The sequence below is a fragment of the Erinaceus europaeus genome, chromosome X (assembly GCF_950295315.1).
Source record: "Erinaceus europaeus chromosome X, mEriEur2.1, whole genome shotgun sequence".
NCBI classification, from domain to species: domain Eukaryota; kingdom Metazoa; phylum Chordata; class Mammalia; order Eulipotyphla; family Erinaceidae; genus Erinaceus; species Erinaceus europaeus.
This window is the reverse complement of record NC_080185.1, coordinates 49,943,398-50,087,576: the sequence shown is the minus strand read 5'-3', so window position 1 is coordinate 50,087,576 and position 144,179 is coordinate 49,943,398. Positions and strand designations below refer to the sequence as shown.

The 144,179-nt window shown below is 38.2% G+C and overlaps 1 protein-coding gene across 1 annotated transcript; it reads right to left on the bottom strand.

Annotated features, from left to right (window-relative positions):
* Nucleotides 1-43,922: 43,922 nt before the first annotated feature.
* LHFPL1 (LHFPL tetraspan subfamily member 1) lies at nt 43,923-135,208 on the bottom strand. Its single transcript, XM_016193787.2, has 4 exons — nt 135,102-135,208; nt 108,618-109,013; nt 98,889-98,987; nt 43,923-44,182 (listed from the first exon to the last, which is right to left on the bottom strand). Exons 2-4 carry the CDS (start codon nt 108,997-108,999, stop codon nt 44,007-44,009), a joined length of 657 nt encoding a protein of 218 aa, XP_016049273.1. The 5' UTR covers nt 109,000-109,013; nt 135,102-135,208; the 3' UTR covers nt 43,923-44,006.
* Nucleotides 135,209-144,179: the final 8,971 nt, after the last annotated feature.

The following is a 144,179-nucleotide window of genomic DNA, read 5'->3' as shown; positions in this document are numbered from 1 at the left end:
CTATTTGTGGGGAATAGTGTGGATGTGAGTAAAAATAAAGCAAAGACAAAAGAGAGATAGAAATGATGTGTCAAAGTGATAGTGACCTGGATCAGAGTAGTACAAGTGAAGATAGAGTTAAATTGATGGTTCTTGTGGCCTTAGTGAGTGATTTTTCTACATGAGGCCTAGACTTTTATCCCCTGGGTCACATATTACAGGACAGAGTAATGCTCTTCATTCTCTCGTTAAATAGGGAGGTTATAGACTTTTTAAAGAAATTGATGGTTCTAGATTGTTCTGCTGTAGAACCATAGGTCTTACTAGTGGAATATTTATAAAGATAGAAAACAAGATAGAGTTGATAGCTGTAAATTTTATATCCTAGAAGAATGTGGTGTCATTTTCTTTGCTGAAGAAAATCAGTAGGAAATGGAGAAAGATAAAGAGTTCATATAAAGGATAATAAATTATTTATACATATGAAAAATCCTAGTGGAAATGTCAAGAAGACATTTTATTTTAAAATAATAATACTTTCAACTATGCTTTATTTCTGTGGAACAATAAACATAGTTGACCTTTAAAATTTAGATCTACATGGGGTGAAAACTGTACAATTGGCATTTGTTTACATTTTCAAATACTAGTTATTCAACCATCTGCCTCAGTTAGACATAAGAATCACATATTTATCTATCATCTGTCTATCATTATCATTTGTTATGTCACCAAAAATCTGTTTAACCACCAATGACCTATCTAGGCCTAGTTTATGTAGTTCTGGGTATTTAGTTATTGTATCAATCTGTTACTAAGATTAATTTGACATGATTTTTATTAAAACACACATAAAATATGATTGTAAGAGAGCAGAAAAACTGGCAGTATGAGAAAAAAGTTTAATACCTATAATGATTCCATTTTATGAACTAAAAATAGTTACTGACACAAAATCTAGCAAAGGCTTTTTTGTTAATTTGTGAATGCACTTACATTAACAATTTTACAAGTGTAGAAAATGTCTCTCTCACTGGCCAGGAAGTAGCACACCCAGTTAAGTACAAATAGTACAAAAGTGCCAGGACCTGTTCAAGGATCTGGGTTCCAGTCTCTGCTCTCCACCTACAGGGGGTGGAGCTTCACAAGTGGCAAAGCATGTCTGCAGGTGTCTTTCTCCCTCTACCTTCAGCTCCTCTCAATTTCTCTCTGTCCTATGCAGTAAAATGGGGAAAAATGACCATCAGGAGCAGTGGATTCATAGTGACAAGGAACCAGCCCCAACAATAATCCTGGAGACAAAAAAGAAAGAAAGAAGGAGAGGAAAGTGAAGAAGGAAAGAAAGAAAGAAAGAAAGAAAGAAAGAAAGAAAGAAAGAAAGAAGAAAGAAAGAAAGAAAAAGAAAGAAAGAGAGAAAGAAAGAAAGAAAAAGAAAGAAAGAGAGAAAGAAAGAAAGAGAGGAAGGAAGGGAGAGAGAGAGAAAGAAAATGTCTCTCAATTTTTCCTCTGTGTATGTGAAGTTACACCTGTCTTGGAAAGATCATAATGAATAATTTTTATGTTATGAGGTCCTAACTGAATAAATGTTAATATACAGTTGGGGAGATACCTTAGGAGAACAAATATTGTGAGTCTGATTGAAAGTTTAGTATCATTTTGAAGAAAAGAGAGTCTGGGGTAGTGAATAATATTACAAATTAGATCTTGAATATGCTTAATATTTGAAAGTGAGTAGTGTTACAGATACCAGTAGACCTATTTCAATTCATAAAAGAAAAATATTTAACAGCATGATGTCTTCTCTAGGGGCCCAAGCTGTGACACACTCAGTTAAGAGCTCATAGCACTATGTGCAAGGACCAGCGCAAGGATTTGGGATTGAGCCCCTTATTTCCAACTGCAGGGAGAAAGCTCACAAGCAGTCAAGCAGACTTGGAGGAATCTCTCTCTCTCTCTCTCTCTCTCTCTCTCTCTCCCTCTACCTCTTCATCTCCTTCTCCATCTCAATCTCCCCCACCCTCTTAATTTTTTTCTATTATATCTGGGGGGATAAAAAAGGCCACTAGGCCAAATCCCAGCAATATCCCTGAGACAAAGAAAAAAAAAACTAAAGTTAGCACATTTTTCCTTTTTTTTTTTTTTCTTCTTCAGTGTTATTGCTGGTGCTTGGTGATGGCACTGTGAATTCACTGCTCCTGTCGTCCATTTTTTATTGGATAGGACAGAGGGAAATTTAGAGAGAAGAGGAAACAGAGAGAAAAAGAGACACATTCAGACCCTCTTCACCGCCTGTGAATCTATCCCCCTGCAGGTGTGGAACTGGGGACGCAAAAGGAATTCTTATTTGGGTTCTTGCATTTTGTACTATGTGAACTTAAGCTGGTGTCCTACCACTAGGCCCCCATTTTTTCCAATCCTTTAAATAATTTATTGGATAACAGTACAATTGTTGTACAATTTCTCATGCCTCTGTTAAAAATATGTTGACTTCATAGAAGGTGGAAGGGGTCTTCCTGTTTCTTAGATCTTGTGGAAAAGCTTTAGAAGTATAGATATTGGGAGCCGGGCAGTGGCGCAGTGGGTTAAGCGCAAGTGGCGCAAAGCGCAGGGACTGGCGTGAGGATCCCGGTTCGAGCCCCCAGCTCCCCACCTGCAGGGGAGTCACTTCACAGGAGGTGAAGCAGGTCTGCAGGCGTCTGTCTTTCTCTCCCCCTCTCTGTCTTCCCCTCCTCTCTCCATTTCTCTCTGTCCTATCCAACAACAATGATATCAACAACAACAATAATAATCACTACAACAAAAATAAAAAGACAACAAGGGCAACAAAAGGGAAAATAAATAATAAATAAAATTACAAAAAAATTAAAAAAAAGAAGTATAGATATTACTGTTTCCTGAAGGTTTTGTAGAATTCATTTGTGAAGCCATCTGGTCCAGGACTTTTGTTGTTGGGTAGATTCTTAATAATGATTTCGATTTCTTTGTCTATGATTGGTTCATTTAGGTTTTTTATTTCTTCTTACTTCAGTTTTGGAAGGGCAGATGCTTATAGGAATTCTTCTATTTCTTCCAGATTCTCTAGCTTGGTGGTATATACTTCTTCATAGAAGTTTCACATGATTTCTGTGGTGTCAGTTGTGATATCTCCTCCACCGTTTACAATTCTATTTATTGAGACTCACTTCTTTTTTATTCAGACAAGAAAAATATGTCAGACAAGAAAGATATATCAAAATATACAGATTGGAAAAGAAGAAATCAAGCTATATTAGTGTATACAGAAATGCCAAAAGTTATGTATATTGATGTTATACCCTGTTACTTTACGAAATTTATTAGTTATTTCCTGTATTATTTTTTCTTGGTGCCATATCATTCACAAATACTGATAGCTTGATTTCTACCTTTCCGATCAGTATATGTTGACATATCTTTCTTGTCTGATCCATAGTGGTATCAGATTTGTGTATGTCTTCAGTATATTTAATTTTTGACACAAACATGGCCTAGGTTTTTAACAGGTAAATACTGAGTCCCAAGTGATCAATCTGCTTAAAATTTATCAATAAAATTTTAGTCAATGAGACATATTAAAAGCCTTTTTGTTTGCAAACTTGTTTAGTTTTTCAGTGTAGATTAAATTTGTGCTTATCAGGAGATAACAAAATAGGGAATTCATTAAAATATGATTAACCATTTTCTTTGATATATCCTTTAACTCTTATCAGACACTTTGTTAAGCAGCTTTATATGATATGTTGAAGATGGTGACCAGAGATGAAGAAGAGCACTGTAGAAAAGAAGAAGTTTTTGGTCACTACTATCCTAGATCCATTGTCCAGCTCACTTCCTGGCTATCAAACTTGAATAAAGCCATCTCTGTTTCATATGTGTTTTACTATTTAAAAATGCAAGAATATAGGCACGGGACAAAAATATATTAATCCAAAGAGATCTATGTAGTCCTATGTTCATATCAAAGTATGTAATAACCCAAACTTGGAAGTAACCCAGATGTCCAGCAACAAATGAATAACTAAGAAAGTTGTGATACATATACACAATGAGCTACTGCTCAACTATTAAAAATTATGATGTTATTTTTGCTACCTCATCTTTGATAGAACATGAAGAAATCATTAAATGAAATAATCTAAAAAAGTGAAGAAAAATGCAGTATGATCTCACACATATGTAAAATTTAAGAAAAAAAAAAGAAAGTGAAACCACAAAGTGAAATTTGTCAGACTGGGGAGACAGCATAATGATTATGCAAGAAGACTTTTTAAAATTTAATTTAATTTTTTTATAAAAAGGAAACACTAACAAAACTATAGGAAAAGAGGGATACAACTCCACACAATTCCCACCACCAGAACTCCGTATCCCATCCCCTCCCTTGATAGCTTTCCTGTACTTTAAACCTCTTGGAGTATGTACCCACGGTCCTTGTAGCATGTAGAAGGTGGAAGAAAAAAAAAAAACTAGTACAGCCACAGGTCCTTTGGAATTTAACTAAAATATGCCTACTAGCTATCTACAAAACAGAGACTCCCCTAACCCATCATCTGCACTATTCCAGCCTTTAGGTTCATGATTAGTCAAAACTTTGTTTGCCTTTATGGGTCAACTCTCTTTTCATCCACCAGCTTCCAGATGCTAGCATGATGCCAACCAGACTTTCCTGGACAGACAACCCCACCAATGTGTCCTGCAGCTCTGATTCCCCAGAATCCTGCCCCACTAGGGAAAGAGGGAGGCATGATGGAAGTATGGATCGACCTGTCAACGCCCATGTTCAGCAGGGAGACAATTACATAAGCAAAAAGACTTTTGTTAGGAATAGAATTAGAGAATACTATGAAAGGAAAGGTCTCACCCGAATAATAAGGGTGAAGGGATGACATTACACACCAGACATCTCTGGACACAGTCTAAAGTGAAGCATGCTGAGGTGATACTCATTGCATTGAATAGGTTGGGATCCATTGGTTTGTTTCTGCTTTAGTCTTCCTTGCAATTGGGTTTGATTCATCAAATATGTCCTTGAGGTGTAGGTGGGAAAGTGTTTTACCAATGTTTTCCTCTACGTATTTGATTGTTTCTGCTCTGACATCTAGGTCTTTGATCCATTTGGAGATGATTTTTGTTTCTGGTGAGATAAAGTGGTTCAATTTCATTCTTCTGCATGTTTCAACCCAGTTTTCCCAGCACCATTTATTGAAGAGAGCCTCCTTTTTCCATTTAATCCTTTGGGCCCCCTTATCAAAGATTAGATGCCCATAGGTGTTGGGATTTACTTCTGGGCTTTCAATTCTGTTCCACTGGTCTGTGTGCCTATTTTTGTTCCAGTACCATGTTGTTTTGATGTTGATAGCTTTATAATATAGTTTAAGGTCTGGGAGTGTGATGCCTCCATTTCTGTTTCTTTTACTCAAGATGGTTTGGGCAATTATCAGTGTTTTCAGGTTCCAGATAAATGATTGTAGTGTTTTTTCTATTCTCTTAAAGAAGCTTAGTGGAACTTTGATGGGTATTGCATTAAATTTGTATATGGCTCTGGGGAGAATATTCATTTTGATGATATTTATTCTTCTAATCCATGAGCATGGGATATATTTCCATTTCTTGGTATCAGTTTCTATTTCCTTGAGTAGCGACTCATAGTTTTCAGCATACAAGTCTTTCGCTTCTTTGGTCAACTTTATTCCTAGGTATTTGATTGATTTTGCTGAAACAGTAAATGGGAGTGATTTCTGGATGTCTTCTTCTTCAGATTTAGTGTTTTCATAAAGAAATGCCACTGATTTTTGTACATTGATTTTGTAGCCTGATACCTTGCCTAATAATACCTATATTGCCTAATAACTTCCAGTAATTTTCTACTGGATTCTTTAGGTCTTTCTATGTATACTATCATATATACTGTGGGATGCAGAAGGTGGATGGTCTGGCTTCAGAATTGCTTCCCAGCCTGCCTCTCTCTTTCTGTAGTGGGGCAGGGTTTTGGGAAATAGGAGCTCTGGGATATATTGGTGGGGTTGTCTGTCCAGGGAAGTCTGGTTGGCATCAATACTAGCATTTGGAACCTGGTGGCTGAAAAGAGTTTAATATATAAAGCCAAAAAATTGTTGACTAATCATGAACCTAAAGGCTGGAGTAGTGCAGATCAAGAGTTGGGGGTGGGAGTCCTCTGTTCTGTAGATAGCTAGTAGGCATATTTTAGTTATATGACAAAGGACCTGTGGCTATACTAGTTTTTTTTTTTTCCTTGAGCTTTAAATCTGATATGCAGGTGGATCCTAGTTATTGTCTGGGGAGATGATGTCATAACTATAAAAAGGACCAGAAAGCTGTATCTTGGAAAAGAGAAGCTCCCAAATATAGGAAATGTGTATAAATATTTTTGACTGTAAAGTCCATTGATTTGATCTGATCTGGGGTCCATATTCAGCTTAGGAGCCTATGTGACCTCTATATCTCTGTAGATCAGACCTCACGTTCTGTGGTCATCAGTAGGAACATTCCATGTTGCTGCAAAATCAGGACCCATCATCCTCAGGTGTAGCATAGAATATGTTGTCCAGCCTCCCTTCAGAGGATGGAAGATTCTCCACCGTTGTTAATCCAAGTTGAGGTAAAGGTCCTATGGGGGTTCACAAAGGGGTCTGTTTTGTTGTTCCTGATAGAAATGACCGGTAACAATGGAGAGAGGGATTGATTCAAGGTCTAGGCCCATCATGTCTGTTTGGGAATCTCAGGACTCCCCGAATAGGGACCCAGCTGATGGGCTAGCCTGATAGTGACTAAAGAGTCATAGTTAAAATATGCCAGTCTCTTGTCCTTATTCAGCTTTTGCAGTCCTTGCTTTGATAAGGATAGCTTTGGAGTGAGCAAGGGAAGTATAATAGGAAATAGGTCAGGAGGGTATCTAAGTCTAAGTAGACACTACTTTATTAGGAACTTTATATCGACTCACTGCAGACTATTATGTACTTTTGCTTGCAGGTATATATTTTGTCCTAATTTATGGATACATGTGAACATATGCCCTATCTCATGGGGCCTGGTCTATATCCAGGTTTTGAGACTTTGTTGGGAAATGAACCACCTTGGATAAAATTAGAGAATCCTATGAATGGAAAGGACTCACCCAAGTAATGAGGCTGAAGGGTTGACATTCCATGCCTGACATCTCTGAAAAGTCTGAAGTGAAGCATGCTGAGGTGGTACTCATTGTGTTGATGAGGTTGGGATCAGAAGATGTGATATGTGGTATGAATTGAAAGAAGCATACAGGAAAGTGAGCCCCACTGTAGAGGTTCCAGGACTGGGGGGGGGATATAGGCTCTATAGAGGAAGTGGGAGGTTCCTGCTGTCTTAGGGTTTAAGAAAGCAATAGATAGTTACTGCTATAATCATATTATTTGGCAATTGGGTTAACTTTGAAAAATACCTTTGTTAGGATTTACTTTATCATACACACCATCACCACATTTTATGTCCTTTGATATTATTTGTATATAGCTGTGCCACCAGTTGCTTCTGTCCTCCCTGGTCTAAGCTTTTAAGAGAGTCAAAATATCAAAGACTCAGCCTACGGTCTGTGCATTAAAAAGTTTGAGACAGCCAATCAATTTTCCCTGTTAATATTAAGTAAATAGTGCTTTATGTGAATACAGATTAGTGGGAGTGTACATAAACACCATTCCCACCAACAAAAGACTGTGTCCCATCCTACCCCACCTCCACCCACCCACCCCCACCCGCCCCATGAAGCCGAACATATACCCTCACCCTTAACCCAGGGTTTTTACTTAGGTGCCCTATTCCAAATTCAATCAATTCCTGCTTTGAGTTTCCCTCTCTGTTCTTCTTTCTCAACTTCTGTTTATAAGTGGGATCATCCCATACTCGTCTTTATCTTTCTGACTTAGCTCACTTAACATAATTCCTTGTAGCTCCATCCAAGATGGGTCAGATAAAGTGAATTCATTGTTCTTAATAACTGCATAGTATTCCATTGTGTATATATACCACAGCTTTCTCAGCCACTCATCTAGTAATACAATAATAGTGGAAGACTTAAACATACCACTCTCACACTTAGATCAATGAATCAGAGAATCAACAAAGAAACAAGAGAATTAAATGAAGAGATGGACTTCCTGGACATTTTCAGAGTCCTTAACTTCAAAAAACTGGAATACACATTCTTTTCAAATCCACACAGCACATCCTCAAGGATAAACCACGTTAGGCCACAAAGACAGTATCAACAAGTTCAAGAACATTGAAATCATTCCATGTATCTTCTCAGACCACAGTGGAGTAAAGCTAACATTCAACAACAGACAGAAAATTACTAAAAGTCACAGAATTTGGAAACTCAACAACATGCTGCTTAAGAATTGCTGGGTCAGAGAATTTGGGTCCATGATTGCTCAACAATTTGTGTGGCTTCGTATGTTAACTCTCTTTTCAGTCACCAGGTTCCAGATGTCATCAGGATGCCGGCCAGGCTTCCCTAGACTGAAGACCCCACCAATGTGTCCTGGAGCTCCGCTTCCCCAGAGACCAACCCTACTAGGGAAAGAAAGAGGCAGACTGGGAGTATGGACTGACCAGTCAACACCCATGTTCATCGGGGAAGCAATTACAGAAGCCAGACCTTCTACCTTCTGCAACCCACAATGACCCTGGGTCCATGCTCCCAGAGGGATAGAGAATGGGAAAGCTATCAGGGGAGGGGGTGGGAAATGGAGATTGGGTGGTGGGAATTGTGTGGAATTGTATCCCTCCTACCCTATGGTTTTGTTAATTAATCCTTTCTTAAATAAAAAATTAATTAATTAATTAAAAAAAAAAGAATTGCTGGGTCAGAGAAACACTCAAGCAAGAAATTCAAATGTTCTTGGAAACAAATGAAAATGAAGACGTAAGATATCAAAATATTTCAGACATTGCTAAAGCAGTACTTACAGGGACACTCATAGCCATACAATCACACATTAGAGAACAAGAAAAAGCTCAAATAAATGACCTTACTGCATGCCTTAAGGATTTAGAGGAAGAGGAACAAAGGAACCCTAAAGCAACCAGAAGGATGGAAATCACTAAAATTAGCAGAACTAAACAACATCAAAAATAATAGAACCATACGAAAGATCTTTCTTTCTCTCTTTCTTCCTTTATTTGTGTGGGAATCCCAGGACTCCCCAACTAGGGCCTCAGCTGATGGGGTGGCCTGATAGTAACTAAAGAGTCATCATGAAAGTATGTCAGTCTCTTGCTCTTATTCAGATTTTGTGGTCCATACTGTGATAAAGTTAGCTTTGGAGTGACTGAGGGAAGTGTGATAGGAAGTAGGTGAGGAGGGCATCTAGAGCAAAGTAGAAACTATTTCATTAGGTACTTTAAGATGTCTTTTTAGGTGTTTCTACTTGCTTGCTTCATTTATGGACTCACTGGAAATCATTGTGCACTTTTGCTTTCAGGTATATATTTTGCTCTAATTTATGGATACATGTGTACATCTGCCCTATCTCATAGGACCCAGTCTATATCTAAGTTTTGGTGCTTTGTTAGAAAGTGGACTACCTGAAATGGAATTAAGAAGTCCTCTGAGAAAGGAAAGGTCTCACCCGAGTAATGACGCTGAAGGGTTGACATTACATGCCTGATGTCTGTGGACACATTCCGAAGTGAAACATGCTGAGATGGTACTCATTGCATTGAATAGTTCGGGATTAGCAGATGCAGTATCAGTTGGTATCAATTGAGAGAAGCAAGCTGGAATGTGAGCCCCACCCTACAGGTTCCAGGATTGGGGACATTTGGGCTTTATAGAGGAAGCGGAGGTTCCTTCTGTCATAGGGTTTAAGAAGGCAATAGATAGTTATTGCTATAATTAAATTATTTGGCAACTGGGTTGATTATGAAAATCCCATTGTTAGGATTTGCCACCACTTGCTTCTGTTCTCTTGGTCTAAACTTTTAGGAGAGTGAATATTTCAAAGAGTAATCTTATGGCCTGTATAATAAGTTTGAGGGATTCAATCAATTTTCCCTCTCATATTAATTAGTGACTTATATGACTACATATTAATAGGAGTGTACATAAACTCTATTCCCATGACCAAAAATCTGCATCCCATTCCATTCTCTTCCCCCCACCCCAGTGAAGCTGAATATCCACCCTCACCCTCCACCCAGAGATTTTTACTTTGTTTCCCTACTCCAAACTCAGATCCTGCTTTGAGTTTCTTCTCAACTTCTTTATATGAGTGTGATCATCCCACTCTCGAAATAGACTTTTTAATGTTGGTCTTGACTAATTAATATTTGATAATGTATCTCTGTGCTTTGACTCTGTTTCCTTTCCTATTTTGTTGTTCTCTCTTATTTCTGTAGTGTTCTTAGTTCTATGCTACTGCTAATCACCTCACTTAAAATATGTAACCCCTTGATTCTACTTTCCCATGGGACTCTTCAGCAATTACTGCAAACTGTCATTGATGGTGGCAATTTGTTTTTTAGCTTTTAAATATTTGAAAATACCTTTATTTCTCTCATGTTTGCATACACATAATGGATCTTCTAATCTTTTAGTATTTTGAGTATGTCATTCTACTTTCTCCTTGCCTTTTGGGTTTGTGAAGAGAAAGCTGATGATAGCCTGATAAATTTAAATATGTGTGTCACTTCATTCTTCTCACTAGCAGCCTGCAATATTATTTCTTTGTTATTCAGTTTTAATGGTTTTGGTATGATATGTCTTGGTGTTGATCTTTTTGCATTTAGGTACCTGGGTGTACATGCTGCTTTCAGGATGTTTACATTCTGAAGATTGTCTATGTAAGGAAAATTCTCAGCTATAATTTCCATGAATATAGCTTCTGTTCCCTTCACCCTGTCCTCTTTCTTGGAGACTCCTATCACTCCTACATGTGACCTTTTGAGGGAGTTTACTATTTCACAGAAGATTGGTTCATTTTTTCTAAACCATTCTTCTCCATCATCTTTAAATTGAAAGAGTGGGCTAATTGTATCTTCTAGTTTAGATATTCTTTCCTGTGCTTAAGTGAGTTTACTTCTGAAGCCTGTTACTTGAGCTTGTACTGTAATAAGTGTCTTTCAGACCCTACAATTATATTTGAAGTTTTTCTTTCATGCTTCCAAACTGCTTAGTGTATTCTGTTTTAAGTTCTTCTTTCATGCTATCTGGTTTCTTGGTAACTCTATTTATAATTCTTCTTTTGTGTTTAATAACTCATTAATGAAATATTCTTTCAACTTTTGAATAGGTTTCTCAACACTATGCTTAAACTCTTAGAGATACTTCATAATGAGTTTTCTATAGTCTTTCTCTGATAGTCCCTCTATATCTAAATTTTCCTAGAATCTTTCTGTCTCATTTCTGTCATCTGGAGTTGTCATGTCCCAGAATTTGCTTTTGCTATTTCTCTGCTGTTTGTGTGTTCATTGTGCTGGCTATTGTTCATCCAACAGGTGATTCTACTGTTGAAATCACTAGATTTCACTTTGTTTGTATGTTAGGTGGTGGGGAATGGGGGTTGGGATTATGTTTCTTGTTATTCCCTTGAGCAGTTTTATACTTTATCTCGTGTGTCTATGTGGATTCTCTGTAAAATTTCAATGTGAATTCAAGCCATAGGGTTTGCTACTAGGTGGAAATTGTGTTCTTAGAAGGAGGGCTCAGTTTACCATTTGGCTGTCAGCTGCAGCCTATTACCTTTCCGTATGCTGCCTTAGTTTGTGGAATAGACCAGACTAGTCAGGCAAATCTTCTATTGTGGTGTGACCCTGTCATCAATTCATCAGACACTCAATCCTGAGGCCACTGGCCTTGGTTGCTATTGCTCAGAGGCTAAATGTTGTTCCAGAGCACCAAACCTCCATGTGTTCAGTTTCAATCCTGCTTCCCTTCTCACTCTGTTCATTCATATCAGCCATAGTATCTGTGGATGTCCCAGCTGCAGTTTAATGAGGTTTGAGGTTTCAAAGGTTGTTGTGGGGGGAGGGGAGTGTTTGATGTTCAATTTTAATCGAAAGCCATACCTCCCATAACCTCAAAATAGGTTTTAATGAGGATTCATTTTTTTCTTTTTTAATTAAGAAAGGATTAATTAACAAAACCATAGGGTAGGAGGGTTACAACTCCACACAATTCCACTACCCAATCTCCATATTCCACCACCTCCCCTGATAGCTTTCCCATTCTCTATCCCTCTGGGAGAATGGACTCAGGGTCATTGTGGGTTGCGGAAGGTAGAAGGTCTGGCTTCTGTAATTGATTCACCACTGAAAATTGGCGTTGACTGATGGGTCCATACTCCCAGTCTGCCTCTCTCTTTCCCTAGTAGGGTGGGTCTCTGAGGAAGCGGAGCTCCAGGACACATTGGTGGGGTTTTCAGTCCAGGGAAGCCTGGCCGGCATCCTGATGACATCTGGAACCTGATGATTGAAAAGAGAGTTAACATATGAAGCCAAACAGATTGTTGAGCAATCATGGACCCAAAGCTTGAAATGGTGGAGAGGAAGTGGTAGGGAGGTACTCACTGCCAACTCTAGTGCACTTCTGCTTTCAGGTATATATTTTGCAGTAGTTTATGGATACGTGTGAACATATGCTCTCTCTCACAGAAACTGGTGTATATCTAGGTTTTGGGACTTTGTAAGAAAGTGAACCACCTGAGATGGAATTAGAGTATACTATGAAAGGAAAGGTCTCACCCGAGTAATGAAGCTGAAGGGTTGCCATTCCACACATAAAGTCTCTGGACACAGTCTGAAGTGAAGCATGTTGAGGTGGCAATCATTGCGTTGGTTAGGTTGTGTTAGGCAGATGCAATATTATTTGATATGGATTGGGAGAGGCATACGGAAAAGTGGGCCCTATCCAAGGGTTCTAGGACTGGGAAAGTAGAGGCTCTATAGTGGAGATGTGAGGTTCCTGCTGTCTTAGGGTTCAAAAAGACAATCGATAGTTAATGTTATCATCACATTAATTGGTGATTGGGATAACTTTGAAAAGTCTTTTTGTTTTCTTTTCTAATCTTGTTTTTCAACACAAGATTAGAAAACAAAAGTCGAACCTGAAATGGAATTGGAGTATTACACCAAAGGGGTGGGTGGGTGGGTGGGGAGAATACAGGTCCATGAAAAATGATGAATGAAATAGTGGGGGTTGTATTGTTAAATGGGAATCTGGGGAATGTTATGCATGTAAAAAAAAAAAAAAGAAGTAGAAACGCAAAGCAGAAATTGACTGAGTTTGGAGTGTGGCACCAAAGTAAGAAAGCAGAAGTACACTAGAGTTTGCAGTGAGTACCTCCCTAACACTTCCTCTCCACTATTCCAAGCTTGGGATCCATGATTGCTCAACAATTTGTTTGGCTTTATATGTTAACTCTCTTTTCAGCCACCGGGTTCCAGATGCCATCAGGATGCCAGCCAGGCTTCCCTGGACTGAAGACCCCACCAATATGTCCTGGAGCTCTGCTTCCCCAGAGACACACCCTACTAGGGAAAGAGAGAGGCAGACTGGGAGTATGGACCAACATCCATGTTCACTGGGGAAGCAATTACAGAAGCCAGACCTTCTACCTTCTGCAACCCTCAACGATCCTGTGTCCATGCTCCCAGAGGGATAGAGAATGGGAAAGCTATCATGGGAGGGGGTGGGTTATGGAGATTGGGTGGTGGGAATTGTGTGGAGGTGTACCTCTCTTACCTTATGTTTTTGTTCGTTAATCCTTTCTTAAATAAAAAATTTTTAAAAAAAGAAGGACAAAGCTTTCTTATATTTTAGTCTGGTAAATGTGTGTCAACTCCACAAGTCGGGATCTTTAGTATCACATTCATCTTAACTAAATCTTATTTAAAACTTAAAACAAACTATATTATTTTGGAGGGTTAACACACATTAGTAAAAATGAAGTCATCACACAGACTTCAAACATACATTCTTGGTGAAAAGAAAAATTTTCCCTTTGAAAAGTGGTTTTTGGATTTTCTGGCTCACAGCCACTCCCCCAGGAGGGGTGGTTGTAGCTGGGGAAATGATTGACTGAAGTCTTTGCCAATCTGTGGAGCTCTATGATGTGACTGGCTGCATGGATGGAACAGGTGGGCTTAGTTTACTCTAGGTTTCTGGGATTCTAGGACTCATATTTTAGGCATGCTAAGAGTCCCCTGGTGTCTTTTACTTCGTGTCACCCCTGTTGTGAGCGAGAAAGAACCAGCCCATTGCCTTTCCCACACTGTTGTTAAAATTTGTAGGCTCTTGCCGGGCGGGTTGGCTTCACGGCGGGTAACAGAGACGCGGAGACAACGCTGGGCAGGGAAGCTGTATTTCTTTATTCAGGAACAACGATTCACAAACTAAGACAAACTAATCACCAAACAGAACTCCGCTGTCTCTTTGCGGAGGCGCAAGCACTCTTTCTATTACTCTCGAACTCAAGAACCCTCTCCCTTACTCTCCAACTCAGGAACTCTCGCGGGGTTCCTCCAGGGCGGGGCCAAGCGGGCCCGTGAAATTTAACTGGACTGATCTAATTCTCTCGGTGGGGGAGAACTAGAACCCAATGTAAAGCATACAACACCACACTGCCAGAGAAAGAGAGAGAGAGGGAACCCGAAACCAAGTATCTATAAAGTTATCATATTTGCATTTATAAGCCCAGTATTCCTTTTGCATGTAAATTATTATCAGTTTCTGTATTTATTGGAATGATCATTTTTTATTTTTCAAATTTTCATTTCATATTAGTGTGATGCTTTTATTAACATGTGTGTGTACCCTAGGGTTCCTTCTCACTTGACTTCATGTAGGTTATTTGTAATGTTTTATTTTATTGATTTAATAATTATGTACAATATTATAGTATGAGCCAGGTACAATTCTATCCAGTTCCCACCACCAGAGTTCTATGTCTTTGCTCCATTGGAAGGTCTGTCATTCTTTATCCCTCTGAAAGTATGACCCAGGATCATTATGAGGTGAAAAATGTGAAAGGTCAGGCTTCTGTAATTGCTTCCCTGCTGGACATGGGCATTGGCAGGTTGATCCATACTCCTAGCCTGTTTCTATCTTTCCCTAGTGGGGCAGTGCTCTGGAGAAGTGGGGTTTCAGGACACATTGGTGAGGTCATCTTCTCAGCGAAGTCATGTTGGTATCATTGTTGCAACAGCAACTTGGTGGTACAGTAATGGAGATGAAGGGTTTATGTACCACACTTAGTGTCTCTGGACACCATCCGAAGTGAAAAATGTTGAGGTGGTACTGGTTGCATTGATTTGGTTGAGATCAGCAGATGCAGAATCAAATGGTATGGACCAAGAGAAGCATGAACTAAAATGAGCCAAGCCTCAGAGGTTCCAAGACTGGGAGAAGTATGGGTTTTATAGAGAATGAGGAATATTCTTTGCTATCTTAGAGATTAAGAAGACAATAGATAGTTATTATTGTAACCAGGTTATTTGGGAATTTGGTTTACCTAAAAAGTCTCATGGTTAAGATTTACTGTACTATACAAGACTAAAACCCTAAGTTTGTTTCCTCCCTAACTAGAGGCCAGACCCTATAAACCTAATACCAGTTTGGATACAAAAAGTAACATTATACACTAACAACTGGGAGAAAGTCTAGGCTCATCATATGAAGAAAGGACTACAAAAGCTTGATAAGAGACTAGTTTACTTAATGATGACTTTTTTGTCAATACCAGGCCATCCCATCATCTCAGGCCCTAGTCATTGATCCTTGGATCCCTATATAGATAAGATGGGCCTAGACCTCTAGTAGATCTTTCTCTCTATCACTGATAACCCTCACAAAGAATATCATCATAAACCCCCTTGTTGACCTCTCTAGGACCTTGCCCTCAATATAAAACAACAATGGTAGGGACAGCCTCACTCTATGAAGGGAACCTAGGTCATCAGAATGAAAGAAATAGTCAAAATCAGAGCAGAAACTAATGAAATAGAATTCAGAAGGATGATCCAAAAGATTAATGAGACCAAGAATTGGTTCTTCAAAAGGGTAAATCAAATAAATAAACCACTGGATATACTCACATAAATAAAAAAAGAAAGCTACGATTAAAAAATTAAGAATGAGAGAGATTAAATTACAGATGTAGATGGAGATACAAAAATCATACATGGGTATGAGCATATCTATGTAAGTAAACTGAATAACCTAGATGAGATGAATACATTCCTGGAATCATCACATTAGAATTAGACATAAATAATTAAAAATCTTATAGAATTCATTAATGAACCCATCTAGAATTGAGATATTATTCTTTGGAAGATTTCTTGATTATTGTTTCTGTCTAGTGATTGGCCTATTCAAGCTATCTACTTCTTGGGTTAAGCTTGGCATGTGGTATGATTTCAGGAATGCATTCATATCATCTAGGCTATTCAATTTACTTGCAGAAATTTTGGGGAGGAATGATTATCCTTTGAAATAACACCAATACTCCTCAAATTCTTCCTGAAAAATAAAAGGAAAATCATTCCCAAAATCTTCCTGTGAGGCTAACATCACTTTGATCCCCAAAGTAGAACAGAACTCTAAAAAAAACAAAAGCTATATACCAATATCCCTAAAAGACATTGATGCAAAATTCCTGAAAAATATCTTGGCAAATAGAATCCAACAATATGTGAAGAGAGTAATTCACCAATACAAGTTGGGATTCATCCCTTGGAAACTCAACAGAGACAGTTCAGCATCCACCAGTCAATCAGTATAATGCACCATCTCAACAACAACAAAACAAAAAAAAATTTACTTGGTCATACAAATTGATGCTGAAAGGACATTTGTCAAGATCCAGTATCCATTTATGATAAACATACTCCAGAAATTGCTAGTAAAAGGTCAATTCTTCCTTATATTGACTACTTATGACTACTCATAGTTAACATCATTCTCAATAGGGAATAACTGAAAGCTTTCTTCCTGAAACTGGGCACCAGACAAGAATTTTCATTATCTCCACTATTATTAGTCCTTGAGGTCATCAGCACTTCAAGCAGACAAGAAAGAAATATCAAGGGTATATGTATCGGATAGGAAGAAATCAAGGTATCACTATTTGCCAGAATTATAGCAGGATACAAAATCAATCCATATAAATTTTGTCATTCCTGTATATAAAGGAGCCATGAGAGGAAAGTTAATAAAAACTTAACCTCATTTACAGTCAACCCCCAAAATATAAAATAGCTCACAAACATGGTGTAGGACATCTATAGAGAAAAATATAGGACATTGTTAAAAGACATAGGAATGCTTACACAGAGAAAAGAAAGAACACTCCTTGTTCCTGGATTGGAAGAATAAACATTATTAAAAAATGCATGCTACTAAAAGAAATCTGTAATTTCAGTGGAATTCCTACCAAAATCTGAATGACATTTTTCAGGAAATGGATGTATCACACTCCCTCCTCAACTTCAGTTTATATTACAAAGAAAGAGTAATTTATACTGCATGACACTTAAATAAAAATGGACACTAAGATCAATGGAGCAGAACTGAAAGCCCTCACATATGGATATGACAAAGAGGCCAAGATGATTCAGTGGGATAAAGAATGCCTCTTCATTAAATGATTCTGGGAAAATTAGACAGCCTTATATAGAAAAATGATACTAGACCACCACTTAATACCATACACCAAAGTCAAATAAAAATGGATCAAAGACCTGGGTATTAGAACAGAAACTCCAAAATTTATTAAATAAAATATCAGTGAAACTGTATAGGAACTTCATGCCAAAGTTGTATTTGAATATTCAACACTACAGCAATGGGAAGTGAAAACAAGTGTAAATAATTGGGACTATATGAAACTAAAAAGTTTCTACACATTGAAAGGAAACTACACAAGGATAATCAGGCAATTAAGTACATGGGAGAGTATATTTGCACATCACACATACAACAAGTGTCTGATATCAAATATATGTAAATAATTAATATAGACCTACAAAAGAAAAATAGTCTAATATGAATTAGACCAAATGACTAAACAGACAGTTTTCTTTTCTCTTTTTAAGATTTTATTTTAAAAAATGCAGACATCACTCTAATATATGTGCTACTGAGGATCTCATCATTGAGAATTTAGTGCTTTATCCTCCTCTCAGGCCACAACCAGCATTTTTCTAAAGAGATACACATGGCCCGCAAGCACAGAAAAAAAACTGTTCCACTTCACTGATCATTATAAAAATGTCAATTAAATCTACATTGAGATTCCATTTCACACTTCCAAGAATGGTTTACATGAACACAATAGAAAATGACAAGTGTTGGTAAGGTTGCATAGACAAAGGACTCTGTTATACTGCTAGGGAAAATGCAAACTCCTACAATGTATCTGTTCGATTAAAGAATTTATGGGATAAATAATCCATGGAATACTACTCTGTAATAAAAATGATGACATTGTATCTTTTGGGTTAAAATTTATGAGACTGGAATAAGTATGCTTAGAAAATAATAAAAATGAAGACAACTACTAAATTGTTTCACTCATATGTGGAATCTAGAGAACCAATACATGTTAATTTGCCAAAAAATATATATTGAAGCAAGCATACTGTTTCAGAGTTTGTAAGACTTACTGTGGATATCTTTGGGAAAATAGGGGCACAGAACTTTGGTGGTGAAGGCAGTGTTGAACAATACCCTTTAATTCATAATCTTGTCACCCATTATTATATTAATCACAAATGAAAATGGCAAAAGTCTAATTGGTAAAAAATTGTTGTGTCTTTCTTTCTTCTTACAATATCCCACTTTACCCTTTTGTATTTTTTATTTTATTTTATTATTGGATAGAGACAGAGAGAAATGTAAATGGGAGAGAGAGGAGAGAGACAGAGAGACACCTGCAACCTTGCTCCATCACTACTGGAGCTTTTCCCTCTAGGCGGGGACCAGGGGCTTGAATCATGTGATAATCATGTGTGCTCAACCAGGTCCACCACCACCCAACACCCCACTTTATCCTTCATAAATTTTCTTTCCAACTGTGTTCTTTCTAAAATTCATATCAACATATCCACTTCATTTTTAAATTATTTATTTAAGAAAGGAGACATTAAAAAAACTGTAGGATAGGAGGGGTACAACTCCACACAATTCCCACCACCCGAACTCCATATCCCACCCCCTCCCCTGATAGCTTTCCCATTCTCTATTCCTCTGGGAGTATGGACCCAGGGTCGCTGTGGGTTGCAGAAAGTGAAAGGTCTGGCTTCTGTAATTGCTTCCCCGCTGAACATGGGCATTGACTGGTCGATCCATACTCCCAGTTTGCCTCTCTCTCTTTCCCTAGTAGGGTGGGTCTCTGGGAACTGGAGCTCCAGGACACATTGGTGGGGTCGTCAGTCTAGGGAAATCTGGTCAGCATCCTGCTGGCCTCTGGAACCTAGTGGCTGAAAAGAGAGTTAACATACAAAGCCAAACAAATTGTTGAACAATTATGGACCTAAAGGCTGGAATAGTGCAGATGAAGTGTTGGGGGTACTCACTGTAGACTCTTGCGTACTTCTGCTTTCAGGTATATATTTTGCACTAGTTTATGGATACATGTGAAAATATGCTCTATCTAAGGGTACCTGGACTATATCTAGGTTTTGGGACTTCAGGAAGTGAACCACCTGGAATGGGATTAGAGAATACTATGAAAGGAAAGGTCTCACCTGAGTAATGAAGCTGAAGGGTTGTCATTCCACACATGAAGTCTCTGGACACAGTCTGAGCTGAAGCATGCTGTGGTGTCACTCATTGCATTGATTAGGTTGTGATTGACGGATGCAATATTATTTGATATGAATTGAGAGAAGCATGCAGGAAAGTGGGCCCCACCCTAAGGTTCCAGGACTGGGGGAAATATAGGCTCTGTAATGTAAATGTGAGGTTCCTACTGTCTTAGGGTTCATGAAGACAATGGATAGTTATTGTTGTCATTACATTATTTCGTAATTGGTTTAACTTTGAAAAGTCCCTTTGTTAGGGTTTGCTGTATAATACCCAGCATCATGTGTAAGCTGTGCCACTGGTTGCTTCTTTTCTACCTGGTCTAGGCTTTTGAGAGAGTCCACATATCAAAGACTTAGCCTATGTATTAAAAAGTCTCAGTTTGTGTTTTAAAAAGTTCAAGATATACAATCAATTTTCCCCTCTCATATTAATTAAATAGTGATTTATGTACACTTTAATAGGAGTGTACATAAACACCATTCCCACCACCAAAAGGCTGTGTCCCATACCACCCACCCACCAACCCCCCTGCTGCCACCCCAGGAAGCTGAATGTCAACCCTCCCCCTCACCACAGGGTTTTTACTTTGGTGCCCTACTCTAGATTTAGTCAGATCCTGCTTTTAGTTTCCCTTTCTGTTCTTCTTTCTCAACCCACTTCATTTTTTAAAAAGTTTTATTCTACTGAACTCTTTTCATTTAGCATCCTTGGCACTATAGTGATAGTCTTATTTTTTTTTAATTTATATAACTCTACTGAATTTGTGATTTTCTTTCCACTAATGTCTTAGTCCATCAGTATGGCTAATTTCCATTTCTTTTCATTATATTTAATATTCCATAAGAATCTATACATGGATATCCATATCCAGAACTTCATTATATCAAGGTCTAAACTGAGGTTGTGAGTTCCAAACAATTTCTAGATTTCATGGGAGAGGATGCATATCTGATATATGGTTAAGACCTCAGTATACACAGTGACAGCATATAAATATATTATAAATCTGGCTGGACAGAAATTCTGCCCATCCAGGAACTGGGAATCTAATCTGAAGGTTCATTAATATGGAAACTGCATTCAAATATGGAGTCCCAATAACTTTAACAATCACTAATACGTTCAGGTTGTTTAACTTTGCAATTCTCCATCTCCCTCTTCAAGATATTTAATTTCCCATTTCACAAGGTAGAGTTGCAGGTATAGAATCAGAGTTCCCAAATTTCATTACAGCCTATCCTTTGTTTGCTAGTCTATTCTTATACTTTAGTAGAAATAATTATGAGTAGGAGCCTATAAATAATCCAAGATGAGTCAAGTTGTATCTTGAGGAGTACTGACAAAGCATAAACAAAATCTTGTTTTAAGTTTCTTAAACATTTTTGCAAAATTTTTTCGCCTATGAGTATGATGATTAATTAGGTTTCTACATTCCAAAATACAAACTTCATGGTTCTCTATAAGTCCTTTAAGAAAGCTACTTATCAGATGGTTATATTAAAACTTTTCACAGTTTTTAATGTATTTATTTCATGTATTTTGATGTTATTTATTATAAACTTCATATATGAGTTTTTTTTCTAAATTAAACTACTTAATATTTTTATTTTAAAAATGACCTGTTAGGGATACATAAAGAGTAAATGTGAATGTGGAGAAGAATGACATGGTAGGGAATTTATAAATAGTTGAAAATTTTGTGAACCCTTCTTACAATGAAAAATGTATATTTGATAACTGAAAACAATAGGCCTTCATCCCCTCAGTTGTGAGCAATGGATGTCAAGACTAAATCATGTTATTTTAGTAAAATCAATAACTCTCATAAAAATAGCAGTCTCCTCATGAACACATAACATTGTTTTTGAAAGAAGATATGATTTGTTGTTCCCTTCTATATGAATATTTGTATAAATCAATATCTGTCAAGTAAACAAATTCCATGAAAGTCTCTGACAAGTCATATTTTCTCCAATGTTTTTTTTTCTGTAATGAAACTATCAGAATAAATTTCCACTTCTCTAGCATCCCAGATGTGAGAAGAAAAACCCAAAATCTATATGTTCATCCTTATTTTCAGTCTGTCTTTTTGATCTGTTAGAAACAATACAGTTTCCAAATTATTAATTCTGTAGCACAAGTTACTTTCCTTCTAATGAGATAAAGGTAGTAGTTTATTAAGACTGCATGTGACAGTCACCTTCCAGCACCTTCTGTAAGATTTCTTATCTCAGTTATTCCAGCTTCCTAGATTTTTCACAAGGGAAAGGGTCAAGAAAAAATGTACTAGCAGATGGTGGATAAAGGGATATATGACTGATTAAGAACTAAAATAGCTTCATTATGTTAAATTACACATAAACATGTGAATGTAACGTGTAATCATGAAACTTTATACTTTTGTGAATCACTGTTAAAATCAGTAATAAAAGTTATTATTAAAGAAAGCCATCTTTGCTTTTATTCTAGCATTTTGTGATCATCATGTCTACTAGTTCAACAGAATTAGTTCAAAATATAAGATTGGGGTGATAGAAGGTAAATGATTCAGTAGGTTAAGGGCATGCCTTGCATGCACAGAGCCCTAGGTTTAATTTCCAGCAACATGTCTGACTGAGGATTCTCATTCTATCTGTCATTCTTTCTCATGGAAATGTTTAAGCTTTTGGAGCCAGTCTTTAGCATATCTGGTTGAGTGCACACATTACAGAGCACAAGAACCCAGTTTCATGTTCCCAGTCCCCACCGGCAATGAGGAAGCCTCATGAGTGGTAAAGCAGTGACTTGGGTATCACTCTTTCTCTCTCCCTCTCCTCTTAATTTATCTTTGTACTATTAAATAAATATTAAATAAGTATTAAATTAATTAGTTAAAAAAGAAAATAAATATTTATATCATTTGTTTCAGATAGACAAGTTTGAATTTCAATTCCACCACTGTGACCCCAGCAGGAGTTTGGGACTAGTAGCATACAAATGACTTCACCCTGAGGAGGTGCTTCAGAGAAGGAAATGTATAAAAGCAATGAACTTTTGGCAGGTGAGTTGGCTGCTGCTTCTTCTCCTGGTCAGAAGCATCTCAGTGGAGGTGCGCCATGGCTACTTCTCCTGGGAACTGAACACGGCTGACTCTGCTAGCTGGTAAACTTTTAGTCCCCCCTACAGCCATGAGCAACCTATACCTCAGCTGATAATTGTTTATCTTATGGGACTAAACTTTTGATAACTATACTTAGACTTTATGGACATAGCATACTCTTAATCCTTGATGTTAAGTGCTTATTTTGCCTTGTACCTATTTCACCCTAATAAGCCTTGTATTGTTTAAACTAGTTCCCAGCTCCCGCTGTGAATCCTTTTATGCTCAGCCTCAGCAGCCCCAACCACCAAACCCTTTTTAAGTTAAATTACAACACACCACATAGTCATTATGGGACCTTGGGCAAGCCATCTAATCTTTCAAGTTCTATTTGTTTATTCACCTTTAAGCTAACAATGATGCATGCGTAAATTTATCTTGATGATTACATAAACTATATGTAATAAAATACAATGCTCTATCCAAAATAAATAGTTTCTAAATGATAATTGTGGTGATTGTAGTGGAGTTTTCATGTTTCATTCTTTGGAAATAATCCAACAGATATTTTGTTTCACTTTAAAAAGTTGTTGGGTGGAGAATCAGGCAGTAGGTAGTGCAGCGGGTTAAGTGCACATGGCACAAAGCTCAAGAACCTGTGTAAGGCTCTCAGTTCAAGACTTAGGGTCCCCACCTGCAGAGGAGTTGCTTCGTAGGTGGTGAAGCAGGTCTGCAGGTGTCTCTCTTTCTCTCCCCCTCTCTGCCTTCCCCTCCACTCACCATTTCTCTCTGTCTTATCTACCATGGATGACATTACTAACAACAATAATAATAACTACAACAACAATGAAAAACCACAAGGGCAACAAAAGGGAAAATAAAAAAAAATTTTAAAGGTGTTGGGTGCATTGAATAAATAAAGGAGAATATTTTAATAGATTGACTTGGGAAAAAAGGGTTAAGCAATGCAGAGAAATGAAACATAACTACCAGCATCTCACTGTGTATAGGGTAACTCAGAATATTTCAAAGACTGGATAATAAACCAGAAAGTATAAAATAAATAGAAGATAATATGCAGGAAAGTCCATAATGACTAAATCAGAATGGCTTCATTCCTAGGCTTTATTCCAACAGCAAGGAAAATAAAGTGGATATGAACTAAAAAGACTACATTAATCAGAAATGCTTCTAAATAGCAAGAGGAAACAATTCCACAACAAAAGTACATCTACTGAATTGGAGATTTTTATATTACATATAGCAGACAAAGGGTTAATAGCCAAAAATTCATAAAGATCTCATAAAATTTAGCCACAAAAAACTGTTAAAATTGTGGTGAAGACATGAATAGACTCTTCAGTAAAGATGTTCAGTTGGCCAACAGATATATGACAAAATCCTCAAAATCACTGATTAAGAGAAAAATGCAAATCAAAAGAACTGTGAGATACCAACTCAAACCTGTGAGAATATCATACATCATGGGCAGAAACAGCAAGTTTTGACAAATATGCAATGAGAAAAAAAACCTTTACAATGTTGATTGGGATATAAATTTATCCAGCCTCCATGAATAGTCCTCAGAATATTGGAAAGCTATTATATCACACAGCAATTCAACAGGTAGAGATATATCTAAAAAAACAGAAATATATATTCAAAAAGATCTATTCATCTATGTTCACAGCAACATTATTTGCAGTAGCCAACAGATAAAAAATAATCCAAATGTCCAAGGATGAATGAGTGGTTAATAAATAAATATCATAAATATATATATATATATATATTCTTCTGTAAGAAGTTATCAAGTTTTCTATTTTGTGCTTCAAGATGCAAGATGGACTTCAAGTAATCTTGTTAACTGAATTAAGTCACATTAAATAATAAAAAAGGACTTTGACGGTATTATGGCAGTGTGGCTTGGGTTTAGAACAATTAAAGTTATTACATGACTATAATAACGGAGTTTTCAGGGGTGGGGTATGGTATGGGTTTCAGACAATCAAAGATTTATTACAATAGTACAGAACAGTATATTTTAGGTACAGCAAGATAGGTAATTATTGGCAGAGGTTAAGACTAGGTTAGGACCATGAGTTCATCAGTTATTTACCAAAGTTCAGCTCCATGTGTTCAGTCTCTCTGGTGGAAGAGCAGCATGGTCGGTCAGCAAGCATCCAGGAAAAACGGGGCCAAGAGAGTGGAGTGTTGGAACAGCACAAAGGAAGGCCAGACTTCTGGCTGCCTGCAAGTTAGGTATCTTGGTTTACATAAGTCCACCAGCCTGATGTCAGCCATAGCAGTCTGTTTCCTCATTGGAGCTCATCTACCCAAGATGTTAATCCAATGCTGGGTAGAAACTAGATCTAGCTAACAAAAAAGTAGAGAAGAAAATTTGCCATCCAGACCAAAGCTATCATATGCATGTTCTAGAACCAAATCATATCCTTTCCTCCATTTCAGTTTTTCCCTTATCTCTATTATGTCTGATATCTCTCTTATTACTCTTATATATTTTATTTATGTACATTTAATTTTTATTTATAAAATGTAAATATTGACAAAACCATAGGATAAGGAGGGTTACATTCCACACTATTCCCACCACTAGAACTCCGTATCCCCTCCACTTCCTTGATAGCTTTCCTATTATTTATCCCTCTGGGAGTTTGGAATCAGGATCATTATGGGGTGCAGAAGGCGGGAGGTCTGGTTTCTATAATTGCTTCCCTGCTGAACATGGGTATTGACAGGTGGATCCATATTCCCAGCCTGTCTTTCTCTCTTTCCCTAGTGGGGTAGGGAATATGGGAGGTGGGACTCCAGGACACATTGATGGGGCTATCTGTCCAGGGAAGTCTAGTTGGCATCATGTGGAACCTAATGGCTAAAAAAGCGTTAAAATATAAAGCAGAACAACTTGTTGACTAATCATGAACCCAAAGACACAAATATTTCCTATGAAGATTTAAGGTCTTCATTTTGGAAAAAGCTAATAGGCCTATTTTAGGTATATTCCAAGGGGTACATGACCCTACTAGTTTTTCCCTGAGCTTGACATCTAATATGCAGGTGACCTAAGTTATTGTCTGGGGAGATGGTGCAATAGTTGGAAAAAGGACTAGAAAGCTGATAAGTGAAGAGAGTAGCTCCAAAATATGGGGAAATTATATAAAAATTGTTAACTGAAAACCCCATCAGTTTGATCTGGTTCCCATAGTCAACACTGGAGCTTATGTAACCCAATTTTATCTTCAATTACTTATAATACCTCTGTTTTTCTCTCTTAATTATCAAATAATTATTAAGCTAAAATCTTAGTTATCTGTTTAAGCCTTCAGGGCAAGTTAAAAAATAACTCCCAACCAACTTCCCAACAGCAAAACAGGGGATTATCAACCCTCATGCTTCACCTCAACTGTGACCTTTTAAGTAACTCACTTAGGAAGAAGTGTTTCTAGGCAAGCATACACAGGTGACTGAAAACATGCTAGGAAAGTTCCCTCCAAGACTTAAGAAGCCATGCTCTGCTTCATTTCAGACTGTGTCCAGAGACGTCAAGCATGGAATGTCAACCCTTCACCCTCATTACTCGGGTGAGACCTTTCCTTTCATAGTTTTCTCAAATTCCATTCCAGGAGATTCACTTCCTAACAAAATTACAAAACCTAGATATATACCAGGTCCCATAAGATAGAGCATATGTTCACATATATCCATAAATTATGGCAAAATATATAACCGAAAGCAAAAATGCACAATAGTCTATAGTGAGTCAGTAAAAAGTTCATAATGAAATAGTGTCTACTTAGACTTAGATACCCTCCTCACCTCATTCCTATTACAGTTCTCCAACTCACTCCAAAGCTAACCTTATCAAAGCAAAGACTGCAAAAACTGAGTAAGGGCAGGAGATTGCCATACTTTAACCATGACTTTTTAGTCAATATGAGGCCATCCTATCAGCTGGGGCCCTATTCGGGGAGTCCTGAGATTCCCAACCAGACATTATGAGCTAGACCTCAAATAAATCCCTCTCTCCATTCTATCAGGAACAACACAATAGACCCCTTTGTGGGCCCCCATAGGACCTTGCCGTCAACTTGGATCAACAACGGTAGAGAATGTTACATCCTCCAAAGGGAGGCTGAATAATATACTCTATGCTACACCTGAGGAGGATGGGTCTTGATATTGGGTCAGCCTGGAAGGTTCCTACTTATGACCACAGAATGTGAGCTCAGATCTACAGGGATGCAGAGGTTACATAGGCTCCTAAGCTGAATATGGGCCCCAGATCACACCAAATAAGTGGGGTTTAGAGTCAGTAATATTTATACACCTTTCCCATATTTTGAGCTACTTTTTTCCCTGATCGAGCTTTCTAGTTCTTCTGAGAGCTGTGTTATCACCTCCCCCAGACAGTAATTAGGAGCCACATGCATATCACATTTCAGGCTTAGGAAAAAAAACAAACAACTAGTATAGCCACAGGCCCTTTGGAATATAAATAAAGTATGTTTACTAGCTATGTACAAAATGGAGAGCCCCCCAACACTTCTTCTACACTATTTCGGCCTTTTGATCCACAATTGTTCAACAATTTGTTTGGCTTTGTATGGTAACTTTCTTGTCAATCAACAATTTCCAGATGCTAGCATAACGGCTACCAAACTTCCCTGGACAGACAACCCCACCAATGTGTCCTGGAGCTCCTCTCCCCCAGAGCCCTTCCCCACTAGGGAAAGAGAGAGGCTGGGAGTATGGGTGGACCTGTCAATGCCCATTTTCAGCGGGGAAACATTTACAGAAGATGGATGTTCCACCTTATGCATCCCACAGTGACCATGGGTCCATACTATCATATGGTTAAAGAATAGGAAAGTTTTCCAGACTGCTCTCCACAGAGGTTGTACCAACTTACATTCTCACCAGCAATGTAAAAGGGTTCGTCTGTCCCCACAACCTCTCCAGCATTTGTTGCTGCTGTCCTTTTTGATGTATGCCATTCTTACAGGAGTGAGGTGGTATTTCAGTGTTGTCTTAATTTGCATTTCTCTGACAGTCAGTGACCTAGAGCAGTTTTTCATATTTTTTTTTAACCTTTTGGATCTCCTCTGTAGAGAATGTTTTGTTCATATCCTCTGCCCATTTTTGGATGGGGTAATTTGCTTTTTTGATACTAAGTTTGCTAAGCTCTTTATATATTTTGGTGATTAGTTTCTTATCTGATGTATGGCATGTGAAGATCTTGTCCCATTCTGTGAGGGGTCTCGTTGTTTGTGTGATAGTTTCTTTGGATGTTCAGAAGCTTTACAATTTGATGTAGTCCCATTGGTTTGTTTCTGCTTTAGTCTTCCATGGAACTGGGTTTGATTCATCAAAGATGTCCTGGAGGTGTAGGTGGGAAACTGTTTTACAAATGTTTTCCTCTAAGTATTTCATTGTTTCTGGCTGACATCCATGTCTTTGATCCATTTGGAGTTGATTTTTGGTTCTGGTGAGTTAAAGTGGTTTAATTTCATTCTTCTGCATGTTACAACCCAGTTTTCCCAGCACCATTTATTGAAGAGAGCCTCCTTTTTCCATTTAATCCTTGGGGCCCCTTATCAAAGATTAGATGTCCATATGTGTGGGGATTTATTTCTGTGCTTTCAATTCTGTTCCACTGGTCTGTGTGCCTATTTTGGTCCAGTTCCATGCTGTTTTGATGATGATGGCTTTATAAAATAGTTTAAGGTCTGGGAGAGTGATGCCTCCAAGATGGTTTTGGAAAATCCAGGTGTTTTCATGTTCCAGATAAATGACTGTAGTGTTTGTTCTATTCTCTTAAAGAAGCTTGGGTATTGCATTAAATTTGTATATGGCTTTGGGGAGAATATTCATTTGATGATATTTATTCTTCCAATCTTTCCATTTCTTTGTATCAGTTTCTTTTTTTAAAAATTTTTTATTTAAGAAAGCATTAATGAACAAAAACATAAGGTAGGAGGGGTACAACTCCACACAATTCGCAAAACCCAATCTCCATAACCCACCCCCTCCCATGATAGCCCTCCCATTCTCTAGCCCTCTGGGAGCATGGACCCAGGGTCATTGAGGGTTGCAGAAGGTAGAAGGTCTGGCCTCTGCAATTGCTTCCCTGCTGAACATGGGCGTTGACTGGTCGGTCCATACTCCCAGTCTGCCTATCTCTTTCCCTAGTAAGGTGTGTCTCTGGGAAGCTGAGCTCCAGGACACATTGGTGGGGTCTTCAATCCAGGGAAGCCTGGCCAGCATCCTGGTGGCATCTGGAACCTGGTGATTGAAAAGAGAGTCAACATACGAAGCCAAACAATTTGTTGAGCAATCATGGATCCCAAGCTTGGAATAGTGGAGAGGAAATGTTAGGTAGGTACTCACTGCAAACTCTAGTGTACTTCTGCTTTCAGGTATATATTTTGCAGTAGTTTATGGATATGTGTGCACATAAGCTCTCTCTAACAGATACTGGTGTATATCTAGGTTATGGGACTTTGTTAGAAAGTGAAATACCTGAGATGAAATTAGAGTGTACTATAAAAGGAAAGGTCTCACCCGAGTAATGAAGCTGAAGAGTTGTCATTCCACACATGAAGTCTCTGGGCACAGTCTGAGGTGAAGCATGTTGAGGTGGCAATCGTTGCATTGGTTAGGTTGTGATCGGCGGATGCAATATTATTTGGTTTGGATTGGGAGATGCATACGGGAAAGTGGGCCCTATCCAAGGACTGGGGGAAGTAGGGGCTCTATAGTGGAGATGTGAGGTTCCTGCTGTCTTAGGGTTCAAAAAGACACTCGATAGTTAATGTTATCATCACATTATTTGGTAATTGGGTTAACTTTGAAAAGTCCTTTTGTTATGGTTTGCTGTACAGTATCCAGTGCCTTGTATATAGCTGTGCTATTGGATGCTTCTAATCTACTTGTTCTAGGCTGTTGAGAGAGTCTGCATATCAAATACACAGCCTATATATTAAAAGGATTCAGTTTGGGTTTTAAGAAACTTTGAAACATACAATTGATTTCCCCCATCTCATATTAATTAACTACTGATTTATATGTCTACATTTTGCTAGGAGTGTACATAAACACCATTCCCACCACCAAAGGACTGTGACCCATCCCTCCCGCCCACTCCCTCCCCCCACTGGCCCAGGAAGCTGCATGTCTACCCCTCACCACAGGGTTTTTGGTGCCCTACTTACAATTTGATCAGGTCCTGCTTTTAGTTTCCCTTTCAGATCTTCTTAATCAACTTCTGTTGATGAGTGGGATCATCCCATACTCATATTTATCTTTCTGACTTAGTTCACTTAACATAATTCCTTCTAGCTCTGTCCAAGATGGGTCAGAGAAGGTGGGTTCATTGTTTTTGATAGCTGCGTAGTATTCCATTGTGTATATATACCCCAGATTTCTCAGCCACTCATCTGTTGTTGGGCACCTGGGTTGCTTCCAGATTTTAGCTATTATGAATTGTGCTGCTATGAACATAGGAGTACACACCTCTTTTTGGTTGGGTGTTATGGAGTCCTTGGGGTATAACCCCAGGAGAGGAATTACTGGATCATATGGAAGGTCCATGTCTAGCCTTGTGAGAGTTTTCCAGACTGCTCTCCACAGAGGCTGTACCAATTTACATTACCACCAGCAATGTAAAAGGGTTCCTCTGTCCCCACATCCTCTCCAGCATTAGTTGCTGCTGTCCTTTCTGATGTATGCTATTCTTACAGGAGTGAGGTGGTATCTTAGTGTTGTCTTAATTTGCATTTCTCTGACAATCAGTGACCTAGAGCAGTTTTTCTTTTTCTTTTTTTTTTCTTTTTCTTTTTTTTTTTTTTTGACTTTTTTTTTTTTTAATTTTTTATTTAAGAAAGGATTAGTGAACAAAAGCATAAGGTAGGAGGGGTACAACTCCACACAATTCCCAACACCCAATCCCCATAACCCACCCCCTCCCCTGATAGCTTTCCCATTCTCTATCCCTCTGGGAGCATGGACTCAGGGTCGTTGAGGGATGCAGAAGGTAGAAGGTCTGGCTTCTGTAATTGCTTCCCCGCTGAACATGGGCGTTGACTGGTCGGTCCATACCCCCAGTCTGCCTCTCTCTTTCCCTAGTAGGGTGTGACTCTGGGGAAGCTGAGCTCCAGGACACATTGGTGGGGTCTTCAATCCAGGGAAGCCTAGCCAGCATCCTGGTGGCATCTGGAACCCGAGTAATGAAGCTGAAGGGTTGTCATCCCACACGTGAAGTCTCTGGATACATTCTGGGGTGAAGCATGTTGAGGTAGCAATCGTTGCTTTGGTTAGTTTGTGATCGGCAGATGCAATGTTGTTTGGTTTGGATTGGGAGATGCATACGGGAAAGTGGGCCCTATCCAAGGGTTCCAGGACTGGGGGAAGTAGGGGCTCTATAGTGAAGATGTGAGGTTCCTGCTGTCTTAGGGTTCAAAAAGACAATCGATAGTTAATATTATCATCACATTATTTGTTAATTGGGTTAACTTTGAAAAGTCCCTTTGTTATGGTTTCCTGGACAGTACCCAGTATCTTGTATATAGCTGTGCTATTGGAAGCTTCAAATCTACTTGGTCTAGGCTTTTGAGAGAGTCCGCATATCAAATACATAGCCTATATATTAAAAAGATTCAGTTTGTCTTTTGAGAAACTTTGAGACATACAATTGATTTCCCCCTCTCATATTAATTAACTACTGATTTATATGTCTACATTTTGCTAGGAGTGTACATAAACACCATTCCCACCACCAAAGGACTGTGACCCATCCCTCCCGCCCACTTCCACCCCCCACTGGCCCAGGAAGCTACATGCCTACCCCTCACCACTGGGTTTTTACTTTGGTGCCCTACTTACAATTTGATCAGGTCCTGCTTTTAGTTTCCCTTTCAGATCTTCTTAGTCAGCTTCTGTTGATGAGTGGGATCATCCCATACTCATCTTTATCTTTCTGACTTAATTCACTTAACATAATTCCTTCTAGCTCTGTCCAAGATGGGTCAGAGAAGGTGGGTTCATTGTTCTTGATAGCTGCATAGTATTCCATTGTGTATATATACCACAGCTTTCTCAGCCACTCATCTGTTGTTGGGCACCTGGGTTGCTTCCAGGTTTTAGCTATTATGAATTGTGCTGCTATGAACATAGGAGTACACACCTCTTTTTGGTTGGGTGTTATGGAGTCCTTGGGGTATAACCCCAGGAGAGGAATTATTGGGTCATATGGAAGGTCCATGTCTAGCCTTCTGAGAGTTTTCCAGACTGCTCTCCACAGAGGCTGTACCAATTTACATTCCCACCAGCAATGTAAAAGGGTTCCTCTGTCCCCACATCCTCTCCAGCATTTGTTGCTGCTGTCCTTTTTGATGTATGCCATTCTTACAGGAGTGAGGTGGTATCTTAGTGTTGTCTTGATTTGCATTTCTCTGATAATCAGTGACCTAGAGCAGTTTTTCATATGTTTGTTAGCCTTTTGGATCTCCTCTGTGGTGAATGTTTTGTTCATTTCCTCTGCCCATTTTTGGATGGGGTCATTTGCTTTTTTGCGGCTAAGTTTGCTGAGCTCTTTATATATTTTGGTGATTAGTTTCTTGTCTGATGTCTGGCATGTGAAGATCTTCTCCCATTCTGTGAGGGGTCTCTCTGTTTGTTTAATAGTTTCTTTGGATGTGCAGAAGCTTTTCAATTTGATGTAGTCCCATTGGTTTGTTTCTGCTTTGGTCTTCCTTGCAATTGGGTTTGATTCATCAAAGATGTCCTTGAGGTGTATGTGGGAAAGTGTTTTACCAATGTTTTCCTCTAAGTATTTGATTGTTTCTGGTCTGACATCTAGGTCTTTGATCCATTTGGAGTTGATTTTTGTTTCTGGTGAGATAAAGTGGTTCAATTTCATTCTTCTGCATGTTTCAACCCAGTTTTCCCAGCACCATTTATTGAAGAGAGCCTCCTTTTTCCATTTAATCCTTTGGGCCCCCTTATCAAAGATTAGATGCCCATAGGTGTTGGGATTTACTTCTGGGCTTTCAATTCTGTTCCACTGGTCTGTATGCCTATTTTTGTTCCAGTACCATGCTGTTTTGATGATGATGGCTTTATAATATAGTTTAAGGTCTGGGAGTGTGATGCCTCCATTTCTGTTTCTTTTCCTTAAGATGGTTTTGGCAATTCTAGGTGTTTTCAGGTTCCAGATAAATGATTGTAGCGTTTGTTCTATTCTCTTAAAGAAGCCTGGTGGAACTTTGATGGGTATTGCATTAAATTTGTATATGGCTCTGGGGAGAATATTCATTTTGATGATATTTATTCTTCCAATCCATGAGCATGGGATATCTTTCCATTTCTTGGTATCAGTTTCTATCTCCTTGAGTAGCGACTCATAGTTTTCAGTATACAAGTCTTTCACTTCTTTGGTCAACTTTATTCCTAGGTATTTGATTGATTTTGCTGAAACAGTAAATGGGAGTGATTTCTGGATGTCTTCTTCTTCAGATTTAGTGTTTGCATAAAGAAATGCCACTGATTTTTGTACATTGATTTTGTAGCCTGATACCTTGCTATATTGCCTAACAACTTCCAGTAATTTTCTACTGGATTCTTTAGGTCTTTCTATGTATACTATCATATCATCTGCAAATAGTGAGAGCTTGACTTCTTCCCTTCCAATCTGTATCCCTTTGATTTCTTTCTCTTGCCTGATTGCTATGGCAAGAACTTCCAATACTATGTTGAAGAGTAACGGTGACAGTGGACAGCCCTGTCTAGTCCCCGATCTGAGGGGGAATGCTTTCAGCTTCTCTCCATTGAGTATGATGTTGGCTGTAGGTTTGCTATATATAGACTCCACTATCTTGAGGAATTTCCCATCTATTCCCATTTTCTGTAGAGTTTTGAGCATGAATGGGTGTTGGATTTTGTCAAAGGCTTTCTCTGCATCTATTGAGATAATCATGTGGTTTTTGGCTTTGCTTTTATTGATGTGATGAATGACATTGATTGATTTACGGATGTTGAACCAGCCTTGCATTCCTGGGATGAATCCCACTTGGTCATGATGAACAATCTTTTTGATGTGTTGCTGTATCCGGTTGGCCAAGATCTTGTTTAATATTTTGGCATCTATGTTCATCAGAGATATTGGTCTGTAGTTTTCCTTTTTTTGTTCTGTCCCTATCAGCTTTTGGTATCAGGGTGATGTTGGCTTCATAAAAGGTGGAAGGGAGTATTCCTGTTTCTTCAATCTTATGGAATAGCTTAAGAAGTATGGGTATTAACTGTTTCCTGAAAGTTTTGTAGAATTCATTTGTGAAGCCATCTGGTCCAGGACTTTTGTTGTTGGGGAGATTCTTAATAACGGTTTCAATTTCTTTGTCTGTGATTGGTGCATTTAGATTTTGTAGTTCTTCTTGGTTCAGTTTTGGAAGTGCATAGGTTTCTAGGAATTGTTCCATTTCTTCCAGATTCTCTAGCTTGGTGGCATATAGTTCTTTATAGAAGTTTCGCAGAATTCTCTGGATTTCTGTGGTGTCCTAGAGCAGTTTTTCATATGTTTGTTAGCCTTTTGGATCTCCTCTGAGTTGAATGTTTTCTTCATATCCTCTGCCCATATCTGGATGGGGTCATTTGCTTTTTTGGTGCTAAGTTTGCTGAGCTCTTTATATATTTTGGTTATTACTTTCTTGTCTGATGTCTGGCATGTGAAGATCTCCTATTCTGTGAGGGGTCTCTCTGTTTTTTTAATAGTTTCTTTGGATGTGCAGAAGCTTCTCAATTTGATGTAGTCTCATTGGTTTGTTTCTGCTTTAGTCTTCCTTGCAATTGGGTTTGATTCATCAATGATGTCCTTGAGGTGTAGGTGGGAAAGCGTTTTACAAATGTTTTCTTCTAAGTATTTGATTGTTTCTTGTCTAACATCCAGATCTTTGATCCATTTGGAGTTTATTTTTGTTTCTGGTGAGATAAACTGGTTCAATTTCATTCTTCTGTGTGTTACAACCTAGTTTTCCCAGCACCATTTATTGAAGAGAGCCTCCTTTTTCCATTTAATCCTTTGGGCCCCCTTATCAAAGATTAGATGTCCATAGGTGTTGGGATTTACTTCTGGGCTTTCAATTCTGTTCCACTGGTCTGTGTGCCTATTTTTGTTCCAGTACCATGCTGTTTTGATGATGATGGCTTTATAATATAGTCTAAGGTCTGGGAGTGTGATGCCTCCATTTCTGTTTCTTTTCCTTAAGATGGTTTTGGCAATTCTAGTTTCCAGGTTTTTTCAGGTTCCAGATAAATGATTGTATTGTTTGTTCTATTATCTTAAATAAGCTTGGTGGAACTTTGATGGGTATTGCATTAAATTTGTATATGGCTCTGGGGAGAATATTCATTTTGATGATATTTATTCTTCCAATCCATGAGCATAGGCTTTATAATATAGTTTAAGGTCTGAGAGTGTGATGCCTCTATTTCTGTTTCTTTTCCATAAGATGGTCTTGGCAACTCTAGGTGTTTTTATGCTCCAGATAAGTGATTGTAGTGTTTGTTCTATTCTCTTAAAGAAGGTTGGTGGAACTTTGATGTGTCTTGCATTAAATTTGTATATGGCTGTGGGGAGAATATTCATTTTGATGATATTTATTCTTCAAATCCATGAGCATAGGATATATTTCCATTTCTTGGTATCAGTTTCTATTTCCTTGCATAGTGACTCATAGTTTTCAGCATACAAGTCTTTCACTTCTTTGGTCAACTTTATTCCTAGGTATTTGATTGATTTTGCTGAAACAGTAAATGGAAGTGATTTCTGGATGTCTTCTTCTTCAGATTTAGTGTTTGCATAAAGAAATGCCACTGATTTTTGTACATTGATTTTGTAGCCTGATACCTTGCTATATTGCCTAATAACTTCCAGTAATTTTCTGCTGGATTCTTTAGGTTTTTCTATGTATACTATGATATCATCTGTAAATAGTGAGAGCTTGACTTCTTCCCTTCCAATCTGTATTCCTTTGATTTATTTCTCTTACCTGATTGCTATGGTAAGTTCTTCCAATTCTATGTTGAAGAGTAATGGCGACAGTGGACTGCCCTGTCTAGTCCCAGATCTGAGGGGGAATGCTTTCAGCTTCTGTCCATTGAGTATGATGTTTACTGTAGGTTTGCTATATATAGAATCCACTATCTTGAGGAATTTCCCATCTATTCCATTTTTTGTAGAGTTTTGAGCATGAATGCGTGTTGGATTTTGTCAAAGGCTTTCTCTGCATCTATTGAGATAATTATGTGGTTTTTGGCTCTGCTTTGATTGATGTGGTGAATGACATTGATTGACTTATGGATGTTGAACCAGCCTTGCATTCCTGGGATGAATCCCACTTGGAAGTATTGAACAATCTTTTCGATATGCTGCTGTATCTGGTTGGCCAAGATCTTGTTTAATATTTTGGCACCTATGTTCATCAGAGATATTGGTCTGTTGTTTCCATTTTTGTTCTGTCCCCATCAGCTTTTGGTATCAGGGTGATATTGGTTTCATAGAAGGTGGAAGGGAGTATTCCTGTTTCTTCAATCTTATGGAAAAGCTTAAGAAGTATGGGTACTAACTGTTTCCTGAAAGTTTTGTAGAATTCGTTTGTGAAGCCATCTGGTCCAGGACTTTTGTTGTTAGGGAGAATCTTAGTAACGGTTTCAATTTTTTGTCTGTTATTGGTGCATTTAGATTTTGAAGTTCTTCTTGGTTCAGTTTTGGAAGGGCATATGCTTCTAGGAATTGGTCTATTTTTTCTAGATTCTCTAGCTTGGTGGCGTATAGTTCTTTATAGAAGTTTCGCAGGATTCTCTGGATTTCTGTGGTGTCAGTTATGATATCTCCTCCATCGTTTGCAATTCTATTAATTTGAATCTTCTCTCTTTTTTGTTTGGTGAGTCTGGCTAGGGGTTTGTCAATATTGTTTAATCTTTCAAAGAGTCAACATTTGGCTTCATTGATCTTTTGTATGGTTCTTTTATTTTCAATGTTGTTTATTTCTGCTCTAACTTTAGTGATTTCTTTCCTTCTGGTTTTTAGGGTTTCTTTGTTCCTCTTCCTCTAAGTCCTTGAGGTGTTCAGTAAGGTCGTTCATTTGAGCTTCTTCTTGGTGTTTAATATGTGATTGTATGGCTATAAGTTTCCCTCTCAGTACTGCTTTAGCTGTGACCCAAATGTTTTTATAGGTTGTGTCTTCATTTTCATTTGTTTCCAGGAACATTTGAATTTCCTGCTTGAATTAATCTCTGACCCAGTGGTTCTTAAGGAGTATGTTGTTTATTTTCCAAATTCTGTGACTTTTAATAATTGTCTGTTTGTTGTTAAATATTAGTTTTACTCCACTGTGGTCTGAGAAGATACTTGGATGATTTCGATGTTTTTGAATTTATTGATTCTGTCTTTGTGGCCTAATATGTAGTCCCTCCTTGAGTAAGTGTTATGTGGATTTGAAAAGAAGGTGTATTCCAGTTTTTTGGGGTGAAGGACTGTGAAAATGTCCAAGAGGTCTAGTCTGTCAATCTCTTCATTCAATTATCTTGTATCTTTGTTGGTTCTCTGCTTTGTTGATCTGTCTATGTGTGACAGTGGGATATTGAAGTCTCCCACTATGATTGTATTACTATTGATCTATTTTTGAAATTCCTTCAGTAAGTGCTTGACATATTTAGATGGTCCCTCATTGGGTGCATAGATTTTAATAATTGTTAAGTTTTCTTGGCTTATTGATCCTCTAATCATTATGTAATGTCCTTTCCTATCTTTTATTTCTTTATTTAATTTAAAATCTATTGTGTCTGTGATGAGAATGGCTGTTCCTGACCCCTTTTGTGGTCAGTTAGCCTGTATGATAGTTTTCCATCCTTCCACTTTAAGTCTGTGTTTATCTTGTGATAGGCGGGATTCTTGCAAGCAGCATGTTTGGGTTATGTTTTCTGATCTATCCCCCCACTCTGTGCCTTTTGATGGGTGAGTTTAAGCCATTGACATTTATTGATTTTATGGATTTAATGTATTGTAGTGCCATTGTTCAAAAAAATTTTTTTGTTTGCTCTGATATATTGCAAGTATTATAGTGATGTTCTTGTTTATAAGAGGTCTTTTAGAACCTCTTTCAGGGCCTGTTTGGTTATGTTTGCCTCCTTTAACTGTTGTTTGTCTAAGAAGGTTTTGATCCCTCCATCTAGTTTGAATGAAAGTCTAGCAGGATATATTATCCTTGGTTGAAACCCTTTTTCATTCAGGGCTCGATAGATATCTTGCCATTCTCTTCTAGCGTTTAGAGTTTGAGTGTAGAAGTCTGCAGATAATCTTATGGGTTTTCCCTTGTATGTGACCTTTTGTTTCTCTCTTGCAGCCTTTAGGATCCTTTCTTTATCCTTATTTATTCTCATTGTGACTATGATGTTTTTTGGTGTCTTCAGGTCTGGGTTGATTCTGTTTGGTACTGTGTGGGCCTCTTGAATCTTGATGTCCTTTCTGTTATTCACGTCTGGGAAGTTTTCTTCTATGATTTCCTCTAGAATGTTTCCTTCCCCTTCCTCTCTTTCTTCCTCTGGCAGGCCAATTATGCGAATGTTACTTCTTTTGAGATCATCCCATATGTCTCTGTTGTTGTTTTCAGTGTCTCTCAATCTCTTTTTAAGCTCTTTCACCTCTTTCTTCGTTTTCTCTAACTCATCCTCTGTCTGACTAATTCTGTTTTCTGCTTCTGTTAGTCTGCTTTCCCTTGCCTCAGCTTCTTTCTTCATTACAGCTATTTCAGCTTTCCATTCTCTAATTGCCTCAAGTTAATCAGTATTTTCCTTGGGGGGGGTCTCAACTTTTATTTCCCTAATAGTGCCATTCCTTTCCTCCAATGTTGTTTTCATTTCTGTGATTAATAAGTTTATTATTGTGCATACTTTTCTTATCTATGGTTACTTCTGGCTGATTTGTAGTTTTTTCTGGGCTCTTGTCTTCATTCATTGGAGTAGCAGTTTTATTTGTTTTTGATCTACCCTTTTTTTTGATTTATATGTTTCTTTTTTTATGCTCTGTTGTTCCTCAGTTGTTTTGTCTTGAGTACAAGTAACACTGTACTAAATACCTTTATGACAATTGCATTCACCAACTTCAGAAATTACAGTAACAACTGAAGCAAGTATTGAAGCAGTTTAATCACTACCAGTTAGCCAATTTCTCCCGTCCATGAAAAAATAGTAACCAAATCCCAGAGAAGTAGAAAGAGAAAAGAAAGAAGGGATAGCAAGAATAGACAGTTATGCAAATCTACTAACCACTATATTTTCTAGGAGTAACAAGAGGGGAAAGGTAAGTAGAGCAAAGATAAACACATAGAGATTCCACTCTGAGTCATATTTCTTCCCCAAAATAATTCACAAATTCAGAAAGGCAATGAAGAAGGAAGAAATGTATGACAAGATTTAAAAAAAGAAAAAAGAGAAAAGATAGAGAAAAGAGAAAAGATGAGAAAAAGAGCTGTAATTAAAGAGCAGTGAAAGGAAAGTTTTTTTGATAACTTTATTTTTAATTTAATTTAATTTAATTTTTTTAATTAGCTCAGAGTAGGAGGGAGGGGAGAGTCTGTAGAGGAGATAGGAGTAACCAGACAAGTTCCTCCCACAATAGATAAGATGCCCACTAGCCTAGCAATGAAATATACCCTAAGACTTAATTCTGATCAACCTAAAGGGGAGGAAAGATATATGCCTTTATATAATATTAATAATCAAATAGAGCAGGATAAAAAAAACCCTCTCTCAGATTACCTCAAACCTCGTGATCAGAGGTCACTGATTATTAAGAAAGAGAAAAAAAAAAAACCTCTGGACTAGAGAAGGATAGCTGAAATAGACAGTTATGCAAATCTACTATCCACTGTATATTCTAGGGGTAGCTAAAGGAGGAAGTTGAGCAGAAATACTCGCAGTGAGAGTCTACCCTGAGTCAGAATTCTTCCCCAAAATAATTCGCAAATTTGTATCAGTGAATTCAAAAAAGCACACTGTTTTGTGGTGTGGGGGATGGGGCCTGTGGCTTTGGAAGCTGTAGGATTAGGGAAGAAAGGATGACAAGAATGAGAAAAAGAAAGAGAGAGAGAAAAATGAAAAAGATAAGAAAAAGAACAGTCATAAAAGAGCGGTGAAAGGAAAAAGTTTATTTATTTATTTATTTTTAATTATTTAATTAGCTATGCGGGGTGAGGTGGGGGGGTTGGCTACTTAGAAAGAAAAAAGGCCAGAGGTTTCAGAAGGGTATAGACTTAGAATGAATGATACTCCCTGGTGGGAAAGGAATCTTGGTAAAGAAAAAGCTCAGAAGAGGAGCCTGCTAGGAGCTGGTCCCCAGGGACTGGTTATGGTGGGGGGGTGAAGGGGGAGTTGGTGTGCTTAATAATTTTAAAAGATAAAAATTTTTCCCTTTTTTTCTACTCTATTTTTTTAACCAAATTAAGTTATACTCACCTCCCTGGTGTCATCACTAGGACCCCTTATTGACTGGCCTACTAAAGGCAGAAAATCCTACCGTTTCCAGAAGATGTGGCCAGATCTCAAGCCACTAGCAGCTTCTCAGTCCGCCATCTTCTGGGAACCCCCCAGGATTCTTTTTGTTTGTTTGTTTTGCCTGTTTCTCATGATATTTTTTTGGAGAATGTATTAATTGCAAACCCAACTTCATTGCTTCCCTCCAAGAGAAGTCTATTCAACTTCTCACAACTCAGTTAATCCAGTTGCATGAAGAAAATAATATTTTATATGATTTTAATAATCATCTCCTTTCTCATATCCTAAAGTGATCTTGACAAAAATTTTCCCTTGCATTCTATGCATACCTATTCTTCAAGCCTTAAGTAATATGAGATTTTTCCCCCAAATATCTTATTTAAAATACATTCTTTTGGTCTACCCCTGTGATCATTACTGAATTCTAGGATAGATTTTCTAAAAACTAGATTATTGAAATATATCTGGTTTATCCTAATTTCATTTTACTGTCATCACTTTGGTCAATTTTTTCTTAAGAAAACATAACTCTCTACATCTTGTGTCCTTTCTATGACCCTCCTTTAGAATAAAATATAAATTTCCCATCCTTGCATAGCAAGGTCACACTAGAGATGGGTTATTATTTCTTTAGTATTTGTGAGGGCATGTGTTACAATGGCTTCCTTCCTCCCTCCCTTCCTTCCTTCCTTCCTTCCTTCCTCCTTCCTCCCTCCCTCCCTTCCTTCCTTCTTTCCTTATTCCTTCCTTCCTTGATTGCTTCTTTCCTTCCTTCCTTTCTTTCTTAATTTCTTTATTGGGAAATTAATGGTTTGCAGTAAACAGTAAAATAAATACAATAGTTTGTACATATGTAACATTTCTCAGTTTTCCACGTAACACTTCAAACCCCACTATGTCCTCCTCTGTCTTTCAGGACATGAAAACTTCCCCACTACCCCAAAGTCTTTGACTTTATTGCAATACACCAACATATTTCTCTTTTCAACTTCAGTGTTTATCATCTCCATTTTTATGCCTATACTTAGCATTGTCCTGATTGCATGATGATCTTTCATATCTTTAGCCCCTTGCCTTCCATTTCCTTCATCTAAGACACTCTTTGAATTTGCTAGATAATACCTCCTACTCACCTCTCAGACTCAGCATAGACATCTTTTTTTTTCCTAGGAAGCTGTTTACTCCAAATCGGTTTAGTCCTTTGTTATTGTTTGGTATTTAAATTGTGTTGTCCTTTACCTTTCTCTTCTTCATTTACTAGCACTTAACACACTCTAAGAACTGTTTATCTACATGTTTATCAATACCCTACCACTAACCCAGGATCAATTCCTTCACCATCATAAGTCAGAGCCAAGCAGTGCTCTGGAGTAAAAAAGAAAGAAAGAAAGGAATATAACTGAATGAGTGTTGTATTCTTTAATGGACTTTATATTTAAATTAACTTACCTACATATGTGTAAGTAAAATAATGTAAGCACTTGGCATCCTTTTGATGTAGTCCATACCTGAGACCAGTTTTTCTACCTATCTCCTTCAAGGTAGAAATCTATCTAAAATGACTCAAGGAGTGACTAATAGTGGAAACAGATGGGGGCTGGATGGTGGTGCACCTGGTTGAGGGCATGTGTTACAATGTGCAAGGGCCTGGGTTCAAACCCCTGGTCCCCACCTGCAGGGGGGAAGCTTCACAAGCGGTGAAACAGTGCTACAGGTCTCTCTCTCTCTCTCTTTCTCCATATATATATTCTCCTAAACTGTGTATCAGATTTAAGAACACATAAGATAGAAGCCAGGAATAAGTCTAGATTAGCTTGAAGTAAAATTAGAATTATATTCTTTCTTGTCCAGAAGATGGAGGGGAAAACATCTGATCAGTAGTCTTTGAAATAGCAGATAAACACAGTGCTAGGAATAACTAGGTAAAAAGCCACTGTGAGTTTTCTAGTTAATAAACTTCGAAATAAATTTCAATAAGGAGCAAGCAAAAACAACATTGTCAATGTGTTTATTGAATGTACAACAAATATTAGTCTCTTCTCAGGATTTTTGATGAACACAATTTTCTGTATCATCTATAAGGGACTAGAGAATACTTCCCACTGTATTTTTATGCCAATCATCCAGTCAGAACACACAATGAACACTAACTAATATTCTGTAGCATATTGAGGAAGTGGTATGCAATAATGTGCAAGCATCCTAAACGAGTATCCCCCACACCCATGGGGAGTCTACCTAAAAAATCTGTAAAACTGGAAAAAAATAGAAATAGGAGAACAAAAGAAGTTGAAGTACTTTCTTGTAAAGTACACAGAAATGATATCAGTGGCACTTCACTTTTTAATGTAACAACAAAAATCAAGTGAATGGACCCTCTCCATTACTTGGAACCTCCCTGTACAGTGTTCTTATCCATCAATTAAGCACTGGTTTAAGTGGTTGGTAAAAGTTATAAAACTCTGTAATGATGCCTTATTATTCAATTGGCTTTTAAGTGAGGGTTTTTTTTTCTTATCTCATGTAAAAGAGCACATAGGGATCTGTGAACAAATGAATATTCAACTTCTAAGTAACCATTTTAGATAATCATTGTTCTTAATGAGTTTGTAAATAACTGCTGATGCACTAGTTTATACAAAAGTAGAAATAAATGATGAATTTAAAAAATCATATGAAGATGCTACTGTGATTCCAACCTGACCTCTCTGGGCAGATAGCCTCATCAATGTATTTTGGAACCTCACCTCTCTAGAATCCTACCCTACTAGGGAAAAATAGAAACTGGCTGGAGGTATGGAACAATGTGTTAATGCCCATGTTCAGCAGAGAAGCAATTACAGAAGCCAAAACTCCCACCTTCGGAATGCTATAAAGAGTTCTGGTCCATTCTCAAATTGGGGGGGGGGCTGTTAGAGGAAGGTAACAAGAGGGCTATAAACTCTGACTATTCAGGACCAAGAGAGAGAGACAAGGAAAAAAAAGATATTTGGAAATACTAATGTGTGTATATATGACTTAGAAAATAAAATAAGGCAGGACCATGGAAAAAAAGGGGGGCCAGGTGGTGGCACAGCTGGTTGAGTGCACATGTTACAATGCACTAGGATCCAGTTTCAACCCCCCAGACCCTACTTGAAGAGAGAAATCTTCACAAGTGTTGAAGCACTGCTGCAGGTGTCTCTCTCCCTCTCTATCTCCTCTCTCAATTTCTCTCTATCTCTATAAATAAATAAATCTCTATAAATAAATAAACTACAGAAAAATAAAAATGGGTGAATATATATAAATATAGACAGATAGTTATAGAAATAGTAGTCCACATCTGTGACCTTGGAAGAGCTACTTCAGTTTCCAACAGAGGGAAGAGAAACACAGAACTCTGATGGTAGGAATGGTGCGGAATTATACCCCTGTCATTCCATAATTTCGTAAATCACTAATAAAAATTTTAAAAATCATGCAAAATAGGTTACACTACTGGAAAAATGTGTGTCAACTAGCTTATTCTTATTCTATTTTCAAAGTTTACTTTCCTTCTCCCAACACTTCTGCCAATGTTTAAGATTTAAGATCCAGCACCGTAGCATAGGAATTGGTGCCCCTCATGATGCTCTCCACCAATATAACAGGCTTGGGGTTTCTTCCAGCAAAGCAAGAGAGCCAAGTACAAATCAACATGGTTGCAGCTGCTCCACCTCCAGCACAGTAATAGGCCCAGCCAAGCTGACAGGTACCTGTAGAATCAGGAACAGAGACAAGATAAATGGACTATCTTCTTATACACTGCATTTTATATGTTAATGTAACAGTAGAAAGAAGTAAATACACCTTGGCTTCTAGATTTCTTCTTTCCTGCTTTGATGATGGTTGGCCCTTGCCTTCATAAGATTACAGGTTTATTGCATTATAGGATTAACCTGGAGGGTCTTGTGATTGATGGCAGTGATGAAAACACCTTCATTATGTGTCAGATGCAAAGCTGTTCTTTATTCATTGCAGTCACTTTACGAGATAGATAATTTTATTACACCTGTTTTATATGAGATGAAGCAACCAGTTCACAGATTAAATTAATTGTAAATGGGTCAGAGGGTAAAGAGTATTCCTTGTATTTACGGAGTCCCACATTCAGTTCTCAGAATCTTATATAAAGGATCAGTGACGTGTTCAGAACTCATCCTCTCTCTCTCTCTCTCTGAAAAATTAACATATTAGAAAATAAATTGTGAAAAGATGCATAGCTATAAATTAGTTAGAACCAAGTTATGAACTCTGCATCATCTGGACTCTAAATATCCAGACATTCAATCACAAAAATATACTACTAGTACATGAGCTGTATTGATTTCATTTGTTTATCCTAGCCCTAAACCTATATTTGTTTTCAAATAACTATGTCCTGTATCATCGGGAGATTTGTCAGGCAAAATCTCTATCCTAACCTAGACTTTCAACAGTCAAGGAGAAACTATAGTTTGGAATGAATATTAATTTCTAAATGAGGCAATTTCAGCTCAAAGAATGCAAATGGATACCTGCTCAAGAAATCCACTTCCTCACGCATCAGAGGTGGATTTATTCCTTTCAAGTATTTGTATTTTTCTTCAAAAACCTCTCAAAGAAAGATAATGCCTAAAGAAAGAGCAACTATTATTTTATGAGGGATCAAAGTAACAACTAACTGATAAAGTGATTAAGCTAACAGAACTCTGGAAATTATGGTAGATAAGCAGCAGCAAAATTTACAGATGTTTCATGAGAAAAGAGGTAGACAATGACCTTCACCTACCTCACAATCTTGCAGAAAGTTAATCCCAACCACAGTCTGTCAGACAGGATGTCAAGAATTACCTTCATTATATTTTTCTTTTTAATAATAAATTGTTTCTCTGCACTTGGTGTCCAGTGAATATTGTTTTCAACTTTCTAATTGACTCCTTAACACATCATATTAGGAACTCAACATAACTCCTTGCCAGGATGCTTTGAATTCTCATTTATATCAAACTAATTTATTACACATGTTACCACTTCATAATTTTATTACTACTAAATCATCATTCATGTACATTATTTGATCATAAAATGCTTCCTTTCTCTTACTGAACAGTTCATATCTTCCTCAGAACACTCTTTTTTTTCTAAGCATTTCACGTATTTTATTTCTTTTTGTAAGTTTTTATTTATACAATGGAAACACTGACAAAAAACATAGGATAAGAGGGGTACAACTCCACACAATTCCCACCACTGGAACTCCATATCCCATTCCCTCTCCCGATAGCTTTCCTAATTTTTTTTATATTTATTTCATTTATTTATTCCCTTTTGTTGCCCTTGTTGTTTTATTGTTGTAGTTATTATTGTTGTTGTTGTTGTTGGATAGGACAAAGAGAAATGGAGAGAGGGAGGGGAAGACAGAGAGGAGGAGAGAAAGATAGACACCTGCAGACCTGCTTCACTGCCTGTGAAGCGACTCCCCTGCAGGTGGGGAGCCGGGGTTCGAACCGGGATCCTTATGCAGGTCCTTGTGCTTTGCGCCACCTGCACTTAGCCCGCTGCACTACAGCCCGACTCCCCAGCTTTCCTATTTTTTAAACCACTCGGAGCATGGACCAAGGGTCATTATAAGATGCATATGGTGGAAGGACTGGCTTCTATAATTGCCTGAGAACACTCTTAAGAATGTAAAGGGGGGCGGAGCCAAGATGGTGACTTTGGAGCCACAGCTGCCATGAGCTCCAAGAGGTAGCAGCTTGCAACCTGGAATCCCCTGCAAAGGGTAGGATACTGGGATGTCTATAGGAGGATGAACATGGCCTGGTCAGAGTAACACCAAAATACAGTCATATAAATATAACTCTCTTATATTATATATATATAATATTATATATTATCTCTTATATTATATTATATATAAATATATATTCATATTTATATTTTATAAAAATATAACTCTCTCTTGGGGTGACAAACAGAGGTCAGGGGGACAAAGGAAAATCTTATGACTATTTCTGAGCTCCCCCCACACTAGTACCAACATGCAGGGGAGCCCAGCTGCTCCTAGAAGGCTCCCCACTGAGCTTTTGGTTTTTTTTTTACCAAGATTCCTGCCTCATCAGGGGTGTCATTCCAACCCTCTTCCTTTAACTTCTCTCTCTCTCTGTCTCTCTGTCTGTCTCTGTCTCTCTCTTTAAGTGGCTGGAGCTCTATTTGAGTGACAAAATACCTGACCAATCAGAGTCTCATCCCTGCCTGGGAAAGACTACCTGGGGGGGGGGTTATATATATTTCTCACAATTGACTGTCTTTGCTCAGGCTGCTTGCAGCCAATCGAGCAGCCCAAGCTGTAGACTTACTGTCAGGGATTTTCTACTCTACTTTATTTTATTACTACTATTATTATGTACACGTATCCCTTTTCCATCCACCTTCTTTAGGTTGACCAAAATTAACCATTGCTATTTTTTCCATTGCTAGGTGACTGGGTGTCCTATAAATTGTGATAGGAACTTGTTTCTCTCTACCTCTTCTCTCTACTCTCCTTTTTCCCTCCTCCTAGCTAATTAAAAAAAAACTCTCTTCACTGCTATTCCTATTTTCTTCTTTCTTTTTTCTTTCTTTCTTTCTTTCTTTTTTTTTTAATTCTTTTCTTCCTTCCTCCTTATTTTGTTTTCTGAATTCATTGATACTTGCTTGTGAATTATTTTGGGGAAGAAATCTGACTCAGAGTGGACTCTATATGTGTGGGTCTTCTCTACTTACCTTTCTCCCCTTTCTATACCTAGAATTTATAGTGGACAGTAGATTTGCATAATTGTCTATTATTGCTTTCAATTTTTTCCTGTCTCTTTCTTTTTCTTTTGTTTGGTTGCTATTCTTGGACTGTAGGTTTTGTTTGGCTAAATGGTTTTGGTTGAACTGCATCAATCCTTGCCTCAGTTACTATTGTTGTGATTTATGCACTTGTCATAAAGTTCTTTAGGTTTGCACTCAAAACATAACTGAAGAATAACAACAGAAAAATAAAAATCACATCAATAAAAAAAGTTAAATCAAGAGCAAATAAAACTGATACCACAATGAATCAAGACAGGAGATCTGAAAAAAAACTCCAAATCAGTCAGAAGTAATGATAGATAAGAAAAGAACGCAAGCAGTAGTAAACTTAATAATCACAGAAATGAAAACAACTATGGAGTAAAGGGCTACCAGAATTAGGGAAACAACAGAGGAGAACCACAATGAAAATACAAGCAACCTAGAGGTAATTAGAGAAATGAAAGCTAAAATATCTGAGCTAAAAGGCCAATCAATAGAACAAACTAATACTATAACTGAACTGAAGAAAGAAGCTGAGGGAAGGGAAGCAGATTAACAGAAGCAAAAACCAGAATTAGCTAGAAGAAAACAGAAAATGAGCTAGAGAAAACAAAGAAAGAGGTAAAAGAGCTCAAAAAGAGATTGAGAGTCACTGAAAACAAGAACACAAACATATAGGATGATCTCAAAAGAAGTAACATTCATATAATTGGAATACCAGAGGAAGAAAGAGAGGAAGGGTAAGTAAATATTCTAGAGGAAATAATGAATGAAAACTTTCCAGACCTGAACAACAGAAAGGACATTAATATTCAAGAGACCCAGAGAGTCCCAAACAGAATCAAACCAGACCTGAAGACACTAACATATCATAGTTACAATTAAAAGAATCAAGGATAAAGAGAGGATCCTAATGGCTGCAAGAAAAAAAAAGTCACATACAGGGCAAAACCCATAAGACTGTAAGCAGACTTCTCCACTCAAACTCTAAAAGCCAGAAGGGAGTGGCAAGATATCTATCAAGCCCTGAATGACAAAGGGTTTCAGCCAAATATAATGTATCCTGCTAGACTTTCATTCAAACTAGATGGAGGGATCAAATACTTCTCAGACATACAACAGTTAGAGGAGGCAACCATCACCAAGTCTGCCCTGAAAGAGGTAGTAAAAGACCTCTTATAAAAAAGAACATCACCATAATACTTGCCGTATATCAGATCAAAAAAATTGTTGAATTGTTGACAGTACAATACATTCAATTCATAATATCAATAAATGTCAATTGATTAAATTCACCCCTTAAAAGGCATAGAGTGGGAGGATGGATCAGAAAATACAACCCAACCATGTGCTGGTAGTTGCAAGAATCCCACCTTACCAAAGAAGACAGACACAGACTTAAGTGAAAGGAAGGAAAACTATCCGACAGGCCAATGGACCAAAAAAAAAAAAAAAAAAAAAAAAAAAGGCAGGAACAGCCATTCTCATCTCTGACTCCATAAACTTTTAAAAAAGTAATAAATATAGGAAAGGCCATTACATAATTATTAGAGGAACAATGAACCAAGAAGATTTAACAATTATTAGCATCTATACATCCAATGAGGGACCATCTAAATACAACAAACGCCTACTGAAAGAACTGCAAAATACATCAACAGTGATACCATAATAGTGGGAGACTTCAACACACCACTCTCACACTTAGACAGAATAATAAACCAGAAAATCAACAAAAAATCAAGAGAATTTAATGAAGAGATGGACAAGACTAGGCCTCCTGGACATTTTCAGAGTCTTTCACCCCCAAAACTGGAATACACATTCTTTTCAAATCCACACAGCACATCCTCAAAGATAGACAATATTTATGGCCCCAAAGACAGTATCACAAATTCAAGAGCATTGAAATAACCCCAAGCATCTTCTCAGACCACAGTGGAGTAAAGCTAACATTCAACAACAAACATAAAATTACTAAAAGTCACAATATTTGGAAACCCAACAACATACTGCTTAAGAACTACTGGGTCAGAGAGGCATTCAAGCAAGAAATTTTATGTTCTGGGAAACAAATGAAAATGAAGACACAGGTTATGAAAATATTTGGGACACAGATAAAGCACTATTGAGAGGGAAACTCATAGCCATACAATCACATATTAGAGAACACGAAAAAGCTCAAATAAATGACCTTACTGCACACTTTAAAGACTTAGAGGAAGAAGAACAGAGGGACCCTAAAGCAAACAGAAGGACAGAAATCACTAAAATTAGAGCAGAAATAAACAACGTCAAAAATAAGAGAACCATACAAAAGATCAATGAAGCCAAATGTTGGTTCTTTGAAAAATTAGACAAGATTGACAAACCCCTAGCCAAACTCAGTAAAAAAAAAAAAAAAGAAGAAGACCACATATATAGAATTCTAAACGAGAGAGGAGATATCACAACTGACACCACAGAAATCCAGAAAATCATGTGAAACTTCAATGAAGAATAATACACCACCAAGTTAGAGAATCTGGAAGAAATGGAAGAATTCCTGGAAACATATACCCTTCCAAAACTGAACCAAAAAGAACTACAAAACCTAAATGCACCAATCACAGACAATGAAATCAAAACAATTATTAAGAATCTTCCCAACAACAAAAGTCCTGGACCAGACGGCTTCACAATTGAATTCTACAAAACTTCAAGGAAACAGCTAGTACCTATACTTCTAAAGCTCTTCCACAAAAATCGAAGAAACAGGAACACTCCCTTCCACCTTCAATGAAGTCAACATCACCCTGATACCAAAAGCAAATACTGACACAACAAAAAAGGAAAACTACAGACCAATAACTCTGATGGACATAGATGCCAAATTATTAAACAAGATCCTGGCCAACCGGATACAGCAGTATATATAAAAAAAGTTCATCATGACCAAGTAGGATTTATCCCAGCAACGCAAGGCTGGTTCAGCATACATAAGTAAATCAATGTCATTGACCACATCAATACAAGCAAAACCAAGCACCACTTAATTATCTCAGTAGGTGCACAGAAAGACTTTGACAAAATCCAACACCTATTCATGCTCAAAACACTACAAAAATGGGAATAGATGGGAAATTCCTCAAGACAGTAGAGGCCATATATAGTAAACCTACAGCCAACATCATACTCAATGAACAGAAGTGGAAAGCATTCCCCTCAGGTTGGGGACTAGACAGGGCTGTCCATTATCAGCATTACTCTTCCACATTGTATTGGAAGTTCTTGCCATAGCAATCAGGCAAAAGAAAGAAATCAAAGGAATACAGATTGTAAGGAAAGAATTCAAGCTCTCATTATTTACAGATGATATGGTAATATAGATAGAAAAACCTAAAAAATCCAGCAAAAAAATACTGGAAGTTATCAGGCAATATAGCAAGGTGTCAAGCTACAAAATCAATGTACAAAAATCAGTGGCATTTCTTTATGCAAACACTAAACCCGAAGAAGAGGATATCCAGAAATCACTCCCATTTACTGTTGTAGCAAAATCAATAAAATACCTAGGAATAATGCTGACCAAAGCAGTGAAAGACTTGTGTGCTGAAAACTATGAGGACATAGGAAATAGAAAATGAGACCAAGAAATGGAAAGGCATCCCATGCTCATGGATTGGAAGAATTAATATCATCAAAATGAATATTCCCCCAGATCCATATACAAATTTAATGCTACACCCATCAAAGATCCACCAAGTTTCTATAAGAGAATAGAACATAAACTGCAATCATTTATCTAGAACCAGAAAACACCCAGAATTGCCAAAACCATCTTGAGGAAAAGAAACAGAAATGGAGGCATCACACTCCCAGATCTCAAACTATATTATAAGGCCATCATCATCAAAAGAGCCTGGTACCAGAACAAAAATAGGCACACAGACCAGGGGAACAGAACTGAAAGCTCAGTACTAAACTCCCACACCTATGGATATCTAATCTTTGATAAGGGGGCCCAAAGTATTAAATGGAGGAAGGAGGCTCTCTTCAATAAATGGTGCTGGGAAAACTGGGTTAAAACATGCAGAAGATTGAAAGTGAACCACCTTATCTTACCAGAGACAAAAATCAACTCCAAAGGGGTCAAGGACATGGATATCAGGCCAGAAACTATCAAATACTTAGAGGAAAACATTGGTGGAACACTTTCCCAATTAAACCTCAAGGACAACTTTGATGATATAAACCTAATTGCAAGGAAGACGGAAGAAGAAACAAATCAATGGGATTACATAAAATTGAAAAGATTCTGCACAGCCAAGAAAACTATCACACAAACAAAGAGACCCCTCACAGAATGGGAGAAGATCTTCACATGTCATACATCAGACAAGAGAGTAATCACCAAAATATGCAAAGAGCTCAGCAAACTTAGCACCAAAAAAGCAAATGACCCCATCCAAAAATGGACAGAGGATATGAACAAAACATTCACTACAGAAGAGATCCAACAGGCTAACAAACACATGAAAAATTGTTCCAGGTCTCTGATTGTCAGAGAAATGCAAATAAAGACAACACTGAGATACAACCACACCCCTGTGAGAATGGCATATGTCAAAAAGGACAGCAGCAACAAATGCTGGAAAGGCTATGGGGACAGAGGAACACTTCTGAACTACTGGTGGGAATGTACGTTAGTCCATTCTCTGTGGAGAGGAGTCTGCAGAACTCCCACAAACCTAGACATGGACCTTCTATAGGACCCAGTAATTCCTCTCTTGGGGATATACTCCAAGGACATCATTACACACAACCAAAAAGATATTTGTACACCTATGTTCATAGCAGCACAATTTGTGATAGCTAAAACCTGGAAGCAACCCAGGTGTCCAACAACAGATGAGTGGCTGAGAAAGCTGTGGTATATATACACAATGGAATACTATGCAGCTATTTAGAACAATGAACCCATCTTCTCTGACCCATCTTGGACAGAGCTAGAAGGAATTATGTTAAGTGAGCTAAATCAGAAAGATAAAGATGAGTATGGGATGATCCCACTAATCAAAAGAGGTTGAGAAGGAAGAACAGAAAGGGAAACTAAAAGCAGGATTTGACAAACTCTGGAGTAGGGAACCAAAGTAAAAACCCTGGAGGGAGGGTGAGGCTTGATATTCAGCTTCCTGGGATAGCAGGGCAGGCGTTTGTGTGGGTGGGTGAGGTAGGACAGTCTTTTGGTAGTGGGTATGGTGTTTAGGTACACTCCTATTAATTTTTAGTTATATAAATCACAGTTTAATTAATATGATAGGGGAAATATTGATTGTATGTCTCAAACTTTTTAAAGCACAGAGTCTTTTTAATACATAGGCTGAGTCTTTGATATGTTGACTCTTTCAAAAGCCTAGACCAGGAGAACAGAAGCAACTGATGGCACAGATATATACAAATAATGTCGAAGGACATAAATTATGGTGATGTTGGGTATTATACAGCAAATCCTAACAAAGGGATTTTTCAAAGTTAACTCAATTACCAAATAATGTGATTATAACAATAACAGTCTATTGTCTTCTTGAACACTAAGAGAGCAGGAACCTCACATTTCCACTATAGAGCCTATATTTCCCTCAGTCCAGGAACCTTAGAGTGGGGTTCACTTTCCAAATAAATTGTTGAGAAATCATGGACCCAAAGCTTGGAATAGTGGAGAGGAAGTGTTAGGGGGGTACTCACTGCAAACTCTAGTGTACTTCTGCTTTCAGGTATATATTTTGTAGTAGTTTATGGATACGTGTGAACATATGCTCAAGTGAGAATTTTCTATATATACATGTGGTTATTACATATAAGGGGGAAATTATTGAATTTATCTTTCTGTATTGCCATATCTGTTTGTATAGACTGAAGACAGATTTAATAGAAAGCTCACACATAATATAATTATCTTGGGTAACTGAGACTACACAATGATTTATAGTTTTCGCTATTCTCATGGTTAATATAAAAAAAAAAGAGATACACCTGGAGTCCTGCTTTACCACTTGTATAGCTTTCCCCTGACAGGTGAGGACCAGGGACTTGAACCTGGGTCCTTGTGCACTGTAACATGTGTGGGCAATCAGGTGCACCACTCATCAGCTCCAGAATTTTCTCTTTTAAGAACAACTGTGTATTTCTTGTTGACCTACAAAAATGACTGGTATTGGACTTGGTCTTAAACATTCCAGTATTCTATTTCAGAGAAATTGGGGATTGTCAAGGAGAGTCTCAGAATGAATTGAAGAAAACATTTAATCCCTCTGAGTCAAGAAACTAGAGTCTTTAAATGAATTGCTTCACCTACTGGATTTCAATTATTTCACTCATTAAAAGGGAGAAGATAATTAACAACATGCCTAAAGACAAAGCAAGATGGCTGAATAAATTCTTGAAAACTCCTTGAGAAAAAACAAGACTCATGACTATCTTGACTTTCAGAGTAAATTAACTAATTTGAGTCTCCATGCTAGAAGTGATCAAGGGACTCACTATGTCTTCAAAAACTACTGCAGTGAGCTGACTTCAATCTAGAGGACTGCCAGTACATGTGTGCATGGGTATTCTTGAATATAAGGATTGGATGGCAAAAAAAGGAAGAGAATAGATCCTAACTTCAAATTAGCTTTATGCTAAAGTTTCTGGATGACTCCAGAAATAAGCCCATTGCTTTTTGTGTTCTTCTGCACTGTTCCTAACACTCTGTGAATCTTTCTACTTCAGCATTGAATTTACGATGACATGATCTGTCATATGAGTTATTAAATCATCATTCAGCAGTGGGCCTGACATTTAAATCATGTCATATTTAATCCCAAATTGCAAATCAATTGGTTTGGAGTTTGACTCTACTTTCTTTGATTTACTATTAAGTTATGATAGTTCAGCTCTGCTGTTTAAAAAACAGATAATTCAGTCTGATACTCAAGCTGACAGCTCCCCAGAGCAATAATTCTGTGCAATTCAGGGACATGCTGTCTGGAAAGTTGTCAATAGATCATTAAGAATTACAGGGCAGGGATCAAGCGATAGCACAGTGGGTTAAGTGCACATGATGCCAAGTGCAAGGACTGATGCAAGGACCAACATAAGGATCCCAGTTCGAACCCCTGGCTCCCCACCTGAAGGCAGGTCGCTTCACAAGTGGTGAAGCAGGTCTACAGATGTTTATCTTTCTCTCCCCCTCTTTGTCTTCCCCTCCTCTCTCCATTTCTTTTTTTTTTTAAATTTTTTATTTAAGAAAGGATTAGTGAACAAAAGCATAAGGTAGGAGGGGTACAACTCCACACAATTCCCAACACCCAATCCCCATAACCCACCCCCTCCCATGGTAGCTTTCCCATTCTCTATCCCTCTGGGAGCATGGACCCAGGGTCGTTGAGGGTTGCAGAAGGTAGAAGGTCTGGCTTCTGTAATTGCTTCCCCGCTGAACATGGGCGTTGACTGGTCGGTCCATACCCCCAGTCTGCCTCTCTCTTTCCCTAGTAGGGTGTGACTCTGGGGAAGCTGAGCTCCAGGACACATTGGTGGGGTCTTCAATCCAGGGAAGCCTAGCTAGCATCCTGGTGGCATCTGGAACCTGGTGATTGAAAAGAGAGTTAACATATGAAGCCAAACAATTTGTTGAGCGATCATGGATCCCAAGCTTGGAATAGTGGAGAGGAAGTGTTAGGGAGGTACTCACTGCAAACTCTAGTGTAGTCCTGCTTTCAGGTATATATTTTGCAGTAGTTTATGGATACGTGTGCACATAAGCTCTCTCTCACAGAAACTGGTGTATATCTAGGTTATGGGACTTTGTTGGAAAGTGAACTACCTGAGATGAAATTAGAGTGTACTATTAAAGGAAAGGTCTCACCCGAGTAATGAAGCTGAAGGGTTGTCATTCCAGACGTGAAGTCTCTGGATACATTCTGAGGTGAAGCATGTTGAGGTAGCAATCGTTGCTTTGGTTAGGTTGTGATCGGCAGATGCAATGTTATTTGGTTTGGATTGGGAGATGCATACAGGAAAGTGGGCCCTATCCAAGGGTTCCAGGACTGGGGGAAGTAGGGGCTCTATAGTGAAGATGTGAGGTTCCTGCTGTCTTAGGGTTCAAAAAGACAATCAATAGTTAATATTATCATCACATTATTTGTTAATTGGGTTAACTTTGAAAAGTCCCTTTGTTATGGTTTGCTGGACAGTACCCAGTATCTTGTATATAGCTGTGCTATTGGAAGCTTCTAATCTACTTGGTCTAGGCTTTTGAGAGAGTCCGCATATCAAATACATAGCCTATATATTAAAAAGATTCAGTTTGTCTTTTGAGAAACTTTGAGACATACAATTGATTTCCCCCTCTCATATTAATTAACTACTGATTTATATGTCTACATTTTGCTAGGAGTGTACATAAACACCATTCCCACCACCAAAGGACTGTGACCCATCCCTCCCGCCCACTCCCACCCCCCCCTGGCCCAGGAAGCTACATGCCTACCCCTCACCACTGGGTTTTTACTTTGGTGCCCTACTTCCTCTCTCCATTTCTCTCTTTCCTATCCAACAACAACAGCAATGACAACAACAACAATAAACTACAATGGCAACAAAAGGAAAAAAATAGCCTCCTGGAGCAATAGATTCATAGTGGAGACAAAAAAAAAAAAAAAAAAAAGAATTACAGGGCAATGTTAGCCTGAAACAATTGTTTTTGGTTTGGGCATCATAATTTGGAAGTAGACAAAGTCTAAAAAAGACTATGAGTTGGGGGGGGGGGGATATTTTAAATGTCTGCTTAGGAATCAACACTAAAAAATGTGTCTGAAGAATAGTCTCTCTGGTAGAAAGAGGAAATGTTACTTAAAAATAATAATTTCTCAGATTGTGTTTGAATGTTTATTGTAAAACTAAACATATGCTTACCATGTAATCCAAAGATCCTATTATTTGGTATTTATTCAAAGGAATTGAAAATGTATATCCACACAAAATCCTGTACAAAGATGTTCATACCAGATTTATTCTTAATTCTCAAAACTTTGATGCAATCAAGATGTTTTTCAATGAATTATGAGTAAATAAATTGTAGTAAACTCATTCAATGGAATACTTTTAGCTCTTAAGAGAAAGTTAAAATTATGAAAATGTATATTAGAATCTTAAATTCATATTATTAAGTCCAAGCCTTTCTGAAAACCTAAACTGTATAATTGCAACAATGTGTTCTTATTAAGAAAAGCCTACAGAAATACTGAAATGATTGATTCCATGAGTGAGTTAGGATATGGGGAAGAAGAATAGGCAAAGCACAGATATTTTTACAGTACTTAAAATGGTCCAGGTGATACTGTAATGATGGATATATGCATATATATTTGTAAGCCAAAAGTCAACCTTAGGAAAATTATAGATTTGAAATACCATTCATTATGTATCAATATGGTTTTGTCATTTCAAAGAAATGCACCACACTGGTGGTGAATGTTGGTAACTGGAAAAGCTATACCTATATGACACGGCACAGACCAAATCCCTGTAAATACCTTAGCTCGCCTCCCTACACACACACACACACACACACACACACACACACACACACACACACACACAATGCAAGTTAGGGAAATAATCCCCAGCCAACTTCCAGAGGCACAGCCAGTTAGCAACTGCTACACTTTGTTCCACTGACCAAATAGTTAAAGCAACAAAAACACCTGAAAACTCATCAATTTACAAATGTAAATTTTTAAGAAACTCACTTAGGCATAAGTGGTACAGCCACATGTGATCAGTAGAAGGAAAAAAAAAATATCCTGGTAAGGGAGAGATTCCCAGGACCTAGGTAGCTGTGCTTAGCTGCAACTGGCACCATTTTGGTAGTTAAACTACCAAATAATAAAATATGATATTTTCTGAAGTGAAGCATGCTGGGGTGGCATTCGTTGTGTTGATTGAGGTGCAATCCGCGGATGCAATATTATTTTATTTGGATTGAGAGAAGCATGCAGGAAAGTGGGCCCCACCCTAAGGTTCCAGGACTGGGGGAAAATATAGGCTTTATAGTGGAAATGTGAGGTTCATGCTGTCTTAGGGTTCAAGAAGACAAGGGATAGTTATTGTTATCATCACATTATTTGGTGATTGGGTTAACTTTGAAAAGTCCCTTTGTTAGGGTTTGGGGTATAATACCCAGCATCTTGTATATAGCTGTGCTACCAGTTACTTCTGTTCTCCCTGGTCTAGGCTTTTGAGAGAGTCAACTTATCAAAGACAACCTATGTATTAAAAAGACTCAGTCTGTGTTTTAAGAAGTTCTAGACATATGATCAATTTTTGCCCTCTCATATTAATTAAATAGTGGTTTATATGTCTACAATTTGATAGGAGTGTACATAAACACCATTCCCACCACCAAAAAATGGTGTCCCATCCCAACCACCCCCCACCCCTCACCCCCCTTCTACACCAGGAATCCCAATGGCCACCCTCCCCTTCACCACAGGGTTTTTACTTTGGTGCCCTGCTCTAGATTTAATCAGATCCTGCTTTTAGTTTCCCTTTCTGTTCTTCTTTCTCAACTTCTGTTGATGAATGGGGACATCCCATACTTATCTTTATTCTTTCTGGCTTAGCTGACTTAACATAATTCCTTCTAGCTCTGTCCAAGATGGGTCAGAGAAGGTGGGTTCATTGTTCTTAATAGCTGCATAGTATTCCGTTGTGTATATGTACCACAACTTTCTCAGCCACTCATATGCTGTTGGGCACCTGGGTTCCTTCCAGGTTTCAGCTATTATGAATTGTGCTGCTATGAACATAGGTGTAAACATATCTTTTTGATTGGGCATTATGGAATCCTTGGGGTATATCCCTAGGAGAGGAATTACTGGGTCATATGAAGGTCTATGTCTAGCCTTGTGAGAGTTCTCCAGACTCCTCTCCAGAGAGGCTGGACCAATTTACATTCCCACCAGCAGTGAAGAAGGGTTCCTCTGTCCCCACAGTCTCTCCAACATTTGTTGCTGCTGTCCTTTTTGATGTATGCCATTCTCACAGAAGTGAGGTGGTATCTCAATGTTGTCTTTATTTACATTTCTCTGACAATCAGCGACCTGGAGCAGTTTTTCATATGTTTGTTAGCCTTTTGGATCTCCTCTGAAGTGAATGCTTTGTTCATATCCTCTACCCATTTTTGGATGGAGTCATTTGCTTTTTTGGTGATAAGTTTGCTGAGCTCTTTGCATATTTTGGCGATTACTCTCTTGTCTGATGTATGGCATGTGAAGATCTTCTCCCATTCTGTGAGGGGTCTCTTTGTTTTGTGTGATAGTTTCTTTGGCTGTGCAGAAGCTTTTCAATTTGATGTACTCCCATTGGTTTGTTTCTGCTTTAGTCTTCCTTGCAATTGGGTTTGTTTCATCAAAGATGCCCTTGAGGTTTAGGTGGAAAAGTCTTCAACCAATATTTTCCTCGAAGTATTTGACAGTTTCCCGTCTGACATCCAGGTCCTTGATCCATTTGGAGTTGATTTTTGTTTCTGGTGAGATAAAGTGGTTCAAATTCATTCTTCTGCATGTTTCAACCCAGTTTTTCCAGCACCATTTACTGAAGAGAACCTCCTTTTTCCATTTAATACTTTGGGCCCCCTTATCAAAGATTAGATGTCCATAGGTGTAGGGGTTTAGGTCTGGGCTTGCAATTCTGTTCCCCTGGTTTGTGTGCCTATTTCTGTTCTGGTACCAGGCTCTTTTGATGATGATGGCCTTATAATATAGTTTGAGATCTGGGAGTGTGATGCCTCCATTTCTGTTTCTTTTCCTCAAGATGGTTTTGGCATTTCTAGGTGTTTTCTGATTCCGGATAAATGATTGTAGGTTTTGTTCTATTTTCTTAAAGAAGATTGTTGGAACTTTGATGGGTGTAGCATTAAATTTGTATATGGCTCTGGGGAGAATATTCATTTTGATGATATTTATTCATCTGATCCATGACCATGGAATGTCTTTCCATTTCTTGGTATCAGTTTCTATTTCCTTAAATAGTGACTCTTAGTTTTTAGTATAGAAGTCTTTCACTTCTTTGATCAGTTTTATTTCTAGGTATTTTATTGATTTTGCTGTGACAGTGAATGGGAGTGATTTCTGGATGTCTTCTTCTTCAGTTTTAGTGTTTGCATAGAGAAATGCCACTGTGTCCAGAGACTTCAGGTGTTGAATTACAACCTTTCAGCTTCATCACTCGGGTGAGCTCTTTCCTTTCATAGTATTCTCTACTTCCATTTCAGGTGTTCCACTCCCCAGTAAAGTCCCCAAACCTAGATATATTCCAGGTCCCCTGAGATAGAGCATATGTTCACACGTGCCCATAAGCTAAGGAAAATATATATACCTGAAAGCTGAAGTACATAAGAGTCTGCAGGGAATACTTCCCAACACTTCATCTGCACTATTCCAGTGTTTAGGTCCATGGTCGTTCAACAATTTGTTTGGCTTTGTATGTTAACTCTCTTTTCAGCCACCAGGTTCCGGATGCCAGCATGATGCCTACCAGACTTCCCTGGACAGACGACCCCACCAGTGTGTACTGGAGCTCTGCTTCCCCAGAGACCCACTCTACTAGGGAAAGAGAGAGGCAGACTGGGAGTATGGACCAACCAGTCAACGCTCATGTTCAGCGGGGAAGCAATTACAGAAGTCAGACCTTCCACCTTCTGCAACCAAATGACCCTGGGTCCATAATCCCAGAGGGATAGAGAATGGGAAAGCTATCAGGAGACGGGGTGGGATATGGAGATCGGGTGGTGGGAATTGTGTGGAACTGTACCCCTCTTATCCTATGGTTTTGTTAATGTCTCCTTTCTTAAATAAAAAAAAAAGAAAAAATATGATATTGTGCTCTTTGGGACAAAATAGATGGAACAGGAGGTGATTATGCTTAGTGAAATAAGTAAAGAAATAGAAGACAGGGAGTCGGGTGGTAGCACAGCGGGTTAAGCGCACGTGGCGCAAAGCACAAGGACCGGTGTAAAGATCCCGTTCGAGCCCCCAGCTCCCCACCTGCAGGGGAGTCTCTTCACAGGCGGTGAAGCAGGTCTGCAGGTGTCTGTCTTTCTCTCCCCCCTGTCTTCCCCTGCTCCCTCCATTTCTCTCTGTCCTATCCAACAATGACAATAAAACAACAAGGGCAACAAAAGGGAATAAATAAATAAATTAAATTAAAAAAAAGAAATAGAAGACAACTAGCAGATGGCTATACTCAGATGTGGAAGCAAAGAACATGTTTTGAAGATTTTGTGAGAAATACTGTGGTTATCTTCGGGAGATAAGTGGGGAGGGACACAGAAATCTGTTGTTGGATGTGGTGTGGGACTACACACTTTAATATTATCCTATGGTCTTGTCAATATTTCCATTTTATAAATAACTAAAAAATAAAATATATTGTGACACATAATTGATTATGGGCCTTTTGGAATATAACTAAAATAGGCCTACTAGCTATCTACAAAATGGAGACACCCCCAACTCTTCATCTGTAGTATTCCAGCCTTTAGGTTCATGGTTAATCAACAATTTGTTTGGCTTTATATGTTAACTCTCTTTTCTGTCACCAGCTTCCAGACTCTACCATAATGCCAATGGTACTTCCCTGGACAGACAATCCCACCAATATGTCCTGGATCTCCACTTCCCCAGAACCCTGGCCCACTAAGGAAAGAGAGAGAGATAGGCTGGTAGTATGGATTGACTGTCAACACCCATGTTTAGTGGGGAAACAATTATAGATGCCAGACCTTCCACCTTCTGCATCCCACAATGACCCTGGGTTCATACTCCCAGAGAGATAAAGAATAGGAAAGCTGTCAGGGGAGAGGATGGGATATGGAGTTCTAATGGTGGTAACTGTGTGGAGTTGTACCCCTCTTATGCTATGGTTTTGTCAGTGTTTCCTTTTTATAAATAAAAAATTCTAAACCATAGGATAAGAGGGGTATAACTCCACAGAATTTCCGCCACCAGAACTATGAATCCCATCCCTTCCCCTAATATCTTTCCTATTCTTTAGCCCTCTGAGAGTATGGAGCCAAGGTCATTGTGGGATGTAGAAGGTGGAAGGTCTGGCTTCTGTAATTGCTTCCCTGATGAACATGGGCATTGACAAGTTGATCCATACTCCCAGCCTGTTTCTCTCTTTCCCTAGGGGGGAAGGGCTCTGGGGAAGCAGAGATCCAGGACACATTGGTGGGGTTGTCTGTCCAGGGAAGTCTGGTCGGCATCATGCTAGCATCTGGAACCTGGTGGTTGAAAAGAGAGTTAACATGTAAAGCCAAACAAATTGTTGAGCAATCATGGACCTAATGGCTGGAATAGTGCAGATGAAAAGTTGGTGGTGGGAGGTCTCCTTTTTATAGAGAGCTAGTAGTCATATTTTAGTTATATTCCATGTGGCTATACTAATTTTTGTTTATTTGTTTTTTTCTGAGCCTGAAATCTGATATGCAGGTGGAACCTAATTATTGTCATGGCTGGAAGAAGGACCAGAAAGCTGGATCAGGGAAGAGAGTGGCTCCCAAATGTGGAAAGGTGTATAAATATTGTTCATTGTAAACCCCATCAATTTGATGTGATCTGGGGCCCATATTCAGCTTAGGAGCCTATGTGACCTCTGAATCCCTGTAGATATGAGCTCACATTCTGTGGTCATAAGTAGAAACATTCTTTTTTTTAAAAAAAAATTTTCTTCTTAACCAGAGCACTGCTCAGCTCTGGCTTATGGTGGTGCAGATGATTGAACCTGGGACTTTGGATCCTCAGGCATGAGAGTCTGTTTGCATAACCATTATGCTATCTATTCTCCACCCAAGTAGGAATGTTCTAAGCTGCCCCAATATCAGGATCCATCTTCCTCAGGTGTAGCATAGAGTATATTGTCCGGCTTCACTTCGGAGGATGGAACATTCTCTACCATTGTTGATCTAAGTTAAGGGCAAGTCCTATGGGGCCCACAAAGGGGTCTATTGTATTGTTCCTGCTAGAAATGACTGGTAACAATGGAGAGAGGGATTTATTCAAGGTCTAGGCCCATCATGTCTGTTTGGGAATCTCAGGACTCCCCGACTAGGGCCACAGCTGATGGGGTGGCCTGATAGTGACTAAAGAATCATCATTAAAGTAAAAAAAAAAACAAACTATGCTTGTGTAGCTACCAGGGGAAAATTGGAAATCTCTACTTTCTCCTTATTATTGTTGTTGTAAATTTTAAACTGCTTTGTTAAATTTATTATAATTTTAAACACAGAAGGACAGAAATCTCTTTTGGGTTTCTTACATCTTTACTTGCCAAGTACCATCTGATGGAATTCTAGGTCCTTCAAAGTTTGAATGAAGAGAGAGTGAATCACAAATGATCTCTAACACCTGCAAAATTGACAGGGTAGACACTACTAGACATATACCCATAAGACAGGGAAAAAAAAAACTGATTCAAAGCTAAATATGTACTTCTGTGTTCATAACTGTTTTATTCACAGTGTCCAAGGAATGGAAGCAAACTAAATACCAATAAGCAGATGGCTGAATAAAGTAAGCTCCTGGAAATTATCAGCCATTAGTAAGGTTTCAAGCTACAAAATTAATACAGAAAAACCAGCTGCATCAGTCCTATTCACTATAGCAACAAGAAGATATCCAGAAACCATTCCCATTCACTATAGCAACAATATACATATATTGCATATATATATATATATATATATCAAAATAAGTGAAAGACTTAAAGAGAATCAGGTGGTGGCACATCTGGTTAAGTGCATACGTTACAGTGTTCAAAGAAGCCCCTGGTCCCCACCTGCAGGGGGAAACCTTTGCAAGTGGTGACGCAGGGCTGCCTGTGTCTCTCTGTTTCTTTTCCTCTGTATCTATACTTCCCCTCTCAATCTCTATCTATATCCAATAATAAGTAAATAAAAATATTAAAAATAATAACAATAGCTTTAAAAAGGAGATAGAGAAGGAGTCAGTTGGGTGGTAGCACAGTGAGTTAAGCCCACAAGGCAAGAAGTGCAAGGACCAGTGTAAGGATCGTGGTTCCAGCCCCCAGCTCCCCACCTGCAGGGGGGTTGCTTCATGAGTGGTGAAGTAGGTCTGCAGCTGTCTATCTTTCTCTCCTCCTCTCTGTCTTCCCCTCCTCTCTCCATTTCTCTCTGTCCTATCCAACAACAATAACAACAGTAACAATAACCACAACAGAGATAAAACAACAAGGGCAACAAAAGGAAAAAAAATAGCTTCCAGGAGCATTGGTTTAATGGTGCAGGCACCAAACCCCCCAGCAATAACCCTGGAGGCAAAACAAAAAAGATAGAGATAAAGATTGTATGTATCTTCCTTGCATGGTTTTAGACTTTACATGAATTGTACCCCTATATTATTTTTATATGTAAGAGAATACTTAACAGTTATTAAAATTACTGCACCATATCTTTGACCTAGGAACTAGATGCTGGATTGAGAAAAGCGGTACCAAATAAAACGAATTTGCCTGACTTTACCGCCCTCATGTGGAAGTCTGTTGTATACACAAGTGGTTCACAATTCTGCATTCATTGTTTTAGTCATTTAATCTACTGGGATTTCAAAGAGTTTAGTGAGGAAATCAAGTAAAATGTAGCAGAGAATTGACCTTCTAGGTTTATATAGAGTCTTGCTTCCTCTGGAGTCACCAAGCTGGGGGTTCTTAGTGATTGATTACAACATAGGTGAATGTACTTGTCTCATGTGGGCTATTTTAAGAAAGGCAGAAATGTATGAATAACATCATGTGTATTATTAAAAATAAGATATTAGTGCCACCCATAAAATGCATATAAATTCATTATTTTAATTTCTCCATTATTTTGAGTAGAACATGGTTAAAGATAAAAGTTTCACTAAAATGTAATGAAGGAGGAATGCATAGTAGGCCATTTTTTAAAATTTTTTATCCCTTCCATCCTTATGACATATTTTCATTAAAAAGACTTATATGCACTTGGCTATTTCATGGCCAAAATAGCCATGAAGGTAAATAAAAATCATTGTAATGTTAATCATCAGGAAATAGATTTTAAAAGCTGAAATTCCTTGGTTAAAGTCACACATAATAAAATATGAACAGAACTACCATAAAATTGTTCATTTCACTAAGTGCAACATTGAGAGAACACTGAATAGTGTACCAAGTACCAGAGAAACATAGTTGAATTAAGTTTCTCCTGAATCATTGATTCCTTCCTGCCTCTTTCAGTTTAACTTAACTTTTCCGGATTGAGACTCCTCTCAATATGGGCTAAGCAAGCAACTGAAAAACCTCAAACAACTAAACAATGCTTTCCAGAACTGACCACCCAAGGCATTCTATCTGAAAATGCCAGAACAAATGAATTGCTATAGTCTATTCCCTTGTCCAATTCCTACCCTTCTCTTCATGGATCCTTTCCTCTAGGAAATCTGCCTTAAAGAGATTGGCTTGCACTTTCATTATTCATCTGATTTTTAAAGAACAAAAGTAATATGTACACATATATATGAAATGAGATAAAAGGCCTCACCTGAATGACTACAACAGAGAACTAGGCAGGTATATAGGGATCCTAGTTACTCACTGGTCTATTCCAATGTTCTTTCTGTGAAAGCAGATAAGTCAAATCAAAGCAAACCTGGGAAAAATAAAACCCAGCTTTCTTGATGCCGGGGTCAGGGTTATTTCAAACACATTCTGTTACCCCTCTGTGGATATAAGAGTGTATTAAGCTGCTTCATTGTATTCTGGTGTGTGCAAGATAACAGACTATCTAAAGAAGGAAACTGACAAAGAAGGGTAACAGGAAATGTCTGAAAACTGATCCCATAAAAGCCAACCCCATAAAAGCCTTTGAACTATCAAGAATGAGAGGAAATGATGGGAGAACAAAAGAAATGAACCTCCAGAGAGGAAACACTGGGAGCACACAAAATGTTTGGGGATATTTTTTGTTATACTTAGTGTTATATCTCCCACGAAACAAAACCCGGGACTTCCTCTCTAAAGAGATCTTGAGAACTGGACTACTTGTCATCAACAGTGCAAAGTACGGTGCTCAAGATTTTGTATACATGTATATTTATTACTTTGCTTAATCTTCTCAAAAGCCTTATGAAGAAAAGCCATTATTACTTGCCATAAATAGACAAACAAAAAGTAGTGTACCTGAAATTGTACAACTAGTAAATGACAGAGCTAATATTTGAGCCCAAGTCTTTCTATTACTAACCTGTGCTTTTGTCCACTGTGCTATACATGTAATGATTCCTTATTGTAATGGATCTTATTTTATGTAAACTAAAATAGAGGTGTTTTTATTTTATCAACTGATATAATTAGAATTATTATGATGATGCCAGACATCTACTGACTTGACTACTGTATACCAGGGGTAAGGCACCATTTCTCTGCCAAGGGTGTTTTGGACATTTATAGCATCATTCTCAGGTCATGAAGAATTATCAACTAAAATTATAGCACTTAATGTTGCTATGTAAAAAGCTCTGGTTGCCATGGCAAGGCCAGGCAAAATTATACATTTACTTTTTATAGAATTTAAATTTTAGAAATGTCACTTTTTTATTAATAGTGGTTCACAAGATTATTATAAGACTGTTCCACACCATGCCTACAGCCAAAATTTGGTGTCTGTATGCTCCCAATGATAACCACCATATTTCTCATAAAATCTCAGAGACAGTGTGTTTGCTGCTGTTGTTGCTGCTGCTACTCTTTCTCCTCCTCCTTCTTCAAAAATCCATGAAATATCTAGACTGCACATATGTGTGAAACCATCTGATGGTTGTTTCATTTTTATTTTGCTAGGCATAATCATGTCCAGCTCCATCCATTTTGCCCAAAGGACAACAATTGTTTTTGGTTGCTGAATAGTACTTAGTATTTCATGGAGTATATATCCCATAATTTATTTATCCAATAATTTATCAGTGGACATTTAGGCTGTTTCCCCTCTTTAGCTATTGCAAATAATACAGGTATGAACATAGGGATGTGTATGTTCCTCTAAATTAGTGTTTGTATGTCCTTTGTATAAATGCCTAAGAGTGGTATTGCTGAATCATAAGGTAATTATATTTTTAGTTAAGGATTCTTCATACACTCTTCCAAAGGGACTACAGTAGTTTGCATTCCCACCAGAAGTGTAGCAGAGTCCCTTTATCTCCACGCCACCATCAACACCTGTCATTTCCTATTTTGTTGATGTAGGCCATACTCACAGGTATGAGGTGGAATTCAGTGTAGCTCTAATTTGCATTTTCTAATTGAAATGTAGCTTTTATTTACATCAAACCCAATGATTTTGAAGGCTATATATGACAGATGTTACCCCACCCTTGCTCCCCAGAAGACTGCTGTATACTAAACACTACATTACTAATGAGATCACACATGAAAATTCCATGCTTAATCTCATTTAATCCTCACAACCCTATGAAGTAGTAATAAGCTTACAAATGCTGAATAAATTGTTCACTTTTAGCACTGGCTGTCTTCCCTTAGATTCTTCACTTTCTTCCATTGCTTTTATACCAGTTAAGGCTCAGTGAAGGTTGACTAGGAGGTGGAATTAAACACATCAATTCATTGTTGGACTGGAAAGTATTAATTTGTGAGAGTCAAATCTTTCAAATCTCCATCTGATGGCAAAATTCTAATTAATGATCATCAGAACACCTTTCCCAGCTTACATTATTTATTTATTTAAATAAATGTTATGTGTTGCATTGCATTTGACAGGACCGTTGCAGGAAGTGTTTATCTGACTTCCCCATTCTCAGGGAATGGGTGATAAATTCTAAAGACAGACATTATATTGGCATATCTATAAATGCAATATGCATGAGAATCAGGAAACTAGCCCCTTATTTCCCCTTTCATCTGCTCTATTGCTACTCTTTAGTTCCTATTGATTAATCATTTTGTCCTGCTTTCCATCTCACTGCCTTTCACCTACCAAGTTGCAGGTGGTACTATGATTCCATCCCAACTTCCCAGGGCAGATGACCTCAACAATGCTTCTTGGAACCTCACCTTTCCAGAACCCTACTTCACTAGGGAAATATAAAAACAGGCTAGGGGTTTGGATTGACCTGACAATACTCATGTCTGGCAGAGAAGCAATTACAGAAATCAGAAACCCTACCTTCTGCACCCTAAAGGAGATTTTATTACCATAGATATAAATGCTGGGGAAGTAAATCAGAGGGCTCTGTACCCCCATTTCATCAGGACCTGAGACATTTGTCACCAGAAATGTTGGATTTTACTATGAATGTAAGGGAAGCAAATCTGGAAAATACCCAAGAAAACCAGATATTGTTTCTTTTATGTAAGAAAGAAGAGGGTACAGGGGAAGGAAAAACATCTCCCCTCTCTCTATCTCTCCCCCTCCCCTCTCTCACAATCTCTCTTCTTCTTCTTCTTCTTCTTCTTCTTCTTCTTCTTCTTCTTCTTCTTCTTCTTCTTCTTCTTCTTCTTCTTCTTCTTCTTCTTCTTCTTCTTCTTCTTCTTCTTCTTCTGTATAAGTACCGCGCGCTAACCGATTGCGCAACTGGAGCTCTTTCTTCTTCTTCTTCTTCTTCTTCTTCTTCTTCTTCTTCTTCTTCTTCTTCTTCTTCTTCTTCTTCTTCTAGCATTTGCCCTTCTTCCTATCCAGTTAACAGTGTCAGGTTGAGCCTGATGTAAAGTTTTGAGACCTCCTTTGAATCTGGAGAGGTGGCAGTCATTGACTATGTGGGTCATAGTCTGTCTGTAGCTGCAGGGGCAGTTCGGGTCATCTCTGGCTCCCCAGCTGTGGAACATAGCAGTGCACTGGCCCACAATCATCTCTCTCATAAATATACACACACCTATTTATTAGATAAATACATATTTAAAACCCTTCCCTGCTGCTTTTTCTTTTCCAGATATTGCTTGGGTTTTATGCTCTTCTTCACAAGAACAACAACAAAAAAATTAAAGATCTTACATCAAAATAACCCTGTTAACCCAAAAATTATTCTCCAGATCAACTTTGTTTTGCTAGCACTAAACAAAATTATAACATTTTCTTTGCCATTCTCTCATGTGACTTATCTGACACCACATCCTAGATGAGATTTTGGTTTGATATAAAACATTATGTAACTTTATGTTGTACACCACTGGTTGGACTGAATACTGGTTCAGGCCCTATGAAAAACAGCATAGAGAGTTCATAAAATAAGAAAAATGTGCTGGGAGGCGTGCCCATGGAATATCTGGGACCAATTCATTTCTCCCAAAACAACAAGTAAATATAACAAGAGTCCCAAATGAAGTCATGATCTACAGCTGAAAGTTCTACAGCCCCAGGTGGGTGCTAGTGTGCAGTTGGAGCAAAACGGGTGCAAGAGCTGGTTGAAGAACAGCAAAGTCAAATCAGAGCTCTGTGAAGCATGGGCACTGAGCTACACAATTTTGGCGATTTCACTTTAAGCACAGCAAGCAAGTAACATTGTTCCTATTGCCTGAAGAAAAGAGACAGGGGCTTAAAACCTCTCAGCCTTTAACTCGGGGGGAGGTTAGCCTTCTGAATTTAAGGCAAGGACACAATACAAAACAAGGTATTTGTAACCACAAGACAGCCCAAAGCAAACCACCCCCTGACCCCGTTCCACCCACTGCAGAAACCTAGAGATCACAATAGTACCACCTGCTGGCCATCAATAACCAGCACAAAAAAAAAATCTGCCGGCAGAGAAACAGAATTAAACAGCCAATTGAAATGAAAGAGAAGAAATCCAAGGAATTACAGACTTAGAGATACTCTCAGAGACAGACTACAGAAGGCTCATTATGAGGACTCTCCAAGGATTTAACCAAGAATGAAAAGAGCATGTTACTATGGAATTAAAACACACAGAGAGGAATTTATAACAGAGCTCACAAAGGATCTTCAAATATTGCAAGAAGAACTTCAGTCAGAACACATTAAGCAGTTAGGAAACATGAAAGAAAATTTTCAAAGAGAACTCCAGGGAGTAAAAGACACTATAACTGAAATCCATGCCCAGGTATAAGGCTTAGGAAGTAGATGCATGCATTCAGAAGAAATAATCTCCAATCTAGAAGATATGGCCAACCCACTCTTTCAATTCAAAGATGAGGTAGAAGAATAGTTCAGAAAGACAGAAGCTCTGTCTCTGTGAAATTGCAGACTCCAACAAAAGATAGAATATCAGAGTGATAAGTACCCCCATACCTATGGACATCTAATCTTTGACAAAGGAGACCAAAGTATCAAATGGAAGAAGGAGGCTCTCTTCAATAAATAGTTCTGGGAAAATTGGGTTGAAACATGCAGAAGAATGAAACTGAAACACCTTATATTACCAGAAACAAAAGTCAACTCCAAATGGATCAAAGAACTGGATGTTAGTCCAGAAACTATCAAACACTTAGAGAAAACCATTGGTGGAACACTTTCCCACCTAAACTTCAAGGACAGCTTGATGATACAAATCCAACTGCAAGGAAGACTAAAACAAAAACAAATCAATGGGACTATATCAAATTGAAAAGCTTCTTAACAGCCAAAGAAACCATCACACAATCAAAGAGACTCCTCAAAGAATGGGAAATTATCTTCATATGCCATACATTAGACAAGAGACGAATAACCAAAATATACAAAGAGCTTTTCTTTTTCTAGCATTTGCCCTTCTTCCGTAGCCAGTCAACAGGTCAGGTTGAAAGCTGTCAGGAGCTGCTTGTTGCTGGCTTTGAAAGTGACTGGGATGCATTGGATCGACCTTCTCATGGTGCATCCCGTGAGTACCCATTCATTGGGGAAACTGACGATCCTTCCTAGCCGACTGAATCCACAATACAAAGAGCTCAGCAAACTTAGCAACAAGAAAGCAAATGACCCCATCCAAAAATGGACAGAGCATATGATCAGAATATTCACTTCAATCACCAGGTTCCAAATGCCACCAGGATGCTGGCCAGGCTTCCCTGGATTGAAGACCCCACCAATGTGTCCTGGAGTTCAGCTTCCCCAGAGACACACCTTACTAGAGAAAGATAGAGGCAGACTGGGAGTATGGACCAACCAGTCAACGCCCATGTTCAGCGGGGAAGCAATTACAGAAGCCAGACCTTCTACCTTCTGCAACCCTCAACGACCCTGGGTCCATGCTCCCAGAGGGCTAGAGAATGGGAAAGCTATCATGGTAGGGGGTGGGTTATGGAGATTGGGTGGTGGGAATTGTGTGGAGTTGTACCCCTCCTACCTTATGTTTTTGTTCATTACTCCTTTCTTAAATAAAAAATTTTAAAAAAAACAAAAAAAAGAAGAGACCAAAAAGGCTATCAAACATATGAAAACTGCTCCAGGTTGCTGATTGTCAGAGAAATACAAATAAAGACAACACTGAGATACCACCTCACTCCTGTGAGAATGGCATACATCAAAAAGGACAGCAGTAACAAATGCTGGAGAGGCTGTGGGAACAGAGGAACCCTTCTGCACTGCTGGTGGGGATGTAAATTGGTCCAACCTCTGTACAGAGCAGTCCGGAGAACTCTCAGAAGGTTAGACATGGACCTTCCATATGACCTAGTAATTCCTCTCCTGGGGATATACCCCAAGGACTCCCTAACACCCAACCAAAAAGATATGTGTACACCTATGTTCATAGCAGCATAATTCATAATAGCTAAAACCTCGAAGCAACCCAGGTGCCCAACAACAGATGAGAAAGTTATGATATAGATCAAAGCAAGGATTGCAAAAGCTGAATAAGGGCAAGAGACTGGCATACTTTTACCATGACTCTTTAGTCACTATCAGGCCACCCCATCAGCTGGGGCCCTATTTGGGGAGTCCTGAGATTCCCAAACATATATGATGGGCCTAGACCTCAAATAAATCCCTCTCTCCATTGTTACCAGTCATCTCTATCTGGAATAACAAAATAAACCCCTTTGTGGGACCCCATAGGACCTTGCCCTCAACATGGATCAACAAAGGTAGAGAACGTTCTGTCCTCCAATGGGAGGCTAGGCAACATATTCTATCTTCCACCTGAGGAAGATAGGTTCTGAAATTGGGGCAGCTTTCTAACCCCTTTTCCAGCTATGACATCTATCCCCAGACAATAACTTGGGACCACCTGCATATCAAATGTCAGCCTCAGGCAAAAACTAATATAGTCCTGGGCCCTTTGGAATATGCCTAAAATAGACTAATTACCTTTTTCCAAAATGGATACCCCAATATTCATCTGCAATATTCTAGCCTTTAGGTTCATGATCAGTTAACAACTTGTATGGCTTTATATGTTAACTCTTTTTTAGCCTCCAGGTTCTAGATGCTACCATGATGCCAACCAGACTTCCCTGGGCAGATGACCCTGCCAATGTGTCTTGGAGTCCCACTTCCCTAGAGCCCTGACCCCTTGGGAAAGAGAGAGACAGACTGGGAGTATGGATCGACCTGCCAATGCCCATGTTCAGTGGAGAAGCAATTACAGAAGCCAGACCCTCTACCTTCTGCACCTCATAATGACTCTGGGTCCACATTCCCAGGGGATTAAAGAATAGGAAAGCTATCAGGGGAGGGGAGGGGATACAGAGTTCTGGTGTTGGTTATTGTACCACTCTTATCCTATGGTCTTTTCAGTGTGTCCATTTTATAAATAAATAAATAAGAAAGTACTTGTCCTAGTTTTGAAATTTAATTAATACCTAATAATTGAAACTGAAAATTTTATATAGGGAATAAAATGATTAACAGAGAAGTTGATGAAACATTTTGGTTATGTTCCACTAGAATTAGTTACATATGTAACATATTAACCTAGACTGTTTCATATATATATATATATACACACACAAAACAGGTTTTTTTTTTTACCAGAGCACTGCTCAACATCCAGGGGATTGAACCTGGGACTTTAGAACCTCAGGCATGAGAGTCCCTTTTTATAATCATAACACTATTTACCCCGACCCAATATAATCTTAAGAATAGATGACCATGAAGTGATTTCTTGGTGAGCTAACATTTTAAAATTTATTGCATGACTAATAATACTTATTAAATAACTTTTACATATTTTTTCAACTTCTAACAAGCTATTTACTTACTTCTGAGACATAAATAGTATTTACTTCCAAAATTCTCTCCAAATAGTAAATGATATACCCTTCCTTTTAGGATATGTTTATTCTTATTACATGTTAGATGGTAGTCATCCATATATCCAACTTATATTTCTTCTCTCCTATATCACATCATAAGTTTTTGTTTGAGTCATAGTTTTTTATCCTCCACATAACAGGTGCTCAAATAAGACTTGTTGGCTCATTTATTCTTTCAACAAATACTTATTGAAAACCTGCTATATGCCAGGCATGAACAAGCACAATGTGTTAAATATATTCAGTCATTTTCTTTGAAACCATAAACAGCAATTTGTTAGTCTGAGGGCACTACAGAAAATCCTCCAATATTTCTAATCAATATTGTTATTAAGTTTTCTTTCCTATAATGCCATTTTCATGTTTATTCTACTTATAGCTTTACTCATATAAACAGTTCTTTTCTTTTTGTTCTTACTTTTTTTATCTAGAAAATTTTGTATTTGTTTTTGAACTAACCAATTCTCTTAACTATTTGTATTTATTTTGATATAAGATGTCTATTTTCAACTCTTATTTTCTTATATGAGCAAGAAGGTGCCAAAATAATATTAATAACACAAGTTTCTAATTATAAGTAATATAGTTACAGTTTTACTAAGTATATTTTTAGGTAGAATTTTATACAAAGACTGAACAGCTTCCAAATGAAACATTTACTCTAAAGCTAGAGAAATTGTTTTTTCTACTTAAACTGTAGGACATATAAGGAACTTAAAATCACTGAGCTAACTATTTTTCATTGTAAGAATATTAGAAATAATAGATAAACTTAAATAAGTTAGTTAAAGAAACATCTGGTTAGCTGATTACAAAATGGTTTGCTGATTCACCAAAATCATCATCACTGGGTAAAATCACACCATGATTATTTCAGTTATCAGCTGAAAGCATCTGATGTGTCAGCAAAAGGCATTTCAATAAAGGATGAAAGATCGTAACAATTATGTTCTTCCAAATGTGTTCTACATATTTCGCTAAAAAAAAATTATGTTACTGAAAGCTAACTTGGACTAACAATGTGAAATTTTTGTAGATTTTTTTATTTTGGCACTAGCATTATCACTGTGTCTCAATTTCTCCATTCCTGATGGCCATGCCTTTCCCTCCCTCCCTCCTTACCCTTCCTCCACCCACTCTTTCCTCCTCCTCTCCTTCCTCCTCCTCCTCTTATTTTTGATAGAGAGAGGGAAAGCTGGAGATAGAGATGGTGAGAGAAAGTGAGACACCTGCAGCATTGCTTCACTGATCCTGAAGCTTTCTGCCCTACAGGTGGTGACTTGGAGCTTGAACCCAAGTCCTTGCACACTGTATTGTTTGAGCATTATGAGCAGCACCACCACCTGGCACCTTTGTGGCCTCCCTACCCCCATTTTGTTGCCCTTGTTGTTGTTCTTATTGTAATTTTTGCAATTGATGTCATTGGATAGGACAGAGAGAAATCAAGAGGTGAGGGGAGACAGAGAGGGAGAGAGAAAGACAGACACCTCAGACCTGCTTAACCACTCCTGAAGCGACCCCCTCGCAGGTGGGGGGTTATGGACTTTTAATCTAAGTAAAAGAGGAATTAAAATATATATCACAAAGAATTGAAACAATATTCAAATTTCATTCTTCCCATATGGGATAAAGGTATTGAACCTGTGAACTTGAAAACATGAATAGCAAAGAGCCTAAAATGAAGAAAGAATAAATCAATATAAAGCACAAATTAAAACCTAGATATAGGCCAGGTCCCGTAAAATAGAGCATATGTTCACATGTATCCATAAATTAGGGCAAAATATATACCTGAAAGCAAAAATACACAGTAGTCTTTAGTGACTCAGTATCAAGTTCATAATGAAATAGTGTCCACTTAGACTTAGATACCCTCCTCACCTACCTCCTATTACAGTTCTCTCACCCACTCCAAAGCTAACCTTATCAAAGCAAGGACTGCAAAAGCTGAATAAAGGCAAGAGACTGGCATACTTTAACGATGACTCTTTAGTCACTATCAGGCCATTTCACTAGCTGGGGCCCTAATCAGGGAATCCTGAGATTCCCAAACAGACTTGATGGGCCTTGAACTCGAATAAATCCCTCTTTCCATTGATACCAGTCATTTCTATCAGGAACAACAAAATAGACCCCTTTGTGGGTGCCCATAGGACCTTGCCCTCAACTTGAATCAACAATGGTAGAGAATGTTCCATCCTCTGAAGGGAGGATGGACAACATACTCTATGCTACACCTGAGGAAGATGGGTCGATACTGGGGCAGCATGAAATGTTCCTACTCATGACCACAGAATGTGAGCTCAGATCTAGAGGGATGCAGAGTTCACACAGGCTCCTAAGTTAATTATGGGCCCCAGGTCACATAAAATCTATGGGGTTTACAGTCAACAATACTTATACCCCTTTCCCATATTAGGGAGCTACTTTCTTTCGTGATCCAGCTTTCTGGTCCTTTTCCCAGCCATGACATCATCTCCCCAGTCAATAATTTGGATCAACCTGTATAGCAGATTTCAGGCTCAGGCAAAAACAAAAACAAAAACAAAAAAAACAAGCAAACAACAACAAGAAAAAAAAACACTAGTATTGCTACAGACCCTTTGAAATATAACTAAAATATGTTGACTAGCTAGCAACAAAATAGAAGGAACCCCCCCCCCAACACTTCATCTGCACTATTCCAGCCTTTGGGTCCACGATTGTTCAACAATTTTTTTGGCTTTGTAAGTTAACTCTCTTTTCAGCCACCAGGTTCCAGATGCTAGCAGGATTCGACCAGACTACCCTGGACAGACAACCTCACCAATGTGCCTTGGAGCTCTGCTTCTCAAGAGCCCTTCCCCACTAGGTAAAGAGAGAGAAAGGTTGGAAGTATTGGCCAGTCAACACCCATGTTCATCGGGGAAGCAACTACAGAAGCCAGACATTCAACCTTCTGCATCCCTCAATAATCTTGGGTCCATACTCCCAGAGGGATAAAGTCAGAAAGCTATGAGGGGAGGGGATGTAATATGGAGGTCCGGTGGTGAGAATTGTGCAAAGTTGTAGTCCACTTATCCTATGGTTTTTGTCAATGTTTCCTTTATATAAACAAAATAAAATAAAATAAAATATTTTATGTGTTATATCATTTTGGTTCTTTCACTATTATGTTCACACTGCATGCTCTGGGTATTAAATAAAAATATACACAGCCCATGCAATTAGTACATCCTAGAGCCAAGTTCAGTTGTAATGTAAAGTTTAAAAGGTAGTATTATTTGCTTACATTTTAGATAAATTTGAAATGACTCATTTTGAAAGTCAATCATTTGCTTGAGATGCAGTGGTGCACAAAACAATTCTATTCCTGGCTGTCATGCAGTTTACATTATAGGGAAAGCGTTAAGAATCAAATGTAATAATAAGATGATATTTTATAATCCAGTGACAAAAATAAAATAAATGAGAGATGGAGCTAAGAAGTCAAAATTATTATCATCATGATCATCATCATTATCTACTGATAGATACTTGAGGTCAATGAAAATAAATATGTTTTGGAGTAGGGCACCAATGTAAAATATCTCTGGGTTGAGGGTGAGGGTGGATGTTTGGCTTCACTGGGGGTGGGAGGAAGATGGGATGGGACACAGTCTTTAGGGGGTGGGAATGGTGTTTATGTACACTCCTATTAACTTGTAGTCATATAAATCACTAATTAATTAAGATAAGAGGGGAAAATTGATTGAATGTCTCAAACTTTTTAACACAGAGAGCATAGGCTGAGTCTTGGAAATGTTGACTCTCTTAAAAGCTTAAACAATGGAGACCAGAAGCAACCGATGGCATTACTCTATAAGACACAGTGATATACAAATAATGTCAAAGGACATAAATTTTGGTGATGTTATGTATGATACAGCAAATCTTAAAGGGATTTTCTGATTTAACCCAAATGCCAAATGCTTTGATTACAGCAATAATTATCTGTTGCCTTCTTAAAACCGAAGACAGAGGGGGTTCCCAGAAGATGGCAGACTGAGAAGCTTCTAGTGGCTGAGCTCTGACCACATCTCCTGGAAATGGTAGGATTTTCTGCCTTTAGTAGGCCAGCTAATAAGGGGTCCTAGCGGTGACACCAAGGAGGTGACTATAATTTAATTTGGGTTAATAATTAGAGTAGGAAAAAAGGGGAGAAATGTTTTTTTCTTCCTTTTAATTTCTAAGCATACCAGCTTCCCTGCCCCCCCCCCCCCCCCCCCCCGTAACCAGTCCCTGGGATCCCCTGCTAGGAGCTCCTTTTCTTTACCAAATTCCTGTCCCACCAGGGAGTATCATTAATTCTAAGTCTATACCCTTCTGAAACCTCTGGCCATTTTCTTTCTAAGTAGCCAACCCCCCCACATCACCCCACATAGCTAATTAAATAATTAAAAATAAATACATTTAAAAAACCCTTTCCTTTCACTGACCTTTTATGACTGTTCTTTTTCTTTTTTCTCTCTTTTTCTTTATTTTTTTTTCTTTTCCTCATTATTGTCATCCTTTCTTCCTTAATTGTACAGCTTCCAAAGTCAAAGCCCCCAGCCCCTACACGGACAAACAGTGTGCTTTTTTGAATTCACTGATACACATTTGGGAATTTCCTTTCACTGCTCTTTAATTACAGCTCTTTTTCTTATCTTTTCCCTTTTCTCTCTCTGGCATCTTTTTTTTTATCTTGTCATACACTTCTTTCTTCTTCTTTGCCTTTCTGAATTTGTGAATTATTTTGGGGAAGAAATATGACTCAGAGTGGACTCTCTATGTGTGTATCTATGCTCTACTTCCCTTCCCCCTCTTGCTATCCCTAGAATATACACTGGATAGTAGATTTGCATAACTGTCTATTCTTGCTATCCCTTCTTTCTTTTCTCTTTCTTCTTCACTGGGATTTGGTTACTATTTTTTCACGGACTGAAGAAATTGTTTGGCTAACTGGTAGTGATTAGACTGCTTCAATACTTACTTCAGTTGCTACTGTAATTTCTGAGGTTGGTGAGTGCAATTGTCATAAACGAATTTAGTACAGTGTTGCTTGTACTCAAGACACAACAACTGAGGAACAACAGAGTATAAAAAAATAAACACATAAATCAAAAAAATGGGTAGATCAAAAACAAATAAAACTGCTACTCCAATGAATGAAGACAAGAGCCCAGAAGAAACTACAAATAAGCCAGAAGTAACCATAGATAAGAAAAGTATGCAAGCTATCATAAACTTATTAATCACAGAAAGGAAAACAACAATGGAGGAAAGGAATGGCAGTATTAGGGAAACAACAGTTGAGACCCCCAAGGAAAATACTGATTATCTTGAGGCAATTAGAGAACTGAAAGCTGAAATAGTTGTAATGAAGAAAGAAGCTGAGGCAAGGGAAAGCAGACTAACAGAAGCAGAAAACAGAATTAGTCAGACAGAGGATGAGTTAGAGAAAACGAAGAGGTGAAAGAGCTTAAAAAGAGATTGAGAGACACTGAAAACAACAACAGAGACATATGGGATGATCTCAAAAGAAGTAACATTCGCATAATTGTCCTGCCAGAGGAAGAAAGAGAGGAAGGGGAAGGAAAACTTTCTAGAGGAAATCATAGAAGAAAACTTTCTAGATCTGAATAACAGAAAGGACATCAAGATTCAAGAGGCCCAAACAGTACTAAACAGAATCAACCCAGACCGGAAGACACCAAGACACATCATAGTCACAATGAGAAGTAGTAAGGATAAAGAAAGGATCCTAAAGGCTGCAAGAGAGAAACAAAAAGTCACATACAAGGGAAAACCCATAAGATTATCTGCAGATTTCTCCACTCAAACTCTAAAAGCTAGAAGAGAATGGCAAGATATCTACTGAGCCCTAAATGAAAAAGGGTTTCAACCAAGGATAATATATCCTGCTAGACATTCATTCAATCTAGATGGAGGGATCAAAACCTTCTTAGACAAACAACAGTTAAAGGGGGCAACCATCACCAAACAGGCCCTGAAAGAGGTTCTAAAAGACCTCTTATAAACAAGAACATCACTATAATAATGGTAATATATCAGAGCAAACAAAAAAAATTTTTTTGAACAATGGCACTACAATACATTAAATCCATAATATCAATAAATGTCAGTGGCTTAAACTCCCCATCAAAAGGCACAGAGTGGGTAGATGGATCAGAAAACATAACCCAACCATATGCTTCTTGCAAGAATCCCATCTGTCACAACAAGATAAACACAGACTTAAAGTGAAACGATGGAAAACTATCATACAGGATAACGGTCCACAAAAAGGGCAGGAACAGCCATTCTCATCTCAAACATGATAGATTTTAAATTAAATAAAGTAATAAAATATAGGCAAGAACATTACATAATGATTAGAGGATCAATAAGCCAAGAAGACTTAACAATTATTAACATCTATGCACCCAATGAGGGACCATCTAAATACGTCAAGCACTTATTGAAAGAATTTCAAAAATAGATCAATAGTAATACAATCATAGTGGGAAACTTCAATACCCCACTCTCACACTTAGACAGATCAACAAAGCAGAGAACCAACAAAGATACAAGATAATTGAATGAAGAGATTGACAGACTAGACCTCTTGGACATTTTCAGAATCCTTCAGTCCAAAAACTGGAATACACCTTCTTTTCAAATCCACATAACACATACTCAAGGATGGACCACATGTTAGGCCACAAAAAAACATCAATAAATTCAAAAGCATTGAAATCATCCCAAGTATCTTCTCAGACCACAGTGGAGTAAAAGTAACATTTAACAACAGACAATTATTAAAAGTCACAGAATTTGGAAACTAAACAACATACTCCTTAAGAACCTTTGGGTCAGAGATTCACTGAAGCAGGAAATTCAAATGTTCCTGGAAACAAATGAAAATGAAGAAACAACCTATCAAAAAATTGGAGACAAAGCTAAAGCAGTACTGAGAGGGAAACTTATAGCCATACAATCACATATTAAACACCAAGAAGAAGCTCAAATGAACGACCTTATTGAACACCTCAAGGACTTAGAGGAAGAGGAACAAAGGAACCCTAAAGCATCCAGAGGGACAGAAATCACTAAAGTTAGAGCAGAAATAAACAACATCAAAAATAAAAGAACCATAAAAAGATCAGTGAAACCAAATGTCAGTTCTTTGAAAGATTAAACAAAATTGACAAACCCCTAGCCAGACTCACCAAACAAAAAAGAGAGAAGACTCATATTAACAGAATTGTAAATGATGGAGGCGATATAACAACTGACATCACAGAAATCCAGAGAATCCTTCGAAACTTCTATAAAGTACTATACTCCAACAAGCTAGAGAATCTGGAAGAAATGGAACAATTCCTAGAAGCATATGCCCTTCCAAAAATGAACCAAGAAGAACTACAAAATCTAAATGCACCAATCACAGACAAAGAAATTGAAACTGTTATTTAAAACCTCCCCAACAACAAAAGTCCTGGACCAGATGGCTTCACAAATGAATTATACAAAATTTTCAGGAAACAGTTAGTACCCATACTTCTTAAGCTTTTCCATAAGATTGAAGTAACAGGAATACTCCATTTCACCTTCTATGAAGCCAACATCACCCTGATACCAAAAGCTGATAGGGACAGAACAAAAAAGGAAAACTACAGACCAATATCTCTGATGAACATAGTTGCCAAAATATTAAACAAGATCTTGGCGAACGAGATACAGCAACATATCAAAAAGATTGTTCATCACGACCAAGTGGGATTCATCCCAGGAATGCAAGGCTGGTTCAACATCCATAAGTCAATCAATGTCATTCACCACATCAATAAAAGCAAAGCCAAAAAAAACATGATTATTTCAATAGACGCAGATAAAGCCTTTGACAAAATCCAACACCCATTCATGATCAAAACTCTACAAAAAATGGGAATATATGGGAATTTCCTCAAGATAGTGGAGTCTATATATAGCAAACCTACACCCAACATCATACTCAATGGACAGAAGCTGAAAGCATTCTCCCTCAGATCGGGGACTTGACAGGGCTGTCCACTGTCATCGTTACTCTTCAACATAGTATTGGAAGTTCTTGCCATAGCAATCAGGCAAGAGAAAGAAATCAAAGGAATACAGATTGGAAGGGAAGAAGTCAAGCTCTCACTATTTGCAGATGATATGATAGTATACATAGAAAAACCTAAAGAATCCAGCAGAAAACTACTGGAAGTTATAGGCAATATAGCAAGGTATCAGGCTACAAAATCAATGTACAAAAATCAGTGGCATTTCTTTATGCAAACACTAAATCTGAAGAAGAAGACATCCAGAAATCACTCCCATTTACTGTTTCAGCAAAATCAATCAAATACCTAGGAATAAAGTTGAGCAAAAAAGTGAAATACTTGTATGCTGAAAACTATGAGTCGCTACTCAAAGAAATAGAAACTGATACCAAGAAATGGAAAGATATCCCATGCTCATGGATTGGAAGAATAAATATCATCAAAATCAATATTCTCCCCAGAGCCATATACAAATTTAATGCAATACCCATCAAAGTTCCACCAGGCTTCTTTAAGAGAATAGAACAAACACTACAATCATTTATCTGGAACCTGAAAACACCTAGAATTGCCAAAACCATCTTAAGGAAAAGAAACAGATATGGAGGCATCACACTCCCAGACCTTAAACTATATTATAAAGCCATCATCATCAAAACAGCATGGTACTGGAACAAAAATAGGCACACAGACCAGTGGAACAGAATTGAAAGCCCAGATATAAATCGCCACAGCTATGGACATCTAATCTTTGATAAGGAGGCCCAAAGGATTAAATGGAAAAAGGAGGCTCTCTTCAATAAATGGTGCTGGGAAAACTGGGTTGAAACATGCAGAAGAATGAAATTGAACCACTTTATCTCACCAGAAACAAAAATCAACTCCAAATGGATCAAAGACCTAGATGTCAGACCAGAAACAATCAAATACTTATAGGAAAACATTGGTAAAACACTTTCCCACCTACATCTCAAGGACATCTTTGATGAATCAAACCCAATTGCAAGGAAGACTAAAGCAGAAACAAACCAATGGGACTACATCAAATTGAAAAGCTTCTGCACATCCAAATAAACTATCACAAAAACAAAGAGACCCCTCACAGAATGGGAGAAGATCTTCACATGCCATACATCAGACAAAAAACTAATCACCAAAATATATAAAGAGCTCAGCAAACTTAGCACCAAAAAAGCAAATGACCCAATCCAAAAATGGGCAGAGGATATGAACAAAACATTCACCTCAGAGGATATCCAAAAGACTAACAAATATATGAAACACTGCTCTAGGTCACTTATTGTCAGAGAAATGCAAATTAAGACAACACTAAGATACCACCTCACTCCTGTGAGAATGGCATACATCAATAACGACAGCAGCAACAAATGCTGGAGAGGTTGTGGGGACTGAGGAAACATTTTACATTGCTGCTGGGAATGTAAATCGGTCCAGCCTCTGTGGACAGCGGTCTGGAAATCTCTCAGAAAGCTAGACATGGACCTTCCATATGATCCAGCAATTCCTCTCCTGGGGTTATACCCCAAGGACTCCATAACACCCAACCAAAAAGAGGTGTGTACTCCTATGTTCATAGCAGCACAATTCCAGATAAATCCTGGAAGCAACCCAGGTGCCCAACACCAGATGTGTGGCTGAGAAAGCTTTGGTATATATACACAATGGAATCCTATGCAGCTATCAAGAACAATGAACCCACCTTCTCTGACCCATCTTGGACAGAGCTAGAAGGAATTATGTTAAGTGAGCTAAGTCAGAAAGATAAAGATGAGTATGGGATGATCCCACTCATCAACAGAAGTTGAGTAAGAAGATCTGAAAGGGAAACTAAAAGCTGGACCTGACCAAATTGTAAGTAGGGCACCAAAGTAAAAACCATGTGGTGAGGCATAGACATGCAGCTTCCTGGGCCAGTGGGGGGTGGGAGTGGGTGGGAGGGATGGGTCACAGTCTTTGGGTGGTGGGGTTGGTGTTTATGTACACTCTTGGTATAATGTAGTTATATAAATCAATAGTTAATTAATACGAGGGGGAAAATTATTTTTATGTCTCAAAGTTTTTCAAAACACAAACTGAATCTTTTCAATATATAGGCTGTGTAATGATATGCAGACTCTCTCAAAAGCCTAGACCAAGTAGATCAGAAGCAACCAATAGCACAGCTTTATACAAGATACTGGGTACTGTACAGCAAACCCTAACAAAAGGACTTTTCAAAGTTAACCCAATTACCAAACAATGTGATGATAACATTAACTATCAATTGTCTTTTTGAACCCTAAGACAGCAGGAACCTCACATCTCCACTATAGAGCTTCTACCTCCCCTAGTCCTGGAACTATTGGATAGGGCCCACTTTCCCATATACCTCTCCCAATCCGTATCAAATAATATTGCATCCGCCGATCACAACCTAACCAACACACCCATTGCCACCTCAACATGCTTCACTTCAGACTGTGTCCAGAGACTTCATGTGTGGAATGACAACCCTTCAACTTCATTACTTGGGTGAGACCTTTCCTTTCATGTATACTCTAATTTCATCTCAGGTGGTTCACTTTCTAACAAAGTCCCAAAACCTAGATATACACCAGTTTCTGTGAGAGAGAGCATATGTTCACACGTATCTGTAAACTACTGCAAAATATATGCCTGAAAGCAGAAGTGCACTAGAGTTTTCAGTGAGTTCCCCATAACATGTCATCTCCATTATTCCAAGCTTTGGGTCCATGATTGCTCAACAATTTGTTTGGCTTCATATGTTAACTCTCTTTTCAGTCACCAGGTTCCAGATGTCATCAGGATGCCGGTCAGGCTTCCCTAGACTGAAGACCCTACGAATGTGTCCTGGAGCTCAGCTTCCCCAGAGACACACCCTACTAGGGATAGAGAGAGGCAGACTGGGAGTATTACCGACCAGTCAATGCCCATGTTCAGCGGGGAAGCAATTACAGAAGCCAGACCTTCTACCTTCTGCAACCCACAATGACCCTGGGTCCATGCTCTCAGAGGGATAGAGAATGGGAAAGCTATCAGGGGAGGGGGTGGGTTATGGAGATTGGGTGGTGGGAATTGTGTGGAATTGTACCCCTCCTACCTTATGGTTTTGTTAATTAATCCTTTCTTAAATAAAAAAAATAAAAAAACCCTAAGACACCAGGAACCTCCTACTTCCTCTACAGAGCCTATATTTCTGCTAATCTTGGAACCTCTAGGATAGGGATCACTTTTCCTGCATGCTTCTCTCAATTCATACCAAATGATATTGCATTTGCCCATCTCAACCTAATCAATGCAATGAGTACTACCTCAGCATGAGGTGTCAGACTGTGTCCAGTTATGTCAGGCATATGATGTCAAAACTTTAGCCTTATTACTTGAGTGAGGCCTATCCTTTAATAGGATTCTCTAATTACATTTCAGGTGGTTCACTTCCTAACAAAGTTCCAAAACCTAGAGATAGATCAGGTCCCATGAGATAGGGCATATGTTCACATTTCTCCATAAATTAGGGTCAAATACCTGAAAGCAAAAGTGCACGTTAGTCTGCAGTGAGTCAGTATGTGCAGCAAGCAAGTAGAAAGACCTAAAAGACCTAAAAAGACACCATAAAGTACCTAATGAAATAGTGTCTACTTAGACTTAGATACCTTTCTCACCTACTTCCTACTACATTTCCTTAATTCATTCCAAAGCTTACCTTATCAAAGTAAGGACTGGAAAAGCTGATTAAGGGCAAGAGACTGGCATACTTTAACCATGACTCTTTAGTCACTATCAGGCCACCCCATTAACTAGGGCCCAAGTCAGGCAGTCCTGAGGTTCCCACTGAGACATGATGGGCCTAAACCTTGAATAAATCCCTGTCTCCATTGTTACCAATCATCTCTATCAGGAAAAACATAACATATCCCTTTGTGGGCCCCCATAGGACCTTGCCCTCAACATGGATCAACAACGGTAGAGAATGTTCCAACCTCCGTAGGGAGGCTGGGCAACATACTCTTTGTTCTACCCGAGGAAGATGAGATCTGAAATTGGGACATCTTGGAATGTTCCTACTCATAACCACAGAATGTGAGCTCAGGTCTACAGGGATGCAGAGGTCACATAGGCTCCTAAGCTGAATATTGGCCCCAGACAACATCAAATCAGTGGAGTTTACAGTCAACAATATTTATATACCTTTCCCATATTGGGGAGTTACTCTCTTCCCTGATACAGATTTCTGGCCCTTTTTCCAGCCATAACATCATCTCCCCAGACAATAACTTGGATCCATCTGCAAATCAGATGTCAGGCTCAGAAAAAAAAACAAAAACCCTAGTATAGTCAAGGGCCCTTTGGAATATAACTAAAATAAGCTTACTAACTATCTACAAAACAAAGACTCCCAACTCTTCATCTGAACTATTCCAGCCTTTAGTTTCATTATTAGTCAACAATTTGTTTAACTTTATATGGTAACTCTTTTTTAAAAATTAAATCTATTTATATTTTTATTTCTTTATTGGGGATTAATTTTTTACATTTGACAGTAAATACAATAGTCTGTACATGCATAACATTTCTCAGTTTTCTACATAGCAATACAAACCCAACTAGGTCCTCTGTCATCCTTTTTGGACTTGTACTCTCCCTGCCCCACCCCAAAGTCTTTTTTCCCTTTTTTTTAATTGGGGAATTAATGTTTTACATTCAACAGTAAGTATAATAGTCTATACATGCATAACATTCCAGAGTTTCCCATTTAACAATACAATCCCCCCCCAGGTCCTCTGAATCCTTCTTGGACCTATATTCTCCCCACCCACCCACTCCAGAGTCTTTTACTTTGGTGCGATATGCCAATTCCATTTCAGGCTCTACTTGTGTTTTCTTTTCTGATCTTGTTTTTCAACTTCAGCCTGAGAGTGAGATCATCCCATATCCATCCTTCTGTTTCTGACTTATTTCACTCAACATGATTTTTTCAAGGTCTATCCAAAATTGGCTGAAAACGGTGAAGTCACCATTTTTTACAGCTGAGTAGTATTCCATTGTGTATATAGACCACAACTTGCTCAGCCACTCATCTGTTGTTGGACACCTGGGTTGCTTCCAGGTTTTGACTATTACAAATTGTGCTTCCAAGAACATATGTGTACACAGATCTTTTTGGATGGATATGTTGGGCTCCCTAGAATATATCCCCAGGAAAGGAATTGCAGGATCATAGGGTAGGGCCCAAGACGTTTACTTTGGTGCAATACACCAACTCCAGTTCAGGTTCTACTTGTGTTTTCTCTTCTGATCTTGTTTTTTCAACTTTTGACTGAGAGTGAGAACATCCCATATTCAACCTTCTGTTTCTGACTTATTTCACTTATCATGGTTTCTTCAAGTTCCATCCAAGATGAGCTGAAGACAATGAAGTCACCGTTTTTAATATATGCTAACTCTTTTTTCAGCCACCGGGTTCCAGATGGTACCATTATGCCAACCAGATTTCCCTGGGCAGATGACCCCACCAATGTGTCCTGGAGCCCAGTCTCCTCAGATCCCTGGCCTACTAGGGAAAAAGAGACAGGCTGGGAGTATCGATTGACTTGAATATTTTATCCTGCAAAACTATCCTTCAAATATGAGAGAGAAATAAAGGTTTTCTCAAATATTCAAGAAATAAAGGTTTTTGCCACAATAAACCCCAACTTACAATGCCTCCTGAACCGAGTCCCACAAGAAAGGAGGAAGCAAAGGAATACACTTTCCAAACACCAAGTTGCAGAAGCTACCTGATCCACCACCTGACTTTCCTGGACAATCTCACCAATGTACCCTGGAACCACACCTCTTCAGAGCCCTGCCTCAGTAGGAAAAGATAGGGAAAGGCTTGGAGTATGGATCAACTTACCAATGCCTATGTTCAGTGGAGAACCAATTACAGAAGCCAGACCTCCCACCTTCTGTACCCCATAATGACCCAGGGGCCATGCTCCCATAGAGATAAAATATAGGAAATCTTCCAATGGAGGGGATAGGATATGGAAATCTGGTGGTGGGAAATGTGTGAAATTTCATCCCTTTTATTCTATGGTTTTGTCAATATTTTCTATTTTTTAATTTTATAAATAAATAAAATAAAACAAAAAAGAATAAAATGTAAGTAGCTTTATAGTTTGTTTATATATATCCAAATATAAATACCATTTCTTGGCATATATCCAAAGTATGTGAAAACACTAATTTAAAATGATATATGTTCATAGCTTCACTCTCCACACTAGCCAAAATATGTAATCAACAATAATGCCCTCAACAGATGAGTGAATAAAATATATGGGATAAATATTCAATGTAATACCACTAAGCCATTAAAAGTGATGAAATTACATGACTCAGAATAAATAGATGTAATTGTAGGTGATCACTCTAAGAAAAATAAGTGAGAGCCATATTTTGGTACACCAGATTAATTACACAAGTTACTGTGCACAAGGATCAAGTTTGAGCTCCACTCCCCACCTGCAAGGGAATGCTTCAGGAACAGTGAAGTAGGTCTAAAGTTGTCTCTCTCTCTCTCCCACTTTATCTCCTCTCAATTTCTCTCTGCCCTATACAATAAAAATAGAATAAATTAAAAATGGCTGTCAGAAGCAGTAGATTCACAATGCCAGCACAGAGCCACAGCAATAACCCTGGTTGTAGTAAAAAAAAAAAAAAAAAAGGACTTTTAGAGGTGTGGGTATGGAGTAGCAGCAGACTTGCTTTGCTCTACCCAGCCATCTAGGAAAGGCAATAAAATCACCTGAAAACTGAATAATGAACACGATTTATTTGGAAACTCACCAGGTAAAGATGAGTACAGACATGTATGGCTCCTAAACAGAAAAACAAAAAGATCAAGGAAAGATTCTCAGGACTAAAAGGCCATACTTTATGATAGCTGGCGCCAAATTGAAAGATTAGCAGCTGAAACCTTCCAGGTCTGAATTTAAGAAACAACTGCCGAAAGAAAGAAAGAAAGAAAGAAAGAAAGAAAGAAAGAAAGAAAGAAAGAAAGAAAGGGAGAGAGAGAGAAAGAAAAGAAGAAAAAGAAGAAGAAGAAGGAGGAGGAGCTGGAGGAGAAAAGAAAGGAAGAAGGAAGGAAGGAAGGAAAGAAAGAGAGGGAATCACCTAAATCAAAGGTGAGTACAGACACATGTGAATGGAAAGAGAGAGAGTCCCAGAACTAAAAACTGGTGATCAGGGATGGTGGGCACCAAGTTGGGAGATTTGCAGCTAAGGCACACCACCTTCAGGTCCAAATTGAAGCAACAAAAGTTAAAAAATGACCTAAACTCAACAATTTACAACTGTGACTTCTAGAGTTTCCAAAGTGGTTTCCCCACAGAGGTTAGAACAGCAGCATGGAGCTCCTATATTTATGTCAAGAACACTGACCCAGACTTGTGACTCAGAACAAAATTTCCCCTCTCTCACCAAAATATATAAACAGAGAAATCAAACAAATTAGCCATAGGACCTCCTTCTGGAATGACAACAAAATCTACACTAAGTGAGGAAACAGAAATGCACAGACTGCAATGATAGAAACCCCAAAAGACCAGATTGGCACAGATTTAAAAAAAATAGTGGAGCTAGAGTTCAGAAAACTGATTATGAAATCAATTAATGAAACTAAAATTAAGACTTAAGATTCTAGAACTCAGTGATCACTTTACCAAAGAATTATAAAGAGCAGAAAACACTGTGTACCAAAATTAATTCAAAATGGATCAATGATATGGGTATTTGACCCAAAGCTATAAAATTCATAAAAGAATACATTGGGCAAACACTTCAGTACCTCAACATTAATGACATATTTGAAGAGTCCACCACATGGGAAAAGGAAACATAAACAAGATTGAATAAATGGGACTTGACATCTGTAAGACGTGACCATAGAATAATGAATAATAGTGATCAGATGGGTGATCTTTCCAAAAAAGCAAATAAATACCACAAAAGGCCAAATATGGTCCATAATCTACAGCTGAAAGATCTACAGCCTCAGGTTGGTGCTCCTACATGATTGGGTCTAAGGGGCAAGAGCTGAAAGGTCAACACAGTCAAGCCAGACCTCTGGGTAGCACAGCATGAGCCACACCATTTTGGCCAGTGAGTGTAGTTCTTAGAGCCAGAACAAAGGAGAAAGGAGCTTTTTAAGGAAAAAAAAAAGGAAAGGAGTTTTTAGCTCTCAAGCTTTGACTCAGGTGTTCTTTTTCTTTTCTTTCTTTCTCTCTCTCTCTCTTTCTTTCTTTCTTTTTTTTTAGCTTTCTGAATTTAAGGCAAGAAACACAACAACAAACAAACAGAAAGTATTTATGAACACAATAAGCAAAGTGAACCGAAGTAAACTAGAACTAAGAACACAATAAAAATAATAAAGAACAACAAAGAACATGGGAGAGGCAACTAAAGGTCAAAGAAGTTCTATCAAAAGTTTGTTAATCAAGATCAACTTATAAATGCTTTTCGATATACACAATGCTAAATATTGCATTTGGGGTAACCACAAAACAAAACATGGAACAGAGATTTATAGACAGAACAAGAAAAATTAGTGAAGAACTCACCACAGAAAATCATCCACACAAAGGGATAGATAGAAACAAATGGGAAATGAATAAACAGTTTAAAATAAACTCAGAACAAAAATCGGAATGGACAAAGTGGGCCCTATCCAAGGGTTCCAGGACTGGGGGAAGTAGGGCCTCTATAGTGGAGATGTGAGGTTCCTGCTGTCTTAGGGTTCAAAAAGACAATCGATAGTTAATGTTATCATCACATTATTTGGTAATTGGGTTAACTTTGAAAAATCCTTTTGTTATGGTTTGCTATACAGTACCCAGTATCTTGTATATAGCTGTGCTACTGGATGCTTCTGATCTACTTGGTTTAGGCTTTTGAGAGAGTATGCATATCAATTACACAGCCTATATATTAAAAAGATTCAGTTTGTGTTTTGAAAAACTTTGAGACATACAATTGATTTTGCCCCTCTCATATTAATTAACTAGTGATTTATATGTTTACATTTTTCTAGGAGTGTACATAAACACCAACCCCACCACCCAAAGACTGTGACCCATCCCTCCAAACCACTCCCACCCCCCACTGGCCCAGGAAGCTGCATGTCTACACCTCACCACAGGGTTTTTACTTTGGTGCCCTACTTACAATTTGGTCAGGTCCAGCTTTTAGTTTCCCTTTCAGATCTTCTTACTCAACTTCTGTTGATGAGTGGGATCATCCCATACTCATCTTTATCTTTCTGACTTAGCTCACTTAACATAATTCCTTCTAGCTCTGTCCAAGATGGGTCAGAGAAGGTGGGTTCATTGTTCCTGATAGCTGCATAGGATTCCATTGTGTATATATACCACAGCTTTCTCAGCCACTCATCTGGTGTTGGGCACCTGGGTTGCTTCCAGGTTTTAGCTATTATGAATTGTGCTGCTATGAACATAGGAGTACACACCTCTTTTTGGTTGGGTGTTATGGAGTCCTTGGGATATAACCCCAGGAGAGGAATTACTGGATCATATGGAAGGTCCATGTCTAGCCTTCTGAGAGTTTCCCAGACTGCTGTCCACAGAGGCTGTACCAATTTACATTCCCACTAGCAATGTAAAATGTTTCCTCAGTCCCCACAACCTCTCCAGCATTTGTTGCTGCTGTCGTTATTGATGTATGCCATTCTCACAGGAGTGAGGTGGTATCTTAGTGTTGTCTTAATTTGCATTTCTCTGACAATCAGTGGCCTAGAGCAGTTTTTCATATGTTTGTTAGCCTTTTGTATCTCCTCTGAGGTGAATGTTTTGTTCATATCCTCTGCCCATTTTTGGATGAGGTCATTTGCTTTTTTGGTGCTAAGTTTGCTGAGCTCTTTATATATTTTGGTGATTAGTTTCTTGTCTGATGTATGGAATGTGAAGATCTTCTCCCATTCTGTGAGGGGTCTCTTTGTTTTTGTGATAGTTTCTTTGGATGTGCAGAAGCTTTTAAATTTGATGTAGTCTCATTGGTTTGTTTCTGCTTTAGTCTTCCTTGCAATTGGCTTTGATTCATCAAAGATGTCCTTGAGGTGTAGGTGGGAAAGCGTTTTACCAATGTTTTCCTATAAGTATTTGATTGTTTCTGGTCTGACATCTAGGTCTTTGATCCATTTGGAGTTGATTTTTGTTTCTGTTGTGATAAAGTGGTTCAATTTCATTCTTCTGCATGTTACAACCCAGTTTTCCCAGGACCATTTATTGAAGAGAGCCTCCTTCTTCTGTTTAATCCTTTGGGCCCCCTTATCAAAGATTGGATGTCCATAGGTGTGAGGATTTATTTCTGGGCTTTCAATTCTGTTCCACTGGTCTGTGTGCCTATTTTTGTTCCAGTACCATGATGTTTTGATGATGATGGCTTTATAATATAGTTTAAGGTCTGGGAGTGTGATGCCTCCATTTCTGTTTCTTTTCCTTAAGATGGTCTTGGCAATTCTAGGTGTTTTCAGGTTCCAGATAAATGATTGTAGTGTTTGTTCTATTCTCTTAAAGAAGTTTGGTGGAACTTTGATGGGTATTGCATTAAATTTGTATATGGCTCTGGGGAGAATATTGATTTTGATGATATTTATTCTTCCAATCCATGAGCATGGGATATCTTTCCATTTCTTGGTATCAGTTTCTATTTCTTTGAGTAGCGACTCATAGTTTTCAGCATACAAGTATTTCACTTTTTTGCTCAACTTTATTCCTAGGTATTTGATTGATTTTGCTGAAACAGTAAATGGGAGTGATTTCTGGATGTCTTCTTCTTCAGATTTAGTGTTTGCATAAAGAAATGCCACTGATTTTTGTACACTGATTTTGTAGCCTGATACCTTGCTATATTGCCTAATAACTTCCAGTAGTTTTCTGCTGGATTCTTTAGGTTTTTCTATGTATACTATCATATCATCTGCAAATAGTGAGAGCTTGACTTCTTCTCTTCCAATCTGTATTCCTTTGATTTCTTTCTCTTGCCTGATTGCTATGGCAAGAACTTCCAATACTATGTTGAAGAGTAACGATGACAGTGGACAGCCCTGTCTAGTCCCCGATCTGAGGGGGAATGATTTCAGCTTCTGTCCATTGAGTATGATGTTGGCTGTAGTTTTGCTATATATAGACTCCACTATCTTGAGGAATTTCCCATATATTCCCTTTTCTTGTAGAGATTTGAGCATGAATGGGTGTTGGATTTTGTCAAAGGCTTTCTCTTCATCTATTGAGATAATCATGTAGATTTTGGCTTTGCTTTTATTGATGTGGTGAATGACATTGATTGACTTATGGATGTTGAACCAGCCTTGCATTCCTGGGATTAAACTCACTTGGTCATGATGAACATTCTTTTTGATATGTTGCTGTATCCGGTTGGCCAAGATCTTGTTTAATATTTTGGCATCTATGTTCATCAGAGATATTGGTCTGTAGTTTTCCTTTTTTGTTCTGTCCCTATCAGCTTTTGGTATCAGGGTGATGTTGGCTTCATAGAAGTTGGAAGGCAGTATTCTTGTTTCTTCAATCTTGTGGAATAGCTTAAGAAGTTTGGGTACTAACTGTTTCCTGAAAATTTTGTAGAATTCATTTGTGAAGCCATCTGGCCCAGGACTTCTGTTGTTGGGGAGGTTTTTAATAACAGTTTCAATTTCTTTGTCTGTGATTGGTTCATTTAGATTTTGTAGTTCTTCTTAGTTCAGTTTTGGAAGGGCATATGCTTCTGGGAATTGTTCCATTTCTTCCAGATTCTCTAGCTTGGTGGCATATAGTTCTTCGTAGAAGTTTCGCAGGATTCTCTGGATTTCTGTGATGTCAGTTGTGATATCTCCTCCATCATTTACAATTCTATTAATTTGAGTCTTCTCTCTTTTTTGTTTGGTGAGTCTGGCTAGGGTTTTGTCAATTTTGTTTAATCTTTCAAAGAACCAACATTTGGCTTCATTGATCTTTTGTATGGTTCTTTTATTTTCGATGTTGTTTATTTCTGCTCAAACTTTAGTGATTTCTGTCCTTCTGGTTGCTTTAGGCTTCCTTTGTTCCTCTTCCTCTAAGTCCTTGAGGTGTGCAGTAAGGTAGTTCATTTAAGCTTCTTCTTGGTGTTTAATCCTACCTCTTTTTTGTGTGGTCCTGTATGATAGTTTTCCATCCTTTTACTTTAATTCTGTTTATCCTGTAGTGTCAGCTGGAATTATTGCAAGTAGCATATGGTTGGGCTGTGTTTTCTGATCCATCCTCCCACTCTGTGCCTTTTAATGGGTGAGTTTAAGCCATTGACATTTTTTGATATTATGGGTTTAATGTATTGCAATGCAATTATTCAACAATTTTTATTTTATCTGATGTATGGCAAGTTTTATGGTGATGTTCTTGCTTATAGGAGGTCTTTTTGAACTTCTTTCAGGGCTAGTTTGAAGATGATTGCCTCTTTTAACTACTGCCTATCTGAGAAGGTTTTAATGCCTCCATCTAGTCTTAATGAAAGTCTAGCAGGATATACTATCCTTGGTTGGAACCCTTTTTCATTTAGGGATCAGTAGATTTCTTTCCATTCTCTTCTGGCTTTTAGAGTTTGAGTGGAAAAGTCTGCTGAGAAACCTCACAGAATGGTAGAAGATCTTCATATGCCACACATCAAAGAAGATACGAATAAAAAAATATACAAAGAGCTCAGCAAACTTAGCAACAAAAAAGCAAACAACCCCATCCAAAAATGGGTAGAGAATATGAACAGAACATTCACTACAAAAGATATCCAAATGGCTAACAAACACATGAAAAATTGCTCCAGGTCACTGATTGTCAAATCTTTAAATGGTTAGCTGGGGCGGGGGGGAGGGGGGTGTTGGCGAGATGGGATGGGACACAGTCTTTTGGTGGCGGTAATGGTGTATATGTACAATCTTATTAATTTGTAGTCATATAAATCACTATTTAAATAATATGAGAGTGGAAAAAATGATTGAATGTCTCAAAAATTTTAAAGCACAGACTGAATCTTTTTAATATATAGGCTGAGTCCTTGATATGCTTACTCTCTTAAAAGCTTAGTCCAGGGAGAACAAAAGCAACTGGTGACATAGCTATATGCAAATAATGTCAAAGGATATAAAATATGGTGATGGTGTGTATGATACAGCAAATCATAACAAAGGGATTTTTCAAAGTTAACCCAACTGCCAAACAATATGATTATTTAAATAACTATCCATTGTTTTTTTAAACCCTAAGACAACAGGAATCTCCTGCTTCATCTATAGAGCCTATGTTTCTCCCAATAGTGGAACCTCTGTGGTGGGGCTCATTTCAATGCATGCTTCTGTCAAGTCATACCAAATGATATTCCTCCTATTACAGTTTTCTCACTCACTCCAAAGCTAACCTTATCAAAGCAAGGACTGCTAAAGCTGAATAAGGGCAAGAGACTGGCATACTTTAACGATGACTCTTTAGTCACTATCAGGCCATTTCACCAGCTGGGTCACTAATCAGGGAATCCTGAGATTCCCAAACAGACTTGATGGTCCTTGAACTCGAATAAATCCCTCTCTCCATTGATACCAGTCATTTCTATCAGGAACAACAAAATAGACCCCTTTGTGGGCCCCTATAGGACCTTGCCCTTCAACACGGATCAACAACAGTTGAAACAGAGAATGTTTCAACAGATATAGACCAGGTCCCATGAGATAAAGCATATGTTTGCATGTATCCATGAATTAGGGCAAAGTATATACCTGAAAGCAAAAGTTCACAATAGTCTGCAGTGATTCAGTACAAAGTTCCTAATGAAATAGTGTCTACTTGGACTTAAATACCCTCCTCACCTACTTCTATTATACTTCCCTCACTCACTCCAAAGCTAACTTTATCAAAGCAAGGACTGCAAAAGGTGAATAAGGGCAAGAGACTGGCAAACTTTAACAATGACTCTTTAGTCACTATCAAGCCACTCCATCAGCCAGGGCCCTATTTGGGGAGTCCTGAGATTCCCAAACAGACATGATGGGCCTAGACCTCAAATAAATCCCTCTCTCCATTGTTACCTGTCATCTTCATCTCTATATAGAATAACAAAATAGGCCTCTTTGTAGGCCCCCGTAGGACCTTGCCCTCAACATGGATCAACAACAGTAGCGAACGTTCCAACCTCCGAAGGGAGGCTGGACAACATACTCTATGTTTCACCCAGGGAAGGTGAGATCTGAAATTGGGACAGTTTGGAATGTTCCTTGTTGTATGCTTTACATTGGGTTCTAGTTCTCCCCCGCCAAGAAAATTGGATCAGTCCAGTTAGTTTCGCGGGCTGCTTGGCCCCGCCCCAAGGAACCCCGCCAGAGTTCCAGAGTTAGAGAGTTACAGAGTAAGAGAGAGTGCTTGCGCCGCCGCAAAGAGACAGCTGAGTTCTGTTTGGTGATTAGTTTGGTTTAGTTTATGAATCGTTGTTCCTGAATAAAGAAATACAGCTTCCCTGCCCAGCCATGTGTCTGGTCGTCTCTGTTACCCGCCCGTGAAGCTAGCCCGGCCAGCTGGAGCCTCCGAATTTTAACAACAGTTCCTACTCATGACCACAGAATATGAGCTCAGATCTACATGGATGCAGAGGTCACATAGGCTCCTAAGCTGGATATGGGTCCCAGATCACATCAAATCGATGGGGTTTACAGTCAACAATATTTATACCCTATTCCATATTTGGGAGCTATTCTCTTCTGTGATCCATCTTTCTGGTCCTTTTACCATCTCCCCAGACAGTAACTTGGATCCACCTGCATATGAGATTTCAGGCTCAGAGGGAAAAATAAAAAAACTAGTATAGCCACAGGCCCTTGGGAGCACAACTAAAACATGTTTACTAGCTATCTACAAAATGGAAACCCCCCCAAAAAAAATTCTTATGGACTACTCCAGCCTTTAGGTTCATGATTAGTCAACAATTTGTTTGGCTTTATATGTTAACTCTCTTTTCAGCCAGCAGGTTCCAGATGCTAGCATGCTGCCAACCAGACTTCCCTGGACAGACAACCCCACCAATGTTTCCTGAAGCTCTTATTCCCCAGAACCCTGCCCCACTAAGGAAAGAGAGAGGCAGGCTGGGAGTATGGATCAACCTGTCAATGCTCATGTTCAGCAGGGAAGCAATTACAGAAGCCAGACCTTTAAACTTCTGCATCCCACAATGACCTTGGCTCCATACTCCCAGAGGGTTAAAGAATAGGAAAGCTATCAAGGTTGGGAGTGGGATACAGATTTCTGGTGGTGGGAATTGTGTAGAGTTGTACCCCTTTTATCCTATGGTTTTGTCAGTGTTTCCTTTTTATAAATAAATAAAATAATAAATAAAAATTTAAAAGATACTATGAGGAGAGGTGGGGCTGTATCTATGTGTCAAGAACTGTACTGTAAATCATTACCTACCTCAATAAAGTATATAATGACTGAAAAAAGACTCAAATAAATTGGATTGTAAATGAAAGAGGAGGTATCACACCAAACACCAAAGAAATTCAATATATCATGTGAGGCTTGTTGAAGAACACTATATGCACCAAGCTAGAGAACCTGGAAGGAATGGATGAGTTCCTAGATACCTACAAACTTCCAAAATTAAACAAAGAGGAGCAAGAATATATGAACAGGCCAATTACAGCCAAATAAATTGAAACAGTTATTGAAAACCTTTCAAAAAATAAGTGTCCTGAACCAGATTGTTTTACAAATGAATTCTACAAATCCTTCAAGGAAGAATTAATACCTCTACCCTTATAACTCCTCCAAAAGATTGAAGATATGGGAAATACTCCCTTCCAGCTTCTATGAAGCCAACATCGCCCTGATACCAAAAGCAGACAGGGAGAAGCCAGAACTCCTACCTTCTGCACTCCAAAAATAAAAACGTCTTTAATCCATACTCCTAGTGGATGAGAAGTGATAGTAGAAAGATGACTAGAGGGCTCTGAACTCCAGGTCCTTCAGATCTCAGAGAGAAAGAGAGAGGACAAAAAGCAGACAGATACTTGTATGAAGTAATAGGGTCATATGTGGCTTGGAGGGGAAGAAAAGAATAAGGGGGAAATTATGTAGAAATGTAGACAGATATCTGTAGATTTGATGGTTAGCCCTTGTCTACAACCTTGGGAGGACCGCGTTGGACTGCAATGGAAGGAGCAGGGATTCAGAACTCTGATGGTGGGAGCAGTGTGGAATTGTACCCATGCTGACATGCAAATTTGTAAATTAATATTGAATGACTAATAAAAATACAAAAATAAAGTAATTAGTTGGAATATATCAAATTACAAAGCTTCTACATATGAAAGTAAAATTTTATAAGGATAAATAAGAACTCCAGCAAATGGGAAAAGATATTTTCACACTGCATTTCAAACAAGTGGTTAATATCAAACATCTACAAAGAACTCCTAAAGCTCAAGAAAAATAAATACACATCCCAATTAAAAAGTGGGCAGAAGATATGAATAGACAGTTCTCTAATGTAGAGATACATATGGCCCACAGACATATGGGGAAATGTTCTAATTCATTCATTATCAAATAAATGCAGATTATAACCACATTGGGATTCCACCTTACAACTCTAAGAATACTCTCTATCAAAAGTGTTGAAGAGGATGTGCACTTGCTGGTGAAAATGTAAACTGGTGCAACCACTCTGGAGAACAGTATGGAGAATCCTTAAACAAACATATATGGAAATGCCATATGATCCAGAAATTCCACTGCTAGACATATGCCCAATAGATATAATGATGTTTATTAGAAGGTTTATATGCACCTCCATGTTTTTAGCTGCTTTATTCACAACAACAAAATCCTGGAAACAACCAAAATGCCCTTTGACAGATGACTGGATTAAAAAAGCTATGGGACATATACTCAACAGAGTATTATGCATCAATAAAAAGGGGTGGTATTTTATTCTTTGAAATAAAGTGGATGGAACTAAAGGAGATTAAGCTCAGTGAAGCAAATAAGTAGGTGAAAGACAACTACAGAATGCTTTCATTCATATGCAGAATATAAATAATTGTATATACATATATATATACATGTGAAAAAATAACTATTTTCAAGACTTTGGGAAAACTATAGTGTTTATTTATGGCGGTGGGGATGGGGATACAAACCTTTGGCGATGGGAGTGGTGAAAAAAGTGAAAATGAAAAATAAAGAGGAGAAAAAATCCAAAAAAGAACTGCAGGGCATAAAGGACACTTTAAATGCTGTTCAGGTTAAGGTAAGAGGTCTTGAAAGTAGATTTAGTCAGGTGGAGGATAAATTAACATTAGAAGACACAACCAACACACCTGTGTGAATGTAAAACTCACAAAGAGGAGAGAAATAGAAAAAAAAATGAACCACTTCTCTATGAAATAGTGGACTGGCTGCCTTCTGCTCTTGTCTGGGCAGGCCACTGTCACACATATTCTTAGAGCTGAGCCAGTGTTCCAAGATAGTACCACCTGCTACCTACCAGCTGAGACTCCCATTTCTTCCCCCCTTTCCTTCCTCCCTTCCTTCCTTCCTTCCTTCCTTCCTTCCTTCCTTCCTTCCTTCCTTTTTTTTGAGATTCCCATTTCAAGCTGCTATTTTGTCAAGATCTATTCAACTACCCCTTTCCATGTGCCTGCCTGCAACCAACTGTGGCTCAGCAAGTTTCTTCAAATGCTGTATGTTGTTATTGAGATTCTAGGTGTTTTTGTTGCTCTTAGACATGAATTTTTGGTCACTGTTCACTCATGGCCAGTCACACAACTACTAAGAGCCAGAGTTGGAATTTGAATATAGGTCTAGACTGAATACACAATCCTTATCTTTTATTTTTAGTTTTATTGAGATATAATTGTCATATAGCATTGTGTGATCTTAAGTTATATAATATGAAGAGTTGATATATATGTATATATGATAGTCAACCCTTTTCTGTGACCTTGGGAGAACCACTTCAATTTCCAATGGAGGGAATGAGGACATGAACTTTGGTGGTGGGAATGGTGTGGAATTGTATCTTGCAATTTTATAAATCAATATTAAATCACTAATAAAATAATGGGTTACATAGTAGACAAGAAGCAGTTTCAGGCATTATACTCACCCCTTCAGGATAAAAAACACTTTGGAAACCAAATTCCAGTGAATAATCTCCCATCCCTAACAGGTCACCTTACCTAACTGAAATTGATTGGAGACATTCCCACATGTCTGCATTATTTCTGGGCTATTCCATCCTAATGGATATAATGCACAGCCTGAACTTATCAGCAGACCTGGAAAGAAAAACATACATACATATATAGAGGTAGAAAAATTACCACGTTTTCTGTTTTCTTTTTTAAATATTTATTTATTCCCTTTTGTTGCCCTTGTTGTACCAGATTTTCTGTCATGCCACCATTCCCTGTGGATTTGCTCAGATCATATTCTGCCTTCTCTACTCAGTGTTTTCTCTACTAATTTTTCCTAAAATATGATACCAACTCAATAAATGTTATAATGCCACAGGAGTTTTATTGTCATGGGAATCTGAGAAGGCTGCTCATAAAAAGTTCAACATTATGAATTAAAACATGCCTATGTACTTTATATAGTCCAAATGTTATTGGAAATGACTTTCAGAGTCCAGTAAACCTCTCTAAATAGAATCATCTACTAAATTAGTCTAATTTGTAAAGAGCAACAATATACAGTTTGCTACTCTTTCCTAAAATGCATACTTTTCTAAAAATCAAATGCAACCCTACTAATCGAAGGTAGCTTATGGTTTCTGTAACTTGAAATTGACCCTTGAAAACACTGATTTGAACTGCATATATTTTTCCCTTTTTTCAGGCCAAATTATGGATTCAATCACAAATGTCGGTCAGCTGACTTTGTGGGTGTAGAACTGTGGACATAGAGGTTTAACTGTAAACTATATGTGGATATTTGCAAGGGTGATTAACACCCCCAACCACTCCCACACATGCATTTTGTTTAAGTTCATTGTACACTGCCTAGGTTTATCTGATGTAGGAGGACATCACACACTCTCTGCCTAAATACTTCCTAATTTTCTAAGGAATCATGACTTTCTTCTCTTCTTTGTCTTCCAATACTTTTCATCGTGTTTTTTTGTTTGTTTGTTTGTTTGTTTTTGTCTTTATCCCCTCCCCTTTATTTAGGCCACTTACTCATTCAGGAAGATTCTCTGAAACTTATTATCTTATTTTATTTTCTGATTGGAACTACAAGTCTTAGTCTTCTTTTCTTTACTGCCTTCTAAAGTCAACTGTTTCATTCACTATGCCTGCTGACTGTCAGGGATTTTACATTTTGTAACCTGTATGACTCTTCTCTGCCTTTGAAACAAAAGCAAATAGTTATTTGTCAACTAGAAAATAGGTGAAATCATAACCTGACATGAATGTATGAGCTAGAACAGACTATTGCTTCTGGAAATTTTGACAAAGAAACATAAATATGTTGAGCTAGTAAGTAGATAGAACACAAGTAAAGAAAATATACCAATAGATGGAATCAGATCTATATTAAACTGAAGTCAGTTAAAATTTCTTTGAATATGTTCTCTACTCATTTCTCCCTGTCTTCTTCTTCAGGAACCCCAATAACTCTGATGTTTGTATTTCTGATGGAGTCTGCCAATTTAAGTCCAAAGTTATGAATAAAAATTAAGTCTGGTCAGATGATCAAAGGAAGAGAAAGAAAATAAAGTATGAATCAGATACATATGATAAAAACTTCTACTGCACCCATGAAAGAGCCAAAGATAATCCAGTCCTGGGACTGGGCAGTGGCACACCTGTTTTAGTGCACATATTACCAAGTTCAAGGACCCAGGGTCAAGCCTCTGCATCCCACCTGCAATGGGGAAGCTTCATAAGTTGTAAAGTAAGTCTGCAGGTATCTCTCTTTCTCTCCCTCTCACTATCTTCCCCCTCAATTCCTCTGTCTCATCTAATAAAAAATAGAGAAAAAAAAAGAAAGGAAGGAAAAAACAGCCACAAGGTACAGTGGATTTTGAGTGATGAGACTAAGCCCCAGCAATAACCTTGGTGGCAAAAAATATATAAAAAACTAAACTAAATTAAAAAATTTAAAAAGAGAATCCAGTCCTTTCCAGTGGTCTTCCAGTCTAACTTTCCTTATGTTATAATAGAATCCCCTTTCATTTAGATAAGTTAAGTCAGTCCCTCTACTTGGAACCAAAAAAAGTTTAATTAAAAGAAATCTTTGACGACCAATGTAAAGATCATGGAATGGCCACTAATTATGACTTAAAGGCAGACATTAATAACATGACCCAAAACTTCCACGGAGCAGTTATTTGTTCAGTGTTGGGTGAAAGAAATTTTTATAGACTCCAGAGCTCTGGAGTTCAGTTAAACAGTGAAACACCATTACAGGGGCAATTGGCTTTGCCTCTTAATCTCTTTCCTCACTGAGGAAGATTTAGATATATTCTGAGAAAATAGTAAATGCACTTTGACTTCAGATGAATCTTTTTGGACTAAGAGATTACTCTTTAATATGGTCTGTAACATGATAACTAGATTTTCTCAGTATTCAATGTAATCGTAGAAATAGCAGGAACCTAGGGTGGGAGGGGGACAATGGCATAGTTTGTTGAGCACACATCTTACTATATGCAAGGACCCAGGTTCAATCTCCAGTCTCCACCTGCAGAAGGAAAGTTTCACAAGGTATTAAACAATACTATTGTGTTTCGCTTTCCCTCTCTATCTCCTGTCTCCTATCTCAATTTCTTTCTGTCCCGTTAAGCATAAGAAAAATAAAATAACAAAAAACAGCACAAAGAATAAGCAGGAATCTTATAAAACAGAAAGAACAGATTTAAAACTAAAAAAATATGACCAGCTAAGGTAAGATCTCCCCATTCAGTGGAATGCTTAAAATTAGAAAGCATTTCCATCCGTCTTTTGGTCTTAAAGAAAATGAAACTGATCACTCTAAGGCTTTTTAAGACTTTAGAATTTATCCAGTGGCAATGAGAAACAATATTCTTGCTTTTATATCAGTGATAAATTGAAAGTCTGCAATATGAAGTTTACAAATCAGAGTATGTGAGCCCAGAGAATGTGTAATAGGTTAATGACAAAAAGAGACATACAATCTAAGCTTTCTAAAGCTATTAGTGTGTACTATTTGCGAGAAGTTAATGAAAAGTGAGTTTTCCCTCACAAGCTAGACAGCTTATAGAAGAGCATCAGTTCTGTTTTCCAGTCTCTACCTTCAGGTACCTTGGACCAAAATGAACTCTAATTTCTCAAGCAGGAACTATTTCTAGTCAAGTGCCTTTTTTATAGTCAGAGAGGTAGAGAGGCAGAAGGAGAGAGAGATTTCAGCACTGAAGTTTCTTTCAGTGTGGTCAGGAGTAGGTTTCACCCTGGGTCACATATATGGTAAAGCAGTTCTCAGTCCAAGTGAGCTATTTCACCAGCAACAATATCTCTAACAAATATATATGACATGTATTAGGAATTTTATAGACAGCAGACCTTGATAGACCACATAACATTGAGACTAATGAGACTTAAGAGAACAACAAACCAATGTCAATAAAATATAATTAATAAATTAAATAAAATCATGAATGATTTATCATAAAATATATTTGCTTCCACTAGTTCTCATAAATTGGAAATTTGAAGATGCACCTCAAATAAAAATAAAGAAGACATTTGTTATTATCAGATCCTGTCATCATCTGGAAGAAAAGCAAATTACTAAAAATGCATGTTTGGGATTCTTACCCAAGATTTCAGACAATTAATCCACTAACTGCAGACCAGGGATATATATTTCAAAACTCTCCATTGTAGATCCAGGAGATAGATTAGCTGGTAAGGCATATGTTTTGCCATATTATGGCCTGGCACCACATAGGACAACCATAAAAATGGAAGAATCTCTGGTGTTGTACTGTCTATATATCATTTATTTTTTATTATCTTTATTTATTGAACAGAGACAGATAGAAATAAAGAAGGAAGGGGGGGATGGAGAGAGAGAGCACTATAAAGTGGCTTCACCTCTTCCAAAGCTTTCCCCATACAGGTGGGGACCAGGGGCTAAAACTCAGATCTTTTTACACTGTAGCATGTGCACTCAACCAGGTACAACCCCACCTGGTCCCCCTGTCATTTATTTCTTTCTACCTACCGATCTATATCTATCATCTGTCTGTCTATTATCTATCTATCTATCTATCTATCTATCTATCTATCATCTTTCTATATCATGTATCTTTATTATCTATCTATAATATATCCATGTATCTAAAGAAAATTAAATAGTTGGTCCAAGAACAGTAAAATTTCACATGCCTGAGGTGCAAGTATGACATATAAAGAAAGCACTACCAAAAATGTTTACGCATCTGGTCTGAACATCAAAATATAATAAAACTCCACTGAATATATTAAGAGCAGGGACTCTAGTGGCAGTAAAAACTAGTTTAAATACCACCTCCATCATATATTAACTATAGACATGGCTCTCACTTTTTATGTGCCTTTTTAACTTCTAGTTTTACTGGCCCTACAATCAGTTATGCCCCTTAGGGAAATCTCTCCAAACTGCCTATAATCAGATGAATATATTGCTATTTTAAACTACCTTTAGCAAGGAAAATTAAGCTTTTGGAGTCTTAACATTAATACTCTATCTCCACAAGAATCTACTGTCTCAAAATTTATGGTATGCCCTCTCCATAGATGGTTGTTGTAGTTTGAATTCACTACTCTTCAGAGATACCTAGTGTGCCACATTTTACGCATACTTAGCATTTGTAGGAACCTCAGACTCAGTAAAAGCCCTCAGGCACACTTAAAACCTTCCAGCTACAACTCATATGCCTGCAGTCTTCCTCTGCTACCAAAATTACAACTCTATATCCCAACATTTTTATACCCCTCTCAACAGTACAGACTCAATTAGACAGATGCTTAGCATTTGTCTCTGGACACAAGTTTCCTTTTAGAAGTACAATTGTTGAAGAGGCAGCTACTTTGTTATATTCCCTACTCTATCCCAAAGTACTTGTAAGGTACCGTAATTACATAAGTAGTTTGAATTTACTATCATCAGTAAAGCTTAGCGTGGATTAATCTGTTATTAACATGCTTAATTTACTGTACTAGTAACAACTTCAACACATAGTTGAAAATTTATAAATTTATCCTCCAGCTACATCTCAATTTTCCCTTCCTAGTGAAACCTCCCAGTAAACTATTCCAGTCATTTGGATCTATAATGTCTCCATAAATATAAAATATTTTACTTCTTCTAGAGATGTCTGAAGTAGATCAGACTAAGTTTCACAGAGTCTGCAACTGACATAACCTTTGAGACATGGTTAGCTATATATTATTTTAACTTTTTTAAATATTTATTTTTATTTTATTTGTTATTGGATAAAGACAGAGAAATTGAGAGGGAAGGGGGAGATGGAGAGACAGAGAGACACCTGAAGCCCTGCTTCAACACTTGTAAAGCTTTCCCCCTACAAGAGTAGGCCAGGGACTTGAACCTAGGTCCTTGCACACTGTGTGGGTAGCTATTTACAGACAGAGATGAGAGACATGGGAATTACAAAAAGAAGTGACACTATAAACAAAAACTAAACAGCAGCTCTCAAATCTTAGTGTACACTAGAGAACAAGAAATAATAAATCTAAGACAACAATTATTTGTGTAGTGGGGGCAAGGAAATATAAATAGTTCTCAACTATATTGGTAGCATTGTATTTCTTGAGATGGGTGACACATACATCTAACATCATTCACTGTTATCTTTATTAAAAGTAAATCAGCTATGATCCAGGAGGTAATATAGCAGATAAAGCAATGGACACTCAAGCATGAGGTCCTGAGTTCAATCCTCTGCACCACATGTACCAGAATGTGTCTAGTGTTCTTTCTTTCTATCTATCTATCTATCTATCTATCTATCTATCTATCTATCTATCTATCTATCATCTATCTTTTTCTCCTCCTATCTTCCTCTTATCTTCTTCATGAACAAATAAATAAATAAAATCTTTTAAAAAGTAAATAAGCCTGAGAGGTTGTGTGTAATGGAGATTACCAGGTAATAGCAATTTTGATTCAGTGGACTTATAATGCCACTAAGATACCTGAATTAACAAACACTCTAGGTAAGTCTCATATAAGTCATTGATGGAACACTGAAAAAATGTGGTGGTAGTATTTCTTCCCCAATGGAAAACAGAAAAATCAACAGCATCAAAATTTGAACTCAGAAGTTTTGTAACACAATGTCTGTGCTGCACCAGTTTTCTACATGAACCTTTTGTTAGTAAGGTAGTTTTATTGAATACCATTTTCCAAAACAAAAGCAATCCACTTTCATGGTATTTTTCCAGCTTGGTATGGATAAATTAAATGATGGCCTATAAAACTTGTAATGACTTCCCAGGAATTAATGGTTTCCAGAAGAGGCAATAGTTTTTAGAAAAATGCTACACTTTCTATGAATCAAGTTATTGATTACTTTCATTCAGCTTGAAATGTGTTGGCATTACACTGTATTTGGATAAAAAACTGCTGGTTCTGTAGGTGTTTGAATTCTACCCTATAAAGGATTTTGAGAGAGGCAGAGGGAGAGAGATAATGGTGGAGGGGAGAGGTAGAAGGAAGGGGTGTGGAGAGAGAGAGAGAGACAGAGAGAGAGAGAGAGAGAGAGAGAGAGTTTCTATGTCAGAGTGACTAAAAGAATTGTTCAAAATATAAAGACTTCTTCTACCTGTTACATATGTCAGGCTTAGAGTAGGGAAGAGGATTGTAGACTTGAAGAGTCCACATTTTTAAGTACTTCAGGTGATTCTGATATATTCCATACTCTAGAAACATTCTTGGCCTCCCTTAAGTAACCTGATCCAAAAGCTAACACTTTTTCCATCCAAGAAGTTCCTTATATTTATTTTTCACTTATTTCTTCTCTATTTGGCTTTTGCAGAAGATAGAGGATAACTCCCAAGAATCTTGCTCATGTATACACAGAAGAATATGAAAAATGGCCTTGGTTACAGAGACTAGGGAGCAGCTGGTTGGAAACTTCAGCATCCCCAGAGTTGAAATAATCTCCTGACCAGATGTCTCCTTCATTGGTTGCAGCAGGGCATGAAGATCCTAATGGAATGCTCTCTGGACTCTATGATAATCCAAGTAGATCAGTTGCAGGTGGAACAAATGGGACCCATGGGCTACATCAGGCCACCTTGCTGAGTATGACTCAGGTTAGCAGCTCTTTATTTCTTCCCGTCTCTCTCACTTCCCACCACTCATCTTTGTGGGTAGCTCCTAAGCCAGAGAACAAGAATCAGACAGGGGGAGGGGATAGTTCCTAATGGATAATCCATCTCTTCAGTGGTTTGGGGTCTGGCAGAGATAAACCAGACTTGAAAAATATTGGCTTCTCCCCTGAATATATTTTAGTTAATGCTCCAACTGCCAAGAAGCAGCCAGAACTAGAGCAGCAAAATCAATTCCCAGCAAGCAAGAAACTGAACCCCCCACATCTCTTTCTCATCTGTCTTTTATGCATGAAGTTCAAAATGCTGTATAGATTTGGCTCCCTGCTACTAGCAGATCCTGTCTCTAAGGAATCAAGATTTAAGACCTCTGGAGTATGGGATAAATTGTGTCAAAAGCATACTATAAAATGTGACATATACAAGAAAGTCTTTACCATTCTTTCACATACAGTGAAAACTTGATAGGTACTAGTTTCTAAAAAGAAAGTGGGAACATTTGATTATCTGATTTTACAGAGAAGGAAAGTGGAGATTTAGCAATATGCTTAATATAATTTTCCTTCTTAAGTATGAATATTTTGGCACATCCTGCATCTTCACTCTATCTGTGGCTGTCATATGAGATCTTATTCTTGAAATGTGAAGACATCTAAATGTAAATATTGTAACTATGTTCCTATAAGCAGAATGCAGTGGAGAATACAGATTAATAGAATACAGATGAAAAATGGTATTCATGTTTCAACTTCCTCTGTACACCTTCCACTCCATCAAATTTATTCAACACTCAATTCATGATTGTCTGAATTTTCATTACACACCCAACAATTCACCTCAACAGTGTTTTTTGACACTGGAGAGATAACTCACAGAGTAGCACGTGTACCTTGATGTGTGTGACTTAGGTTTGAATCCTGAAATCACATGAGAGAGCCACAAAACTAGGGAAGTTTTTGTTGCTGCAATATCTCTTTCTCTTGTCTATCTGAATGAAAAAAAAAGGAGGCAGGACAGAGAAATTTTGCATGTGTAAGCCCTTTCCCCATGTAAAAAAAAATGTACCCCTCCTATCTTACGGTTTTGTTTTTGTTAATGCCTCCTTTCATAAATAGATAAATAAATAAATAAATAAATAAATATGTTCTCTGAGCTTTAAAATCTAGGAGATGAGGCAGATACATACATCAGGTGAGATTGAAAAAAAAAACAGAAGCAAGAAAACTGTTTCTAAGACTTGTGAGAACTATGGTGGTTATTTTATGAGAGCTTTTTTTATGAGTAATGGAAACACATTTCAACAATAGGCTCTACTACTGCTTTTTTCTCAGTGCCCTATCAGTTATAAAAAACAGTTCAAATATTCATATTTATGTTTACTATTTGCTTTTTCTTCTCTCATTGCTTTCCAGAAGTAAGTCAACCATGGTTGTAGTTTACTTATTCCCAGCCCATCCACATACTGTCACATCCCAGGCCTCCTCACTAAATTTGAAGGTTGCCTGAGTGTCAGAAAAGACAAATAGGGAAAGTCAGAGTAAAAAAAAAAACTGAATAGATCACTGATGGCCACAAGACAAGGCTAGCTTGCATGTAGTCAAACTAAGCAGTTACCTAAAGTGTATTGTGCCTAGTATTTCACTACTTATTTATTTATTATTGATTTTATTTTGGATAGAGAGAGAAAATTGGGAGGGAATGGGAAGATAAGGAGAAAAAGAAACCAGTAGCACGATTTCACTGTTTGTGAAGCTTCCACCCTGTAACTGAAGGCTGACTGAGGGCTTGAAGCTGGGTCCTTGTGCACTGTAATATGTGCGCTCAACCAGCACCCTAGTACTGATGGCTGCATGCCCCTGTACTTCACTCTTGAACATATATTATTTATGAGGACTATGAGTACACCATTTTAGTAATTAACACCTGTATATATGTCTTTAAGAGATTGTTCCAAAATAACTACTAAAGATTAGGATTCTTAGAAATTAAGTTTATGGGAGTTGGGCGGTAGCGCGGCGGGTTAAACGCATGTGGCGCAAAGCACAGGGACTGGCATAAGAATCCCGGTTTGAGCCCCTGGCTCCCCACCTGTAGGGGAGTTGCTTCACAAGCGGTGAAGGTCTATAGGTGTCTATCTTTCTCTCTCCCCCTCTCTGTCTTCCCCTCCTCTCTCCATTTCTCTCCTATCCAACAACAATGACATCAATAATAACTACAACAAAAAAACAATAAGGGCAACAAAAGGGAATAAATAAATTAATATTAAAAAATAAAAAAGAAACTAAGTTTATTCAGAGTAGTAGTAATACTATTCTAAATATTGCTACTATTGGAAAGTTGGCAATAGGTGAAAAAATGGAGGATAAGCTACAGATTTGAACTAGGTCTACTAGCCATTTTGGCAACTCATTTTTATTTGTAGAATAAAATGATGATATAGATCACTTTGAGAAGTCCCTTGCTAAGTAATTCAAAGGAGTCCCCTGCCTCATGACCTTTAAGTTAGACAAAGGAAAGAGTGAGAGTGGATTTCCTGATAAGTTAACACATCCCATATCCCACTGTAAAATTCCAATGTACCCAGCCCCAGCAATACAGTCTTACCTCCCACGAACTGTGCTGCTCCCATACAACGTCCCATCATTCTGGAGATGAGCTCCTCCATGCAGCAGCCCAAAACAGCAACCAGTGCCACCAGGAGCAGCAGAGCACAGCCGACACCTGTCACCACCGTACACATCTGCCAGGCCAGGCTTGGGATGGAACTGAAGCTGGCATAGCGCCCACACTCTTCTACCATGATCAGATGGTGCCCCTCTCCCCGAACAGGGTAGTTGCACCTCCGGAAAGTGCTGAATGACACTTGCTTCCCCATCTGGGATCCAAAGAGCCAGTAAGGCAGGAAGTAACTGGTAGAACTTGCCATAGCAGTAACAAGGGACAGGAAGGCCCAGAGGGTCCCCACCAGAGTCAGGCTGCTCCTCATTGTCTCAGGTTTCTCTGTAGGGATGGCGAAATGAGTTGTATCATAGCACTAAATGCAGAAAGTTATGTTGTAGTCTCCACTGACTTATTTTTTTTTCCTAGATCACCAGTTCTGAGACTCATTTAGGTGTCACTGACCCTTGTTTATGGATAAGATCATTCTCTCAAGGGCCATTTGGGTAACTTTCCCCATTTTGCTTTCCTTCAGCCTGATTTATAGTTCTATAGTGTCTAAGGTATAAAGGTAAAATCTAAAATTAAATTAATGATTATCCTGTCAACTCAAATACAGCCTGATTAAAAAACTTTTAGCTCTAGGTATCTAGAATGGTGTATGTGGTAGGAGAGACGCCTGAATAAAGCCAACACCTCCCACATAACTTCCAGGCTTCCACTGGAATAATCTTGCTAACTTAGAGACCTGAAGGGATGCATTATCTCAAGATCTGGAATCAGGAATCCAGCTTCTTTCAAAAAAGCAAAGGGGTCAGGGGAAATAGCACTATAGTTATGCAAACAAATTATGATACTCGAGGCTCTGAGTGGTCCCAGATTCAATCCTCTGTACCACCGCAAACCAGAACTGAGTAGTGACCTGAAAATAAATAAATAAATACATAAATAAATAAATAAATAAATAAATAAATAAGACCTGCCCATCCTACTACAAAGGAGAGGAGAGATGGTAAACTTACTTACTATGGAATTATAAAGTATGCGAATTTGACTTAGATAGGAAATCCAAAAGAGCATTAAAGTATATTTTTTCACTGAAATGTATCAGTTAAGTTGAAATGAGTAGAATAAAATAAAAAATTCCTAGCATTATACCATACACCTATCAATGAGACAACATTGTTCAGTCACTTTTACTAAAATAAAGATAAGAGGCAGTTTTCCAACCAGAAGGATTATTTAATTGTAGGCATTATACTAAGAAAATCTATCACATACTTGGCAGAATATGGTCAAGAAAACTTCTCATCTCTCTGAAATGTATCAAGTGTTCTTTGTCTGGCAACAGGAACAGATAGCCAAAAGGACTTTAGAGGTGTGTGTGTGTGTGTGTGTGTGTGTGTGTGTGTGTAACATGTAACTGCACATTCAAGATACTAAAAACCTTTTCAATTCTAATCTCTTAAGTGCAGCACACAAATGGCTTTCACAGATCCCTCTGTCAAAAATCAACCACTTCCCTCACAACTCCATTAATCTGCCATTGCTTTCTGGCCTGTTTCTCGATTAAGGCTGCCAGAGACCACAATGGCAGGTTGATGACAGAACTTTGAATATATCCAGAACGCAGATGGTGGAGTGTTTCTGAAGCTTCTTTATGATTCATCACCACTGCTTAAAATTACAGGTGGTGATGAGGGAGAGTGGGTCTAAAATTACGGGAAGTTCAGGAACTTTGCTGAATGAGGTGCTACATTGTTAATTGAAGCATTACCAGGAACAAGTATCTCAGAGCTGTGTCCAGCCATGAGTCCTTAACATTCATCATTATACAGCGCCTGGAACTGGGTGGGCACTTCAAGCCACACTAATTTAATGAAGCCCATTTCACAGAGTCATCTAATTTCTAGGATGACAGGGACCTTAATGAGATGCCTAATTTAGTTAGCTTGTTTCACATATGGAGGAGTATGGCTAGCTAAAGGGGGAAATGACATACTTCAAGTCACAGTGTAAGTGAGCAAGCAGGAACACTGGAACCACAAATACAATCTGCAGTTTCTTATGCCAGTATATTTCTATCACACAGTTCTAGCAATTCCCTCTCCGTCACTTTATACAATATTGAGAGGAAATGATTTACCCAAGGTTAAAGGTCTACTGAGGTACACCGGCCAGACCAGAGCTCATTATTTAATTCTTAATATAATGTTCTTTTTTTCATTACACCACAATTCCCATCTCAATGAATAGTATTGTGTGTTATGTGCTTTGTGCAGGAAGGGAATAAAGATCATAAATTGCAGGTGCTTACACTGGAATGTTAGGGCTTGGGAAGAAAGTGCCCTGAGCTTGGCCCCTGGGAATGAGGCTTTGTGCCTGAGAGTGGAGGGAATGTGAGGAAGATGTGATGAGAGATTGAATGTCAGCAGGAGAAGTACAACTAGTTTTGAATAATGGCTGTTAGAAAGCAGGTATGCTTGACCACAATGAGGTAATGCCTCTGTTTCTTATATTAGACTTTGTAAGATTATGAAAAGTACAAGCAGCCTTTTTTCAAAGACTGCTTCCTGGTAAAGAAACCCAGGCTACTTTTGTAGTCTTCTTCAGGATTGTACCTTCAACAAGAACTAGTAATGGTAGGTACTGCCTCACTCTCCGAAGGCAGTCTGGATCATTCTACTCTAACAATCAAGGAAAACTGTGAAATGAGTGTAGTTTAGAATGTTCCCAACTGTGACTATGTACTGTGAGCTAAATCTGACATGGACTCAGTGTTTGCACAAGCTTTTGTGATAAATATGAATAGATATGGGCCCCAGGTTAGATCATTGCAGTAAGCAGTTAATTCCATTTATATGTCTTCAAGTTTGTAAGCAGCTTTGTGCCCTAATCCTGTTTCCTAGTTCTACTCTCAACTCTGAAACCATCTTCCTAGACAATATTTCTGGTCTACTCCCATGTTAGCTATCAAGCTCAAGCAAAGATTATAAAGACATAGGCTCCTAGGGACACTCCTAAAATTGACTTCCTGGTTTTCTTCTATGTTGTAACACAGCATGTGAATAAGATTTTGGGTGTAATTAGCATATGAGTGATGTCAGACTGACAGACTTGTGTAAACCAAGTGATTTAAGCATCAGCCTGCCAGAACTCCATCTCTTTTCCTGTGCACTGATGGTGCTTGCTCCCTTCCTCAGGACTCACCATGACTGAACATGTGAAGCCAAACTCTGGTAACTAAATTATAGACTCATAGGTCCAGCCTAGTCATATCCCTGTCCCGTTGCCTATTTTGTTGTACATAATAATACCATTTCATATTGCTGTACTGCAGTGTAATAAACCTATGATATGTCTTAAACCTGCACCAAGCCTTGCCCTAAAGCCTTTTATTTTATAATTACTATACTCCTACCCTAAGGTCCCTACTTAAATCTGCTTTATTCTTACTTTATGGTTCCTGTTCATTAAACATTCTGTCCCGATTTTCATCTTACTACATTTCAGCCAACAACTTCCAGATGCTACTAAGATTCCATACTGAATTCCCTGAGCAGATGACCTCACAGATGTTTCCTGGAACCTCACTTGTCCAGAGCCCCACCCTACAAGGGAAAAACGGAATCAATCTGGGGGTATGGAATGAACTGCCAATGTCCATGTGGAGTGGAGAAGCAATTACAAAAATCAGAATTCCCATCTTCTGCAACCCCAAAAAAAAAGTTGATCCATAATCCCAGAGGGATGAACAATAGGGAAGTTTCTTTTTTTTAATTTATTTTTGCCTTTATTGGGGGATTAATGTTTTACATTTTACAGTAAATACAATAGTTTGTACATGAATAACATTTCTCAGTTTTGCACATAATAATATAACCCCTATTAGGTCCTCTGTCATCCTTTTCCAGGACATTTTCTCCCCCTTTTCACCCAGCCCAGAGTCTTTTACTTTGGTGCAATGCACGGACTCCAGTACAGGTTTTGCTTAGTGTTTTCTATTATGATCTTGTTTTTTCATCTTCTGCCCGGGAGTGAGATCATCCCATATTCATCCTTCTGTTTCTGACTTATTTCACTTAACATGATTTATTCAAGCTCCATCCAAGACGGGCTGAAAATGGTGAAATCACCATTTCTAATTGCTGAGTAGTATTCCATTGTGTATATATATATACCACAACTTGCTCAGCCACTCATCTGCTGTTAGACAACTCGGTTGCTTCCAGGTTTTGTCTATTACAAATTGTGCTACTTACTTTAGCAATGACTCTTTAGTTATTATCAGTCCACCTGATCAGCTGGGGCCCTAGTCAGAGAGTCCTGAAATTCCCAAACAGACATGATGGACCTAGACCTCAAATAAATCCATCTCTCCATTGTTACCAGTCATCTCTATCTGGAACAACAAAATAGACCTTTCCCTCAACATAAATCAATAACAGTAGAGAATGTTCCATCCTCCAAAGGGAGGCTGGACAACATACTCTATATTCTACCTGAGGAAGATGGGATCTGAAATTGGGGCATTTTGGAACATTCCTACTGATAACCACAGAATATGAGTCTAGATCTACAGGGCTGCAGAATTCACATAGGCTCTTAAGCTGAATATGGGCCCCAGATCAGATAAAATCGTTGGGGTTTACAATAAACAATATTTTTGCACCATTCCCATATTTGAGAGCTACTCTCATCCCTGATCCAGCTTCCTGATTCTTTTCCCAGCCATGATATCTCCCTAGACAATAACTTGAATCCACCTGCATATCAGATGTCAGGCTCAGAAAAAAAAAAAAACAGCAATGTGTCCTGGAGCCCCACTTCCGCAGTACCCCAGCCCACTAGGGAAAAAGAGAGACAAGGCTGGGAGTATGGATTGACATGTCAATGCCTATGTTCAGTGGGGAAGCAATTACAGAAGCTAGACCTTCTACCTTCTGCACCCCATAATAACCCTGAGTCCATACTCCCAGAGGGTTAAAGAATAGGAAAGCTATCAGGGGAGGAGATGGGATATGTGATTCTGATGGTGGGAACTGTGTGGAGTTGTACCTCTCTTACCCTATGGTTTTTGTCAGTTTTTCCTTTATATAAATAAAAATGTAAAGAAAATTATGCTGCTATGAACATTTTTTCTAATGGAGGCGATGGGACACAGAACTGCTGGTGGTAACTGTATGGAAGTATACTACTATCATCTTACAATCTTGTAAACAAATATTAAATTAGTAATAAAAATTTTTCATAAAAATGACCACTGTGAACATTAAAAAAAGGAATATCGGGCTAGAGGGTGGGAGGAAACATGCTAATAAACTGTTGTTGGCTGAATCATAATAATTTCTTCCCAATGTATTTTTTCATATGTTCTCTCCAATAGCCTTACTAGGTTGATAAGAATAATATTATCCCATGGTTACAAGTTAGCAAATTGGGAGTTAGGCAGTAACTCATCCAGTATAGCACACAAGTTACTGTGCACAAGAACCTGGGTCCTAGCCCCCCAGTCCTAGCCTACAGAGTAGCTTCACAAGGGGTGAAGCATTACTGCAGCTGATACTCTCTCTCTCTCTTTCTGTCTACCCTTACCCTCTATATTTCTCTCTGTTCTATCAAATTAAATAAGTATTTTTGAAAGGAGCAAATTAAGGGTTAAAAAGCTTAGTGAGTTCCTAAGTATTACACAGTGACCCAAAGGTAGAGCCATCATTCTCATTTTTCCTCCCCTTTTCACTCATCTCCCATATACATATTTATTCATCACCCCAAAATGTTATAATTAAAAGCCTTCATGGTTTTCTGTCTTTGTATTAAAAAGTTCGAGTATGAGGAAAATACTAGAGGGATGTTCTATGTCACCATCACCACCACCACTCCTTGTTCCTCCCAGAAAGAAAGGAGAGGGCCTAGGCAGAGTGAATGTGCAGTGGCCAGGAGTCAGCATGTCACAGTGATCTACATGTGACAAAAATAAATCAAGGAAAAACTCCTCAAATTTTGCAAAAGTGAGGGAAAATATGCAAATACATTAAGTCCACTATGCCAGGTTAGTAAGCAGATCTCCACTTTACCTCCACATCCCAACCAATAATGTAGTTTTTCAATCTGCATTGTAAGAATTTAATAAAAGTAATTATGAAAATTATTAAAAGGGAAAATAGAGATCAGAATGAAGGCTACTTTTTCAAAATAAGTATACTAATTGACACAACATGTTCATTAGCTATTTTAAGTTCAGCAATTATAATATTAACTACATGTGCCCCACAAGAACATTCTTAATCACCTTAAGATGAAAAGTACCAATATTTCAACCAGTATAAAAGCAATGAATTTAAGGAAGAAAAAGGGACACTTTCAGTGATTGAAGCTAAGGCTAAATTGGAAATATGGGGAGGGTTTCTGACAGAAGTATCATAATTAGTGACAATAATAAGTTAGAAAATGATAATATTGCCAATGTCTATCACAATAATTCTATTTTTAAATGAAAATTTAGGATAAATGAAAGGAGAATAATGAAAATAAGCTTATATCAATTGTATTTTGCTTTAAGAAGTTCACTGTCCTTAAGAATTTAAATTAAATATTTTCAACTTCAGGGAAAACTTGATGTTCAGTTCACTTAGAACTAGAATGTTCAATGATGCCAGACTAAGGTCTTTTCTGCCATCGGTGATAAAACCGGAACACAAACTTAAATATATTGTCACTTTAATTAGAACTGAAGATGAAGTGAGCAAGCACATGGACAGCTGGTTAAGAATCATTGCCACAACATTAATGCCCAATAAAAAATTAAAATTAAAAAAAGAGTCACTGCCACAGATAATTCTCTAATGTTCTCTCTCCAAGACACAAATAATTAAAAAAGCAAACAAATAGAAAAAAACTGTAGAAACGAGTCTTAAACACATTGAGTATAAACCTTTTTGAGCCATAGAGAAGACTTAGAGGGGCCAGATGGTGGTGCACCTGTTTAAGTGCTCGCATTACAGTATGCAAGCCCCTGGTCCCCACCTGCGGGGGAAACCTTCACAAGTGGTGAAGTAGGGCTGTAGGTGTCTACCAGTCTCCCGTCCTCTCAATTTCTCTCTGTCTCTATACAATAATAAATAAGTAAAAATATTATTTAAAAAGTGAGTTGTCCTTGGGCAGTTAAGGAAAAGATCTTAGAAAGTCAGTTGCATCTCTCTCTTTCTGCCTACCTGGAAGCATCAACATGTAAGCAAGCTTCTCTCTCCCCACCCTTCACCTCTTTGTACTTCAGTGTACATTTTCTTACTTTTTGGGAAAAGGCTTAAAATTCCCAAAATAAAATAAAATATTCATTTGCTTTCTATTTTCTGAGCATAAGAGTCTCAACCCAACTTTTCATAGCAACATTATAAGCAAAGTCTATGCAGGTATGTTGCTCCATACACTCACTTACAGAAATTCATTCATGCAAAGTGTTTTACTTTCATGCCATAAAATAAAGTAACTTCCTTGCATGATAGCCCTCTGGTTCATTCTGAGGACTTAAGCAAGTCTCAGTGTGTTCATATAATTTAAAATTATGCAGTGTCTTATTTCATTCTATTTTTTATAATTTATATTTTTTCCCTTTTGTTACCCTTGTTGCTTATTGTTATTGTTTCCCTTGTTGTTTGTTATTGTTGTTGTTGCTATTATTGTTGTTATCCTGTGATTGTTACTGGATAGAAGAGCAAGGAATTGAGAGATGAGGGGAAGACAGACAAGGGGAAAAATGATAAACACCTGCAGAGCTGTTTCACCACTTGTGAAGCAACCTCCCTACAGGTGGGGAGCCAGAGGCTCTAACCTGGATCCTTACTTCTGCCCTTGCACTTCCTGCCATGTGAGCCTAACCCATGGAGCTACCACCCAGCCCCACTCCATTCTAATTCTTCATCTATGGTCATACTAGCTTGAACATACCAGATGTCATATATTTTAATTCCTTGTGTATATTCTATGTATGCATTAGCCTTGTTTCCCTGTCCTAGAGTATCTAGCCATACATCCACACGAGATTTCAGAAACCAAGAACTCACAGTTCAGTAGTCAGACATTAATAGAATTATTATTGTTCCGGGAGTCAGGCTGTAGTGCAGCAGGTTAAGCGCAGGTGGCACAAAGCACAAGGACCGGTGTAAGGATCCTGGTTTGAGCCCTGGCTCCCTACCTGCAGGGGCATAGCTTCACAGGAGGTGAAGCAGGTCTGCAGGTGTCTATCTCTCACCCTTTCTGTCTTCCCCTCTTCTCTCCATTTCTCTTTGTCCTATCCAACAACAACTACAACAATAAAACAACAAGGGCAACAAAAGGGAATAAATAAATAAAATAAGTATTTTAAAAAAAAGAATTACTATTGTTCCTCTCTCAGTGCGGTATGGTTTCTCATGCTTAGCTTCTCCATTTCATAAGTGAGTCTTCTATCTGTGAATTTCAGAGAATGGTTATAAGCGATGTGGTTAATGTAGCCAGAGAGTTGCAATAACTATAATGAAAGCATAAGGTCTGTTCAGAATTTTTCCTTTGAACTTGGAGAAAATATAAGGTCATCAGATAAAGAAAGGACTACAGAAGTTGGATAAGGGCAAGAGACTGACTCACTTAATAATGGTCCTTTTGGTCAGTATCACACCACCTCATCATTTAGAGCTCCCTAGTCAGGGAGTCATTGTATTCCCACACAAATATGATGGGCCCAGACTTCTAGTTGGTGCCTCTATGTACCACCACCTCTCCAGAGCTCTACCCCACTAGGGAAATACAGAAACAAGCTGGCACCCATGCCCAGCAGAGAAGCAATTACAGAAGCCAGACCTCCTACCTTCTGCACCTCAAAAACAATCTTTATCCATACACTCTGTGGGGGAGAAGTATCAGGAGAAAGAGGATAAAAAGGCTCTGAAGTCCAGCTCCATTAACACTCAGAGAGAGAGAGAGAGGAGGAAAAAGGGAGGAACATTTGGATGTTGTAATAGGGTTATTTGTCACTTGGAGGGGAAGAATTGGACCTAGAAGACAAATGGGGCAATTCTGTACAAATGTAAACAGATAGTTGTAGAGATGATGGTTAACCCATGTCTGCAACTTTGGGAGAACTGTGGTGGACTACAGTAGAGGGGTTGGGGATTCAGAACTATGGTAGTGGGAACATGATTAATCAACAACGTGTTCGGCTTAATATATTAGTTATCTTTTCAGCCACCAGGTTCCAGATGCTAGCATGATGCCAAGGAGACTTCCCTGGACAGATGACCCCACCAATGTGTCCTGGAGCTCCGCTTCCACAGAACCCTGCACCACTAGGGAAAGAGAGAGGCAGGCTGGGAGTATGGATCGACCTGTCAATGTCCATGTTCAGCAGGGAAGCAATTACAGAAGCCAGATCTTTCACCTTCTGCATCCCACAATGACCTTGGGTCCATACTCCCAAAAGGTTAAAAAACAGGAAATCTATCAAAGGAAAGGGATGAAATAAGGAGTTCTGGTGATGCGGATTGTGTGGAGTTGTACCCCTCTTATCCTATTGTTTTGTCAGTGTTTCCTTTTTATAAATAAAATAAAATAAAATAACAAGAAAAAAAGGAAATGATTTTTGCTTTGTTTTTGTTTTAACTAAAACCTAATTGTCACTCAATTTTAGAAACATGGTATGTATTCTAAAAACATACTCAAGGATAGGGGTCACATCAACTAATCAAATGCAGAAAACCCATATAAGCCATACCATATAAAAGTTATGCTTTTAATGAACTTCCAAAATTTCCCTCCAAGATGAGCACTCTGCTTCTCCCTGTGGTGTTCCAATGACAATTTTTTAAAATCATTTTTCCCTTTTTACTCCCATGTGTTCCTATTCATGTGGAGGTATTTATTATCTATGAAATTTGAAACCATTTTTATATTTTTTGTAAAGGAGAAAAGGAATTTCACCTTTACTTCAATTTCTCCTTGGTCCCTACATAAAAAGATTCAAATATTTTTGTTCAAATTCGAGTATACCATACACCATCTGAGTTAAAGTATTGCCTCTTGAAAGGTAACAGCATCAGAAAAGGCAGTCAGCAATTTAGAGACCAGAACATGTTGTGGGCAAAAAGGTTGCAAGTGACTTGCAACTGCTGAAGAAAATATGACTTCAAGACTGCTGGATTCAGTTTTGTCTATATAGAGTTGCTTTGTTAATGATCACATTAACAAAGAAACAACAACAAGTCTTTATCTTTGTGCTAAAAAAACACTGTGTATTGCATACCTAATAACTCGTGTTATACTCAATGCTGAGATCCCCATGGAAAATGAGAAAGGAGACTTCCGGAGGCGAAGCTACAAGCAGGAGCAGATTACTTTCTCTCCTTTCCTCTCCTCTCCCAGATCAACTAGGAACACCAAAGGAGACCACCCAGGACTGAAACAAGACAGGACTAGAATGACCACAGGAACCCACTAAATCACCAGTGAGTACAAACACGTGTGGCTGGTGACAGAGAGGAGAGAGGAGCATAAGGAGAGATTAAGTGACTGCTAACAGTCCAGCAGTTTATCAGTTGAGACACCACCTCCAGTCTTCTCCACCAACAAGGGGACAGATGAAGGGAGGAGAGGACGCCCCAGAGACTCACCAAGTGCAACTATGAGTCTCCATTGCTACTGCCCTCAGAATCTGGAGCAGCTACAGGGAGGGACACCAGGGGACAGAGATCTAACCAGGAAACTCAGGAGAAGACTTATACCTCAGTGGCATAGCTGAGGGGCTGTGAAAGTCTCTTTGCATAACCACTGGATTATCTCTGCCACACCCTGCTTTATCTCTTGGTCAGGAGTCAGTGGTTAAGCTAAGAAGCCTATTGATACTTTAAAAGCCCTCAGGCTTCCATAGCCTACAGGGAAGAAAAAAAAAAAGAGGCTTTTAAACCACTGAGCTCCATCTCAGGGATTAAAATACTATTGAAACAACTGTTAACTTCCACCACTGAGAACCCTTTAATTACCTTACTTAGACACAAGTCAATCCAGGCAATAGTGATCAGTAATTTGAAAACTACTGATAAAGGGAACTCATAACACAATATATAAAATGGTCAAAACAACAAGAATAAATATTGGAGAATCGAACCAGGACAAGAGTCCAGCTAAAAGTCCTCCAGAGGGTGAAGCACAAAATAACGAGTTCAACATCCAAACATTAGCAAAGGAAATAATAACAGGAGTTAGTAAAGAATATGAAAAAATTGTAATCAGAAATGCAGGAAGAACAAATGAGACTATGGAAGAAAATACTAATTATCTTATGGTTATTAGAGAGCTGAAAACTGAAATCACTGAGCTAAGAATGCAACTAGCTGAACAAGCTAAAACAGTATCAGAACAGGGCAACAAAATAGATGAACTCCAGAAAACAGTAGAGGGCAGAGAGAATAGAATCAATGAGGCTGAAGACAGGATTAGCAAGATTGAGGATGAATTACAGACAACTAAAAAAGAAGTAAGAGATCTCAAAAAAAGATTAATAGATGCTGAAAACAACAACAGAGTCCTATGGGATGACTTCAAAAGAAACAATATACGCATTATTTGGCATACCAGAGGAGGAAAGAGAAGGAGAGGAAGAAAGCATTTTCCAGGCCATAATAGCTGAAAACTTCACTAGTCTAGACAACATCAAATACATAAAGATTCAAGAAGCCCAGAGGGTCCCAAACAGAATTAACCCAGACCTAAGGACACCAAGACATATCATACTTAGAATGTAAAGGAATAAGGATAAAGAAAAGATCCTGAAGGCTGCAAGAGAAAAACAAATAGTCACCTACAAAGGAAAACCCATACGATTAGCAGCACACTTCTCCATACAAACACTACAGGCCAGAAGAGAATGGCAAGATATCTATCGAGTGCTCAATGAGAAAGGCTTTCAACCAAGAATACTATATATTGCTAGACTGTTATTCAGACTAGATGGAGGCATCAAAAGCTTCTCAGACAAGTAACAGTTGAAGGAATCAACTATCAACAAGCCTGCCCTGAAAGAAGTTCTGAAAGGTCTCCAAAAAAAATCAGACCACCACAAATAGGACATAAATCAAAACACTCTAAAACTCTATAGGAATGGCATTAAAATATTTTTAATCTTTGATATCAATAAATGGCAATGGCCTGAATTCACCTATTAAAAAACACAGAGTAGGAAGATGGATCAGAAAAGACCACCCAACAATATGCTGTCTACAGGAAACCCAACTAACTTAACAAGACAAACACAGACTTAAAGTGAAAGGATGGAAAACTATCATACAAGCCAATGGCACACAAAAAAGGGGCAGGAACAGCTATTCTCATATCTGACATGATAGACTTTAAAATAGATAAGATTAAAGAAGATAGGAATGGACACTACTTAATGCTCAGAGGATCAGTCAATCAAGAGGACTTAACAATTATTAACATCTATGCACCCAATGAAAATCCATCTAAATACGTGAAACATCTACTGAAAGAGCTACAGCAATATATTAACAGTAACACAATCATAGTAAGGGACTTCAACACCCCACTCTCTCAACTTGACAGATCATCCAGGCAGAAAATCAATAAAGACATAAGGGAGCTAAATGAAGAGATAGGTAAACTAGAACTATTGGACATTTTCAGAGTCATTCATTCCAAGAAACTGGAATACACATTTTACTCAAATCCACATGGGTCATTCTCAAGGATAGACCATATATTAGGCCACAAAGACAGCATCAGCCAATTCAAGAGCATTGAAATAATCCCAATCATCTTCTCAGACCACAGTGGAATTAAACTAACACTTAACAATCAACAAAAGATTAGTAACAGTCTCAAATGTGGAAACTCAACAGTACACTTCTTAACAACTTCTGGGTCAAAGAGGAAATCAAGGAAGAAATCAAAATGTTTCGAGACTTCAATGAAAATGAAGACACAAGCTATCAAAATAATTGGGACACAGCTAAAGCAGTACTAAGAGGGAAGTTCATAACTATACAAGCACACATTAGGAAACAAGAAAAAGCACAAATAAACAGCCTGATTGCACATCTTAAAGACCTAGAAGAAGAACAACAAAGGAACCCTAACGCAACGAGAAGGTCAGAAATCACTAAAGTTAGGGCAGAAATAAATAACATTGAGAATAAGAAAACCATACAAAAGATCAACAAAAGTAAATGTTGGTTCTTCGAAAGAGTAAACAAAATCGACAAACCTTTAGCCAGACTCAAAAAAGGGAGAAGACCCAAATAAATCGGATAGTAAAGGAAAGAGGAGATATCACAAAAGACACCGCAGAAATTCAACATATCATGCAAGGCTTCTATAAACAACTATATGCCATCAAGCTAGAGAACCTGGAAGAAATGGATGATTTCCTAGATACCTACCAACTTCCAAAACTAAGTAAAGAGGAAGTTGATAACATGAACAGGCCCATCACAGCTAATGAAATTGAAAGTTATCAAAAATCTCCCCAAAAATAAAAGTCCTGGACCAGATGGTTTTACAAATGAATTCTACTAAACCTTCAAAGAAGAACTAATACCTCTACTTTTAAAAGTCTTCCAGAAGATTGAAGACACTGGAATACTCCCTGTCAGCTTCTATGAAGCCAACATCACTCTGATACCAAAAGCAGACAGGGACACAACCAAAAAAGAAAACTACAGACCAATATCTCTGATGAACATAGATGTGAAAATATTGAACAAAATTCTAGCCAACCGGATACAGCAGTATATCAAAAAGATTGTTCATCATGACCAAGTGGGGTTTATCCCAGGCATGCAAGGTTGGTTTAATATATGTAAATCAATCAATGTGATCCACCACATCAACAAAAGCAAGACCAAAAACCACATGGTTATATCCATAGATGCAGAGAAAGCCTTTGACAAAATCCAACATCCCTTTATGATCAAAACACTACAAAAAATGGGAATATATGGAAAATTTCTGAAGATAGTGGAAACTATATATAGCAAACCTACAGCCAACATCATACTCAATGGTGAAAAACTGGAAGCATTTCACCTCAGATCAGGTACTAGACAGGGCTGCCCACTATCACCAGTACTATTCAACATAGTGTTGGAACTTCTTGCCATAGCAATCAGGCAGGACCAAGGAATTAAAGGGATACAGATTGGAAGACAAAGAAGTCAAACTCTCCTTATTTGCAGATGACATGATAGTATACATGGAAAAACCTAAGGAATCCAGCAAGAAGCTTTTGGAAATCATCAGGCAATACAGTAAAGTGTCAGGCTATAAAATTAACATTCAAAAGTCAGTGGCATTCCTCTATGCAAAAATTAAGTTAGAAGAAATTGAAGTCCAGAAATCAATTCCTTTTACTATAGCAACAAAAACAATAAAATATCTAGGAGTAAATCTAGCCAAAGAAGTGAAAGACTTGTATACTGAAAATTATGAGTCACTACTCAAAGAAATTGAAAAAGACACAAAGAAGTGGAAAGATATTCCATGTTCATGGGATGGAAGAATTAACATCATCAAAATGAATATATTACCCAGAGCCATCTACAAATTTAATGCTATCCCCATCAAGATCCCAAGCACATTTTTTAGGAGAATAGAAAAAATTCTACAAATGTTTATCTGGAACCAGAAAAGACCTAGAATTGCCAAAGCAATCTTGAGAAAAAAGAACAGAACCAGAGGCATCACACTCCCAGATTTCAAACTGTATTATAGGGCCATTGTCATCAAAACTGCTTGGTACTGGAACATGAATAGACACACTGACCAGTGGAATAGAATTGAGAGCCCAGAAATGAGGCCCCACACCTATGGACATCTAATCTTTGACAAAGGGGCCCAGACTATTAAATGGGGAAACCAGAGTCTCTTCAACAAATGGTGTTGGAAACAATGGATTGAAACATACAGAAGAATGAAACTGAATCACTGTATTTTACCAAATACAAAAGTAAATTCCAAGTGGATCAAGGACTGGATGTTAGACCAGAAACTGTCAAATACTTAGAGGAAAAAAATGGCAGAACTCTTTTCTGCATAAATTTTAAAGACATTTTCAATGAAACGAATCCAATTAAAGAAGAGTAAGGCAAGTACAAACCTATGGGACTACGTCAAATTAAAAAGCTTCTTCACAGCAAAAGAAACCACTACACAAACTAAGAGAACCCTCACAGAATGGGAGAAGATCTTTACATGCCATACATCAGACAAGAGTTTAATAACCAACATATATAAAGAGCTTTCCAGACTCAACAACAAGACAACAAATAACCCCATCCAAAAATGGGGGGGACTTGGACAGAATATTAACCACAGAAGAGATCCAAAAGACCGAGAAAAACATGAAAAAATGCTCCAAGTCTCTGATTGTCAGAGCAATGCAAATAAAGACAATAATGAGATATCACTTCACTCCTGTGAGAATGTCATACATCAGAAAAGGTAACAGCAGCAAATGCTGGAGAGGGTGTGGGGTCAAAGGAACCAACCTACACTGCTGGTGTCAATGTCAATTGGTCCAACCTCTGTGGAGAACAGTCTGGAGAACTCTCAGAAGGCTAGAAATGGACCTACCCTATGACCCTGCAATTCCTCTCCTGGGGATATATCCTAAGGAACACAACACATCCATCCAAAATGATCTGTGTACACATATGTTCTTGTCAGCACAATTTGTAATAGCCAAAACCTGGAAGCAACCCAGGTGTCCAACAACAGATGAGTGGCTGAGCAAGTTGTGGTCTATATACACAAAGGAATACTACTCAGCTGTAAAAAAAATGGTAACTTCACCGTTTTCAGCTGATCTTGGATGGACCTTGAAAAATTCATGTTATGTGAAATAAGTCAGAAACAGAAAGCCGAATATGGGATGATCTCACTCTCAGGCAGAAGTTGAAAAACAAGATCAGAAACGAAAACACAGGTAGAACCTGAAATGTAATTGGCATATCGCACCAAAGTAAAAGACTCTGGGGTGGGTGGGTGGGGAGAATACAGGTCCATGAAGGATGATAAATGACATAGTGGGGGTTGTATTGTTAAATGGGAAACTGGGGAATGTTATGCATGTACAAACTATTGTATTTACTGTTGAATATAAAGCATTAATTCTCCAATAAAGAAATAAATATATATATAAAAGAACAAATAAACAGATATCCAGTGGGAAAAGAAAACAAGATACAAGGACTGGAGTTTGAGCCCACAGTCCCCACCTGCAGGGGAAAAAAAAAGAAAATGAGGAAGATTTACAGGCATTTTATTTTAGATAGAGACAGAGGAAAGACAGAGATGGAGAGTGATAAGGACAGGGAAGAGAGAGGACAGTACTGAATCTTCCTTCAATGTAGTAGAGACTTGGGCTTGAACCTGGGTGACACACATGGCAAAGCAGCACACTATTCAAATGAGGTATTTGTAAGCCCTCATAGGTAAATACTTCCAGGGGATAAGTAAGATCCTGCTCCAGAAAAAAAGTATGCCTTCACTCTGATTCATTATATTAAGTTGGATAGAAAAGTTATCAGATCATATAGAACTTTCTGTTTCATTCAGTCTCAAAAAGAATCTTGTCCCACTTTCCAAACATTTTGTTTCTTTTACTGCCACCTAATTGCCTCAGAGAGGTTGACAACGATACTAGAATAACTAGTCCTATGTAACATTCCTCAGCGACAAAATATTCATAAGATTTCAAATGTTTGGGAGGTCAGGCAATACCGCAGCTGGTTAAGCGCACACAGCGCTTAGCACAAAAACAGGAGTAGTGATCCCAGTTCGAGACCCCTCCTCTCCACCTGCAGAGGGGTCAACTCTCAAGCTGTGAAGCAGGTCTGTGTCTATTTTTCTCTCCCCTCTCTGTCTTCCCCTTTTCTCTCCATTTCTCTCTGTCCTATCCAACATTAATGACATCAATAACAACAATAGTAATAGCCACAACAATGATAAAACAACAAGGGCAACAAAAGAGACAAAAGTAGCTTCCAGGAGCAGTGGATTCATGGCGCAGGCACCAAGCCAAAGCAATAACCCTGGAAGAAAAAAAAAAAGCCACGAATCCCCAATAATGTGATAAAAAAAAAATTTCACCCACCTGCAGAGGAATCACTTCACAGGCAGTGAAGCAGGTCTGCAGGTGTCTATCTTTCTCTCACCCTCTCTGTCTTCCCCTCCTCTTTCCATTTCTCTCTGTCCTATCCAGCAACAATGACAGCAACAACAACAATGATAATCAACAAGGGCAAAAAAAGGAGAATAATTAATATTTTTAAAAAATTTCGAATGTTTAAAATTTTAATCCTATTTCCCTTTCACAGCTGCCTGTCCTTACTGGATTGAGAAGAAGATGAACTAAAGAATACTTAAGGTCTTCTTGGGGGCCAGGTGGTGGCGCACGTGGTTGAGCGCACATGTTACAGTCCGCAAGGACCCAGGTTCAAGCCCCCGGTCCCCACCTGCAGGAGGAAAGCTTCACAAGTGGTGAAGCAGTGTTGCAGGTGTCTCTCTGTCTCTCTCCTTCTCTATCACCCCCTTCCCTCTCAATTTCTGACAGTCTGTATCCAACAAATAAATAAAAGATAAAAAAAATTTAAAAAACGTAAGGTCTTCTTTGGCATTATATCATTTATTTTAAAAATACTAGTGATTTAGTATTGATTTTCAAAGTTATATGTAAACAGGAGTATAATTCCACACCATTCCCTACACCAGAGTTCTATATCTCCAATATCCCGACTGCAAGTCACCGCAGTTCTCTCAAAGTTGCATACATGGCTTAACCATCATTTCTACAACTATCTGTCTACATTTGTACATAACTGCACTTTTTTTTAACAAGTTCAGTCCTCTCTTCCCCTCCAAGCCATTCATAAACCTATTACTACATCCAAATGTCCCTCCCTTTTTCTTCCTCTCTCTGGGTGTTAATGGAGCTGGAATTCAGAGCCCTCTTATCTTCTTCCTCCTATCACTTCTCCCCCACTGAGAGTATGAATCAAAATTGGTTTGGGGGTACTTAAGGTAGGGGGCTTCTGTAATTGCTTCTCCACTGGACATAGGTGTTGGCAGATCAACCCACACCCCCAGCCTTATAACATTTATTTTACTAGTATAGCCAAAGGCCCTTTGGGATATAACTAAAATATGCCTTTTAGCTATCTACGCAACAGAGACACCCCCCACCAACTCTTTATCTGCACTACTCCAGCCTTTAGGTTCATAATTAGTCAACAACTTGTGTGGCTTTATATGTTAACTCTATTTTCAGCCACCAGGTTTCAAATGCTAGCATGATGCCAACCAGACTTCCCTGGACAGATGACCCCACTAATGTGTCCTGGATCTCCGATTCCCCAGAACCCTGAACCATTAGGGAAAGAGAGAGGTAGGCTGGAAGTATGGATTGACCTATCAATGCCCATGTCCAGTGGGGAAGCAATTACAGAAGCCAGACCTTCCACCTTCTGCATCCCACAGTGACCTTGGGTCCATACTCCCAGAGGCTTAAAGAATAGGAAACCTATCAAGGGAGGGTATGGGATATGAAGTTCTGGTGGTGGGAATTGTGTGGAGTTTAGCCCTCTTATCCTATGGTTTTGTCAGTATTTCCTTTCTATAAATAATAATAATAATAATAATAATAAATAAATAAAAAACAACCTCAGTATCCAGACAACCCGAACTAATATATTTATATAATATATATTATTAATTTATATGCATATTATTAATAAATGCTATAAGAAATTAATAAAAATAAAGATAACTTCGATCTTCCATCTATTTTATAGTAAATATTCAGATATTTTCAAATATTAGTGAAATTGATATAAATTGAAAATCAGGATTAAATGTTTAATAATCTCCTATGATTTATTCCAACTGCTGGTTCAGTAATAAACATGTTCTCAAATAAATAATTAATTTACTGTATAAAATGTCATTGCTCATTACTTAATATTTGTCAAAGCATTAGTGCATTTCTTGTTTCTTTGAACAATGTTTTGGGACCCTAAGAGATATTTTGCTATGTTTTACTTTATTTATCAGGCTTTTTAATGGTTTGAAAATAACCTATGTTTACTGGATTTTCATTACAGAAAAAAATTTCTGGGCAGGAGTAGATAGCATAATGGTTATACAGAGACTCTCATGACTGAGGATTCAAAGTCCCAGGTTCAATTCTCTGCACCACCATAAGCCAAGGGCTGGTCAGTGGATATATATACATATATATATAGTATGTGGTATAGCAATAATTTGTGTTATTATAGTTCCTTTATTTGGAATAACTTCAATAACTTCTGTGCTGAGTGCCTACTTTACAAAAAAATAAAAGTGCCTTCTGTATATCTTCACAATAGGAGCTGTCCTAGATTCACTTGTACCTGAAATCATCTCACAATCTAATTACTCCACAGGGGTTATTTCCCATTTGTATCTCAGTAAATCAAAAAGTTCATTACTCAATCTCTATTTGGGTATAATTTATATAAGAAATATCGTGGTCTGGGTCGTAGCACCTTTGGCAGAGCATACATATTACACTGCTCAAGGAATCTGGTTTAAGTTCCTGGTCCCCATTTGCTAGTAAAAAACTACACAAGTAGTGAAGCAGTGCTGCAGATCTCTCTCTTTTTCTTTCTCTTTTTCACTCTTCTCCCTCTTTACCTCCCACTTTCTGATCAATTTCCTTGTCTTTATCCAATAAATAAATAAGTAAAATATTTAAAAATAATTAAAAAGAAAAACTGTACACATTGATTGTTTCACAATTTGACATTTGGATATGTATCTGTATTTTTAATTTCATTGCCATGATCATGTTACCAAACATATTCAAAACATTCAAAATGCATCTTTTATTGCTTTATGCTTTGTGTATGTGTGTTGAGAACATTTAATGTGAGATATAACCCATAAGTGTATATTTAAGTTCATAACATTATATTATAAGCACAAATCTGTACATAGATCATTAAGTCATCTAGCATAGATAAAACTTTAATCCATTGGACAATTTCCCATTTCCCTTCTCCCAAGTTCTTCCAACTGTCAGAGTTAACAACTATTTTTAAGGATATATATATATATATATATGAAATATATATATATATATATATATATGAAATATATATATATATATATATATATATATATATATATATATATGAAATACTGACAAGACCATAGGGTAAGAGGGGTACAGTTCCACACAGTTTCCACCCTCAGAGCTCTGTATCCAATCTCTTCCCTTGATAACTTTCCTATTCTTTATCCCTCTGGAGTATGGGCCCATGATCATTGTAGGCTGCAAAAGGTGGAATGTCTAGCTTCTGTGATTGCTTCCCCAGTGAACATGGGCATTGGCAGGTCGATCCATACTCCCAGCCTGTCTCTTTCTTCCCCTAGTGGGGCAGGGATCTGGAGAGGTGAGGCTCCAGGACACAATGTTTGGGTAGACTGCCCAGGGAAGTCAGGTTGGCATCATGGTAGCATCTGGAACCTAGTGGCTGAAAAAGAGTTAAGATATAATGCAGAACAAATTGTTGACTAATCATGAACCTAAAGGCTGGCATATTGCAGGTGAAGACTTGAGTCTCCGTTATGGAAAAAGCTAGTAGATCTATTTTAGGGGCCCATGACTTTACTAGTTTTTACATGAACCTGACTGACATCTAGTATGCAGATAGACCCAAGTTATTGTCTATAGAGATGGTGTCATAGTTGGAAAAAGGCCTAGAAAGTTGGATCAGGGAGGAGAATAGCTCACAAATGTGGGGAAAGTATATTGTTAACTGTAAACCCCATTGATTTGATCTGGGGCCCATATTCAGCACAAGAACCTATGTAACCTCTGCATCACTGTAGGTCTGAGCTCGCATTCTGTGGTCATGGCTAGGAACATTTCAGGCTGCACTAATTTCATGACCCATTTTCCTCCTCGATGATACGTAGAGTATGTTACCCAAGCTCCCTTTGGAGAATGGAACATTCCCTACAATTGTTGATCTACACTGGGGGTAATGTTCTATAGGGGTCCACAGAGGGGTCTATTATGTTGCTTCTGATGGAGATGGCCAGTGACAGTAGTGAGAGGGACCTGTTAGAGGTCTAGGACCATCATGGCTAAGAACTATTTTGACCTAAGTCTTGCCTTCCAAATATCACAGTTTTAGTGCTGGTTGTACCTCTTTCTTTTCATCTTTCTTTTTATTCTTACAAGAAACATTAGAGCATCACTCTTCTATAGCATATGCAGTGTCAGCAATTGAACCCGAGACCTCATACAGGCAAGCACTGTGTTTTACCACTGAATTATCTTTTTGGCCCTGCCTCTCTATCTAACCATTTTGCTGTCCTCTTTTCTATTGTAATCTGAGATAGAAAGACTAGTGAAACTAGCTGTGTTGGGTTTCTTTTTTCTTTTTCTTTTTTTTTTTTTTTTTGGAATTTACATCTCTCAAGCTGGTAAGGCACTAGATGGCAGGAGGCCAGAGATTAAGTGGTAGAGAGGATCAGCTAAGTCACTGATAACATAGAAGTTTACTTATTTTTAAAATGTATTTCGAGTAATAAGTATGCCAATGAAGTTTTCACAAGAGGATCCCTGGCATGAGGCCATACACCAACCTTTTTCTTCAGAATTTGAAGTTGAAAAGGTGGAAATAGGAATAATTTCACGTGAGTTTCTCATTTTCTTTTCAAGAGGAAAAAATGGTACTCAGTGAGATCCTCATTGTACTTCTATTTTGGTATGTGGAATGCCTATAAAAGATATTCCTGCTAGTTCACACTCTGGCAAAATAGGTACCACCGTATTTAGTAATAAAATAATTCTCTAGGCATCATCAATTATACCCTCCACTAGTTAGAAGCAAAACTAATCTGCATTGAAAAGACACAGTTAATTTCTATTAACAATGGACTGACTAGTTAAGCATCCCCCCCACCTGAGAGTCATAGTACCAGCCTTTTCATTAAATTTTTAATACGTTTTCTACCCATCATTCCATCAGAGAGTAAAATGCCATGATAGCTCACCTTCTCCATTCAGTAAATCTGACCATTTTAGAAAAAATATACAAAGAATGCATCCCATGAGCTGGCAGGTGATACAAAGACTTTGGTCACTACCAGGCCACACCATCATCTGGGGCCTCAGTTAAGGAATACTTGGATTCCTACATAGTTCGATAGACCTAGACCTCTAACAAATCCCTCTCTACACCATCACTGGTCATGTCCAATAGAACAACATCAACATTCTTGTGGGTCTCTACAGGACCTTGCCCTCAGTGTAGAGCAACAGTGGTAAAAATTGTCTCACTTTTCAAAGGGAGGCTGTCAACCTACTCTGCCACTTGAGGAAGATTGGTTCTGAAATGAACCACTGCAGCCTAGACTGTTCTTAGCTATGACGGTGGAATGTGAGCTCAGACTGACAAGGATGCAGAGATTACACAGGTTCCTGTGCTAAATATCAATAGATATGGCCCCAAGGTCACATTGATGGGGCTTACAGTTAGAGGTATTTATACAGTTTTTCCATATTTGGGAACTTTGCTTTTCCCTGATCTAGCTTTCTAGTTCTATTTCAACTCTTGGCACCATCTTCCCAGACAATACATTTAGCCCACCTGCAAGTTAGCTACCAGGCTCAGCCAAATATTAGTAAAGTCAGGGGCCTTTGGAGCTTCTTCCAACATGAAGACCCCAAATTTCATCTGCTATACTCTTACCTTTAGTTCCCTGGTTATCAAACAAATTGTTCTTCTTTATATCTTAATGCTTTACAGCTGCCAAGTTGAAAATGCTACCATGCCGCCAACCTGACTTCCCTGGGCAGATGACCTCACCAACGAGTCCTGGAACTCCACCTCCCCAGAGCTCTACTTCATTAGAGAAAAACAGAAACTGGCTGGTGGTATGGATCAACTTGTCAACAACCATATCCAGCGGAGAAGCAAGTACAGTAGCTGGACCTTCCACCTTCTGCTCCCCATAATGATTTTTAGTCCATATTCCCAGAGGAATAAATAATAGGGAACCTTCCAATGTAGAGATGAGATATAGAAGTCTGGTGGAGGGAAGGGTTTATAATTATCTTTAGAGTCCATACTCCCAGGGGGATAAAGAATAGGGAGATTTCCAATGGAGAGGAGGGCATATGAAACTCTGGTGTGGGGGGGAATTGCATAGGATTATACCCCTCTTATACCACAATCTTATGAATTGTTATTAAATCACTAATAAAAATTTTTAAAAAGAATACTTCTTAAAATGCAGGCCTTAACCTTATCAGCTGGGGCCCTATTTGAGGAGTCCTGAGATTCCCAAACAGACGTGATGGGCCTAGACCTCAAATAAATCCTCTCTCCATTGTTACCAGTCATGTCTATCTGGAACAACAAAATAGACCCCTTTTTGGGCCCCCATAGGACCTTGCACTCAACTTGGATCAACAGTGGTAGAGAATGTTCCATCCTCCGAAAGGAGGCTGGACAACATACTCTATGCTACACCTGAGGAAGATGGATCATGATATTGGTGTAACTTAGAATGTTCCTACTTATAACCACAGAATGTGAGCTCAGATCTACAGGGATGCAGAGGTCACATAGGCTACTAAGCTGAATATGGGCCACAGATCACATCACATCAGTGGGGTTTATAGTCAACAATATTTATACACCTTTCCCATATTTGGGAACTATTCTCTTCCCTGATCCAGCTTTCTGGTCCTTCTGCCAGCCGTAACATCACCTCCCCAGACAATAATTACGATCCACTAGCATATCAGACCTAGAGGTCTAGGTCCATCATGTCTATGTAAGAATCTCAGGATTCCCTGAGTAGGGCCCCGAGTGATGGGATGGCCTGGTAGTTACTAAAAGAGCCATCATTGAAGTATGCCGGTCACTTGCCCTTATCCAGCTTTTGTAGTCCTTACTTTGTCTCACAAGTTTAGCCTTAGAGTGATTGAGAAAGGTGAAATAGGAAGTAGGTGAGGAGTGTATCTAGGTCTAAATAGAAACTATTTGATTAGGTACTGTATGCTGTCTTTTTCAGGCCTTTCTACTCGCTTGCTGTACTTATTGAGTCACTGCAAACTATCATGCACTTTTACTTTAAGGTATACAGTTTCCCCTAACTTATGGATACATGTGTACATATGTCCTATTTCATGGGCCCTGGTCTATATATAGGTTCTGAGGCTTTGTTAGGAAGTGAATCACCAGAAATAGAATTAAGTAGTAGTATGTAGTAGGAAATGTCTCACCAGAGTAATGAAGCTTGAGGGTTGACATCCCACATCGGGCTTCTCTGAACCCAATCTGAAGTGAAACATATAGAGGTGGTACTGGTTGGATTGATTAGCTTGAGATCAGCAGATGCAGTATCAATTGGTATAAATTTAGTGAAGCATGCAGGAAAGTGAGCCTCACCCCAGAGGTTGCAAGACTGGGAGAAATATAAATTTTATAGTGAATAAAGAAGGCTCTTCCTGTCTTAGGGTCTAAAAAGGCAATAGATAGTTATTTCTATAGCCAAGATATTTGGAAATTTTATTGGCTTTGAAAATCACATTATTAGAATTTGCTATACCATACAAGATATTTTGCTCTCTTCCTTGATCTATTTTGAACTCTGACACTATATTTCCAAACAATATCTTTGGTCTACCTGCATGTTAGCTGTTGGCCTCAGACAAAACTTAGTAAACTCATGGGCCCCTTGGAATATACCTGAAATAGACCAACTAAATTTTTTCTAAAATGTAGACCCCAAATCTCACCTGCTATATTCTTGCCTTTAGGTTCCTAATTATTAAACAGCTTGTTCTGCTTTATATCTTAATGCTTTTTCAGCCACCAAGTTGCAAATGCTATCATGATGCCAACCTGATTTCCCTGGCCAGAAGACCTCACCAGTGTGTCCTGGAACCCCACCTCTCCTCAGCCCTGCCCTACTAAGGAAAGAGAGACAGGCTGGGAGTACTGATTGATCTACCAATGCTCATGTTCAGTGGAGAAGCAATTGCAGAAGCCAGACGCTCCACCTTCTGCACTCCATAATGACCTTGGGTCCACTCTTCCAGAGGAATAAAGAATAGGAAAGCTTTCAAGGGAGGGGATGGGATACAGAGCTCTGAGGGTGGGAATTGTGTGGAATTGTACCCCCCCTTATCCTATGGTCTTGTCAATATTTCCATTTTATAAGTAAAAAAGGTTAAATATAGACAGTTGTAGGAATAATAGTTGACCCATATCTGCAACCTTGGGAGAACTGCTGTAGATTACGATGGAGGGATTGAGGATCCAGAGCTCGGGTGGTAGGAAAGGAGCAGAGCTGTACTTCATTATCTTGTGAATTTGTAAATCAATATTAAATCACTAATAAAAAGGGAGGGGAAAAAAGAAATACTGTTGTAGTAAAAAAAAAAAAAAAAACAGATGTTGGAAACAAATCTGGGATATGGTCCTGAGAGTTGCCCCTTCCAGATTATATTTGAGGGGATCATTTGAAACCTCCAGTTTTTAGTTTCATCTTTAAGAATGAGATAAAGAGAGGTAAAATTCGGGTAAAATAAAATCTGTGACATACCTGTTACCAAAATAGATATCAATTTATTTTCTTCCCTACTAGAGAAGACTTTATTTTCCCACAACTTGAAATCACACAAAGAGTAGAATACCATTCTTCTAGTCACTTTCTTTCACCCCATAGGTTTCTTTCTGCTTTCAGTTTCCTTTCACGAAATGAAAACATTTGGCTCATTGTTCTTTTTCAAGAATGGATTTATACTTAAGCTATTTCAGGTTATTCTGTAAACGATCATGTTTGGTTTATAGTAGGAATACATAAACATTAACTGAGTGAATGCAATATTTTATTTCCAGCCTGACTAACTTCAACATCTGCATTTCAGTTTAACACATCATCCCAATTTCAGTCCTAAAACCCCAATTTAGGAGAGCCTAAGAAATCAACACAGCATAGCAGCAAATTGGATCCACTTTTAGATCTATGCACAGGCCAAAATCAAATCACTCCCTATGCTCAAAGAGTAGTGCACTTCCTCTCCTCGGGTTACTAACTCTCCTGGGAAAATCAACTAGGATTTAACCCATAGGCCCTCAAACTATGTCTATATGAAATAGGAATCCATACCTAATTTCTTTTAGCCTTTGTGTAAACAAAGACTATGAGGAAGTAAAAGTGCACCAGGCTGCCTTTGGGAAGAAATTTCTTCTATGAGCTGTGAGAAAAGAACAGGAGGCCTGAGAAAGGAAGGAGAGAAGGGAGACTGAGCAAAGGGAGAGTAAAACAGTTTTTTTATCTTGCTGTTTCCATTGCGTTTGGCCCAAGTTGCAAATTTACCTTCTGACCAGGAATGCTGATTGACTCGTTCACTCTCTTCAGACTCTGATCTGAGAAACAACTGCTCACAGCTTGTCTGAAGGGGATGAGAATCCCAGCTGCTTTTTGCAGTGATGCTTGCAAACCTTGCTTTACCTTTGAGAGGGAGGGGAGGAGTTCAACCTAAAGGGAATTAACTCCAAACATGCTGGAAGTTTCAAATTCAACCTCAGACTTTCAGACACTTAAAAGTAGCTTATCAAGCACGGTTTCCCATCTTCATCCTTATAGCTATCAGGTCGTGTGTGTGTGTGTGTGTGTGTGTGTGTGTGTACTCCCACACTTGAATTATATGTCTGCTGAAGAATAGCAATTCACTTTCTTCCAAAGCCCTAAATAATTCTAGCATGTATTTTAGAGGACAGAATTAAGTGACTATAAATGACTCATGAAACATAGGCTCCAACCTAATAAGTCAGAATAACCCATTTTCCCCAAACTGATTTCCACTGCCTGATAGAAAAGGTATTTATTTATGTTCTAATGAAAGATATACAGAAATGAAGATGTATAAAGTGACCAGAACATTTCACAGTTCTGGTTTATGGAAATACTGAGGACTGAACCTGGGTATTCAGAGCTTCCGGCATGAATGTCTTTTGCAGAACCACTATGCTGTCCCCCCAGGCCAGGAAAAGGTTTCCAACAGAGCAATCTATGGCTCCAAAATATAACTAGTTTATATATTTTTTTTATTTAAATTTTTAATTTAAGAAAGGATTAGTGAACAAAAGCATAAGGTAGGAGGGGTACAACTCCACACAATTCCCACCACCCAATCCCCATAACCCACCCTCTCCCATGATAGCCTTCCCATTCTCTAGCCCTCTGGGAGCATGGACCCAGGGTCGTTGAGGGTTGCAGAAGGTAGAGGGTCTGGCTTCTGTAATTGCTTCCCCGCTGAACATGGGCGTTGACTGGTCGGTCCATACTCCCAGTCTGCCTCTCTCTTTCCCTAGTAAGGTGTGTCTCTGGGGAAGCTGAGCTCCAGGACACATTGGTGGGGTCTTCAATCCAGGGAAGCCTAGCCAGCATCCTGGTGGCATCTGGAACCTGGTGATTGAAAAGAGAGTTAACATACAAAGCCAAACAATTTGTTGAGCAATCATGGATCCCAAGATTGGAATATAACTAGTTTATATTAAAGAAAATTAAAATTACATTTTGAGAAGGGTTAAGTTTTATAAAATAACAGTACCACTAATAAGTCAATGTTTAATGGTTTCCAGCAAAGCACCAATAACTGTGTTTGTATTTGATTAAAGAGCTGAAAGTCCTGAAATCAATGGAGGGTTTGCTAAATGCTGTGTTACCACCCATAAAGTTCACTGACACTCCATGTTTATTTTGAGAAATACATCTTTTACTGATTTCTTTTTATCTTATTTTCCATATGCCTCTAGTTTCCTTCAGTGGAATAAAGTAGGAACTTAAAATATACAATTATAATGATCTAATTTATTTGGTGTAGCTGTATTTCCTGTTATTGATTTGGCAGTTGACAGTGCTCTCAGAAAAAATACTTATACCTAGAAGTTCACAATATTTTATATAAATTTTCTTCAGTTCTATTTCAATTAGGTTATATAGGACAGACTGAGAAGTGAACACTTCTTATCATTTATTTACAGGATAGACTGGTATATAATATGTTTCATAATGTCAAAGTAGACTGACTTAAGATCCAGAGAATATTTAAATACTGTCTTTGTTCAGTCTAAAAGAGATCATATATGATAACAAGTGGTTCTGATACATATCCCCATTTCATCCTCAGCTTTCAAAACATTACTATTGATACATAGAATAGAATTTCCCATGAAAAATCAACACTCCTACAAATATTACACTGTCTAGACAAGGGGTCAGCAAAATAGAGCTCGCACTGTGTTCCAAGTCCAATAAGTTGCCTGTTTTCATAGTATTATTGGCACACAACCACAACTTTTTTTGTGTATGTATCATAGATCCTTGTTGTATACTATAACTTCAGAGTTGAATAGTTGTAACAAATATATACTGAAAATAATATGTTGACCTCTTGTTTAGAAACACATCAATTGATTATATATCAATATTAGAAGTTCTATGCTAATTATCAGGACTGAAATACATGAATTTTCAAAAAATTGGGGACATACTATCAATAAGACTTTGTGAGACTATGATGGTTATCTTGGGAGAAGGGCACAAAACTATTAAATCACTAATATTTTTAATAATGGTAAAAATTGAAATAAAGACAAATATTGCTTAATTTCAGCTTTTTTTCACTTTGCTATTATTTGTTTTCTAACACTTTATTGGGTCAAATAATGATTTATAAGACAAGCTCTGAAAGCACAAAGTTGAAAGTATAAACAGATACCCTGCCTTTAAGTACTTACATTCTAGTCAGAGAGATAAACTAGATTTGAAAAGCAAACAAATATAGTTATAACTGTAATGAATTGAATTCTGGGTTATTTTCGTTTATCCTCATTTAATTTTATTTTATTTGCAACTAAATTTATTGCTGGGACTCAGTGCCTGCATATCTATACCACTTTCAGTAATATTTTTTTTCTTTTTCTTATTTTATTTCTGTAGTTATTAGGGTCAAAGAGAGAAAGAGGGAATAAAGTTGAGGGAGAGAAGCAAAGACAAGAAGAGACACCTGCAGAACTGCCCTACCACTCATGAAGTTTATCTCTGCATGTGGGGCCATGAGTTTTAACCTGGGATGTTTCACATGGTAATTTGTGTGTTCTATTAGTTATGCCATCACTCATGATATTTATTTATTTATTTATTCACTTATTGCAGGTCTAGGGCCTTGCTTACATGAGGCTCCATCATTCCCAGGGCAACTTTTTTTTTTAATTTCACAGAAAGAGAGAAAAGAGAAATTTCTCTCTGAAGCTCCAGTATTTTCACATGGTAACAGGGTTCAAACCTGAGCCATATGCATAGTAAAGCATGAAATCTACTAGATGAACTATCAGAAGAGTTTGAACATAATTATACTGATAGAGTGATGGAGAAAGGAAGACTACCTTAAATAAAATAATCAGAAAGAGACTGAGTGGTGGTACACCAAGTTGAGCACACACATTATCATGACAAGGACCCAGGTTCAAGACCCTTGTCCCTACATGTAGAGAGGAAAGCTTTCCAAGTGATGAAGCAATGTTGCAGGTGTCCCTACTTATCTCCCCCTGTATATGTCCCTCACCCATCTCCATTGATTGCTGTCTCTATATAATTGATTAATTAGTTAACTAATTAAAATATATACTATTTAAAAATAAATTAAAGATTAATGGAACTGATGCATGAGATAAGCAGCAAGAAATGTCAGATAAGACTGAAGAAGTAGAAGAAAGAACACAGGTTTGTGGGATCACCTTTTCTTATTAAATTTAAAACCTTTGCTAATTACATATTATACACTGGCATTATGCTGGTATTTTACATAGGTTATTTTATTTGTTGCTTAAAAAGTCTCTGGGACAAATATAATTTCTGTCCTATTTTCCTAAGGAGTAAACAGAGATATAGAAAGCTGAAGTAATTTGCTAAGTTACACATCTGACAGTAGAAAGATACTGAAAGTTAATTAGCACCCCCTTCCCTACTTAGTCCCACTTTCCTCTACAGTCTACTTTGCAAGTATCTACACTGTTTGCATTTGTAGACACAAACCTTTCATTTGCTTTTGCTTACTTTTGTCAAATAATTTTATTGGAAAGTTAATGGTTTAAAGTACAGGTATTGACACATAAATACAAGTTCTCATCTCCCTTAGATAGATGTCTACAAAATAGTTTCACCCCTGACTTAGGTCCCTTTCGAACATGGAAGGCATCACCTCCTTAAAGAACTTCACCTGATCCTTGCCTCTAAGTTTGATTGTGGGTGTGTCACATTATCCAGAACACACCATTATCACAAGTTGCTGCAATATTTTGTATAAATAACACCTGTTTGTTTGTCCTTTCTGCTAGCCCCAAAGCTTCTTTATGATAGAGATCATATGTGTTATTTCTATAGCTCATACTTAAAACAGCCCTGACACACAAAGGGCATTATTTCAGATTGACTTATTCAATAAGACATTTGTCCAATATTTGCTTTTTTAAAGATTTTTAATATCTATTTATTTCATTTTTGTTGTCCTTGTTGTTTTTATTGTTGTTGTAGTTATTATTGTTGTTGTTATTGATGTTGTTGTTGTTGGACAGGACAGAGAGAAATGGAGAGAGGAGGGGAAGACAAAGGGGGAAAGAAAGATAGACACCTGCTGACCTGCTTCACCGTCTGTGAAGTGACTCCCCTGCAGGTGGGGAGCCAGGGGCTCGAACCAGGATCCTCAAGCCAGTCCTTGCGCTTTGCCTTAACCTGCTGCGCTACCTGCCCAACTCCCATTTGTCCAATATTTGATGTGTATCCCCAAATGCTAAATACTATAATAATCAGTAAGGACAGCAACAAATTAAGTTTTGCATCATAATTTATAGGATTACATTTTTATTTATTTTTATTTATTTATTTATTTTTTGCTTAGCTCTGGCTTATGATGGTGCTGGGGATTGAATTTTGCACCTCAAAGCCTCATACATAAGTTGTTTGTGGAGCCACTATGCTGTCTCCCCACCGCTCGGATTACCTTTTAAGTGGAATAACAAGTTACAGCAACCCTGCCATGAGTTCAGTGTGGCACAAGAAAGTAGATAATATCCATAAGTAATTTTCATCCTCTAAACTGCTGGTGTGTTCCATCTCCAGACACTAGATACCTAAAACCAAGCAAGTTCAGATGATTGCCATGAAAACAGGACCACCTATGAGAAACACAGTGGTTATCTTTTATTTTTATTCCAAGGTACTATTGGTAACATATCAGCAGTAAAGTGATGTTCACTATTGGTCACAGATTAATAGTAGACTAATGTTTACTGTGACACTTAGGTTTGAGGCTTACTACCATATAAGTTAGGCTATTTATGTTTTTCCACAAGGGTTATTACTGGGGCAAGGCTCCTCCACAAGGGATCCACTGTTCACAGTGGCCATTGCTTTTCTATTTCATTATTTTTTATTTGATAAAAAAGAGAAAACATGAGAGGGAGAGAGAAAGTAGTTCTTAACCATTCTTAAAGCTTCTCCCTATAGGGGGACCAGGCTTTTAAACCCAGGTTCTTGTGCATGGTAACATGGGCAATCAGTCTGTTGTGTCATATCCCTACCTTATTTAAGCTAGTTTAACCTATTCTGAGTCATCATCCTCTCCAGTCATTGACCTTTGACCAGGCTTCTGGTCTGGAATAATTCAGAGCTATGGGAAGGCGCTGACTGGTTAAAAATATATTAGTCATCTTTGAAAATTATTGGCATAAGAAATATAGAAAATTAGAAAATATGGTATTTTCAAGTCCCAGATCTTTCAGAAAGCATCTGCTCTCTGATTATCTTGCATTCACAACCTCCAAAGTACACTACATATTTCCTTTTCAGTCCCTGCATTCAAAGAATGCTGATACTAATCTACTTATGAGACTGATTTGCCTAGGAACAGAAGGCTCACTCTCTCATGCTCCAACTAAACAGTACTAGGCTGAAATTATATTCTTAAGGGATGGTGCAGATAGCAGGCAGAACAAATGGTCTTCTCCCAAATAACTCAACAGTATTTTGTGTCATTCTCCCCACCTAACTTTTCTCACCATAATGGCACCAGTAATTTTTGAAGTCTTATTATCACTAAAATCCTATTTATCCCACTAGGAGAAACCAAGTAGGAGAGTGTTCACTAGTAGCATCACATTTTTAAACTACATGAATATTATTTTCAGAAGATAATCTAACTGGAGAAGCAGCATTCCGGAACCAAACATGTTCTTATTATGCTTGCCTATGCTTTCTGAAGTAAGTTACATAAATAGTTTGATTTGCAAGACTTACTTACAAAGACTGGTTTCTAGGCATCCAGTTGTTTACTACAGTAGTATTACACTTTCCAGTCTTTGCTGATTGATATAGTTGCCCAGGATTCTAGTAAAGATTTGGGCATCTACATCATAGAAGCACAGTAAGAAGGCTAAAAAAATGAATTTGTCTCTAGTCATCTCAGTATTGATATAGACGATTAAAAATGAAGGTTACAGGATAGAAAAAAATGCTTAAGAAATAATATGTAAAACTCACACCTATGGATATCTAATTTTTGATAAAGGGGACCAAAATATTAAATGGAAGAAGGAGACTTTCGTCAGTAAGTGGTGCTGGGAAAATTGGGTTGAAACATGCAGAAGAATGAAACTGAACCACTTTATATCACCAAAACAAAAATAAACTCCAAATGGATCAAAGACCTGTATGTTAGACCAGAAACTATCAAATACTTAGAGGAAAACATTGGTGGAACACTTTCCCTGAACCTTAAGGGCATCTTTGATACTACAAATCCAATTGCAAGTGGGGCTGGGCGGTAACGCAGCGGGTTAAGCACATGGCATGAAGTGCAAGGACCGGTGTAAGGATCCTGGTTTGAGGCCTTGGCTCCCCCCCTGCAGGGGGTCGCTTTGCAAGAGGTGAAGCAGGTCTGCAGGTGTCTGTCTTTCTCTCCCACTTTCTGTCTTCCCCACCTCTTTCGATTTCTCTTTGTCCTATCCAACAACAAGAAGAACATTAATAACAACAAGGGAAATAAATGGAAAAAATGGCCACAGGGCAGTGGATTCATAGTGCAGGCACCAAGTCCCAGCAATAACCTTGGAGGCAAAAAACAAACAACAACAACAAAAAACACAAAGACAAATCTAATTGCTAGGAAGACTAAAACAAACAAACAAAAAATCAATGGGACTACATCAAATTGAAGAACTTCTGCACAGCAAAAGAAAACATCAAGGGAATCTGGTGGTAGCACAGCAGGTTAAGCGTAAGCGCAAAGTACAAGAACCCTGGATAAGGATCCGGGTTGGAGCACCCTGCTCCCCACCTGCAGGGGAGTTGCTTCACAAGCAGTGAATCAGGTCTGCAGGTGTCTATGTTTCTCTCCACCTCTCTGTCTTCCCCTCCTCTCTCCATTTCTCTCTGTCCTACCCAACAATAACAACAACAATAATAACTACAACAATAAAACAACAAGGGCAACACAAAGAGAATCATAATAATAAAAAAGAAACCATCACTCAAACAGATAGCCCTTACAGAATGGGAGAAGATTTTCACATGCCATACATCAGAGAAGAGATTAATAACCAAAATATACAAAGAGCTCAGCAAACTTAGCACAAAAAAACAAATGACCCCATCCAAATGTAGGCAGAGAATATGAACAGAACATTCACTACAGAAGAGATCCAAAAGGCTAACAAACACATGAAAAATTGCTCCAGGTCACTGATTGTCAGAGAAATTCAAAATAAAGACAACATTGAGATACCACCTCACCCCTGCGAGAATGGCATACATCAAAATGGACAGCAGTAACAAATGCTGGAAAGGCTGTGGGGACAAAGGAACCCTTCTGCACTGCTGGTGGAAATGTAAATTGGTACAACCTCTGTGGAGAGCAGTCTGGAGAACTCTCACAAGGCTAGACATGGGCCTTCCATATGACCCAATAATTCCTCTCCTGGGTATACCCCAAGGACTCTTAACACCCAACCAGAAAGATACACCTATCTTCATAGCAGCACAATTCGTAATAGCTCAGACCTGGAAGCAACCCAGGTGCCCAACAACAGATGAGTGGCTGAGAAAGATGTGGTATATATATGCAATGGAATACTATGCAGATATTAAGAACAATGAATCAACCTTCTGTGACTCATCTTGGATAGAGCTAGAAGGAATTATGTTAAGTGAGCTAAGTCAGAAAGGCAAAGATGAGTATGAGATGATCCCACTTATAAACAGAAGTTAAGAAAGAACTGAAATGGAAACTCAAAGCAGGATCTGACTGGGCTTGTAATAGAGAACCAAAGTAATAATCTGTGGGTGTAGGGTGTGGATACATGGTCAACTTCACTGGGGGGAATGAGCTGGGATGGGACACAGTCTTTTGGTGGTGAAAATGGTATTTATGTACACTCCTATTAACTTGTAATCATGTAAATCATTATTCAATTAATATGATGGGAAAATCGATTGAATATCTCAAACTTTTCAATACACAGACCATAGGCGGAGTCTGAAATGCTGACTCTCCTAAAAGCTTAGACTAAGAGAGTGTTACATTATATAATAAAGATATATGTAAATAACATCAAAGGGCAAATTATGGTGAGGTCACATATGATAAAACAAATCCTAACAATGGGATTTTCATAATCAACCCAATTACCAAATAATTTGATTATAGCAATAACTATTGCCTGTGGAGAGCCATGTGCCGCGCCCCAAGATGGCGCCAGCCTCCTCTATCCTCCAGACAACAGGGAGAAGTAAACAACTCCATAAATGGTCTGAGACTGAGAGTGCGCTTGCTTCGGCAATCGTGTGCCTATGAGCAGTTGCCACGTGTGCCCTTGGGATTGGCTGACCCATGAGTATATAAGTTGGAGGTTAGGTTATAGCGGGGCTTTTTGCTGTTCAAGGTTCCCGAATAAACTGCTTGAAGAAGAACTCAGCGTTGCATGATCCTTGCAGGCAAGGGTGGACGCGACAAGTGGTGGCCCGTACGGGGACATCATCCGAAACGGGGTTCAGAACTTCGGCAGTCGGGGCAGTGCACTGGTAAGTGTTGTTAAAATTCCGAAGGCTCTTGCCGGGCCGGCTAGCTTCACGGGCGGGTAACAGAGACGCGGAGACAACGGTTGGGCAGGGAAGCTGTATTTCTTTATTCAGGAACAACGATTCATAAACTAAGACAAACTAATCACCAAACAGAACTCTGCTGTCTCTTTGCGGAGGTGCAAGCACTCCCTCTTACTCTGTAACTCGGGAACTCTCCAACTCTGGAACTCTGGAACTCTCGTACTGGGGAACCCTCTCAAACTCTTCCACTGTGGAACTCTCTCTTACTCTGTAACTCTGAAACTCTCCAACTCA

Bases quoted from the DNA above. Each gene is read 5' to 3' on its own strand.
- LHFPL1 (XM_016193787.2), bottom strand. From the start codon at position 108,999: ATGAGGAGCAGCCTGACTCTGGTGGGGACCCTCTGGGCCTTCCTGTCC. The intron at 98,988-108,617 runs GTAAGACTGTAT...TTTTCTTTCCAG, and splicing joins AGCAGCACAGTTCGTGGGAG to GTCTGCTGATAAGTTCAGGC. The intron at 44,183-98,888 runs GTAAGGTGACCT...CTGATTCTACAG, and splicing joins CTCCAATCAATTTCAGTTAG to GTACCTGTCAGCTTGGCTGG.